Here is a 121,896-nt window from a genome sequence, read left to right as displayed (position 1 = left end):
TACTCACCCATAAGCATAAGGGGACCCCCTAGCCCTTCTCCAACCACTTCAGCTTTCTTCAAGCCAGCCGTGTTGTCGCAGTATGAGCACGCTTTGCAGAGCAGAGTACCTTACTTACCTAAGAAGCAAAGAAGAGGTCAACTAGAATACTTGCCTCTGATTGGAAGAGACGATCCAATGGACCCACCATAAGGTAAGGTACCTCAAGGTACGGACTGCGCTGCGCCGATAAGATGGATGGGCCAGATAAGATAGCGATAAGCGAAAAAAGTTGCCGACGTCGAGATTTTTGACGGCCAAGTCCCCCCGCCGTCGCTCAGACACCAACGCATTTTGTCGACTCCAGCCGCGAAGACTGCAACCATGGGAAAGCGCAAGGTCACCGCCCTCGAGAAGGTCGATGCCGACTTGTAGGTACTGCGCGTTCTATCGTGCCTACCAATCGCTAATAATCACAGCGCCGGCCTCCAGTACAAGATCCGCCGCGACCCCAAGTCATACGAAGAGAACTTTCTCCAGCAATGGGGCCAGTACGAGAGTCAGCGCGAGGTCTTTCTCGTCTCGCCGACGACCGCGACGAGGGAATACACAGAGTCCTTTCATAACCTCGTCGATCTCCTCGCGCACACCGTCGACCTGTACCCGAAGCACGCCGTCGCGTTCCCCGACGATCTGAAGGCGATCCTGTTGCAGCACCACGAGGTCCTGCACCCCGAGCTGCGTGAGAAAATTGTCGGAAGTTTGGCGCTCCTCCGCAAGAAGGACGTAATCGACTCGACAACTTACCTCACGACGCTGTTCCCCATTCTCGTTTCGTCGCCCAGCAAGACGCTGCGAACGCTCCTGTTCGGCAAGATCCTTACCGAGATGCGCAACGCAAACTCCAAGGCGACGAACCACCCCCTGAACCGCACGATCCAGACCGTTCTCTACAACCTGATTACGGCCGACCGCACATCACCGAAAGCTGTCTGGGCCGTGAAGTTGACCCGCGAGCTGTGGAAGCGACAGATCTGGACCGACGCCAAGACCGTCGACGTTATGAAGGAAGCAGCTCTTTCCGATAACGAAAAGGTTGTCGTTGGCTCCGTGCGGTTCTTCCTCGGTGGTGATAAGGAGCGGGAGGAGCTGGAGGACGACAGCAGCGACGAGGAGCAAATTGACCTGCAAAAGATGAAGCATCAGATCGGCATCAACAAAAAGTCGAAAAAGCAGGCGAATGCGTACAAGAAGGCCGTTGCCAAGATCCACAAGCAGGAGCGCGGAAAGGGCAAGCCTCACCCGCTCAACTTCTCCGCCTTCCACCTGCTGCACGACCCTCAAGGCTTCGCTGAGACCGTTTTCCAGAAACACCTGCAGAACACCAAGACAAAGTTCTCCCAGGAGAACAAGCTTCTCGTCCTGCAGTTGGTGACGAGATTGGTTGGTCTTCACAAGTTGACCATCATCAGCCTGTACTCTTGGTTCATCAAATTCCTCACTCCCCGTCAAGAATCCGTCACTTCTTACTTGGCTTCTCTGGCTCAGGGAACACATAACCTGGTTCCTCCTGATGCCGTCGAGCCTCTCATCCAGAAGATTGCCAACGAATTCGTCTCAGAAGCTGCTGCTGCCGAGGTCGCCGCCGCTGGCCTGAACGCTATCCGCGAGATTTGCGCCAGACAACCCCTAGCCATGACCGACACACTGCTGCAAGATCTGGTTCAATACCGAAAGAGCAAAGACAAGGGAACTATGATGGCGGCCAAAGGTCTTTTGTCTCTGTACAGAGAGGTTGGCGCTGATTTGCTGCAGAGGAAGGACCGAGGCAAGGACGCGTCCATGGGTCTCAGAAGCGGTGAGATGAAGACGAAGAGATTCGGCGAGGAGGAAGTTGGTGGCATCGAGGGCATTGAACTGTTGGCCAGGTACAAGGAGGAGCAGCGCAAGCTCAAGCGAGCCGCCAAGGGCTTGCCAGAGGACGGCGACGACAAAGACGAAGACGAGGAGGAAGATGGCTACAAGTCTGAGGACTGGGAGGTGGACTCCGACGACAGTGACGACTCGGGCGGCTGGATCAATGTCAGTCACTCGGAGGACGAGGATGATGAACCTGCGCCGAAGAAGCGCAGGACAGCAGAGGACGGGTCGGATTCTGAGGATGAAGACGAGGAGGATAACGCCGACGAACTAGAGCGGATACAGAAGCTCGCCACGACTACTATCCTCACGCCCGCCGACCTCGCGAAGCTCCAGGAGCTGCGCATGGAGGCCAGCCTGAACAAGACTCTGGGCAACCGCACCTCGAAGCGCCAAAAGGAGGTTGAAAAGGCTCTGGCCCGTCACGCCGACGACGGCCTCACGGCCGAGCAAATTGAGGCTCCCGCCAGGCTGCGCAAGACGACCAAGGAAGAGAGGGTGGCGATGGCCAAGGAGGGCAAGCCGGGCCGCGACGAGCACAAGTCGACGCAGGCGATCCGCCGGTCGAAGAAGGACGCCGAGGGCAAGAGTTCGACGAACAAGGAGAAGGCGCGCCAGAAGAACTTCTTGATGACGCTGAACAAGGCCAAGTACAAGAACAAGAGGAGTTTGGTGCAGACGAAGAAGGTGCTGCAGGGTCATATCGACAGGAGTAAACGTGGCGGAAGACGTGCCAACGGTACATAGACGGGGCAAGATAGTTGCAGAGTCTCTCTGTTTATCACCTTGGCTCTTAGTTTATGGATGATGGCGCATGTAATCAAAAACTCTGGATTTCAGCATGCAAACAAGTTAATTTCCTAAAATCAGGTGCCAACTAACGTTATGATAACTCGTTACAAGTCGTACTCTATTCATGAGATCGTACATGAAGACTCAAGCGATCCGATGTATCATTTTGACGTAGGCTCTCACCTCTTCTCCAACATCCACCCCGTCTTCAGTAGAAAGTTCGACTTAAGCAAACGAAACAACTTCCTTTCTTCTTGCTCGAAACTGAAACCAGGTTCAGCTAGATCGACTATGACTACGACTACACCTCCCGTTAGCAATGTACGTACATCAGGCGCCTCCCGTCTTCTTATTCCAGCGCCTTCGATGCACCGGCCAATGCTTCTTCTTCCACGCAGGCCACCCCCTGCTACCTACCATCCTGCGAGCAGCCAGACAATCTACGCACAGAATCCTGCTCTGCGGTGCAAAGTTCTTGCCGCACCCGCACTTTGTCTTGATCAAGGTGTCCATCGAGGACCCCCGATCCAAAAGCTCGTCGTCCTCGTCGTCGTCCAGTGCCGGGTTCTGGGGACGCCTACCGCTGCCGCTCGGCCCGCTCTCCCGACAGTCGCGACAGCAACCCTCGGGAGTCCTATGGACCTGGTGGCCGCAACCCGAGCACTGCATGATCTCGGCCGCCGGGAGGCTGTGGAGGGCCTGCAGGGGCGCGGCACCGGTGGTCCCCTCGTACAGGCACTTCCTGCAGTAGGACTTTCCGGCCACGACGTAGTTGTGTTCGCAGAGGATGCAGCCCTGCGAAGTGAAGTAGGCGGTCAGCGGCGTCGCCGGGGTATCTGGGGCGATGCAGTCCTCGCAGCGCTTCGTGCCCGCGGGAACGTGCTTGCTGCGGCAGACGTCACAAAGCTGTGGCGCCCCGTTGTGGATGCGCGACTGTCGCGTGAGTCGTGATGATGGCTGAGGGGTGGTGCTATGGTGCTGGTGAGTTTGTCCATCACCTCCTTCTTGGGGGTTTTCGTCCGGGCCAAAGGCGATGAGAATGGAGATGCACTCTGCGCAACGTCTTCTTCCGGGCGCACACGGCACCCCCGGCCTCTTGCAGCGGACGCAGAGGGATGGTCTGTGGGGCTGGAACTCTTCATATTCCCAGGAGAGAGTGCGGCTTTCCTCTTCCTTTGGAGGGCTGTAGGGGGTCCTATTTGCACTGTCGTGGACCGGGACGGCGCCGCTGTGGAGCAGAAGAAGTGCCTCGGCGGCGATGTTGCGGAGGACCTGCTCCCTGATGTTGCTTTGTCTGCAGTTCTCGCACACGGTAGGGACGGGTCTACCGTTGGCACCGATAGGTTCCGGACCTAAGAGAGTCTCAGCGCATTGCGGGCATGTCCTGCAAGTTTGGCTATCAGGACGTAAGAATTTGTCGAGGTTAGTAGACTTGAGAGAGGGGAGGGTGTCTACAAAGCTGCCCGAGGACAGGTCGGCCCGTCGAAGTGGGTTGAGTCGAAGGAACGCGGGGATTGGCTGCGTACGAGGGTCGACTCCGGAGATCATACGCTGGGGAATGTATCGGCCTCGGCGATAGATCGACAAGATATCTGTTACTGGGTCAGGGAGTAAGGGGGGGTTGGCCGGACGGGAGTCTTGTGCGCCAGACGTTGTGTTGATAGTGAGACGAGGCCGCTTTCCTGAACAGCTCATATTTGGAGACTCTCCCGGCCTCTTACCAAAGTTTCTGTTGACGTTGTCCATTTTGATCTCCGCTGAGAAGACTGTTAGTCGGGGCAAGGGTGAAGGAAACTTACGAGGTACTGCTTGAAATGTTGTAATGTTGAATCCTAGTATTGGTGCTGGAAGCCTGGTGAAAGCTGGGATGGTTGAGATGCTCCAAGAAAACAGTTCGTTGCCTGGCTTCTTGCTGTAATTAAGTACCTCTGGATCGTGGCGTGTCTTGGGAGTTGGGTTCTCGGGCTTTGAAAGACAATGCTCGTGATTCATTGACTCGAATGACAATGAGAACAACGTACTTGACCCCTATCATCTATGCAAAACCGGAGACTTGTGCCTTGTTCCGGAATAGACACGGCTACTTGAGTGAAAGAGTTCTTGTTTGGCTGAAGCGATGAGTTGACCTGAGCAAATAGTCTAGGCACATCTTTGCAAAGGTGTGTTGTCTCCGTGCACGCTGCAGCCTGCTCGTGGAGCACTTGTCTACCTATATTCCTGTCAAAGCCGATCAAGCATGAATAGACTCAAGAGTCAAGAGAAATCTATCGATTGGATAAGTCTGTTTGAGACTCAGCTTGCCTCTAATTTTTCAATGGCAACACACATGAGCTACCACAACCAGTCCCTATAGAAGTGTCTGAAACAATAGAATCGGACAGGATTAAATTAAAACTATATCGAAGAGCAAAGTTTCACTTTCCAGGAGACGACTGGCATCTTTCTGGCCGTTCCTCAATCGATGAGCTGCTGTCTAACCCCACTACTGAAATTGATGCAGCGACTTGCGGCCTGCCCCGTCAAGCAAGGGTTCACAACCCTACCGGTGGCCCAGATCGTCTAGTTGGTTAGGATGATACGTTGTGGTTCTTCTATACAGCGATCCGTGTTGACGGCGGTTCGAATCCGCCTCTGGGCACTCAATCTTTTGATCTTTCTTTTGCTGGCCGTCGATGAGTGTATACTTTTGACTGAACTCTATGTAATGGTTTTTGTTGGGGTTGCGTAGAGAGTCCGAAGATCCTGCAACGCCGACCGATGGAACCCAGCTCGGCCGCGGAGCCGGAAGTGGGGGCCATGCGCCGATCAGTTCGGACGTACTGATGAGGTGTGATACATACATACATATTCGCTGTTCAGTACCTGCAAGCAGCAAATGCTGTTTATTTCCTATTTCAAGACATGGCTTCCAGGTCATGAGGTTGCATTAGAACCAGAACAGCATCCGACTTGGTTCGGGGAAGTTGGGGTCCAAAAATTCCTTCGTGTCTTACTTCAGCTACAACAGATACAGTCGTCCTCACGACCAAGGTAGGGGGGATTGTCCTACAGCGCCTTTTGCCAAAATCAAGAATTTACATATCCAGGACTTCTTCCGACCACCCCTCTGCCTGGAATCCCTACTTCTCTTGTTTCCCAGCAGGGTTGGCAAATCTTATGTGGACGAATAGAGGCGAACCCAGGGCGATAGGAGGCTACCATTGGCTTTCGGATCTATGAAGCTTTCTTTCATCGCCACCATAGGGCGGCGGCATGCGCGTCTAATATTCAGAAACCGATACCACTTGCGTTGATGTTGGAAGTTCAACTTTGTGTCTGCCAAGGCTACTCAGCCGCCCGACGTCAGACGATCAACGAGATTGGAATAGCAAACGTCCGACCTGGCGGCTACTGCAATTCGTCGACGTCGGGGGACACAAATTAATCCATGGTTGCATCTCACTTGCATGGATTTCTTACCCATTCCTGCCGGCACAGAGGTCCAATGAAGGTGGACACGCGGTCGGGGCCGGGGGTTGCGGCCGCTAAATCATGAAGGTGATCTTACCACAACCGGCTCTACGAGGTACCCTTTGTGGCCCTATCGACACGTCGAGCTTCGAGAAGGTGGGTGGACGTGGTTTAGTGAATTGGATCGCGGGGGCTGACGTGAGAGCCTCTCAACTTCATCTCAGGCCTCATAGGTGTTGTGCAGACTGAAGCGTTGAGGTTTTTGCGAGAAACCAAGTCAAGCAGTATGAACAAGTTGTCACATTTCCCGAGTTTGACTTGAGAGTGGCTGACCTCTTATCTCAACCAAAGAAAAAGAAAAAATGATACCCGTGAGTCGTTAGGCTGTTGGACGCAGAGAAGAAGTACGGCGCAGCAACGGGTTCGCGAAAGCACGTCAATTTACTGCGTTGGTTGGGTCCAACTTTTTACCGCCGGCTGTGATTCGGACTTTCTGCCACATTTGGGTTGTTTGCTTGCTTTCATCACACGGCTTTTGTGGTCCGCCACCCCGGCACATCAACCTACATAGAACGTTATTGCGACCTTGATGCTAGAGCAACGACCATTGGACGTTGGAACTCGGTTGCAATGGGGGCCGTCCCGGGGGCCGGGGGGCGGGTTGGGTTGAGGAAATTGCATGCCGCAGCGGCGCAGATACGGCGGGCGGTAAGGATTCAATGGATGCGGCACCGCCATTCCCCGCCCGCAGAAGGCAGAGACACGGCACGTCCTGCTTGCCTAGGCATATGCCAACTCTCCGACGGACGGGAGAGTGCGGCACGAGGCGTTGCTTATATGCAGAAGACTGTGCCCCGTCGCCTTCAGACTCTCTCCTCTGGAGACACTGCAGTATTTTGTCCTTTCTGTCTCACAATCTAGTTCTGCGGCTCGGCTTTTGGCCATCTTGGACGCAAACAAAAACCCACCTCTCAGAAAAGTCGCCTAGGAGCCATGGCGACGGACGCAAAGCCCACTTCTGCAAGTGATGTCGAGCAGGGGAGCTCGTACACTGGCAGTGTCCTTCCAGAGACCAAGGAAATCGTCGAGGGAGCGTCGGAGAGCAGAAGCCCAAGAGAGGGTATGGCGGCGTGGCGTTGGCCATGCATACAGTCTGCGTTTGTCCTCGGAGGCATGCTGCTTGGTGAGAAACGCCAAACTATGTTCAAGTCTGCGAATATCCAAGCTTCGGCTAACACCTGACGCTACCTTTCAGGATATGATGTTAGCAACATCGCGAACATCCAGCCCCCGATTTACGAAGCCTTCGGTCAGGTTCACCTTCTGCCATGGGTTGCGACGGGTTATACGGCAACCCAAGTCTGCATGGTTCCTCTCGTCCGCAAGCTGGCTCTCCTGGGTCACGTCAAGCTGCAGATAGTCGCCTACACCTTGATCTTCCTCATTGGCGCGGCCGTGTCTGGTTCCGCCACCAGCATGAACTCCGTAATCGTGGGCCGTGCCGTCTCAGGAATCGGAGGTGCTGGGATCTACCAACTGTAAGTAGTGTGCCGAGTGCCTCGTCTGTGTCGCCAGCCGAAGCTGACTGTGCGATGCTAGTTGTATCCTGGTCAACGTTCTCCTCACGACACCCACAGAGCTACCTCGTGTGCAAGGCATCATGGCCGTGTCCTGGGCGGTTGGACTTACGCTGGGCCCAGTTATCGGGGGAGCCTTTGCCGAAAACCAAAGTGCTACTTGGAGGTGGGCCATGTATCTTAACCTGCCCATCTTGGCTGTTATTGCTGTCCTCAACTTTGTGGCTCTGCCTCCCATCGAGGTTGGCGTCAACACGACCCTCGTCGGTGGCTTACTTGCCATCGACTGGTTTGGCATCGTGTTGCACATGACCGGTTTCATTCTCCTATGTTCCGCCCTCATCTTCAGCGGTTCCACGTGGGAGTGGTCTTCGCACTCGGTAATCATGGCTTGGGCCTTTGTGGGCGTGATATACGCCGTCTACCTTGCGCAACAGTACTTTTGTCTTTTCACCAGCAAGGAACACAGAGCGATCCCCGCAGATCTCCTCAAAAGCCGGACCGTCTCCCTTGTTGGCCTCGGCACAATGGCTGCTGGCAGTTGTTACGGAATCGCCTTGTACTACACGCCATTGTTCTTCGCCTTCACCAAGGGCGTTGAGCCGGTCGCTGCGGCCGTCCGCATACTTCCCTTCATCTTCACCTTCATCGTCTTCACAATCGTCATGGCTGGCCTCATTCCAGTCATTGGCCGATACGCCCCCTTTTACGTCGCAGGTGGTGCGCTGGCAATGATTGGCGCCGGCCTCCAGTCCCAAATTACACCTCAGACTTCCGAGGCGAGAGTGATGGGAGTCAGCACCCTCATCGGTGCCGGAACCGGATGCATGTGGCAGACTGGAGTCGCCATCATGACGCAGGCCGTACCAGCCAACCGTCGTCTCGACGTCACCGCGCTCTTCATCATGGTCCAGCTGGGGGGTATATCCATCACCCTGGCCCTGGCTGGCTGCGTCTTCTCGAACCTCGGATTCAACCGTCTCCACGCGTCGCTGTCTGGGCTCGGCTACAGCGATCACGATATCCGCGAAGCGCTGGCCGGCCTTGACTCAAAGATTTGGACGGCTGCGGATCGTCGCGTGGTTGCGATTGCTGTTCAAGACGTTGCGAGTGTGATTGCAGATTTGCAGTTTGTGATTGTGGCCGCTGGCGCTATTGCGTTTTTGAGTGGATGTTTCATGAAATGGGAGAAGCTGCAGTTTGGGAGAGTGAAGGCGGCCAAGTGAATCAAGGTCCCTTTCTTCCCTTGGAGGCTGGACTAGGTAAAACTTGATAGAAAAAACCTGCCAAAGTCAAGAGTTTACGAGCTCGGCGTGCCTCTGCTGTTCCATCGTGCTGTTTCTAGCTTATGATACTGAATGACTTCTCGTGCTTACTCCATAGAGGTTTGTAGTCCATGTTTCTACGCAAGATCAACACGTACACTGCGCAAAATCTGAAGAAATATACGTTATAATTGCAGTCGAGAACTCTTTCAATAGCCTCAACTTGCGAAAGAAGGAAACAAGAGATTCTTACTTGCATTGCTTACATCAATTAATGATATCCATTCATGCAGGAGGAAAAGCCAGAGTGAAAAAATTGGTCATCAAAAGGGAATTGAACACAAGCAACGGTCAACTGTGGTGAGCACCTTCGGGTTCGCCGCAGTGGCTCTTCCCCTCAAACTACTCGGCCACATTCCCCGTTCGCTTGGTGACAGGATGGAAAGAAAAGAAACTCAAGTACCCCTTCTCCTTCCTACCTTAGGTATACACAGAATACTACCTTACATGTGCCTACATATACCTAACACGTGATACAACCACCGCCCCGGCACTGATCTCTTATTAGCCATAACTCTTTCACTGTCTGCCTTGAAGTAATGTAGAAAGAATCCCATCTGAAAAGGGCTGAATGAGGAGCAGATATAACACTGTGTTGACCGCTGCGAGTGGCATCTCATGCTATTGACATTTATGTTCAGGCGGTGAATTGACCAGGCTTTTTTTTTGAGATGGGAATTCTTAATAATCCCAATCGAAAGCAGCATTGATATGTATGATAGGCCTTAGCTGCAACGGGAATGCGATCGATCGTCTCCAGAGCAGTGTTGGCAGGGGCTTTGCAGGGCATTTCGAAGGGGCACTTGGCAGAATTTGCCTAGAGTCTTTCGTGTACCAAACAGATACCGTATAGGGTTGAAGACCAGTAGATTGGCCTTTGTTTACATGGATCGATTCACACTGGCTTGTTCCATTTATCGCGTTGATGTAGACTCTGAATCTCCAAGTTCTCACTGAGCGAGAGGAGGCACCCTTTATAACGAACCATCGGACTTTACTCTGCTTAAGCCAAGTAGAAGTCTGTTTTGGAAAACCAGCTGATTGAAATGGCTTGCGGATGAAATGGATTTGTTTCTTAGTTACCATGGACTTTGAAAGTTTTTTTTACCTCGTATGGATCAAGTTCCCGAGCCCAAGTGGTTTCGGGTGAAAAGCGTGTTGAAACAGGTTGAAAGTTCGACAGGCTTTGGCAACCGCGAAGCCGTCCAAATCTAAAGGACTTTTCCAGAAACTACTCCTGTGATGGTCAGATGCAGCGCGCAGAAGCTCTCACCTTAATTTCCATGGGTAGTAAGATGTCTTTACGCATTTCCAGCACAGCCTAGGTTTTGTTGGATTTTGTCTGAAGCAAGAAAAAAAAAACACCAGAGAGAAGTGCTTGGATCTTGATCAAAGTTGAGACTTGACAAATAAAAAGCCCAACTGCGAATCTTTGCTGTCCGATGACGTGACCTCATCGCCTTTTCACTGCAACACTTGTCGACATCCACGAGACAACGAGCGCAACCATCCAGAGCCTTGGAGCGTAGCAACAACACACCTCCCGCTCGACGAATCCTTCATTCCCCCAAACGTCCTCACTGAGAGTGCGCTGCGCGATAGTGATTCTTCAAGCGTGGGTCAGTACCGGGGTAAAAGTCGCCATCATCAGAAAACGTATGCGCTGGCGGTGTGGGGTCAGCTTGACCGGGTCTGCTGTGCCGGTTGGGCGGGGTGTGTGGGTTGAAGGGACCGGCCGAGAGACCGGCCGAACCTGGCGCAGCAGAGGAATTCGCAGGGGTATGTTGGAAGTATTGAGTGTACGGATTGTGGTTGGCATAGGCAGCCAATGCTGGATCGATTGAAGAAGACTGGTGATCGTCAGGGCCGTAGCCGGGAGGCCGAGAGGCTAGATTGCTGTCAGGACGGAAGAAGAAACCGGGATGAGAAGGAGGGATTGGGCCTGCATGAGCCGCATGGAGCGCGCCGTAAGTGGAAGGACAGAAGAATGGGTGCGGCGTGATAGGAGGCTGGAGAGGGTGGGTGGGATCGTATCCAGGATAAGGCATACCTTGAGCTGCCGCCATGTTTGCAGCTTCAACGGCTCTGGCCTGGTGGTAGGCCAGATCTCCTGCGATTTGGGGGTTAGCGTTATGTTGCGATGAAGATGATGGAATGGCACCATGTCCATGTGAAGATCCGGGTTGCTGATCGTCTTGGCCAGATGGTGGGGGTGGGGCTGGCACGTGAAATGGCGGGGGAATAAATCCGTACATGTGAGGATGAGGAAGTCCGAGATATCCGTGATTATCGTACATACCGTGGTCAGAGGGAGTAGAACTATCGGCACGCGTGGGGGCGAAGGGCTGAGCAGACGGGTTGAGATTGCCGGAGGAGGCGCCGGAGGAGTCGCTGACCTTGCCAGAGCTTGAACGAGACATGCTGATGCTGGTGGTGCTATCCTGAGAACCTAGCGCGAGATTGTGACTTTCCTGTCTTGGTACGAATATTCTGGATTGGGAGTAGCGACGATGCTTCTTTTTCGGAACTCGGATTCGGCGTTTGATGGAATAGGGCTGTCTGTAGCGATGGGAATCGGAAGGAGCGAGAATTGCAGTGCCAGTGGGGACTATTCCCTCCATGTTTATACCATACTGGTCATTTGGTACGTGGTTTGTTGAAGATACTCTCGGTGTTCGCGTTTGATCGTCGGAGACAATGGAAATTGCTGTCTTGGTGTTGCTGATGGAGTAAAAAAACGTGTATACCAGAGGGTCGATTCCTGCCTGGCCGGACCCAGTTTCATCCGAACTATCTCGCCTACGTTATTGTTTTGTTTGTTGTTATTCTTTCTGTTTGCAACCTGGGAAAGAGCTGCTGAAAGCTTTGAATACTTTTGTTTGAGCCTCAGTCTTTCGACAAAAAAAAAAGACTGATATCAATTTGCTTTGCTAACTCACAATGAATGCCCTGAACTAGGCGGCGAATCAAAGGGACGATCGGAGGACTTGGAACACCAGAAAAAAACCGGTTTACTAACTAAAAAAGGTTCCTCAGACTTGAAAGCTGCAGGAATCAGAAAGTCTGCATGTTTACTACCTGCATCTATTTCTTCGCCATATCGTGACAAATTATTGTTGCCTCGCCACGCCAACCACATGAGTTGTGTGAGTTCCTGCCTACTTAGGCCGACACTCAATATCCTACTGTAAAGACGCGATATATACTCCTCGTTTTGCCATATGTCCTGCGGAGTATGCAAGTACTGGCGATCTTTACTGTAACACTACGGATAGCTCCGAGCATCATGCACGAAACCTTTCAATAGCTGCTAGATGCGGTAGGAGTCTAAGACATGATCGGTTCTCATTTTGACTACACTCATGCCAAATATGACGTTCATTGATGCGAATCCAAAATCTGTGCGATCTTCAAGTCCTATTGCGTGCTGACTGGGCCGCCGTTCTGGTCCCTCCGAGCACTGCACAAGACAATAACTTGATGATATCGCATCTAGCATGTGGAGATCATAAGGAGTTCAAACAAGGTATCGATGGACGTTGGGCCGGTTAGGGTCTTTAATTCTTAAAAATGAGATCTGATCGCTGACCGATTAAGTTCGAGCGGACGCTGCTCCAAACGACTAACACAGTCTCTAGTTTGCCAAGGTATCCACACACTGGATGATCCTCTTCCCTCAGGTACTACTCGGGCAATGTTCCCTCTTGCGACTTTTGCTACAGTTGCAGGCTATACAACCATTGAAACGTTACAGGGGAGTTAAAGAAACATTCCAGCCACCTCGAGTGAGATCATATCCAACATCGGTTGTGGTCGAGACCGAGGGAGGATGACGGAGCGACGTCATAAACCATCGCGCCCGTTCGAAAACCGCTCGGAGTAAACGTGACAGGGACTCCAAAAGCCAAGATTGCAATATGTTCCCGCGATAAACGCCCCTCGACGATGCTGACGAAAACTTGACAAAATGCAGGACAACGTTGTAGGCCAACAAACCGAAGCCCTGCCTGCAATGTGTTGATGTTGCCGATCTGCCGCGCGCGTGGGGGTCGCACTGAAGTTTTTCAAAAGTTCACAACACCTTGGGGAATCCAGTCTTTGGTCCGACACAACCCAAGCTCCGTGACCCCACTACGGTCGGGCTTCCGATGCAGACGGCGGCAGCGGCTCGGAGGAGATGGCTCGTTGCGGTAACTGCAATATGATCACCCGCTTTTCACTCTTTTCGCCTAGTCGATGTTACCTCTTTTTCGAGGATATGGAAGACGAAAGCGTCAAAACGGTCGCGAAAACCGGTCAGGAGATAGCCAGAAGGACATCTGTACAGTTTTACATCAGCATCTGTCACCCACCAGCAGCTTTCCGAAAAGCTGCCAAGTTCTGAACAGCTGGGCCACGTTCACATGTGACATGGACTCTGGACTTTAGGCGCGAGAAAAGAACCGCGTCTTTTGGTGGTTGTATGATGTGCTCCCCGCGTCTTGGCTAACTCTTGGGCCTCTCGATAGGTCGCTTGGTGGCCTTTGGATGAGTGACGTGAGGTTGCATCGGCATATAGAGCTTCTGAACAAGGTATAGATCCGGAACGTCGCAGTGCAAACGGAATCGCCCTATCCGCGTCTAAATCGTCCCCCACTGTCGCCCGGGACCATAGGTTGCACCGGGGACTGGCTCGAGAGAGAGACCAGCAGCAGAAGCAGCTTTCAAAGCTTGGCCCAGTTGCTGCCCACGGATCGCGGGGGCAGAAAATCACACCACTTGAATCCACCCATAGGGATTGATTAGATTGCATCGCAGCCATCCTGGATTCATTTCGATCTGGGCCTTCTGGGGACTGGATCCTCCCTCCATTGACTGATGAAGCCTAGCCCATTGCCAGAGCCTTTTCCGCAAAGATTGGGCCAGTAGAATGGCAGCTTTCGTCGGTCACAAGGCCTCAGTAGAGGAAGCCTGCAGCCGCTTGTGGTGATTTCGTTTCCAAGGACATGATCCCTGGAATCTCGACGATCCTCGGAGTCGATGCCGAGCTCCGCGCTGCTGCTGTGAAGAATAATCAGCCCCCCAAAACTCATTACTGCGCGACCGTACTGGACGATCACTGATCATCAACCAGTCATTAGTGATCTTGTATCGGTAAGCATCAAGGCGATGAAACCCTGCGTTGCTTTCGTTTGCGGTCTCGTATTCCGGCGGCCAGACGTTCCTAAGCTCGGCCGAGAAGGTGAAGTAGGTAGTTATTGGTGACAACCAAGTTCCACCCCGCCTATCGGCACTCGAGGATCCACTCCGCTAGCCGGGCCGCGGGCGTTGAACCGATGTCATTTGTGGACTTGGACTTGGTTGTAAAGATTGACGCGGCAACTTGCAACTAGGTTGAAAGTGCTTGCATGAAGCACCGCTTCCAGGGCCCACGAGTTGCGAGGTGGGGCCCTGCAGCACGTTGCAGAACGGCTGCTAACTTGGTTGACAGGCCTTGATGACTGGTGAGGATGTTATCGATGCTTGGATGGATGGATGGATGGATGCCCAAGTCTAACCCGACAACTTTCCTGTTTGAGACTCAGCGGTCAAATTCATCCGCAGGCCTGACAAGGACATGGTTTCTCTCTCGGGATGGCTGCGAGGTGTTCTCAACGCGGAAGGAGAATTCTGATGTGCCAGTCTGAGCCTTTCGATAGAGCTCGGGTGGAGTTCGTTAATGTCTGCTGGCCGTTAGTGAGAGGATTCACGCAATAACGCCGATGAATGACCTTGGGTGTGATGTAACTCAACACGGATGTACGTGATGGTGCGAGATTTTCCTCTCTCGTCCGGTCCAGGAAGGAGGATGAGGAGTTTGTTGTCAGGGGATTGGGGGTTATACGTTGTCGGGAGGGGCCAAAGGAGGCTGGCGAAGATATTTAAAGTCTTCGAGCGCTCGCAAGCAAGGTTTTGAGTCTAGCAGGCAACAGGAGCATATACTCCTTCAGATCTTCTAGGATTTGGAATAGTCTGGTCTTTATTTGGCATCTCATTTGGAATTATCCTTGCCGTTTCCCTCCTCCAGTCTATTTTAGTCCCGCAGCCATGCAGAACGCTATCGTTCAAAACTCGGCGTCAACTCCGGTTGGGCCAGCCCCTCTATCCTTCACCCAAGGCGAACGAATCAAGTCCAGCTATCCCACCGTTACGGCCGCATTCTATCATCATGCAGAGACTCATCCTGATGTTACCGCGGCCCGTGACTTGTCGTCGCAGCAAATTCGCGAGATCACTTACGGTGATCTTGCTCGTCAAGTCAACCAGCTCTCAAGGAAACTGACCAATCTCGGGGTCAAGCCTGGAGACCGCGTGCCGCTTGTCGTAAAGCGAGGCATTGACATGCTAGTTGGCATTGTTGCAATTCTCTCTTGCGGCGCTCAGTACGTCCCACTCGACGGTGGCGTGGTGCCGGACTCCACGCTGCGGTTTGTTCTCGAGCAAGCGGGCGGGAAACACGTCTTATGTCTTAAATCGACGAAGCATCGATTCGAGACTCTCGGCAGTCCTTGCGAGATATTTATCATTGACGAAGACTCGGAGAAGGACAAGGTGGTCTCGCAATCTCACCCGTTCCAGGACTTGGCTCAGCCAGACCATGGGTGCTACGTCATCTATACCTCGGGTGAGCGGATGATTCTTTGTCCTTTTAGAGTTGGGTAAAGGCAGTTAAGCTAACTCACCGGGGCGCCTAGGGACCACGGGCACTCCCAAAGGAGTGGATGTCACCCACAAAAATGTGACCAACCTGGTATGCCTCTCGCCCGGCGGCCTGGGTATTTCACCTGGAACGCGGGTAAGCCAGGTGTTGAACATCAGCTTTGACATGGGTCAGTCACAAATGCTAAATCACTGATTGGCCATACTGACTTCTCGATAGCTGCATGGGAGATGCTGGGATGTCTCTGCAATGGAGGAACTCTCATCTTGAGAGGCTCAAAATGGGAACCGTGCCTGAGAGAGGTAAGGCAAAGGAATTCCGACATCCGTCAAGGCTAGACTAACTTGCTCCCTAGGCTCAAGTTTTGATCTGCACGCCAAGTATCTTGGCCAAGTACGATCCCAGGGAGTATTCCAACATCAGAGTCGCTGCAACTGCGGGTGAACCCAGCTCTCAAAGGTGAAATCTTCAACCCCCTTTCAAAAGTGAGTCGAACTGACGATGGGTTTCCTAGGCTCGCTGACCTTTGGGCCACTCATGCAACCTATTACAACTGCTGCGGGCCTACAGAGACCACCATTGTCAACACCATGCACCTGCACCGCCCGGGTGAAGCTTTGACAATCGGAAAACCCACCCCAAACAACACTGTATATGTCCTCAACTCTGAGGGCAACTCTCTTGGCGTTGGGGAGGCCGGAGTGATGTGGGCCGGTGGCCATGGAATCTCTCGTGGTTATGTCTCTCTGCCCGAGAAGACTGCCGAGAGATACAAGCTGGACCCTTTTGCCAACGACGGGTAAGAGGTCACAACTGTGCCGCTCCAAAAAATTCACTAACAATCAAGTAGCTCCATGATGTACAACACGGGTGATCTTGGTCGCTGGAGACAAGATGGCTCCATTGACATCCTCGGAAGAGTCGATGATCAGATCAAGATCAAGGTGAGCCGCACCCACACCCTCATACATACGAACGAGTTTCCTGACATGTTATTCTTAGGGATTCCGGGTTGAACTCGACGGGGTTACCTCGTCGATCAGCTCTTGCCCTATCGTATCCAAGGCCACCGCCTTGTTCATCAGCAACGAGATCCACGGGTTCGTTGCACCCAAGGACTGCGATCTTGACACCATTCAAGTCCACGTAAGAGCTCGCCAGCCTTACTACGCGATCCCAACCAAGTTCCACTTCCTTGACGCCCTTCCCCTGACCGCGAATGGAAAAGTCGACAAGCGGGCGTTGCAAGACATGGTCACTGAGACTGGAAACACCGACAAGAAAGAAGTCACCGATGTCACCATCAGAGAGACTGCTTCGCAAGAGTCCTTGTCCACGGACAGCAACTCCACCACTACGGATCTCAAGGCCGAGTCCTCCGCCTCCAGCTTCACCGAGATGGACGAGAAGCTCGATCTCACCGGCGACGTCCCGGACAAGAGCCTCGCCCGTCCCTACCGCGGCTTCGTCCACCGCATCGCCATCGTCTACCGCCGTCTCTTCACCATCGTGGGCCTCTTCAACATCGCGGCGGTCATCGCCCTCGTCTTCGCCGGGTTCCAGCGCAACTGGCTCAGCACTCTCACGGCCATCAACCTGGTCGTCGCCGTTCTCGCCCGCCAGGACTTTGTTATCAACACGCTGTACACAATCACCTGCAACGTGCCAAAGTCCTGGCCCCTCGCCATCAGGAAACGCTGCGCCAAGATCTTCCACTTTGGCGGTGTTCATTCGGGCGCTGCTGTTTCTGCGGGGGCTTGGCTTTTGGCATCCAACATCAGCGATGAGGTCTGCCAGCTGACCGAGTGTCCCAACTGGGGCCATCAGTCTGTGGCTACAAAGGTCGTCTCTTGGCTTCTCACCGGTCTCTTCACCATCACCATTGGCCTCGCCTGGCCCGGGTTCCGCAAAACACACCACGACCTCTTTGAAAAGACCCATCGCTTCGTTGGCTGGACCATGTTGGGCCTCTTCTGGGTCCAGGTTGTCCTCGGCGCCAACGACAGCAAGGTCGCAGAGATGTCTCTGGGCGCCGCATGCATCCGCACGCCCGGATTCTGGATGCTCGCGGTTGCCACGATGAGCATTGCCTCTTCCTGGCTGTTCCTCAAGAAAGTCCCCGTCGAAGCCGAGGTTCTCTCGGACCACGCCGTGAGACTGCACTTTGACTACACGGTCCCCGTCAACGGCAGCTTCGTCAGGCTCTCGCAAAGGCCTCTTCTCGAGTGGCACTCGTTCGCCACGATCCCCGCTCCCGAGAAGGTCGAACATCGCGGAAAGGGGTTCTCCCTCGTTGTTTCCAACGCTGGCGACTGGACCAAGAACTGCATCCAGAAGCCCCCCACCCACATCTGGGTTCGCGGTGTCCCGACCTGTGGTGTCATGCGCATCGCGACTTGCTTCAACCGCATCGTTGTCATCGCCACCGGTTCGGGCATTGGGCCTCTGCTCGGTCACATTCAGCAGCAGAGCTGTCCGACGCAGTTGATCTGGTCGACTCCAAAGCCCGAGCAGACTTTCGGCAAGCCCTTGCTCGACGCCATCAAGATGAAGATTCCCAACGCAGTGATTCACGATACTAAGCTTCTGGGTCGTCCGGACCTGGTGAAGATGGGATACAACCTTGTCCAGAGCTTCAACGCTGAAGCCGTCATCATTATTGCAAACGAGAAGATTACAAAGAAGGTTGTATATGGTCTTCAGACTAGAGGTGTTCCAGCTTATGGCGCTATTTGGGACTCTTGATTCAATACATTACTTGTTGGGGGCTTTGTGGGATGATTATCATGTTGTTTTTTATTCGATCTGGGTCGTTGAATGGGGTTCGGAGTATTCTAGTTGTTTTCTGTCGTCGATGGGAATTAGTCAATTGCTGTGTGGTTTTCATCTTGCCGAGTGTCGTCTACACTTTTTTTGTCAGATACTTGCTATTCTCAATGGACTCTTTTGCACGGAATTATTGTCGTCCACAGCGAAACCATGCTCAGCGGAAGCAACAAAGCTCCAATTAAAGTACACAGGTTTTCACTCTTAGGAACTTTACTAGTGGTGCGTCATCCGAAGATTGCGCCTCATCTGATGGAGAAGAGGAGCATTGGTAGGAACTTGAGGCCAATCTACAATATCCAAGGTCACACTCGTTCTCGAAACCGAGCTTCCAACCTGTTTTGATGTTAAGTTTGCCAGATCTTCCATGCTATCGGAGGTCCCTTGATTGGTCTTCTGCCGGTATGTAAGACCCTAGTGCCGATCTGATGCCCATTTGTCTCCCACAGTCTGTCGGAATTGGTGACATCAACTGGACGGATGGGTTCTTATAGATTGGGTTGGTGGCTTGGCCTCAGATAGAATTCTTCGCTACTTCACCCTAGAGCAGATTGTTGCAAGGCTTGGGGGAAAGGCAGACAGACGCGAGCAGAGGACTAGCAGTGAAATGCATTGTTGCAACCAGTCGCCACATCATCTTTTGCATTCACAAGATAGCAGACCCTTGGCCCATCCTAGGGCCATTCCGGCTTTGAGGCCCGGATAGAGCCTGCCGGCAGTCGTTCATTGGGTACCGCCGGTGTCAATGCCCATATGCTCCACTCGAGATTACCCGCGCTGCGTGACGGCGCAGGGGCGTTTATTCGGGTTTGAATCAGTCTCGGTCTCGGATTCGGTCTCGTAGTAGAGAGTGGGAGGGTTGGGAGGGTTGGGTAGAGTTCCATCGACCGGCGGTGTCAATACACTAAACACAGATGATTTGGCTTTCAATCGTTGCAGCGATCTGCCAGAGTTGTGCGGTCTGATCTTATTTTAATCTAACACGTCGTTACGACAAATAAGACGGCCTCAATAAATGAGTTTTTACTTTAAATGGTCCATCATCGACGCAAGATCATGATTATATCAGCCGACATTTCAGCATTCTCTCGAGCCAAGTTGACAAACATAGCATCTTCATCGAACCAGATACCAAAGAGACAACTTGCTATTTTGATACGAACTTGTCAACAAGTCTACCTGCGCAAAGTGTCAATTTCCTGATTCAGGCTTGCCAACGAACGCACCAATCACAATCGGCCAACCTGCCAGCAACGGAAATTCTTCAACATGGCCGAAACCGCAGCACACACCTTCTCCCCCGTCTCTAACGAAGTCGTCAACTTGGCGATTGCCGAGCTAGTTCTCTATGGTCTCATGTTTCCTCCCGCGATATGGATCACCTGGAAGCACGGAAAGAAGGGCATGGTCTGCTGGCCTATCCTTGTCTCTCACTTCGGCATGAGATTCATCGCCGACATCTACCAAGTTGTCAAAAGGAACGAAACATTGCTCCCGAATCAGTTCAATATTATGACTAGCGCTGGTAGCTTGGCTTGTCTGTCCCTGACTTTGATCGGCATTGTCTACGAAGCGTAAGATAACTCGCAAACATCTGCAAAGGACGAGACTAACTCGAGCGTGTTTTGCAGCAACATCATCCTGCCCGGATCACCGAAGCGATGGAACGAGAAGATCCTTTTGGGCATCACTCATCTTTGCAACACTGCGGGCATCGGTATGGCCACATATGGAGGTTCCCCGAGTCACGAGGGCGGCCTCATCAACAACACCTTGAACCAAATCGGTAACTGCTTGGAGCTGTTCATGATATTCGCCGTCTGCGCTTGGTTGTGGCCCACCTACAAGAAGATTAGATCTTCATCCAGACCCAACTGTCTCCCTGCTATGTTCATGATCCGCGCCGCCGTCGTCGGTCTGCCCTTCCAGCTGATTCACCTAGCCTACACCACGACCTACGCCTTCAACCAGATCTCCAGCCTCGACCCCGTCATGGGTTCTTTCGGTACGAAGCTTGTCCTAATCTTTGGCACGTACCTTGGTGTCACCATTGCCATACTCGCAGGCGGCTGGCTCGGCATGAGCACGGATGTGCCCAAGGCTATGCAGGTGGAACCCATCCCTACCGATGTCGAAGGCAACAACAATCATGTGCGTGACTAAATACCTTTGTGCCGGGGCTGAAGTAGGGATCGAATTGCCAGGACGAAGCAGGACTTCGTCTAAACCAAGAAAGAATATGGCATTCGTCGTATCCTTTGGAATTTTCCCGCGAGTCGTTTTCCAATGCATTGCGTAGCGAAAGAGAAACGAACCACCTGACAGGAGACTGACATCTTTTCGGGCCTTAGGAAGAAGAAACCTCATCTCAGACTGGAGGATTCCGACTTCGAGGACGAACATAATCGAGAAAGCGAGCTGGGGCCTGGGACTCTGGGTGGCCGCTATCGACGACAATAGGGATTAGTGCTTTGAGGCAGGATCGCTCGAACTCTTGAAGCCAAAACACGACTTGAAAAACCTCTGCGTCAAGGGACGAGGAAATAAAACTATTTTGTACGATTATGATCAGAGGCGATCACCCCAAGGCGTTTCATGTTTGGACTCATTTGTAGCATGCGCCGCATGCTTTTATAAGTTTGTAGTAGAAGAAAATAGGTTTTAATATTATTATCTATGTCCACAACAAATCCGCAAAAGACCTAATTTGTTCTAGCTACCTTAGGTAACCAGATAAGAAAGAGTCGATGCAAAGGTTCAATTCCATGCTTGTTTCAACGTCGGCGATAGTGGAACGAGTCGGTATCATCAAATTAAGTAAGACGGTCAACTGGGATTCCATCACAACAGTTTGAGATCACACGGCTGTACGAATTACATTCAAGTTGTATATATAATGTTCAAAACGTCTTGCCGGGCTTGGCCTTCGAATGCGGACATTACAACTGACTATTTGATGTCTGGTATCCACCCATTCTACTTTTCTCGGCAGCCAAGTCATTTCCCTCACAAGGGAGACTACACGTAAAAGTTCTAGTCTTGTCTCGATCGCCCGAGTTCATCTTGGGGTATTTTCTTCCCCGATACCTTGAACGATACAAGCCACAGAAGGAGTATGACGGCAAATTGCGAGATAAGCATATAGGGGAAAACATGGAGTCCCGCAACCTGTGTGATCGCGCCGAGCATGTATGGGAGTAGAGCCCCGCCGACCTGACCGAGGGAGGCAACAAATGATACAGCACCGACATGCAGCTCTTTCGGCAGATAATGCACAAACTCGACGATACACGACGGAAACAGTGGTCCCATGACGAAGCCGAGCAGGGCCATTGAGAATACTGAAAACCACAGGACTTGCACGAGGATGAAAAGCACCACAATTACTGGAGCGAGGACCAAGTAGACGATGACTGCGCGTCTGGGTGTGAGCTTCTCCGTCACCGCCCCCAGGGCCAGTCTTCCGACCGCCATACCTGCCCAGAAACCCGAGGAGCAGATGCTCGACGCGTAGGTGCTGGTATGGCGGACGCGGAGCATGAAAGCCACGACCCAGCCGGAGACGGTGCACTCGGTGCCGACGTATGCGAGGAGATAGACGGCGTAGATCCAGGTCGCGCTGTAGCGGAAGATAGCCCGCTGGTCGACTCCATCTTCGGGGCTTCCGTGCTTCTTCTTCTTCTCGTGGTATCTTGCAGCGGTTTCGTGTCTGAATGCCAGGGGCAAAAAGACAACTTCTGCAGCGGATGCAATCGCCTGAGGGGCATGTTAGTCAACTAAGGCGCTGGGTCTGGTTCCAGCCTGCTGGACTACGGGCTTACCAAAACATAGAACCACTGGTACCACTGTCCGTTGTTTGCCGAGAGCATGATGCCTGCGAGGTACGGGCAGATGGCAGCGCCGATCGAAAATGAGCCGTGCAACAGACCCGACAGGGTGTTTGCGTTTGGCAGCGCAGCAACCCAAGCACACCAGGATCCATCAACGATTCCCACACCAAAGGATCCGATAGTAACTCCAAAAAGAAATAGCGGGAAAGGCGGATGAAAGGAGCCTACTGCTGCGTAGACCAGGTGGCACGCGGGGCCTAGAAAGGCAATTCCGCGTTGCCCGAATTTCTCATGAATGCGGCTGTTGAAAAGCGATGCCAAGCAGTAGCCAATTGGTCCGACGAGAAAGATAGCAGAGACTTGAATGTCGTTGAGGTGATAGTATGTTTGCTGGTGTGGGAGTGTGACTCCAATAGTAGCCACAAAGAGTCCGGCAACTACAAAGGAGTAGGCTGCAGCGGCGATTCTCAACGCGATAGCTTCCTGCTTTTGGCCATTACCAGCCGGATGTGCCCTGGACTCAATGTCCAAGTCCGCATTATCCGTGCCAAGCAACTGCTCTGATTCCGTTGCGTCATTGAACTCGGGCGAGACTGTTCGACGTGCCATTTTCTGAGATGTCGCGAAAACTGGAAACGAAGAGCATTAAAAAGACGGTTCCCGTGGCAAGGACATTGGGCTGACAGGTTGGAATGGAGGATGTCGCTAATTATTAACAGTTTCAGGGTCCTGCGGGCTGGAAGCAAAGTGTCGGCAAAGCCTCGGGCGATCAATTATTAAACGTTTCCATTTTAGGAACATGTCCCAGCTTACCAGGGGGCTTGTTCAACACATCAACATTGAAGGTTCAGGTATAGCGGGTGGGCGCTCAATATTTCCCTCGAAGCTTGACCCGATGAATAGCCTTATTGTATTGTTCTGTTTCAGACATTTCACAAATTTGTTTTGTGGGAGGTAAGGACGCCTGCGTCAACTGTTCATAAAAGACAAGTACTTGGACAATTCGGTGGTAGTTCACCTTGGTATAAAGCTGCGCCCCGCTCATCTAATAATAGTAGATGTGCCTATGGGGCCGCGCTCCCTTCTAAAACACCCTTGACCTATTGGGGGAAAAGCCGAACGGGATATAAGGGCTCTCGTACCCCTGGAGACCGCGCCATAGCCGTAGTCAACAACATCATTGGCATCGACATCATTGTCGCCGGGCTTCAGCTCGTCCCACTAATGCGGGTTGCAGGCTTTCGCATGCGAGAAGAGCTCGTTGCTCACGGCAGTCACCATTGATGGGGTGAAGAGCACCTTCTCAGTGCCGAAGGCGAAAGGACTTCCAGGGACGGTAAGAGGGTTCATAACCTTGCGGAGAATAGAGTGAATGGGGCCGTGGAGGCGAGGGTCTCCTTAACCATATTGTGTAAAAGTGGGAGTTTATCTAGGCCAGGTCACTGCAGCGGCGGCGGTCGGCTTTGGTCTCCTTGGCCTATTTCCTGGACTTGTTCCTGGAAAGGCTCTTCTGTTTTAACGGGGTGTGCAGCGGAGCAAAGCATGATCCATGCGCTGGCCGAAGACGACGAGTGCTACATGACTTTGCACGGTGCTTGACGAAGGAGGCCGCAGAATCATATGCCGTAGGCAACAGCATTCACAATGGGAGGAGGTATTCAATGGAAAAAAATTGGCGGTTCAGTATTACTCCTGTAGATAACCTGAAGGCAGGCATTGGTCAGAATCGAGGCGATGAACCCGACGAAGCCATAGAATGCAATAGGAGCCAATTTCGATAGGCCCACGATTCCTGTAGTCTCTGTTGTTTTTTGATAGTGCTGAGCTATGTAGGAATTCTTTCAGGGTGTTAAAAGTACTTTTCAGGTTGTAAGAAGGCGAGGTTTATATCCGAGTTAAGGAGGAACGTCAACCGTGATTAAATATTTTGAAGTATTCCAGGCAGTGACTGTTAGTTTTCAAACCCCAACTCCTTGGCGATTTAGGACCGAATCTGTCGAACTCTGGCTCCCGAATTCGTATTCGCCTATTTCTTGTGGCTTTCCAAGGTATTATTAACGGCGCTGTGCACATCGAGTGTCTTGCGTTCAATACCTTGAAGTGATTGATATTCGTAATTGGTCCGATACCCCCTTGAGCCGTAGACGCTTTCCGGTCTGGATCTGATAGAAGTTGAAATCAATGGGCTCAGTATGTAAGCACTTGGCACGCGATGTGCTCTTCCCAAAACTCTTGATGATTGTACAATCATTAGTACCGATCCATCAAGATTATCCAAGACGCGTGGGGGGTGATCAACATACCAGAATTATTCCCAAATCTAGAGAAGACCTGAGTTTCACAGCCTTGGGCAACCTTGTCACGAGATAGATACTGTGTGTCTAATGCTGACCGCATTAACGGTTTCGTTTTAGCCGTAGCAGATCTAAATATTTCAAAAACACTCTTACATGCGAGCGAGGCTCAAAACATTAAATTCGCAAGTATTCCGTATTTTTTGGTACAAATGAACGTAGTCTCTTAAGTTTTTACTCTTTTTCGCAGTATTTATAATAGCGACTGACGCTTGCTGCGCGGATTTGTCGACCCCATTTGATCATGGCAAAGTATGAAGAGATCTGCGCCAAGGCAGCAAACGCAGCAACCAGAAACGCGTTTTGATAGCCCATGTTCTCGACCCATGGGGTTATACTGGTACCGTCAGTTAGCAGAGTACACTTTCTTCATGAAGTTCACGATGACTCACCCATAAGAAACAGCAAAAGACATTGTATTCCGGATCAGGATTACGGTGACAATGGCGTCTTCTCCTAGCTCTTTGTAGCTGTCAATACAGTAGCTGATTGATAGCTGGCTACCGGCGGTGATGGCTGCTCCAAAGACTCCCATTGCGAACACCAGGCCGAACCAGTGGACTTTGTGAGCAGCCCCAACTCCCCAGAGAAGAAGCGCGCCTGGGATGCAAATCAACAATGCCGTGTATAGCCAAAGGCGGAACTCGGGCTCCATAATGCCGTTATTGCGTCGGGCTTTCCAAATGACGAATCTATCGCCAAGTATACCGGAGTACACTGTTCTAGAGGAATACGTTAGAATGTGCATCGTCTAACAGGAAAATGATTTCAATGTGACCTACCCAATGCCAACTCCAATCAGACAGGATATGTAGGATAGCCCGACAATACTTGATTTAAAATTGTACGGCGAACTCGACAATATCAGAGATGCAGTGCCGTTCAGAACATTGAAGTAACACACGACGGCGCCATACATGAAGCCAGAGAATACTATTGGCGGGAATTTGAAATAGAGGAACGGCCTGACTACCATCTTCAGAAGCGAATCGTGGTGGTTGATGTCCTGTGTTCGGAACATCTTGAGCTTGTCGAAGTACGTCTTTTTGGTCATGGTCGGTTCTAGGCTGGGAGGTGTCTGTACTGGAGCGACTTGATCTGAATCGGAGGGGTCTTTGGACCCTTTCTCAAGTGCAGAGGGTGTGAAGTCGACCCGATAGGGCTCAGCGGTCAACACGCCCATGCGCTGGAAGTTGGTCTCTTCCATGAAGAAGAAACAGATGACGAAGCCAGCTCCGCAAAATATGGCACACCAGTACTTGGTTCTTAAGTTAGTCATAGAAGAAAACGCAGTCTACAAGCTCGTAAACTTACCAAGACCCATTGCCAGCCTTGGCCGTCATTGACAAACCCGGCAATGACTGGAGCGAGAAAGTTACTTCCGACTAAGAACAGGGCGTAGAAGCCCATGAATGTGCCTCTCTCATGCGTGAACCACTATTCCGCCTTGTCAGTTGAGGTTCATCACACAATCTCTTCATTGGACCTTGGGAGCTTTACATACCACGTCAGCAATGGAGATCTCACAAAGAGACTCGATAGGGGCGCCAATGGCCCCTTGCAAGACCTTGTTTGCAATCCAATTACTACCAGTGGTGGCGTGTGGAGCCCACAGCATGATGGCCTAGGTCACCTTATATTAGACCAAAGGTTCAGCATGAGTTGACGCTGTGGAGACAAACCATGCTTCCCAGCAGAGTAAACAGGTACACGGGGCGTTTGCCAAACTTTTGGGCAAGCGGCTGCCAAATCAGACAGCCCCAGCCGAACGCCAGAAACATGTAACCGGTTCCGGAGTTCAAGTCTGCAAGTGTAAGGCCAGTCGCGGTTGATATCGGTACGAGGACAGAGTATATCGCAGCCGATGCAATGCCAACGGCGAGGCAGTAACTGCAGAATAGGGCGCCGTCTGATTAGCTTGGAACAGAGCAATAATTTGGCCAGATGGAGTCGACTAACACGCAGATACATGCCAGGAGCTGATATTTCCTGCGAGGACTCCAATTCAAAGGGTCATCAGGGTCGATCGAAGGTGTTGGAATCAAGACAATGTCCCTCCCACTGCCCTCAGCATGCCGTGAGGCCATCGTACCCTCAAGGTCGACCAAGTGAACGGTTCCAGGAATGAAGCCTGGTGACCGCGCTGTTCCTGCTGCGTCTGAACCCATAATGAACTGTGATAGGCTCGGGTTGGATAAGTGGGTTTGCAGAAGTAGTGTAGCGGACGCAGGATTAATACCTTAGGTCGGAGAAGGGGAGGCATCGATGATGATATGTAGACGAAACAAACGAATGACTTATCAATCTTCTGGCTAGGGACTGATAAGAATGACGAAAGTGAAGCCAGGAAGCATATAGAGGACCGTGATATCGTGTTTGAGCACATGTTCCAAGTCCAATTACAGCCAGATATGCAGCGTCTTGATAAAGCATGTGGGATGTATGGTAGAGGAGCCATGGTGGACTCGACGGCCGCAACACTCTTTGCAATGTCCAATCATGCGTATTTGCGGACTTATCTCATATGGGTCGGCCCTCGAGTCTGGGGTAATCTCCACCAAGTGAGTGATCTGAGAATGGACATGGAGTAAACGGATGTAATCTCATGTCTCCCAGCAGCCCTCCTCCGCAGGACAGTGTCGTGGTAGCGCTGTTACGTATGCAAAAGATAATGGATGAGAGCATCAATTCTGCCTTTGTGATCTGCTACCGTGACAACAATCAGCAGATAATGACATGCGTCAAGGCCGTGTGGATAGAAGTGGCCAATGACTGGGAATTACGAGAGTTCAGCGCCGGCTGATTGCTGGTAAATGCCGTGGGCTAACCAATCATTTGTATTTGCGACGGAGTTAGAGGAGCCAACTCTGATAAGGCACAGATTGCACCCGTCCGCTTGTTGGGATGATTCTTTTGGTCCTTGACGGCAACCAAAATGTCGTGCGACAGTAATTGAGCAGCAAAAGATCGGCAGAGCATGCCGAGGGTAGTTCTCCGACTGCGTTATCTTGGGTGACGCACCCTTCTGTGGTTCCGCCAAGGTCATTGGTTTCCCTTGCGCCGAGTGAATGAAAGTTGGATTGATGAGGGGAAGCCATCTCCAACACTCATGTACGTCAGCGTCAGAACTCGCAGCGATAAGTAAAGTAATTCGCCAGCATGCATGTGTAGCTACACAGTATCCAATCTCCAGTCAATGCGGGATAGGCCGGTTTCTCATTACCCCTCCCATCCTGAAATAAGGAGGATTGATAAAGACAATGTCCCAAGTGTCTCTTACATTGGGTCACAAGTCCATTTGTCTTGTCTAAATTTTCATTCACGAACACTTCATCTTTTACCCCGTTTCTCCATCACTCATCATGGGCTCACTGGCACCAGCTTCGTGGGAGCTCAAGGCCGAGAAGTTGAGAAAGATTCTGAAGGACTCGCTCAATCCGAAATGGCTTTTGGCCCCGGACGACTTACCTCCCGCGAGCCAGTTGAACGTCTCCAAGTTCATTGACACGTGCAAGATATTGACTACACGAGAGCAGGAGATCACAGCATGCACTGGCACCGAGCTGGTCAGCCAAATGGCTGCTGGCAAGCTTACCGCCGTTGAGACAGTGACGGCGTTCCTCAAACGCGCTCATGTAGCACATCAACTCACCAATTTTGCGACCGAATTCCTGGTCGATGACGCGCTGAACGCCGCTGCAAAGCTCGATGCGCATTTCAAGGAGACTGGAAAGATTGTAGGACCGCTACATGGCCTGCCTATCTCCATCAAAGAGCACATCGGACTCAAGGGTCGTATTGTGCATTCCGCCTACGTGGCTTGGGCGGACAACGTGGCCACAGAAGACGCTCTCGTTCTGCGTCTGGCTGCCAAGGCTGGGGCGATCTTTCATGTTCGCACCAATGTGCCTCAAAGTTGCATGGTGAGCCACCAATCATTGACGGAGTCTTCAAGACACCGAGCCTGACTGATCGTCCTACAGCACCTCGACTGCAGCAATCCCATCTACGGCACGACAGTCAACCCCTACAATCGCAATCTCACATCAGGCGGCTCCAGCGGCGGCGAAGGAGCTTGCCTCGGACTTCGTGGCTCTGTATTGGGCCTCGGTACTGACATTGGGGGTTCCGTTCGTGGACCGGCGGCCTTTTGTGGCTGCTATGGCCTTCGTACGACGGCTCTGCGCAATCCATACAAAGGCATTTGCGTACCGGGTCTAGGTCAAGAGAGCATTAGATGCATATTGGGCCCGTTGGCAAACAGTGTTTCAGACATACAGCTTTTTGAAGACGTTGTTCTCAATCAAGAGCCTTGGGATGAGGAGACTTCTCTTGTGCCTCTACCGTGGAAGAAGATTGAGCCGTACCAGCCTGGACAACTTACCGTCGGTGTTATCTGGGACGATGGGTAAGCCGCTGCTAGTCTGATACCGCTGAGCATGCCAAGTCTGTACTGATACTAGCGTTTTAGTATGGTCCATCCGCACCCCCCAGTCACTCGTGGCCTCAAGTACGCGGTGGAGAAGCTCAAGGCAGCCGGCGTAAAAGTTGTAGACTTTGAGCCGTATAAGCACAGCGAAGGCGCTGAGATCATTGAGCTTCTCTACTTCCCTGACGCGGCTGCTACGCAGAGGGAAGTCCTCGCAGAAGGAGGTGAGCCAGTTGCGCCGTTGACGGAATGGGCATTCAACTACTCAAAGCCTGAGCCGCTCACAATAAGAGAAAACTGGGACTTGAACCTGCGAAGAGAGGCGTTTCGTGAAGAGTAAGGATCCCACATCTGCTCGGTTAACTGGCAGTGAACAAAATATTTAACAGCGTCGACAGTTACCACCGGGTTATGAAAGAACGCGGCGTCGATTTCATCCTGTGCCCCGCCTATGTCGGCGTTGCCGCGAAGTGCGGCACTCCCCAGTACTGGCATTACACAACTATCTGGAACATCCTTGACCATCCAAGCATCACCTTTCCGACTGGTCTTCATGTTGATCCTGCGGTGGACGTAGTCGATACGGATTACAAGCCCCGTTCTGAAACCGAAGAAAGGGAGTATAAAAAATGTAAGTTTACATGACTTTTCGAGTGTGGTTCTCCATTGACTTTTTCCAAATCTAGATGTTCCAGAAGAGTTTGTAGATGCTCCCATTGCCCTGCAACTTGCTGGAAAGCACTTCCGTGATGAGGAGACGGTGGCAGCAGCAGCGTTGGTGACAAAGATAATCCAAAATTGAAAGCACGATGGCCGCAGAGTCCGTTTCGAAAACTTCAAATCAGCATTCTAGATGCCCGGGCCGCAGTAGGGTATCTATACGTGTAAACTTCAGTGCCTATCATGTTGCCTCTCGTCACGAGGAATCTAGATTCGCCCATTTCCGTGACGTGTTCTATCACCCATGGCGGCTTTATAGCGGCTAGGCCGATATTCATTTGATCAAGCTGAAGGCCGGTTGGATACGTTCCTTGTCTAAGCGTAGGGCTCAGGCTCAACAAGGCTGATGTAGGGTTTGCAAGTTCGTCTCCATGGCAGTCTTGACTAGTCGGGAACGTGTAAAAACAGAATCACCCTTACTTTTCAAAAAGCAGTGGGACCTAGAATAGATTCATTTTGCAGCTGGACCTCACCACACAGCCAATATCGACGGGCCATCCAGGATCCAGCTCGTAGATATGTGCGACATGACCCCGCAGCGGACCGGTTCTCCAAGCTCCCGGACGATAAGCAGACCCGCCCAGCGATGTTGGGACGGATGCTTATGCGGGGTTACATATCCAATTTCCTTGATAAGAATTGTTGATCATGGGCAGGCTCCTTCTCGGCATGTCATTGCTTCGCAGAGGACGCCTCCCAACCAATCGCAGAATTTGCCTCACGAGCTACGCGTCGACACGCGAAGCACGCCTCACGATGCCCAAGGCCAAGTTACGGACGAAGACTGGATGCTCTACCTGTTAGTCCATGTCAGCTCATTTGTTGATGGTTTAGGTGCTGATAAAGAACGGGCAGGCAGAAAGCGGAGAGTGAAATGCGGAGAAGAGCGCCCGAAGTGTCGCAACTGCGTTGCTTCAGGTCGTGGATGCATTTGGCCGTCGTCCGACGACATGTACGACAGACGTCATCGCTTTCGTCGATCTTGCTCCAATGATAGGGCCCTGCCGTCGCCGTCTTCATGTAGCGAAGACTCAATCACTTATCTGGAGCTGAGAGAACCTCCAGACCTTGAGCAAGAGCTGATCCATCACTATCTCAATGTTTTCCTCTCGGTGTTGTTACTTCCCACAGTGAGGGAAAGGGACCTGGAAGGCTATGGATCGCAGGTCATGAGTATGGTGCTTCGCTCGGAAAGCGTAAAGTGCGCCGTCCTGGCTGCGTGTGCTTCCAACAAGTACATGCTTCTGAGGTCTCGAAGGTATCATGATGCGGCGCTGGGGTACTATTTCCGGGCGGTGGAGCTGGTCAACCGCGCTCTTCATGACCTGGGTACATCTGCCAAAGGCCCGGATGATCCCCTGCTGACCACCGTCGTATATCTTTACTTGTATGATGTAAGTACCAAATTGCCATCGTGTCTCTGATTCCGGCCCGGGCTCATTCTTGTGATAGTTGTGGGGGCCACCCGACGAGACTCTGGATGCAAGAAAGCATGTAGATGGTGCCATGAACCTGCTCAAGCTCCGATACGAGGACACTAGCTCACCCATGTCGATGTCACGGCCGTTGCATCGAATCAACACAGAGAGCGTGCTTTATCAGGCGTTTTTGCTCGCAATGCGAAAACCGTTTGCACCCAACTTTCACGTTGATGAGCAATTCCTTGATCGGTCCGAACATGTCCTCAACGCGAGAAATCTCATTGATATCTTACCCGAGGATTTCAGCCCCGTGTTGGGCTTACCGTTGCCACTTTACCGTCTGATCACAGACCTCATTGACTTTCTCAACTCACCCAAGCATCCAACTGATGCGTTCCTGACCCGGATGAGAGAGGAGATGGACACATGGGAAGGCTTTGTGCTGGTCGAAGATGGGACAGTCAACTACCCTTGGTCCATGACAAGCTTCCATAAAGATGCGGTTACCCTCTTTGTGTTAGGCGCGTCCCTGCTACTAGACTACATCGCAGAGTCCTCAACTGCTGTGTCCACGTCAGCGACCCGGATCCAAAGAGCTCCGCAAAACAGTTGGATACCATTGCAGGAAGCATCAGACGGTCCTAGATGGCAAGTGAATCGTGCATTTGAGATCCTTCGCCGACCAGCTGCGTATGAAACTTGGACTCGATGCTTCTTGGGGGCTTGGCCGATGCTGATACTCGGCTATTCCGTCACTTCATTCGAGGATATCTCACTGATCCGGCGTGTTCTGACGCAAATGGTAGAGCGTATGGGGTATGGGGAGATTCAAAGGATCCTCGATGATCTGGAAGGAGTCTGGACTTTTCGAGCTGGTTGTCAGGACTCAGGTGGGCTCGGAATTCCAACCGAGTCTTTGGGGATGAGTGCTGCTGGGAGGACTTGTTCTGTCTGATTGGGTGTTCGGCGCAAATTACACAGATTTCGATGAAAATAGATTTTTGTTTGGGACTCTCTAGTCTACGCTAATACCAGCTTCCTACACTTAAACAGCAATGAAAGACAATTCATAAACTTGCGTAACAACTCAATGACTCAAGCCTTTTGCATGCGCCTTGGCAACATGACGCCAATACCTCTCTGCGCTCTTCTCTCTGATTGTCCTGCCATACTTGGTCATAACGAAGATACTGGCGTTCCAGACAAATCCAATGACAGCAACGATGATGTAGGTGTCCCGATAACCCATGTGATTCAACCAGGGAGTTATTCCATAATTGATGGCAAAGGACATGGTGTTACGGATGATGACGCACGTGGTGATCATGTCGCCGCTAAGTTGAGGATACGATGCGATGGCATAGCCAAGGGATCCTGCAACAGCGAGGGCGTTGTTGATGGCGAGGGTAAACTGGGATATAACAAGGCCTATCCAGTGAATGTGGTAGGTCACACCCAGGCCGTACAAGAGCATGCTGAAGGGGACTAGGAACATTGATGCGGAGAAGAGCCAGAGCGAGTGCTCCGATTCGGATATTCCGTTGTTGCGTCGGGCAAGTCGTATCGTGAGCAGGCGGCCCACCTTGCCGCAGTAATAGCCTCTGCAAAGAGATCATGTTAGTCAGGCATTAATTTATCATTCGAGTTAGGTATGGGAAGACTTACCCAACCACAGTACCAAGTAAGCCACCGGCGTACGCAGCAGCTACACCGGCCGTAGAGAAGCCATACATGGTAGTGTAGACAGTGCCAGCTGTGGCATTCTGCACACCGGACCACACCAAATTGTTGGCGCCGTACATAAGACTGATTGCAAGTCAATTTCGGGGTCATTCTCGAGGATCCACGAGATTTCTCACCCGGCATAAACAACCGAAGGGTACGTAAAGCCCCTGAGTCCACCTAGCGCAATATCCAACATGCGGTTGGGTCTAGGCTTGTCTTTGATACCGAGCTTCTGGATGTAAGTCTTGCGGGGATAGAACATCTGTCCGGTTTCGGTATCAACAGGCTTGGCGTTTATCATGTTCTGGTCTCCAGCCTTGTCCGACTTCTTCTCGTCCGAATCGCCTCCATTGCGTTGCTCTTGAATTCCATTGCCAGGACCTGACGTCGTGCTATCTTCGGCTGGTCTCGCCGGTCGGTCGTAATTGGTCTCTTCCATAAAGAGGAAGCAGTAGACCAAAGCAATGCCGTTAAAGATTGAACACCACCACTTTGAGATGGACAAAATGGTTAGTCATATGCGGCACGGGATACAGCCGGTGGAAATGCTTACCAGAGTCCACTTCCAGCCCATGCCCACGTTGATGAAGCCTGACAGCATCGGAGCAAGTTTGCCCGTCATTGAAAGACCCCAACCGTAGAGTGCAAGATATTTCGGGCGCTGGTGCGCGAACCACTGTGTGCTTGTTAATAAAGCATGCCCCGGATGGCTCTTCATGGAAGGTTCTTACGATATCCGTGATGGAGATTTCGCAAAGCGACTCGACTGGAGCACCAAATAATCCCAGTAGGATTCGATTAGCCAGATATGTGTGCTTCGTAGTGCACATGGGGGCAGTAGCAAGGATTACCTAGGAAGTAACACATTAGAAATCATGGCACCTTGAAAGTTGGATGTATTAAGGTGAACACACTATGTTGGCAATGAGTGACGCAAGGTATGCTGGTCGTTTGCCATATTGAAGGGCAAATGGTTGCCAGATCAGACATCCCCAGCCATAGAACAAGAACTGTAGTAAAAGTTTTGTGTCAGTTCTGCCTTAGGAAGGTCGCTCGGGTCCTGCTGACCATGATTCCTGTGCCGTTGTTGATGTCGGACAGTGACAAGCCTGTTGCTTTTCTGATGGGGGTGACGACGGAGTAGACGGCACTACTCGGGATCGCGATCATGACGGTGTAGACCAAGACGCACGATGTCGCAAGCCATTTTCGCTTCTTTGTCCAGTTCAACGGATCCTCTGGGTCTTCTGATGGGCGAGGAATGAGAACAATGTCCGCTTCATCGGACCCGGAGGCATGTTTGCTGATGACGGAGCCGTCGACGTCGATAAGCCTAGTAGTGCCAGGAGGGAGGCCATCGCCGTCCATTTGAGCGGGGTTTGAGTGAGCCATTTGGTTGCTGTCGACCCCAAGAACTTAAAGATGCGCCAGTGTCGATCTTTTGAGAACCCCGGGTAAGTGCCAAATAGAGTGAAGGTATTAATGTCCAACTTGAGTCGGCAGAGGAGCGTTTTTGAATCATGTGCGACTGCAGCTACTTATCGGCGTTGCTCGTGGAACCGTTGTGCGGCATGCCGATCCCAGGGGGCAGTTCCTTCTCACAAGGTGAATATATCCGTCTCACGGACACGGCATTAAGCTATCACAGTAAGAAGCGGACGACTTAGCAACTGCCTGAGTCTGCCCTGGAACAAGATTCGGTTTGCGGGAAACAGCGATAAGACAACCAGGTTCTCAGTCTCGGACATCGACATGGGCATTCTTCATACGAGACGCCCGACACTCGGTTGTCCACCATACGTAAGGTAGTCAGATAACGACGCCAAAGAGGCACTCGGACGCAAAACGCCACGCCTCCAAGAGCTCTGGATAACGATAGCAGAACATGAGCCTTGAATCAGCCTATTGATATGTGCTTACATCTCCTCGTTCCCGGGTCGTAAACCGCCCGCATAGAGCGGAGCCTCTAACGACAGGGATGCCGGATGTTGCATTAGGATGGGGGCTTTCAGACCCGCCCCTAAACCAACTGGGCAGTTGACAGCGATAGGCAGAGAGAGCTCAATCTGGCGCTATCTGAAGATGGCAGATAGGGAAGACACTATCGCTCCAGATGGGGTCACTAATACAACGTGTACTCTGTAGGCAAAAGTTATTTGTGAAGCTTAGCAGCTGATTCGTGTCCTTTCTTCGTTTTGGGGTCTTGTTTGATGTGATCTGCATTGTGTTCGGACTCGGGACAGCATCAACCAATTCCACCCATTCTAAGCTCGCTCAAGATGGCCATTACCACGATTCCGAGAAGCTGGAGAGAACTCGCGGAAGTCTGCATTGATATACAGCAAAAGTCGATACCTCAAGCATACCTGCTTCCTAGCGACCAGCTTCCCTTGAAAGATCGTTCAAACGTACTAAATGTCCCATGCGAGTCTGGCATCTTGGGTGAGGAGGAAATTTGGATGACACAGCAGGATGCATCCAGTTTACTAGAAAAGTACAAGAGCGGTCAATGGACTGTCAGACAAGTTGTTACGGCTTTCCTGAAGAAGACCACCATCATTCATCAGCTGGTATGGGTAAATCTCCTGCTGTCTAGATAATCCTAGCTAACCAGGGTATTCTTGTTTGTACTAGACCAATTTCGCTACTGAAATCCTTGCTGAAGATGCTTTGAAAAAGGCGGACGAGCTGGATGCGCACTTTCAAGAGACAGGCCAGCTGGCCGGGCCCCTCCATGGCATCCCAATATCAGTCAAGGTAGATTCGATTTCTCCCGATTCGGGGTTTTTGGTTGCTTAAAGGCTTGTTATAGGAACACATCGGCATGGGTGGTCATATTACTCATGCCGGGTTTGTCTCAAAGATCACAAACGTCCCACTGGAAGACGCTCTTTCCATCCAGATTCTGAAGAAAGCCGGGGCGGTCATCCATGTTCGAACAAATCAGCCTCAAAGTCTCATGGTAAGAAGAGTTGCCTTTAATTGACGTCAAACTATGGAGAAAGATGACTGATTTTGCTGCACCATAGCATTTGGACTGCAACAATAATATCACCGGTTTAACATTGAATCCACACAACCTTCTTTGTTCGCCCGGTGGATCTTCCGGTGGCGAGGGCGTGTCCGTCGGCGCAAAATGCTCAGTCATTGGCGTGGGTACGGATATTGGTGGCAGTATACGCATCCCTGCCGCTTTCAACGGTTGCTATGGACTTCGACCTACGGCCCTGCGTGTTCCAAACCTTGGGAACTTTGGTATCACATCTGGCCAAGAGAGCATCCGGGGCGTAGTTGGGCCGTTGGGCCAGAGCGTTGATGATTTGGATCTATTCATGAATGCTGTTCTTTCAGCCGAACCCTGGGACACGGAGACCATGCTAGTCCCAGTGCCTTGGAGACCCGTTCAACTCAAGATAGAGATCACAGTGGGAATCATGCTTGACGATGGGTATGTTCATTCCGGTCATATTGTCATCAAATTTACTAACCTTCTTTTAGTTTTGTCAAACCACATCCTCCCGTCCTCCGGGCGCTTCATTCGGCCGCGGACAAGTTGAAACAGGCAGGGGTCAAAGTAGTAGACTGGGAACCCTACGATCACGAACGTGGCTGGGAAATAGTAGTAAGTCGTTACCATTTGCCTACAATCTCTCTTCCATGGAAGAGGTTCCACAAGTTTCATTTTGACTAAGTTATGCCAGTCCGCCTTATACTTCCCCCAAGGACCGAAGCCATATCTCGACACTTTTGCTGAAAGCAGCGAGCCTGTCCTTCCACTCACCGAGCACGCCTTCAAGTTCTCAAAAGCCGAGCCACTTACGGTAGCGGAAAACTGGGACCTGAACTACAGAAGAGAGGCATATAGGCGAGATTATCACGCTCTCATGAAGCAGAAAGGCGTGGATGTCATCATCTGTCCAGCGTACGTTGGTGCTGGTGTGTTGCAGGGCGGTGCCCAGTACTGGAACTATACAGCTATATGGAACGTTCTTGATCAACCAGCAGCCATTCTGCCGAGCGGTCTCAAAGTTGACAAAGCGATTGACAAGCTCGAAGAGGGCTACACGCCCAGAAACAACGATGATGCCAAAGAATGGAAAGCTTGTAAGTCGTAATCAGCGGCGCACTCGAGCTCCTCCATTTTGTTATCATCGCTAACGCCGGGATCTTTGTAGATGACGCAGATCTTTTCCATGGCATGCCTATTTGTTTACAAGTTGTAGGCAAGCACTTTCATGATGAAGAAGTGCTACAGGCCACCAAGCTGGTAGACCAGATCTTGAAGGCATAGAATTGACCAAGTACATTAGATTAGACTGAAGGAAAATGTACGGTGATTGATAACAATACCTAGATGTTAAATATTTTCCCCGCCGCAATGGCCGGAATAGAATTTTGCTTCCTTGTTTCCGCAACTCCATCAACTTTTCTTCATGTGTTCTCAGGTAATTATCAATCTTTGAGTTATGAGTCTTGAGCTACCCACTCGATCGGCTTTCCTTCCCAATGCATACCAACTTCTAAGAAAAAAGCGAACAATGAGCCTAGCTTCATCGGGCTCTTTTGGCTTTGTAAAATTCATGTTCAAGTTTGGTAATGATGCCAATGAACCGGTGTTGCCAAATTTCATTTTACAACCTACATCAGCGAACTTACTATACGTGTTTTGAATCGTTTATACTCATCCGTAAACGTCATCCGTAAACGGTACGAAAACGCCCAGGTGCCGACTAAATTTTGATGACGTAGTAGGAGCGCCAGCTTATCATCAATATCTCTGTCCAATGCTTGGCTGCTTCGGTGCCAGATTGCGCAGATAACAACGCCCGCGGGCAATCGGCGGCACTGTCCCCGCTGGAATCCACATTTACACTCTTATTTACCTTGCCAGAGTCCCTCGTGGGGGGTTGGCGTGACTGGAGGTCATAGTTGGGGTTGGCATGGGGCCGCCTGTGTTGATAGCACGGGCAGCCCCAACAAATTGTTGCGTTCAAGGCAGATGCAACTGAGCGGGGTCTTGGTTCGCTGTCAGATACCCTTTCCAGACACCAGAGGAATGACCAAATCCACGAGTTGAGGCGACTCCGGTATCGCGATGATCATGTCGGCTTCGTGACTTGATGTTCTTTGATTGACACTGCGTACTCTTTGACTGAGGACACTTTCCTGTTTAATTCGGCACTTGAAGTCACCCAGATAACGACATTGACTCTCACCAGCGCCTTTGAGATTGCTGACCACCATCTCTTCACTCACTATCTGGTGCCCTGGCCCTACCAGACATCATCGACGTACCTAGTCCCAGGCGATCAAGATGACTCGACTAATCGCAACTGTTGATCTCTCGAACACGGGTACAGCATACTACGCTCCAGCAACAATCACTCGCGCCGGTTCACTCGTACACGTATCGGGCTTGCCCGGCAACACCAAAGATGGCAAAGTGCCGTCAGACTACGACTCGCAGATTCACCTTGCACTGCTCAACCTGCGCAAAGTAATCATAGCTGCCGGATCGACAGTATCAAACATTGCAAGTTTGACTCTGTATATTGTCGATTACGATGCCTCCAAGCGCCAACACGCCCGTCACGTCCAACGGTTTCTGGGGACCCATCGGCCCGCAATGACACTCGTCCCGGTACAGAAACTGGCGGTACCAGGCTGGTTGATCGAGATCAACGCTGTGGTTGCTCGCCCAGAGGCACCTCCGGTTCCTCGAAGCCTTCCGCCTGTGCAAGAGACTGCCGATGTCGTCATTATTGGTGCCGGATTGGCGGGCCTTTCCGCCGCTCATGAAGTCCGGCGTGCTGGGCTTAGCTGCATTGTCCTGGAAGCTCGGGATCGTGTGGGCGGCAAGACATGGAGTCAGCCCATGGAGGGCAGTGGGGATAGAGGGGTGTTCGACCTCGGCGCGGCCTGGATCAATGATACGAACCAAAGCAGGATGTATGAGCTTGCAAAAAGATATGGCGCCGAGTTGATTGAACAGAACACCAATGGCAACTGCGTTCTCCAAGATTTCGATGGCAAATGCAGTCCTTTCGCGTATGGAGAGCTACCCAAGGCATGTTGTACATGTGCTCCCTAGAACTTGTTGCCCTTCGTACCATGGCTTACATAGCAACAGTTCACCGAATCGACGCGCGACCACCTAGCTGAGATTAGGGACATGGCAGAAGCCGATTGTCAAGCTCTCGACGTCTTCAGACCAAAGGACACATCCCTCGATTCTCTCACATTCGAGGCCTACCTTAAATCTCGCGGTGCCGACAGTGTTGCTCTTGCCACGGCAACTATCTGGACACGAGCCATGTTGGGCCAAGAGCCGAAAGACATCTCAGCACTTTACTTCCTGAACTACTGCAAGTCTGGTGGTGGCTTATTGCAGATGCGGTCAGATAGGAAAGACGGAGGACAGTACCTGCGAGTCCGACAAGGCACGCAGCTGTTCTCTAAGGGGCTGGCTTCATCATTGCCCGAAGGTGTCGTCCGACTCTCCAACCCCGTTCAGACTGTCGTGCAGAGTGAGAATCGCTCCGTCAAAGTCGAAGCCGGCGGAAAGGTCTACTCTGCGCAAAAGGTCATTACCACCGTACCTGGTCCGGTTCTCAAGACGATTTCCTTCCAACCGTCGCTCCCCCACACGAAGCTGGCCTGGATCGAATCTCAAACTTACGGGTACTACACGAAGGCCATGATGGAGTTCAGCGCCCCTTTCTGGGTAGAGAAGGGATTCTGCGGCTTGGCTCAATCCTTCGTCGGCCCTGCTTCTGTGGTCCGCGACACGAGCAGCCCGGTAGACGAAAAGTTCGTCTTGACATGCTTCCTGGCCGGCGAGCCTGGAAAGGCCTGGGCAGCATTGACAACTGCCCAGCGCGAAAACGGCCTACTTGAACAGCTAAGCCAGCTGTATGATATTGAAAATATTCGTCCGCTCTTCAAGCAAATGGTTCTCTATGAGTGGGTCAACGATGAGTTCTCGGGATGGGGTTGCCCCTGCACATCACTTGGCCCGGGAGTTCTCGACACGCTTGGTGGAGACGGATTGCGGGAGCCGTATCGTGATCTCCATTTTGCCGGAACAGAGACCGCGGGTGAATGGAAGGGATACATGGAGGGCGCCGTGCGAAGCGGAGAGCGAGCTGGCGCTGAGGTTGTGAAGAGTCTCAACGGCGGGATAGTGTCGCGCCTTTAGCGATCAACAATCGTGAAGCAGATGATCTAAAAATGAAGCTGCGTATCTCTGAGCTTTGGTCGATATAAGATGTTTGTTTACTAGTAGGGATACATGTGAGATATGCTTTATTATACCACCGTTTCTCTTATAATAATGTCACATCACCATTATGTTTGCATAACCTCGTGCAATGAACTCGAGCGTAACATTCATCCTGATTGAGTTTGGGTTACGAATGCTGACATGTTTGATTTGCTTTGGCTCATGAATAAGGAACTCTTATGCGCATTATGCATTTATTCATTTACGGGGTTGGGTTTCGAGCTGTCGGGCCATTCGGCGACCGCCACTCTAGAAGACCGTGTAGCTCTGACAAGGGATAAGAGGCTTCAGTGCCGACTTCAGAGCATGGGTGGTGTTTCGCCCATCGGCATGGCACACAAGCTCCATCCATTCACATTCAGCCGATCTTTTGACTGGCCCAGCAGCAAGTTAAGGTTTTCCCCTTCCGAAGCGTCGGTCCCGGAGAATCCCTCGCAATGCCAAAGTAGATACAAATCATGCCCAGTCCTTTTTGGTGCAATGCTCGGCAACTTCGGGTTAGGGGGGAAGTACAGCCAGCGTAAATCAACCCTGTACGATGGCTTCGGGGTTCTGGGACAACCTGGTCTGATACGTTAGATGTATCACGCCCTTTTGACTTCGACCGACAACTGTTGATGTTGCGAGTGTGACATTGGGTTTTGCGCTTATCGATGGGGACTTCTTGCACCTAGCTTTGGTAGCGTGGCTCAAATAGGTAGCACGCGCACCTTGTCTTCACCCACCGCTTCATCCTTGGGTTTTCCCTATGCCGGTTTCTCAACAGCCTGAACTCGGAACGACAGATAGACTTCTCTCTTTGGCAATTCAGACTGGTGATTTCAGCGGTCTATATACCTCCAAGGCAAATCAGCGTCGCCGATTCTCTTAATCACCAGATCAACATGCTCACCACCTCGATTCACTTGACTCACGTCACCAAGATCCCGGAGTACATGACCCGCGATGAGGTTCTATCGCGCCTCCACAACGCAGAAATCCACATCAAGAGCGACCCCAACTTGACGCACTGGACGCCCCGCACACCCAAGGTGCCACCCACTGTGCCCGAGGATGTCGAATCCATCGCGGCTACTGAGTGTTTCACCGTCACGGATACCGTCCCTACCAATCTTCCAAAGGCGCTGCCCAAGGGTTTGTTGGAGAAGAAGAGCGTTAGCGAGTACGAGTTCACCTTTACGCCGGATGGAAGCTTCGTTCGTATCCACTGCCCCATGAGCGTCCTTTTGGATACGCGGTGGCGTGTTCGGGACGGGAGCAACGGCGGCCTAGAGTTAGAAGAGGCTGTGGAGGCTCACTGCTCTCGTTTCCTAGTGAGCGTTGTCAGAGGCGAGTTGGAAAAGAATTGGGAGGAGGTCCATCGGAAGATTTTGACTGGGAAAGCATGAGCAGTCCGATTGTGGAATTTCGATTGTAATAGACGTATGAAGGCCATAAAGGACGCGTTACCTTCTCTGTCTACTTTTTGGTAGAGAGCTTGAAGAAATATAGAAACGAAAGGCTTTCATCTCGTCGACGAATTAACCGTGACATTAACCTAGGTCAGTGTAAAATCGAAGCGACTCTCACAACAGGCAGCAAGTTATATGCCTTCATGTTGCTACTATAGATGAAATGGACTCAAAGGCTGGCCTTAGACTACGTGGGGAGTGCTGACATGAGTAAACAGAATTTCCTACCACTGATGACTTGAATTTGACTATCATTCTCCCTTGCAAAGCTCTCCGCGCGACTTCCAAATTTCATACTCGAAGTCTGGTTGGAACTCTGTGTACAAGGTCTCCTGTGTGGTGAAGAGCTAATTAGCTTCGCTCTTCTTCAAAGATGAGCACACGTGTTTTAAACATACCGGATCAGCATTGACCTTGGCTGTGAACTCGGCCTCCTTTTCCCCGATGATATTCTTCGGTAGCCCTGTGCCTTCCACCAAGATCTGGACCTCACATGACTTTTCCATCAGCGTGAATAGATATGCTGCCTCGTCGACCGTACCTCCAGTTGTTAACAGACCATGGTTCTGGAGGATGATGACACGACCCGTTTCGCCCAGAGACTCTGCAATCTTTTCGCTCTCGTCCGCTTCCAAGACGACGCCCCCGAAGGACTTGTACACAGCCTGGATTCCCCAAAAGTTGCAAGTGTCTTGGCTAATAATTTCAAGTGGCCTGCCGAACGTCGACCAGGCTTTCCCGGCTGGCGAGTGTGTGTGACAAGCCGCATGGATGTCGGGACGAGCTTTGTGAATGGCGCTGTGAATCATGAAGCCTGCTGCGTTTACAGCCGCCCTGTTGCCGCCAATGACTTGACCGTTTTCGTCAATCTGAACCATGTCGCTGGCTTTGAGCATTCCGAAATGCTTGCCAAGCCTTACTCGGCGTTAGAAATACGCGGGAGATATTGACGGGCTGATGGGAAGTCTCACGGGTTGATCCAGAAAGTGTTGGGGTCTACCGGGTCTCGAACGCTGATATGTCCACTGGTTCCCTCTGTGAATCCTTTATGCGCAAATACTCTAAATGCGCCAGCCATATGCTCAAGCTGCCACTGTCGTTTCTTGTATGGGTCTGTGATCTTTGGGATCCCCGGGAACTCATAGCCGCCGGTTGAAAGGGCTGTCACTCCTGATTTCTCCAAGGGCTTTTCGGCAACTGCCATAGCCTTGTTGGGCGCAACAGTCATGGTGAATGTGGTTGACATGGCTGAGGTGAGGCGTGTGGCTTGTTGACTATAGCTTTCGTACTTGTTGATGGTGAACTTCTAAGACATGAGTTTGCTTATCTTGCGATAGTTGCGGTAGCTCGTAGACCCCCCTTCTTATCCCGCAGGATTTGTCTGGTTCTGGCTTAGTTTTTCCTAAGTCATAGTCTCGGCCGGAATGCCTCTCGGTGCAAAAATCGCCCTCGATTCAAACCTGATTCGGTCAGCTTGACAATCCAGTCAACTGCATTACCATTGAAACCCAAATGTGACTAGCTGCTAGCTTCGCTATAACCTTCCGAAGAAGTACTGTGTATGGTACCTTACGTATGATGTTCGTTATCATCATCCCCACTTCCATCGGCGCCGACTTGGCGAACAGTGATAAGCTTATCTTCAGAGGGTCTCTACCCCTGTGTTTATCTCGCAGACCAGGATCGTCCGGAAATGGGAACAGATTACGAGGCTGGCCGGATGGTTTCCAGCTGTGCGCAGTCCTCGCTCTCAGCTTCCTATTCTACGCATGCGTGGGAAATGCCAACTGATAATCTCCATCGGACATTTTCGACTTGCCCGATGTCCTCCCCGGCACCTGCAACCTACCTTGGTCGGAAACGTACCAAAACGTTCACTGGCTGTTGGACATGCCGCTCAAGAAGGGTTAAATGTGATGAGACAAAGCCACACTGTTCTCCATGCAAACTGAGGGGTCTTGACTGCCAGGGGTATGGTGTTCGCCTTCAGTGGCTTCCCTCCGAGACTGTCTTTCCCTCTGAGCCCAGCTTATCATGCATTGACCTGGCCAATTATGGTACAAATTCCAGATCATTCAGACGACAGGTTCCAACTTGTAAGTCCTTGGGCCTTCATTTGCATTACTAAGACGTACTGATTGAGAAACAGCACCTGTTCAAAGTGTCCTACCATGGAGCCAAGTTGAGGGTATTCTCAAACTCATCGATTCCGTAGAGCCTGGATCATCATCCTTTTTGGGGGGTGATCTATGCATCAATGTTGAGAGCTTTGGAGTATTCGATTCGAATACGCTGTCAAATGTCGGCCATCAGAGCCGCGTCGGAGACTACCTGGTGCCGGAAGACATACGTGAAGAAGAGTCTGGCCAGATCATCGAGGCAGAATTTGCAACATCCACTTCCTCCCCAGGCACGCAAACCTCTGAGAGGCCGCAACTTCTGCCATCGCCTTCACATTCTGAGACAGAAGCAGCATGGGAATTATGCAATCTCCATGTCCAGCAACATCTACAGACGGAATTAGGCCATGTAGGTCCAGCCGAGGCCACAGATAATCCAACCGACCTTCAGAATGAGGAACCTACGATTGCAGTGTCATCACCTCTGTCATCACCTCGCCGGAGGCTTGGGTACAGTTTCTCCACCGAGCCTTCCCGGACACCGACCTTTTCGATCTCTGACCGAGAAAGGTTTCTCATGCACCACTACGTGCATAGAGTTGTCAACATATTCTGTGTCATTGACAACGCAAAGAGCCCCTGGAAGACGATCCATCTGCCCCGAGCTATCCAAGGAGCCGGCGAGTTGAGTGTGATGGGCGCAACTTCGAGGATTCGCAACGCCTTACGGAATGCGTTGCTCTCCATCAGTGCCTATTACTTCTCAAATGTTCAGACATCGGGAACAAGGCTTGAAGCAGAGTCGAAATGGATTGAAGCAGCAACTCTCTATCGTTACAATGCAATCGGTTTGCTGAAACAGGCCGTGGAAGTTGACCTTCATGCACCTGGAAGACCAAAGTACAAAGAGTTCCTGGCAACAATGTTGTCCATGATCACAATCAACGTAGGTGGCATCCTTGTCTCGTCACAAGCGGCAGACAGAAGATGTCTACCCGGCGGTTTGCGTAGCAAGCCGCAGATACGTTTCTCATCTCTACTTCACCTATGCTTGTCTTTTTCCCAAGCTTCAACCTACAGTTTCGATCATTTCCGTTACCTCTTTAAGCTCTGTTCGAGTTCCATCATATCTTACTGATACACTGGCTAGGTTATGTCCGGAGATACAAGCACCTGCAGTGTCCACTTGGACGGCGCTCAACAGCTAATCATCCATATGGGCAAGGGAAAGCCTCGGCTATCTTCTAAAGCTCGAGCCTTGCATCGCATTTACTTCTACCTCCGTGTAATCTACGAAAGTACAGCTAAAATGCGAGGTTCCGCGTGTCGCTTTTCTCCTTCTACCAGACGACATAGCTCCGATGTGTCTCAGTCACTAGGTCCAGAAGTCTCCTCCAATACTTTGCCCGATGAAGATACAATGTCCACATACTCTGGGGGTGCGCAAGCTGCAAGCGAGATGGCTTCGTATGAATGCATTTATGGTATACCTCAGAGTTTGCTTGTTCTCTTGCAAAGAACAATTGACCTTATAGACATGGTTGATATTGCGAGGAAGGAAAGAGGATTCACGTCATTACCCAAAGACTTGGAAAAAACATGTGATGTTGTTGAAAAGGATATTTTCGACTGGCCACTCGACTTGGAGCTCGCTCGATATCGCGATTCCAACATTGGCACGAGCTTTGACATCATTTACCACCAGACACATTCATTTCACAACGCCCTCATTATTTACTTCTCCCAGAATGTCAAGCTTCTCAGTCACCGATATCTCCGCCAGTATGTTGCAGTAGTCTTGCACGATATTGAGGCCATCGAAGCTATCAAGACCGAAGCCAAGCTTCTCGCCGCGCCCCTTTTCTGGCCGGCTTTTATGGCGGCAACGGAAGCATTTGACCCGCATCTCCAAGACCGATTTCGCCAATGGTACGAGGGAGTCGCAGTGTATGGCATCAAAGCCGTGAGGACGGGGACTCAAGTTGTGTATGAAGTGTGGAAACGTGGGCCATCATCCGACTGTCGTGTGACGAGCCAATGGCGTACAGTTGTGGAGGAAACAGGAGCGACTTTGATGCTGACATGATCTATCTGAAGTACCGGCCGAGTCTTTTACTTGGGCATTCTATCAGCATTCCACTTCCCTTGTTGCAGAAGAAGCATCACTGTTAAAGGGCATGTTGAAGTAGCCGGGGGCGTTATTCCAACCGAATGCAGGAAGAAATCCTTCTAGAGTTCTGGATTACATGAACTGAGGGCCACATAGAATATGCGGCATGGTATGGTAAAAGATCTAGTGACATAGAACAATTCGAACAAAAACGTCCTTTCCCCATTCGTCTTTTGCTGGATCTTGGCTGCGTTAGGTTGTGGTGTCTTGAAGGCTAAACTCATTTCCAGGAGCGGATATGGGCTAGTGTTTAAATCGGATATCCTTGCGGTTACTACCCTGGTCCTTTGTTGTCTCGAGGTAGTGGATTTTTTCCTGGAACACAGTTTTAGTCTTGTAGTTGAGAGGTTTGGACAGAGATTTTACTTCTTCTGTCATTGCACCCCATTCTTTTTCTCTCTTCTTGTTGCACCATATGTAGAATACTTTAGCAATGAGGTAGACGCAGATATTCATGCAGCAGATGCCAATAAGAACTCGATTACCACGCCGATCTTCGAGACGAAAAGTTCAGTCAGCACATTCGTGATAGGTTTTGGCGCGATCCAAGGTTGCTCACATTCAGGACGATCGTCCTCCCGGTAAATGTTGGAGTAGATGACGCGGGCAAGCTGAACCATCATGCTAATAAGGCTTTAGCCGCATACTGATTCCAAGTCAATGGGGTCTCGACTCACTTGTACAAAGCCGCAGAAACTGCTCGGGTACGCACAGAATGAGAGTTCCGAGACGCCCAGGAAACGTGCATGGCGTGTGCTAGTTACGTCAGGTTGAGTCACTGCTTCATCTTGTAATAGGCCAGGACTTACGGGATGGGTAGGACAAAAGAACGGTGACAACAGCGTACTGGGCCCAGGGACTAGCATCTGCTGGCAGAACGGCCATGGCAATAAGGTTCGGGAGGTACCACAACTGCGTAAACGCACCGAAAATTGCTCTTGTGTCCCATATCTCGGATAGGTATGTCATGATCAACATGAATATGGCTCCCAGGAATTGGGGCGGAATGCTCAACAAGTTTGTATCGTTCGTGTTGAATCCGAGGTTGCGAAGAGTGAGCGTGAGGTATTGGTCAGGGGGGCCAGCAGGAATTTCCCAGAGGAGACCAAAGACGTAGATGGGCCAAAGCTCCCAGTCAGCCAGAGATTTGAGAAGCAGCTTGGGAGTAATTGCTTGACGGTTATGCATATCGCATTTGGAAGGGTCGTCGCGAAGGATTCGATTGACCAGGATCTTTTCTTCCTGCTCGTTAAACCAGCCCTTGGGCCGCCACCAAGCCTTCGTCTGCGTTGGTGAAGCAGCCATTGCGAACCATGACCAGATACTGATTGACAGCGTAATAATTCCTTCGATCAGGAAAAGCCATCTCCAGCCCTCGTAACCGTTGATGCCGTCCATGCGAAGAACACCAAGCGCCAACAAGGGTGCTACGATGTCCGTGATTCGACGAACTGTCCAGAACATGGCAAGCCGAAAGGGTAGTTCAGTGGACTTGAAGAAGTATGTGAGGTACAACACTACGTCTGGGATGAAACCTCCCTGAAGAACACCCAATAGTGCACGACAGACGAGGAAGGAAGTTCGACCGCTGAGCCAGAACTGACAACCCGACACCAGACTCCAGGAACACATGATGAAAGGGATCCAGCGGTCTGGGCCAAGCTTCTTGCTGACCATCTGCGACGGCAACTCTGCGCAGAGGAAAGATATCTGGAAGACTGTGTTGCCGAGGTTGTAGTCATTTGTATTCATGCCAAGGTTCTCAAGAAAGGAGGCCGAATTGGCTTGACTCAGGTTGCCTCGAGGTAGGTCGAGGGCAAAGAATGCTGTTGAATCGTCAGATATCTGTAATTCTTCAGATGCCATAGTGAACACATACCAAGACAGGCCCAAATTGTCACACGCCAATCCATCTTCGTGATCAGTGGCAGCTCCTCGCCCCAGCTCCATCGGAAGCTTGGGTCAAACCGGTGGAGGTTTTCATACTTTGGATGCGGCTGGAAGAATTTCGAGGTCGATGGATGGTCGTAGACAGATGGCTGTGTGGCTATGACACTAGGATCGTAGCCACTCTTTTTCTTGAAGAATGACAAAATCGGGATGATGGGGGCATCTTGCTGACGAAGCTCGGCTTGCTCACGCAAGATGCGGTTCTTGGTCTGTTCAATTTCCTCGTCTGTTGTCTCCAAGTTGATAGTGTCACTAGCCTCGCTTTTGCTCTCTGGCTCTGCGGGCGGAGCTGACGATTGCTCAACAACTTTCTTCTCGGACATTCTTGAATCTGCAGGCGTTGAGTGAGAATTCGAAAGTCTTGGCGATTCCGTCCGGGCAAAGAAGCGTTTGCTTGAGATCAAGGGGACCGAGGATATTTCAAGGTGAGTTTCTCCAAATTTCAACTATTGCTCCTGTGTCTACTTTGGTGGCGCTACCTTGTTGGCGTGAAACCATTGCATTACGAGCCTACCGGGTCTCATCGCCTCACTTGGCAGATAACTTTGCGCGATATTTGATCTTTTCCGCCGAGTCGTGAAGCAACAATCGCGAAAATGCATGGGAAGGACGCTGCCAAGTGCTCCCAACACTGATAGCCCAAGACATCATTGAAAAACGCCAATGTCTTGTTTGCGGCCATCACGTAAAATCCCGGCCAATTCCTATACCGCTGCTGATTTTCTTGAAGCTGTGTACTTGGTAGTCCTTGGCCGTGGCAGTGCTCGATTGCCATCACCTGCAGATCAGCTATCTGACCCCTACAGATGGTGACGAAAAGAATTGAAAAACGAGCAAATGTGAGTAAAACTAGGAGAATGATGCAATTTACCAAGAGAAAGACGTGCTATCTCCCGCGATGGAAATGCGACGACAGGACCATAGACAGCACTTAGCGGTCGCTTGGTAGTCTTGGACCTCTTGGTACTGCAGCTTGGCAACTTTGTCTTGGGGACGGGCGCTGTACTTATACTGAGTGACTGCCGATTTCGCAATTTCCTTGGATCATGACGATTCTTTGACAGATCGAATCCTTCTGATTTTGCTTTTGGGGGAGGGCTCTTATTGCCGGATTCTTCTTGAGATCTCGGCTCTGGAGTTATTCGGTCGTGTAAGAATGCTGAAGTTCTCTTCTCACGCCCCTACATTGAATCACAGAGCTAGGACCCGCAGAACCAACGTCAGTCTCTTCTCAATGTAATGCAGCAAAGATACTCAATTAGTTCGGAAAGCTTCTCATGAGTAATTTGGCAGCTTATAGATTATTCAATTCTCGTTTGAAACGTCGAGTGTATATGGATATTCGAATCGACTTGTCGAATGGAAAATCCCTGCGCAAGTCTGCTATTTGCGTATTACCATGGTCTAATCATTACTGTTGGCGACTGTTCTCGGACCAAAATGGAAGACCAGATTGGGCCCGAAGAGTCTCATAGGGAGCTGCACCATCCAAGTTCTCCGTACGCCCTTGCGCTGAGCATGTTGTTTGTGAGAATATCCAGCGACGACATCCTCATCCCCAGGTCGTTGACAACTCTTAGCGCATGTTTCGCGTCCTTGGTCGTGTTCGACACCCATAGCAACTCGTTGCCCCAATTCGTAGAACCTTACAACCCGAGTCTGTCTGCGGCCGGGCTTCCATGGAAAACAGTTCGACTACCATGCCTAAGCAAATATCTCGCATCGGGGCTTGCTAACATTCAAATTGCTTGACGTAAAAGCCTCAGTTCAGCGACCAGCCTTGAAGACTAGCCAGCCTCTTATCAGGGACAAGACTTGCTGGCGGCGACGTCAATCATCAAACCTTTGTCTACAACTCGAGCGCTGGAACAGGCATGTTTATCTATGTTGTCGATCCCGGTATCCGCATTTCTCATTCTAGGTTTCCGGAACGCCCGATTAAGGGAATCAACGTCTGGCCAGAGGTTGCCTTTGACGACGATTTCGGCAACGGAACGCACGTAGCTGGCATCATTGGGTCCTTGAGATTTGGGTTGCAGGTTGTCGGCTAGCGAAAGAAGAGTGCTAGGGGTCACTTTTACAACTATTCGACTTCGATTAACGAACCATTAGACTGAGGCAAAATAGACAAATTCGATTTTTACGCCACTAAGGCGACCTGTTCTTGGTCTAGATACACCTGGATGTTACGCACCCATCGGCGGGCCACACCTTCCAGCACGCCCTGCTCGATGTAAAACTGAGCATTATTATCCTCTTGAACAAGCTCGAGATCTAGACCCCTCGCTATCGTCAGGCTATACGCCAGCTCTAACAGCTAACCAGGCCCTACTTTCTGGCCTTGCCAGCATTGTGACAAGAGGGGCTCAACAACACTCCTTGGTGTGAAGGCAACATTATCTTCTCAAGATCACCTGCGAAAGGTACACAGGATCGTGAAGTCTGATGACCCAACAAGCTCAGAGGCATCTATTCTGTGAAGAGGCCTCACCTCGATTTTTGTGGTCTAACGAAGCAAATGGTCAGGAATATTCAGGAGTTAAGCCTACCTTAGGCTTCATGATTAACGCCAACCTACCTTTTACCATGTATCAGAACTCCTTCTTCCAGTCTCTTATACAGCAAGTCAACCCACAATGCTCATCCATCCCCTGGTCACGCGCATCGTTCGTTCGATTCCTCCATACTATATACGAGGAAAAGAAGGAGGTTATCAAGAAAGAACTAGCCAACACTGACTCTGATATACACCTTAGGTTTCATCATAGGCATCAGTAGGTAAGTCTTTATACGATTATAGTAGTTACTGCACACTTCCTAGTTAAGGGTAAAGGGCCTCAGATACGACTGATCACTCTCAGACGACAACTAGGCACTCACGATGGTGTCAACCTTGCTGAGACTTTGTTGACTATTATTAAGGAGTAGTAGATCACCCATCAAATCGGTACAATTATTACGGATAATACCAGCTCCAATAATACTTGTCTTTGCAGCTTGATGGCTCACATTAACCCAGCCATAAAGAGTCAGAGGGACATAACAATACAGCGAATTCACTGCTTTAGTCACATCCTCAACCTCATCTCCAAGGTATTCCTATTTAGCAACAGCACTGAGAGCTTCGAGCTCAGATACCTTTATCCTCCTTGGCTGATACTTCTTCTTGGCACGATACCTGAGTGGCCTGAAACGCGAGACCGTACCAACAAGGTAAAGACGTGCGTTCGAAACGTGTGCTGGCGTTATTGGATGGCAGGGTCACCACAACCCCGCATCTCATATAGTATCACGCACACGCAACTTTTCTCTCATTGTCTCTGTTACTTCTCGACATAATAATGAACTTAGCACTACTGTTTCAACTATCCCGCGAGTATTCCGAAACACAAAATATCTGATAGTCGCCATAGAGATAGGACGATGAGCTTCCCAACCGAGGCCCTGCAATATCTCTCACTTTGTCTCAACGTACGGCATGGCATTCGCCAATGTCTTGTTGAGATCCTTCCGAATCCAACGGACCAAAAGCTCGACAGAGCCTTCAAAACTATCGAGAAGTACCTTCAGCAACAACACGAACTAGGCCAGAATCAATACCAGGCAAGCTTGAATCAAGCGAGCGCATCTCTTGGCGTGCAATGCGGCATACTACAAGAACTTTTGACCAGAAATGGAGAGTTTGCGACACAACTTGGGGATATGACAGGGGTACTCAGATCAATATCCACGGATCTGAAGTCATTCACGAAGCCTGGGGTGTTTGGGCAAATCGTGGAAATCGGTGGCCTGGCTACGGGCAATGCTGCCGTCGCCCAGATCCAGCGGCTTGCAGACCAAGCTGAGAAGATGGCCATGAGCCTCGACAAGATTGGAGACAACATGTACTCTGAAAACTCTCGCGGAGACAAGTTTCCGGGCCACGTCCATTCCTTTATTCGAAGCATGATCGAAAAGCATCAGGAAGAGAAGACGCCGCATTACTTCTTCGTGTTTAACCAGAGCACGACGTGGCATGCCAAGTTCGACGATATCAAGCGGGCGGATCCTCTCGGCGACCACTTTCTCGGCTATAGTCACGATCTGGACGAGCTCGTTGCATTCATTGTTGAGGATGCCCGGCCACGCCTAGGGTCCGAGCCGATCGTACACATCCTGATACCGACCATCAGCCAGCTCGCCATCATTGAGTCCCTTACTTTCCCCGAAGGCATGGGGCCTTTTTGTGTGACTGGACAACTGGGCGAGAGTGGTCTGCCGTTCGTCTACCTATGCACGCCGCTGGATCGGGCGAATCTTCGTCACATCGGCTCGCTTATGCCTAAACCTCGCTGGATGCTACGTCAGCAGGTTGGCTTGTGCCTTCCAATCGTGCATCAGTGGCTTTCAACGCATTTGGAACCTGTGTACTTCGAAGATCCATACTTTCAATCTGTGGTCTTCGCCTCCTTATGGCTCTATGAGTCTGACTACACTCCGGTTGAACCGGTTCCTCCAAGAACGTTAGGAACGCCTAAAGCGTGATAGCTAGGGAGAGCCTAGGGAAGCAGAATTGGTTGTGTGCTATGACACTTCAACCTCCCAAGGGGGCTAAGGTCAGTTTCACCGAATACAAGTTCAAGAAGGTGTCTAGGGAAGCAACTGAACAGCTGGACAATGGTTTCCTTCTATCAGAAGAGACTTCACGAGAGGTTAAGCTGGTCATGGATAATACGACGAGGTGGAACCCTACCTCCCTGATGATTAAGCGAGCGATCCAACTCTAAGACGACATTGAGGAGTTGTATAGCTCTCAGAATACCTCCGATCCTATTCCTAGTCAAGACCTCCTTTCTGTAAGTAGAGATCATGACAATCCTGAAGCCTATATGGAACATGACCATGAGAATACAAGGGTTTAGCAAAGATGGCACCCATGGTCAACTTTGGGAGGTTATCACAGTAATAAAGTATTTTCTGAGTCACTTCGTCGAGGGATGGAAGACGTTCTATGGGTTCACAAACGATGATTCCTCTGAGGAATCACAAGAGGAAGAGCCAGTCTATTCACAACCCCAACCTAGGCAGTCACTACGTCCTCACCCACCCCCTGGTTATCTACATGATTCTCAGGGGGACCCCCCTGCAGTTCAGCCATCACAACAACCTCACTTTAACAAAGCTGCTCTACCCCCTCACACTCACCAAAAATATATCATCAGTATCTCTAACTATAATGATATAGGCCATAGCACTCAACACTTACTTCAAGCCTCCATCAACAACGGCTAAAAGAAGTTAAATGAGTACTATGCCTTAACAAAGGGTCTCCTCTCTATACCTCTACCATTGTTCTTCATCCCTCATTTAATCTAAAGTATCTCAAAAAAAATTGGCAATCCAAACAACAATAGCAATAGGTATCAACGGCAAGGTCAGCTCTAGTTTATTATTTCAACAGATGGTACCCCCCAGACCAGGAGGGTCACCAGTCACCTACTACTCAACCTAAGCCTCATAATCCAGACAGTTTTAAGCAATAGTGTATAGCAGAAGCTACTATGATAGACGAGAGGAGGAGGAGGAGGAGGAGGAGGAGGATAAGCTGGAGAAGCATCTACAGCTTCAGGGACAACCCAACTGTGACCCTATTCATTAGTAGTTTAATCATGAGGCTGAATAGTCTCTCCCCAGCAAGCTGGCCCTCAGCCTCCTCGCAATACCTTCACAGTCAATCGAACCAATTAATTGTCAATGAATCAATTATTTCAGCGAAAGTAAGGCAATCAATCAATTATACGATCGCGATGAGTCAATCAAGTTAATTATAGGGGCCATAATTGACTTGATTGCTTTGAGTACATCGCTAAAGGTATGAGATCGATGGCCTCGACATCAGGAGGAATACTCGCGGCCGCCTTCCAATACATACCAAGGTTATTTCGACCTATTCACCATCTTTATGTCAGTGTTGGCAACTCAGATTGTCCAGGGCGTTGGTTCTTTCAACTCAAATCTCCAGTCCGGAGCTACCTCCGATCGAGGTGAGAGCATAGAGTGGACCCGTCACCGAAGCTCACCCTGGTGTGAGTAGTCAGCACGGTCTAGTGCTTTTTCCACGCCATTTAACTCGCGAAGGGAACGGTCTAGACCTCCCAGACACAAAGCAATTGAATGCAAGCGCCGGCCTTCTGCGGCTTATCTACCATAGTATGGTTCCGACCTGCTGCATGACGTCAAACTTCCCTGTCAAACTCCAAAATCCAAGGCAGAAGAATCCTGGAATTCCGGTGCGATTCGACGCCAGTCCCAACAGATTGGCGGCCAGCCGTCCATGGATTCAAGGAATCTTGCTAGCGTCGCGCCACTTTCCAGGTTAGCGGAGGAGGATCTTTGTTGTCGCAGAAGCGCATGCTCGTGTTTCTGGATATTGTCCGAGCTAGTGGAATGCTGCGATATGGCGATTTGATTTGCTCGCTGTCGCCGCGTCAACCTGCTTTGGACTGCATGAAGCCACGATGCCTCGCAAGATTCTGTTGGTGAACCAACCGGCTGGAGACGACGGACATACGGTAATTAGCTCGGTGGTCGGCGGTCAAGGACATACATCATCGGTGGAAAGTACCCCTTTCCGTTCAGCCTGAACTCTACTAGTCCAATTCCCGTCTCTCTCTCTCCTTCATCTCCCTCCGTCTTCCCCAAACTCCTCGTCGTCAATCCATCCTCGATTTACCCCTCCTCGACCCCTCCAACCCCTCCAAACTCTACATTCAACCCCCCAATCGTCAGCTGCGACTGCACAATCGCCCACCATGGGAGATCAGGAACCGACCCCCGAGAACCACACGATGATGCAGGGCTTCGAGTGGTATGTGCCTGCGGATCAGAAGCACTGGGTCCGCCTCGAGAAGCACGTTCCCCAGCTGAAGCGATTTGGTGTAGACAACATCTGGATCCCGCCAGCGTAAGACGCCCCTCCAATCGAATCGCAAATCGGCATGACCGCCCAATTGACTCTGGATCTAGGTGCAAGGGCTCGTCGAAGACGGGCAACGGTTACGATATCTACGACCTGTAGGTATTGCCACTTTTTCCCGGCCGAACTGGCGTACTGATAACCTCCCAAGCTACGACCTGGGCGAGTTTGACCAAAAGGGATCCGTCGCGACGAAATGGGGAACCAAGGAGGAGCTGCTGAAGCTGGCGCACACTGCCAAGGACAACGGCGTCGGTATCTACTGGGACGCCGTTCTCAACCACAAATTCGCGGCCGACCGCAAGGAGAAGTGTCTCGCTGCCGAGGTCGATTCCGACGATCGCACAAAGTTCGTCAGCGACAAGTACGAGATCGACGCCTGGGTCGGCTACGACTTCCCCGGCCGCAAGGACAAGTACAGCGACATGAAGTACCATTGGTACCACTTTAGTGGTGTCGACTACAATGCCAGAAACGAGAAGACGGCAATCTACAAAATCTTGGGCGACAAGGGCGACCAGCAATGGGCGGAAAGTGTCGACGGCGAGAAGGGCAACTAGTAAGACCTCAAACACTCATTCGCTCGGCCAATTCCCTCGGCCATGGACCATGAGCCATGTTAATTCTGCGCAGCGACTTCTTGATGGGTTCCGACCTCGACTACGACCATCCCGAGGTTGTCAAGGACGTCATCAACTGGGGCAAGTGGCTGGCTCGGGAGGTACCGCTCAAGGGAATCCGATTCGACGCCATCAAGCACTATAGCGAGGACTTTTTGCGTCAATTCATCACCGAGCTGGATAAGGAGTACGGCAAGGGCTGGTTCTTTGTCGGCGAGTTCTGGAAGGACAGCCTCGATGACATGTCCGAGTACCTGCAGCGCATGGGCAGGCAGTTCACCCTCTTCGACGCGCCCCTGGTCTACAATTTTAGCGAGATCAGCAAGGGCAACGGCGCCGATATGAGAAAGGTCTTTGACGGCACTCTCGTGCAGAAGGAGCCCGTCAACGCAGTGGTACGTTGATCGGCCCTCCCGTTAACCCCCTCGCCTCAATTAGGCCGTCATCTAATCGCAGGCAGACACTGGTCATGAACCACGACACGCAACCCTACCAGGCCCTGGAGGCCCCGATCGAGGGCTGGTTCAAGCCCATCGCCTACGCCCTCATCCTCCTCCGCACCGACGGCTACCCCTGCGTCTGGTACGGCGACATCTACGGCATCAAGGGAGAGCACCCCTTCCCACCCTCGTGCGGCGGCGCCGTGCCCAAGATGACTCTTGCCAGGAGGCTCTACGCCTACGGCAAGCAGGCCGACTACTTTGACTACGCGACGTGCCTGGGCTGGGTCAAGTACGGCACCTGGGACCGGCCCTACGGCTGCGCCGTCGTGGCGAGCAATGCCGGACCTGGATCCAAGCGCATGCACGTGGGCGAGATGCACGCCGGCGAGGTCTGGACCGACGTTCTGGGTTGGAACGACAAGGAGGTCACCATTGGCGACGACGGTTTCGGCGAGTTTGTTTGCTCTGGCACCTCGGTGAGCATCTTTGTCAACAAGAACGCCGATGGCAGAGATCAGTTCAACCAAGAATTGTGAGTACTTTTGCTTTGGTATACGGTTGTGGAAATGATGAGAGACTGACCTTTGACAGTGACTCGAACATTTACGAGGAATAGAAGGGCCGTGGTTAAATTCAGCCGGTGGGACAATTGGAATTCCTGAAACAGCTCTAGAGTCTACGCTCCATTAGTATGTATATGCTGGAAATATAATCAAGTTTAATTACATTGCCTCTATGATCATACAATACTCTGTGGGCCTGCAAGCCGGGCCCGAAGACCTTCCACGGCCGCCGTGTGCTAGAACCATGGCTAGGGGACGTGGCGGACCAGGCCGGTGTCGGTGGGCTTTGCTAGATACATGTTTCTGCTATCTTATGCCGTCGTGACCGGGCCGGACGGAGCTAGGCCCCCCTGGTGTGGCGGAGCGGGGCCGGGCCGGTTCGACTGGATCCACCCGCCGTTTGAAGCACGAAAAGTCGGGCTTGTGCGTTTGCGGTAAAACACCGACATGCTTTGCAGCTACGATTGAATGTATATCAATGGGGGCTAACCAGTTCTGGACCTATGATGAGGGCCGTTGCATAAAAGTATGTGCTCGATGGAAAGTCTTGAGAATTTCACCTCGAATGAATCACTAACAACAAAGTTACTAGATTCATGGTATCCCTAGTTGTCATACATCTACGACCGCAACGCCAACGACTGCTTCTTTGACAGCGAAATGTAATAACTTTCTGTTACAATGCCATTCATCGGACGGAGGGAACTGGCTGAGCTTGTAAAAGCCGAAAGTCGCAACGTGGTCCCGAAATCCCCTTTGCCGGGTCAAATTTTCTTTCCCTTTAGTCCGGCACAGGAGGTTGGAAAAAGTTTAAAAGCTGGGGAGCGTGGTTTTCGGCGACAGCAAGAGGACTTTGATACTGCTCTTGGTTGATGCAAGACGCTGGATGTGTGCATCCCCGAAAAGCCCACGATTCAATCCCCGCATCGTGAGTGCATACTTCCACCCCAGGGCCCCACCAAGTCGTCTTATCGCCGATGGGAGGGCGGCAAAGCGGTTCCGCACGTCATATCCCCGCCGTGGGGGGGCGCTGTACAGTGATGCTGGATCCCATTTCCCCCCCCTTGGACCGAATGCAGTAAGCAAATGCGGAGTAGCTATGCGGTGCTTCGATTGGACTGGAAGCTCGCTCCGATGTTGCTATCCATGATCCATCCCCAACCTGACTGGATGCTCCTATCGTCGGCCTTCGAATGGCCGCCGGCGCACGCAGAGTTGAAAAAAAGATGCTCTCCTCTCCTCCCCTTGCTCTGCGCCTTGCTCGCAACTCACCTCTACTTGTCAACTCACTCACGGCTTCTTCTTCTTCTTGTTCTTGGCCTCGATCCTGTGATACCCCTCTGCTCCGCCAGTGCCACCCTCACGCGAAAAGCACACGCTCAAGGCATCCTGCGCGTGTCTTCTTCTCATCGACCCCTCACCCATCTCAACGCAACAACCTCCTCGACCACTCCTCCTCCTCCATCGCCACAATGTCCGACCTCTCTGTTGAGCTGACGGCCCCCAACGGTGTCAAGTACACCCAGCCGACCGGCCTCTTCATCAACAACGAGTTTGTCAAATCTGCCAAGGGCGAGGTGATTGATTCGATAGACCCTGCGTGTGTAGTTCCCCGAACCCCTCATCTCCCTGTACGGGTGTGCATCACAATGTACTTTTTCCTCCCTGCATCCGCCAAAAATCTGACATGCAACTCCAGCACCGAAGAAAAGATTGCATCCGTCCAGGCCGCCGAGGTCGAGGACATTGACAAGGCCGTCAAGGCCGCACACGCCGCGCTGAGGCATGAGTCCTGGAAGGGCATCTCGGCCACGGATCGTGGTATCCTCATGTACAAGCTCGCCGATCTGATTGAGCAGCACAAGGAGACTCTCGCCACCATTGATGCATGGGACAACGGTATGCGCTCCACGTCTTGGTTTAGACTTGACCCGGAGAACGGCGATCTGACACAATCCACAGGCAAGACGTATGCCGATGCTCTTGAGATTGACCTCTCAGAGTGCGTCACCGTCATCCGCTACTACGCCGGCTGGGCCGACAAGACCTACGGCCAGACCATTAACAGCATCCCTCAAAAGTTTGCCTACACTCTTCGTCAGCCAATTGGTGTCGTCGCTCAGGTGTAAGAGAGACCCTTCCCCCCCTCCCCCTCCGCCTCTTTCCCCCCGTCCGTCCTGGCGATACATACATGTATAATACGAGACTGACGCCGGCAAACTAGCATCCCCTGGAACTACCCCCTCAGCATGGCAACATGGAAGCTGGGCCCCGCCCTCGCCTGCGGAAACACAGTCGTCCTCAAGGCCGCCGAGCAGACCCCGCTGAGCATCCTGTACCTAGGCGCCCTGATCAAGGAGGCCGGTTTCCCCCCCGGCGTCGTCAACTTCGTCAACGGCCTCGGCCGCGTCGCCGGCAGCGCGCTGGTCAGCCACCCGCTCGTCGACAAGGTCGCCTTCACCGGCAGCACGGCCACGGCCCGCGCCATCATGGGCGAGGCCGCCAAGACGCTGAAAAACATCACCCTCGAGACGGGCGGCAAGTCCCCGCTGCTCGTCTTTGGCGACGCCGACCTCGAGCAGGCCGTCAAGTGGTCGCACATGGGCATCATGTCCAACCAGGGCCAGATCTGCACCGCCACGTCGAGGATCCTGGTCCAGGAGTCCGTCTACGACGCCTTCATCCCGCAGTTCCTCGAGACGCTCAAGACGGTCAGCAAAGTCGGGAGCCAGTGGGACAAGGACACCTACCAGGGCCCCCAGGTGTCCAAGGTCCAGTACGAGCGCGTGCTCGAGTACATTGACATTGGCAAGAAGGAGGGCGCCCACCTCGCCGCTGGCGGGCAGGCCCTCGACGTCGGCGGCACGGGCAAGGGCTTCTTCGTCGCGCCGACCGTCTTCACCCACGTCACGACGTCGATGCGGGTGTGGGGCGAGGAGATCTTCGGTCCCGTCGTCGCCATTGCCAGCTTCAAGACGGAGGAGGAGGCCGTGGCGCTGGCCAACAACAGCCAGTACGGGCTCGGCGCCGCGGTCTTTACGCAAAACGTGGAGCGCGCGCACCGCGTGGCGTCGGAGATTGAGGCGGGCATGGTGTGGGTGAACAGCACTCAGGACAGCGACCCGCGCGTGCCGTTTGGCGGTGTGAAGCAGAGCGGTATTGGGAGGGAGCTGGGCGAGGCCGGGTTGGAGGCGTATAGTCAGATCAAGGCGGTCCACGTCAACATGGGTACGCGATTGTGAGTTGTGGCTCTTGGGTTTGAAAAGTGGCGAACAGAATTTGTCACGTAGTTTATGGAAGACATGAAAGGGACCTTCTATCCGCCGAATCCAGTCAAATTCAAATGGCAAATTGCAATGTTGTCCTTGCCGGACATGACGTATCTCGCTTTTCAAAATGGTTGCTAGTCCCGATATTCCTGTCAACCGGTAGACCAATGATAGGATGAAGTCTTTGATGCCGGACCTCGCCAACGGAGTGTTATCTGTGTGTGCTTGCTTTCTCCTATGGATGCAAAATCAAGTCATACCGACCGGGCAGAAGCTCCACCTTCTTCCCAGACGCCCGCCTCGCCCCCTCGCTGCCCTCCCGCGAAATCTCAACGACACTCTCATCCCTCGGCATCACCAAGGTCGCCGTGGTACTCGTCGGCACAACCACCCTCATCCTCACATCCCCTCCCTCGCGCCGGAAAGTAACCTCAATCAGGCCATACGGGCACTCAAACGTCCCCTCCACGAAATCAAACTCGGACCGCAGCGGCGGCTTCACCGTCCACGTCCGGTACCCGTCCTCCTCCTCCCCGACCCGGACGCCGAGCACCGCCTCGTAGAACCACTCGTAAATGGTCCCCAGCATGTCGTGGCACTTGCTCCGGCACGCGTCCTGCCAAAACTCGTTGAGCGTCGTCTCCCCGCGCCGCAGGAACCGCATGTAGGACGGGTGCTCCTCCTGCCGCGCCATCGCCATGACAATGTCTGGCCTGTCGACGTCGGCCAAGGTGTTCCATAGCCACTTGAGGCCGATCTCGCCGGCGCGGATCTTGCAGTCTGCCACGTCGTCGAGGAAGGCTTGTTGGACGTCCGCGACGTGCTCGCTCGGAACGAGGCCGAATTGCAGGGCCATGGCCTGCGCGATCATGGTCCGGTCGTGGGTTGCGGGGTCGTCGAGGGATGTGTAAAAGGCGCAGGGGTGCTCCGTCTTGTCGGTGACGAGGAGGTGGCGGTTGTACGCCGCATAGATGCGGTCGGCCCACGCGCGCCATTTTTGCTCGTCGTCTGCGTAGCCCAGTTCCTTGGCCATGAGCTCCACGTTGCGGAGACACTTGTAGTAGATGGCCGTCTCAATGTTGGCCTGGTGGTTCCCAAAGGCGATGTCCCGGCCCCAGTCACCCAACCCGTGCTCTATCAGCCCGCCACGGCGCTCCTTTGTGCGCAGGTACTCCATATAACGCACACACGGCTGGTACAGCTTGCCAAAAACGTGCGTCGAGCCGTAGTAGCGCTTGAGAATCTCCGGGATCAGGGCGACGGCGCCGCCCCAGGTGATTGTGTCGTGGAGGGGCCCGCACATGTACCTGATCTCGGGTGCCATGGTGGGCACCAGGCCGTCGGCCTCCTGTGCGTCGGCGATATCGTCGAGGATCTTGGAGTGCAGCGCCTCAATGTCGCGGACGTACTGCGTTGCCGGGGCGAGCAGGTGCGTGACCTCGAGCCAGCCGAATTTCTCAATCTGGGGGCAGTCGGTGTGGTAGCTAAAGAGGTTGCTGACAAAGGACCAGTAGCACATGTTGATGAGGGCGTTCGCGTCTGCCTTATCCGTCTTCATGGCGCCGAGACGGCGGGCCGCTGAGGAGATGTGACGACCGACGACGGCGTGGATGACGGGGAGGCCTTGGCCGGGTTGCAACGAGGCGCCCTCGATCTGGATGTACCGCGCGCTGGTGAAGCTGAAGTCGGGCTCCCAGATCTCGACATCGCCCGTTCCGGATAATGTGATTTTGGAAAACACCTTTGTCTCAAAGTCTTTGAAAAGGGGATCGGGCATCAGGACGCGGCCGCTGTCGTCGACGCTCTCGGAATACCGGACAATCACCTCAGCGCCAGCTGGCCCGCTGACTTTGACTTGGACCATTGTGGACGCGTTCTGTCCCAGATCGAACGTCACAACGCCCGGTTCCAGAGTCTTCTTTGCAACCGGCTCAAACGTCTCGTGAAGCGTCACCGGCGGCTGGCTCTGGTACCTCAGCTTGCCCCTCGGACCCGTAACCGGAGTCGAGGCAATCCACTCCGCGTCATCGAACCCCGGCGCGTCCCATCCAGCAGGATACCTACGCAAGTCCTTGTCCTCTGAAGCATAGATATTCGCCAGCGAAGTCGCGCTCTTCCTCGTCTTCCAATCCGGCCCCGAAATCACCGTCTCGCGGCTCCCGTCCTCGTAAAACAGGTGCAGCTCCGCAAAGAAGCAGAGCTCGTTGCCGTAGCGGACGTACGTGTTGTCCTCGTACATGGGCCAGAAGAAGCGGTCGTCGCCGCCCTTGTCGCCGGCGTAGAACCCGTTGCCCACGTGCGCGCCGACGACGTTGTCGCCCTCGGCGAGCGCGCCGCTCAGGTCGTAGGCGACGAACTGCACCGTGCGGTGGTAGTTTGTCCAGCCCGGGTCGAGGACGTGGGTCGAGGCCGGGCTGCCGTTGCACGAGAGGTTGAAGTGGCCCAGGCCGGAGGCGAAGGCGATTGCCCGCGACGGTTTTCGCTTTAGGTGAAGGTTCTTGCGGAGGTAGAAGGGCTTGTCGCTGCTGTCGCCGATCCAGACGCCCTTCCAGCGGTTTGGCTCGTCTTCGAACCAGGTGCGGAAGATGAGACTGGTATGGGGCATCTGTTTATTGGTATTAGAGTCTGGATATTTCTTGCGATGTTGTGAGAATGTGAATCTGGACGCACGTAGGTTTGGTTCATGCTATACGGCGGCAGCAGCCTGCTCGACCTAGGATACGCCGTGAAGAATTCATTGACGCCGCTTGATGTAGCCTGACTGTCCTGGTCCCAGACGGTGACTTTCCAGAAGTGGAAGGACGCTGATTTGAAGCCGCCGTCTGGCTTGCAGAGGACGTTCCTCTGAGCGTTGCTTTCGACCTTGCCCGAGTCCCAGACAGCTTCAGAAACAGAATCACCTTCCAGGGCCGCTGCGTTCAGGGCAACAACAATGCGATAGGCAGTCTGAGAAGCGTGCTCGAGCTGGGAGTGTAGCACCCAGTAGAACCGGATCTCGTCCACGTCGATACCCAACGTCTCATGGAAGGCATGAATGCCACAGCGTGTGACCTCCATTGCAGTAGTCTCCAAGGGGATGAGGAACTACTGCTCCGGAAATTTGTCGCAACCTAGGCCAAAGATAAATTGAGAGTACTTAGATTCTAGTACCCCTCGATTATTGGGTCCCCGGCAAGTCTTCAGAGAAGCGAGCTGCATGGGGCGAAGAAGGTTATGGTCAGACATTTGAGTAAAGAACGACATCAATGAACCGAAATGACCGAAGTTCGGTACGTTGATCTCTCGGAAGAGTGGGCAACTCTGGGGTTCGAAAGGGAACCCTTGGACCTCGTGGCACCCAGCAGGCCGGTACCTGGGGTCTCATTGCGCCGAGTCTCTCGACCAACTTGGTCTTCGGCACTCGGAAAATGAGCGTGGAGTCCGAGAGTCTCACCGGGTGGGGGGTTAAAAGGCACCTTCGTCGAATCAAAGCTTTTGGCACGTCTCGTTGGCGTCGATGTGATGGTCCCCCGCTCGGAATTACCGATCGACGAATTGGGGGTTTACTACTTACACCGGGATTCCCGGGCGAGCTAGATATTTATTTGGGGTTAGTCCGGTAGACTTTTGCATTGGACATTGGACTCGCCCACGTTTTACTGTCAGTAGAACTCGCAAAGGCTTGTGATTTTGAGATAGCTCAACGTTTTCAACAGAGACGATGTCTAATCAGGCCGTCTGTCTCCCTAAATATTCATCTTGACCTCGGAAGTGAGAGATCCTGCTTGTTCCCTGATGTTGAACCCATCGTCCCGACTCTAAACATGGGTTATCCGCTTGCCGAGCCGCATCGAGCCTAGAATATCAACGGCATCACTAAGTAGAAGTGTCAACGTGGTCGTGGCGGACTGTATCCTCGGGTCTACGGCAGACTCGACCAACCCACCACCAACCCACCACCAACCCCCTCGGTGATCTCGGGTCAAAGATGCAGCTTAATCTGGGGCAATGTTTGGGGTTGTGTGGAGGCCCGAGATTCTGGGGAACGCAATTTCAAGAGGGGGATCGACCGAGTACAAATGCTGCCAAGCCCCACTGGATGGCACCTCGATCTGATCCATTGGATGAACAGGGACTCGCTCGGTGATTTACTTGGCTGACAAGTCCATGACTGACTGAGTTTTGGCCACCTCATTAAGCTCTTTTTAACATTTATACTCCCTCTCGGGTTTCCGCCTCCCAACGGCGACACTCCTGTCTGAGTCTTCCAAGTTTGTCCTTTGGTGACAACTGTGCCTATCCCCAACGCAACCATGGGACGCCTAACGACGGTGCTTTCCGCCGTCTTCCTGGCCATCGGAGGTTTCCTCTTTGGCTATGACTCGGGTATCATCACCTCGACCATCGCCTTGGAGACGTTTGAAGCGTATTTCCACAACCCATCGGATTCCGTCGCAGGCGGCATAGTCTCAGCCTTTCAGGGCGGCGCCATTCTCGGCACCATTATCAACATGCTCTTTGCTAACAAGATCGGCCGGCGCAACACCATCTTTGTCGGGTCCGTCATCTCATGCCTCGGCTCTGCCCTTCAGGCTGGCTCCGTCAACATGGTCATGCTGATCTTCGGCCGCTTCATCGGTGGTACCGCCGTCGGCATGGTGACCTCGACGATTCCCATGTACGCCTCTGAATTGTCGGAAGCCAAGTACCGTGGTATCTTGTCCGGATTGCTACAGTGGATGTTGAGTTGGGGATTCCTGATCGCCCAGTGGCTGGGATACGGATGCTCCTTTGTCAAGACCGACTTTTCTTGTAAGCCCCCTCTCTCTCAGCATGGCAGCACCTACAGTATGTGTGACATGAAGATGACATGTGGACTGACACTTCACCAGGGCGCTTTCCTCTCGCTTTCCAGGCCATACCTGGTCTCATTCTCGTCACTGGCGTCTACTTCCTCCAAGAGTCCCCCCGATGGCTGATGGAGCGAGACCGACTTGAGGATGCCCGTCGATCACTTGGCAAACTCCGAAGCGGCTTGGACCAAGAAACCATCGATCTCGAGTTCCGGGAGATTCGCGATGTCATCTTGGCTGATCGCGCCCTCGGCAACATATCCTGGAAATCCATCATCACAAAGCCGTCATGGCGCAAGCGTCTTCTGTTGGGCTGCGGCGTGCAGGCTTTCGGCCCCCTATCAGGTAAGCATGCCGTCGATATCATATCAAATGATCAGATGGAGTGACAAGACTAACACTGGTCTACCTTAGGCATTAACGTGATCAACTACTATGGCCCGCGTATTTACAAAATCCTCGGCATCGACACCCAGACCTCTTTGATGATTATCGGCATCAGTGGTGCTTTGTCAATCGTCTACTGCAGCATCGGACTGTGGCTCCTGGACCGGGTCGGCAGAGTGAAGCCACTCATCGTCTCCGCAGCCGGTCTCGGTGCCGCCCTCCTCGTCAACGCGGTACAGGCCCAGTATCTCAACGAGCACAACGCGGCCCAGCTGCGCAGCATGGTGGCCATGAACTTCGTCTTCAGTCTCTTCTACACCCCGCTCGGCATCATCAGCTGGGTGTACCCTGCCGAGATCTTCCCCGTCGAGGTCAGAGCGCTCGGCAACGCCATCACCACATTCACAAACTGGACCGTCAACCTCGTCTTCGCCCAGATCTCCCCGGAGGCGTTGACTTCCATTGGGTTCCGCTACTTTTACGTCTTTTTCGTTTTCAACCTGATTGCCATGCTGTCCTACATTTTCTTCTTCCCAGAGACCAAGGGAAGAACGCTTGAGCAGATGGATGAGCTCTTCGGGGACCAGCTGGTGCCTCATGCCATGCAGGACTCTGTCGGGGCTGCTGCTGCTGTCACCAAGGATGAGAAGATAGTGGAGCAAATTGACCGCGTTCAAGTCTGAGGTTGAATTGAGGACTGGGAAAGCCTTGGTGTCTATTTGATGTCCTTGGATTGCCTGAAAGGGAGGGGGACGAGGGTCGACACTCATGATATATCTAGCCACAGCCCGTAGCCAGAATGAATAATTTTCCGACGGAGGACACTAGTTAGCATTCAAATGAGTTGATGATGTGATCACGCTCAAGGAACAGACTTCAAGACAAAGTGAGCCACCAGGCTACCGAGAACATTACCTGGATTGAGAGGACCGTGCCGCCCGCGTTTGAATATTACAATCACTGTCATAATTACCCATCCCCGACAGTTTTGCAGAATACCGCCCGCAAACTATCTCTTGGTATCAGCATGGACCACATTATTTGCCAATCTGGGCTTAGTGTCACGGCTTGACGATCTGGCTGACAGGCTTAACACACGCCGATTCTAAGCCATGCCCAAATAGGCAAACAAACTGGTCTGGACATAAGTCAGCAGATGGAACGATGAATTGTCAGAATCAAAGCCCGGTTTCTTCGATGGCAGAATGGATATAAAAGCCAAAGGTCAAGTATTCATTGTTGTGCTGTCTTTGAAGTTCTCTTTCTTCCATGGACAACATACCAGACTGAACCAGAGCTTGATCACTTTCTAAGCTCATCTTCACGGCCAAGTACATCAGCCCCAGTTTCACGGACCACGCCGAGTCCACACAATAAAAATGATCGGCTCCAAAGACCTCCCACCATCGACGGTGTCCTTCGGACGTGTCTTCTACAACAACCAGTTCTGCGCCAAGCCTCAATGGCCCGTCCCAGGAACCAGTCTGTCAGGCAAGACAGCGATTATCACCGGCGGAAATACGGGTTTAGGCTATGAAGCCGCCCTTCAACTGCTGGATCTTGAGCTGTCCCGCCTGATCGTAGCTGTGCGCTCCCTCGAGCGAGGCGAGGAGGCCGCCGCAAAACTTCGTCATCGGTATCCCGCCGCAACTATCCACGTTTGGATTCTCGACATGCGCTCTTACAAGTCAGTCCAAGATTTTGTTCGTCGCATCGACAAAGAGTTGGATCACATCGACATCGCCCTTCTCAATGCCGGTGTGATACGCATGGGCTTTACCAAGGTTCCCAGCACTGGCCATGAAGAGACAATACAAGTCAATTACCTCTCAACCATGCTGCTCGCCATTCTCCTTCTCCCTGTTCTGAAAGCCAAACGGCAGAAAGGTGGCGACCCTGCGCGGCTGACAATCGTCAGCGCCGCCCTGTCGCTGGCAGCCGCATTTCCTAACCGAGATGCCAACCCTCTGCTCCCATCATTTGACGACCCCACGACGTTTGTCAGTGGGGAAGCATACGACACGTCAAAGCTGCTCGCACACATGTTTCTCTGGAAGCTGGTCGACAATATCTCTGCCGACAGTGTCATTGTCAACCTGGCTGACCCGGCTTGGTGTAAGGGCACGAGCTTGGCCCGCGACGCTCAAGGAATCATGAAGTTGGGGGTTGCGGCTTTCGGGGCTGCAACAGGAAGGACACCGCGAGTTGGCGCCTCTTGTTTTATTGACGCCATTGTCAACAAAGGCAAAGAGTCTCATGGGTGCTTTCTGATGAGCTGGAAAATTCACCCGTAGGTGTCTCTCCCTCGCGCGTTCATTTACTGCATCGCTGACATGTTCCAGGTTTTCTGCGTTCCTCTACACTCAAGAAGGCAGTGTCGTTATTGACCGACTTTGGCAAGAGACAATGGATGAACTGGACTTTGCGGGGGCTAGATCTATTTTAGAAATGTTGCATTAAAATACATCAATTTCTCTTCCAGTATAGCTGCTCAACGGTGCCATATGGTTGCACTTAAATGTTGAGGAATGTTTATCCCGCTCGGGATGTGTGGATCGCATCTTGTGAGCCAGAATATTTTCTGCGGGGTGAGATAAGCGTGTTCCAGGTTCAATCGGACAATGCATGTGCCTTGCGTTTGAGCCGATGCTCGGATGCTGCCCAAGGATCAACAAATCAAGTAGCAACCAGATCTGTTTGTTTGTTTGTTTGTTTGATTGTTCAACGCCGGTTCCGCCCGAAAGGACCAGATCTGTTTTTCATGCCAAGCAGCAGCTGGAAACTCCCAGGCGCGCGGTTCTAGCGAGGCAGGCGGGGAAAGGTAACATGCAAGCTCTTATCTAGAAATACCATCACAGCGTTATTTGGTGATAGATTCATGAACACCTCTCGTCCACTTTGATCCTCGGTCTTGTCGTTGAGGCTAGTGAAATACACAAATTATGGAGTATTTACATCCTGACAGCTTCGCGCTCCTCTCGGCATGGCCCATACAGAATCCTCTGACGAACTCGTCTCAAAGCACCTCGGACTTCTATAGGCTCAATGTTCTTCCGATGGCAGCTCGGGCACTCCATTTCGTCTGTCTGGCGGGTATCGCCACCACTATTGTCGAAAGAAACCCTCTAACGTTGTCACATACCGTGAATGGTTTGGATCATGTCTTCCAACTCGGAAATCGGAGCTACTTAGCAACATCCGCCTCACCACTTCATGTTGTTGCTACAGCCGCAGACGCTCAAGCAATTACGGCTCCAGCTCCAGCAACTCATATCATCGTAACGAGCACAGTCATTACTGGACAATATTTACAGGACACGATTGCTCGGTACCTAGCCGAAGATTACGTATTCTCCGGGGACTTTCTCGAAACACTCATCCTGAGCTCCAACTACTCCTCAAGACTCGATGACTCTGCGACAGAATGTGTGGCCTCCGTCGGATCGCGCGTTCTTATGTTACCAGTCTCAGACGCATTTCAGAGTCTTCCCAAACTTGCACCGTCGATGCCACCTCCTGGTCCGCTGCTCTTAGAGTCCGATGGTGGTACAATCAAGCTCTCAAAGGTATTCCGTCTCTACAAGGATTCATACAGCGACTTTGTTCACGGAATCTACGAGTTCAATGGCACTTACAACGTTCTCGGCCTGGCCGATCCAGACTGGGGTTACCCCTTGGTCCCAGTCCCATCTCGCATCTACAGCGAAGCAGACTCCCGGCCCCTGGCTGGGAAAAGAATCGGCGTCAAGGATATCTACGACATCAAAGGGCTCAAGACAACGCTGGGCAGCAAAGCATGGACGCAGATGACCAGCGAGGCAAATGAAACAGCTCCTTCCATCCAACGCATCATTGATCTCGGCGGGACCGTCGTAGGAAAGCAGAAAACGTCCCAGTTCGCGTCTGCGGCTCACGCTTGGGAGTGGACCGACGTGTACTACCCTCAGAACCCCCGGGGTGACGGATACCTCAGCTGCTCGGCGTCGTCTGCTGGCGGCGCCTGCTCCATTGCCGCATATGACTGGCTTGACTTTGCCATTCCATGGAATCGACATTCGGAGCTTCTTTGGGACGTCAGCCCCTGGCCAATAGGGTGAGCTGGGTGAGTTTCGCTGCTTTTACTCACTTTCCGTAATGACCTGGGTGAGTCTAGGGTGAGGCCTAGGTGAGGTCGGGGGGAGGCTAGGGTAAGGCTAAGATAGATTAGAAATAATTAGTATGGTCGGAATTGCCGAAATAAGGCTATTGTCGGATTGGAAGCCCAATTCGACCTCGAGTCAGCGCCAGCGCAGGGGCCATCTAAGGGTCTCTATATTAGCGTTTAACCGGCGATCTAACCCACGGTTAAAACTTCTCTTTTCCACTTTACATAGAGATTAATATAAAAGTAATTAACTTTTTATTACTATAGTTCGATTAAATAAATTACCTTATAATTATATAAATTAATATTAATTAGTAGTTTAATTATTATTATAAATTAATAAAGCTATTATAAATAAAAAAAGCGATCTTTTAATACCGTATAAAATAAAAAAATTGCGTTATTTTAACTTTTTATAAAAATTAAAAAAAATAACTTTTTAACGCTATATAAAATAAAAAAATTTTGATTTTTTAAATTTTTATTAAAAAGAAAGTATTTATTATATTAATAACGTTTTTAAATAATTTATTAATAAAATTATTTAAATTAACTATTAATTATTAAAAAAATCTTTTTTCTATACCTTTTTTAATTTTAAAAAACCTTTTTTTTATTTTATTTTTTTTATTTATTTTTTATAATAAGTATATAAATTTATTTATTTTATATTTATATTAACCGCGACCGGATTATATAATATTTATTAAACGGACTAGGGGGGATATATATACAGATCCCGATAACAAGTTAATAATTAAAAAAGTAATTTTATTTTATAATAATTTTCTTAAGTTCGTATAATAAAAAAAGCGTTTTAAAATATATTTTCGTACGTAATTAAAGTTAATTATATATCGAAATATTTACGTAATTAAATAGAGGTTTAGTTATTTTTAATATACCGTACGTTTAATCTTAGTTATTATTATTTTAATATTAAGAACTTTTTTTTTTATTAATAAACGTACGGTATCCCCTAAATTAATAACTAAGTTAAACTAATTATTGTTTTATAAAGTTAGTTAATAATTAAATAAATAAGTTATTATATAACGGTAATTACTTATTTTTTAAAATAATAAATAAAACTCTTACGCCTTTAGCCTAAATAAATATAATAATAATTCGTTATATAATTAAATAAAAAATAAAATAGTTATTTATTAATTAATAGATAAGTCGATATTAAAATTAAATTTATTAATAAATTATATATATAATTATTGTACTGATTTATTTAATCCGGAGTAGCGATAATAAATTACTTATATAGACTTTTTATATTAATTTATTATTTTTATAAATATTTATTTAAGTATTTATATAAGAGGGTAGATAAAAACAGCTTTTACCCCTTTTGTAGCCTTTTATTTTTTTACTTTTATATTAATTTTATAAATAACTTAAATAATAAGGCTTTTCTTTTTATTATATATTGAGAATAACTTTTTATATTAACTTTATACAAATTAATATATCTCTTATTCTTATTAATTAGCTCGTTTTTAATAACCGGAATACTTGGTTTACTATTTTAATGAGAGCTATTAAAGTTTATATAGATTTTTAAAATATTCGTTACGTTATTTTATTTATTAAGTCTAATTCGAATCGTAATTTAATAATTTCTTTTTATATTAATATTTATATAATCTTTTCTTTATTATTTTTTAATTTATATTAATATTTTTTTAAAATTAAAAGGGCTAAGTTATTTAGATACCTTTATATAATATTTAAATACGTTTTTTTATTAATAAAAATCTCTATTTCTTATTTACTTATATTATTTATTATAAAGGTTATTTTTAAATTATTTTAATTTAATCCCGTAGCTTTATTATATGAAGTTATATTTAAAAATATTAATAATTTAATATTTAATTCCGTAAGTATATACGAGTTTATAACTATTAAAACGGAGCTTATATTAAATATATTTAATAATTTTATAATATTTATTATAAATATATAAATTATAATTTATAAAAAAATAATAATAATTATAAAAATAACGGTTTTAATAAAGGTCGTTTTAATAAAGGTCGGTTTAATAAAAGTCGGTTTAATAAAAGTTATTTTAATAATAATCGTTTTTATAATATAATTAAAGGTCGTTTTATAATTAAAAGTATTAAAATTATTAAAAAATATTTTATTATATTAAAATAAAAGATCTAAGGTTTTTAATTTAATTTATATAATAAGGAAATAATAAGAAAAGATCGATAAAATAAATATATATTTAAGTATATAATATAAATAATAAAACGATTTTAATTAAAATAAAAATAATCTCTATATATATTAATTATATTATACAATTAATATTATATTTCTTTTTTTTCTAACTTATTTATATATATTTTAATTTTAATTTTTAAATAATTAGTTAAAATAAATCGTTTAAATATTATATTTAAAAACTTTTTTATAAAAACGTTTAACGAATTATTTTTCTTATTAATCTATCTTATTTTTAAAATTCTTTTCTTTTTATACAACTCTTTTAATAATATTATATTAATTATAAGTCTTTTTTTTATTTATAATATTTAATTTAATTAAATATTCGTATAACGACCGAGAATTAAAATAAATAATAAAATGAATTTTAAAATATATAAAAATATCTAAAATATTGTTTAATATTATACAAATAATAATAATATTATTAAACTTAATTATTATTTTATAAAACTTATTTATTAAAATACTTAATATAATACGTTTATATTTTATAAAGTTTTAATAAACAGTATTCTTTTTAATTTTAAATTTTATCGTCGTATAAAAAGTTTCCTTATTAAAAATAATTAAAAATTTAAATTAAAAAAAAAGGTTAAAATTATTAATAAATAATTTATTGGTAAAAATATAAATATTTATATAAAATATATTTAATAATATATATTTTAACTTTTAATCTAAGTTATTAATTTATTATCATAATTATATATTTAAATCGTTTATATTTTCTAACGTTAATTTTTTAAACTAAGCCGCTATTGAAAGGTCGTATATAATTTTAAATTAATATATAAAAAATATATATACCTCTTTTATTTATTATATAACGTATTATTATAAAATATTAGGTATTATTTTATCGATCGTATAAAGCTATTTAATTTATCCTTTTTAATTAAATAAAATATCTTTATTTAAAATTAAAATACGGCCTTTATTAAATTCGATCGGTTAGTTTTAAATTAAGATTATCTTAAGTTTTATATAAAAATTATAAAGTTTAAACTATTTTTCCTCTTTTTTTAAGAATCGTATAATAATAAAATTAAAAATATTATTAATTTATATTATTATAAACTTAAAATCTTTTAAGTTTTTTATTATATAAAATAAACATAAGTCGTATAATAATTATATTATATCGAGATTATTAATATAATAAACGTAATAAGTTTTATATTAATATAGTTTTAATTTTATTAATTTGTATAAAGGTTTAAAAATATATTATAGCGTTCTTTTAAAATATTTATTTTAAAATTCTTTAAAAAGTTAAGCGACGATAATTTTATTAAACTTATTATATAATAATATATAAGTTTAAATAATATTTCGTAGTTCGCTTTACGTTTTAAAATCTTATATAAGGATAAGATTAAAAATAAAATTAATTTTTAATTTATTTTTTAAATAATAGGTGCTTATATAAAGATATTTTTTTTCTTTTCGTTTTTATATTTTTAAATAATTAATATCGAACTTTTAATTAGTGTTATAAATTTATTTTTAATTTCTTATATTATTTTAGTTTTATAAATAGGAAAAGATTTATATTATTTTTAATCGTATTGTACGAAAGTAAAGACTTTTTAAATAATAAAAGCATCGATTTTAATAATATTAAATTTTTTATACGGTCTTTTAAAAGTTATAATAATATTATTTTATTATAATTTAATAATTAAGTCGTAGTTATTTATTTTAAATTAAATAAAGTCGTGCCGATTATTATATAGGGCTTTATTATATTATTATTTTTTTAACTTTTTTTTTAACTTTAGTTAAGTTAGTAATTATAGTAATTAAACTTCTTTTTAATCTAAGTCTTAGTCTTTATTTATAGCCTCTTTTTAATAATATAATTTAATATATATTATACGAAATTAAATAGGACTATTAATTATATTTATTATAATTATTATATAATTAATATTTATAATTTTATAAAGTACTATTTATCTTTAGTTTTTTTTTTAAATAAAGGAATTAATATACGGGCATAAACAATTAATACACGGGCATAACTCTTACACAGGCATAATAACTATACATTATTATTAACCTAAAAAAATATATAAACTATAAATACTTCGTCCTAAAGGCGGTAAAAGCTCCCTTATTAACATTTTTTTATTTTAACGTATTTATTTAAATTATTTTATATTAAATTATATTATACTTATTTTTAATTTTTACGCTTTTTATATCCCTTTATTATAATATATAATAAATAGCGAATTAATATTAAATCTTATTAAAACCCTATTTAAATAATCGCGTCTATTAAAAGACGGCCTTATTATTATTATTAATTAATATCTCTTATTTACACCTCTTTTTTAAATATTTATTTATAATACCCGTTTATTAATTTATATTCCTATAAATTTCTTTATATTAAGTTTATTAAATTAATTTTTAGTTTAAAATTATAATAAAGCCGTAGATTAATTTTTTTTATTGCTTTTTTTTTTATATAAACCTTATAATAATTATTTTATTATAGCTTTTTAGCGGATGGCCTTATTAAATTATTTTAAAAATTATTAATAGCGTTTTTTTATACTAAGCCCTTAAATTATTATCTTCTTATATAGTTAATTAATTAAAAATAAACTATATTAAATTCCTCGGCCTATTATAAAAGGATATAATAATCTTAAGATTTAAAATTTAATAATATAGGTCTTTTAAAAACGTTTTTTTTAGTTTTTAATAAAAATAGACGTCCTACTTTATAAAAAATATCCCGGTTATAAACTTTATATAAATTATATAATAATAAAAAATACTTAATTATATCAAAATAAAATAGTCGTTTATATAATTTTTAATAAAAAGGGGCCGTGGATAATTACCGGTCGATAATATTATTTTTATTATCTAATATTATTTTATAATTAATTTTAAATATTTTAAAAAAAGTATATTTTAGAGTTTATTTAAATATTCCGAATTAATTTTAGCATATTAATAGGTAATTAATACTTTATTTTTTATATAAAACTATATAAACCGTAACTTTTAGTCTCAAATTATATTTTATATAATATTAACGAATTAATATAAATAATTTAGGTTATTAAAAAGATAATTTTTAATATTATTACTACTAAACTCGGTTTTTAAAGTAATATAAATATTAAAATTCTAATATTTTTAAATATAATAGCGAGCTTATTAAGCTTTAATAAAAAAGTATATTTTATAAAAATAATATAATATTAACTACTAATTATCGAACTCTTTATAAAAACTATCTTATATTTTTTTAAAAATAACCTTAGTCTTAATAAAAATAACGAGCTTTTATATTATAAAAACTCTTTAATATATATAAAAGATTAAATTATTAATAAGTATATAAATATACGTTTAATCCTTATTGTTTAATTCCGTTATTAATATTCTTAAGGGTTTAATATTATTTTTATAATCTAAGTTACTGCCGGTACTTTCTAGCCGTTTTTTTTATATTTATTTTTATTTAGTTTTAAATATAATATTAGAGTTAAGAAAATAAATATAAAGCTATTATTATACGTCGGCGAATTTATAAGCTAAGGCGGCTTTTATTTATTTATTATAATTAATAATAATAATATTTAATAAGTAAATTAAATATTAATTAATTAATTAACGGATATTTTTTATAAAGAACCGGAACTTTTTTAATTTGTTATTATTAATAAACCCGAATATTATATTAAAAATAGATTTAATATATATTTAATTAATAATTTAAAATAGCGGAAGTTTAAAACGATTCGTATTATATATATTATTAAAATTAATTACCTCCGGGAAACGCTTTTATATTAAAAAATAAAATAAGAATATCTATATTAAACTAATAAGCCGGTTAAACTCGTTATTAGCCTACTTTATAATATAAAGCACCTTTTACTTATTAAAAAGCTTTATTGAAACGGCTATTAATAAATAGTCGTTTAATTTCTTTTTATTTATAAAAGTTTTAATATTATAAATATCTTATTAAATAAATATAGAATTTAAAAGTTATTTTTAAATAATAATATAAACATCGTAAGCTTTAATATTAACCCGGTAGTTAATAATTTTAATAGCGCTTTTAATTAGTAATATAAGCTTTTAATATAAAAAATATATTAAGAAATTAAGGCTTAGTCTATAATTATATTAAATATACTCGGTTTTAATATACTATTATAAAAACTAAGCGCCCTTTTTTTTCGTTTTAATAATAATTATTTATTTATAATTATATTTTTATAATTTTTATTAATATAACCCCATATTTTTAATAAGCCGCGGTTTATTAAAGCGATTATATTAAAATATATATTTTATTTTTTTATTTTTATATATATATTTATATTAACGAATAATATTAAACCCGTTTTTTTTAATAAATATATTAATTTAGTTAAATAAGGCGTCGATTATAAGCTTTAAATTACCGGGAATTTATAAATTTAAAATTAAATTAAATAAAAGCGAAAACGAGCGTTAATTTAAAAAGTAAAAACTTTATAATAATAAAATTATTAAGTTTATTTAAAATTCAATAAAAAAATATTTTAAATAGTAAAGAAGGGAATATAAAAATAAAAGTAATAAAATAGACGTATTAAATAGGTATAATAAATAACTTTATCTTTATTATTATTATCGAACTTGTCTAAAAAAATTAAAAAGTTTTTTAATTAATTATTACCCTTTTTTTATTACTTTTTTAATTAAACGTAATATAAATTTAAACTTTTTTATAAAAGTAATTTATATAAGTCGATAGTTTTTATTTTATAAAGTAAATTTAAAAGTAAAATACGATAAGATTAAATTATATTCCGAGCTAAATATTAATATAGTAACTTAATAAATTTAAATAGTTATTATCGGAAATACTTTATAAAAAAAGATTTTATAATTATTTTATATTTTAATAAGTACCGCGTTATTTTTATATAAGCTATAGGGTTAAATAATTTAATAAAACCGGTTTAAATAAAAAATAAAAATATTTTTAAACGTATTATCGTCGTTAAAATTATAATAATTATTAATATTTATATCTGAATTATTAATAGTAAAAAGTCGTAAAGTAAAAAAATATTTATTATATTACTATTTTAAATTAAGCTTGTTACTTAAGCTTAAGCTTTTAATTTAATATAGCAGGTTACGTTTTAATAACGGAAAAACGGATTTAAATATAAAGGATTTTAATATAAATAATATAATAATAGAGCTTTAATTAATTAATATAAACGACGCGTTGCGATTATATATTAAAGAAATTCTTAAATATTTTAAATAGGACCGGTAAAATTAAAATAAGGTAATAGCTTTTTTAGGCTAATGATAGTATATAGCTATTATGCTTGTATAAAAGTTATGCCCGTATATTAATTATTTATACCCGTGTATTAATTCCTTTAAATAAAAACTATTACGATCGGCTAGTCGTAATGAGGTTTATATTTAACAAAAGTCGGGGCTATAATACTCGTAAATAATAATCGTCATAAGAATAGCTTTAATAAAGCTATTATCTATAAGTCGTAAAATAGGTAAGGCTTCGGTAATTAGTTATAGTTTTATTAAATAAATTCTTAATAAAGATAGCTAAAAATAATCGTAAGATTTAATACGAAGTTAATTATTAAAGAAGCTATAGAAGTCTATCTTTAAGCCTAGCTCGGGCTATCCTATATATAAATTTTAATTATAAATATATCCTTTATAATATCTTATTTATTATTATTCGATCGTTTACCGAACGGTCGTTCGTCCTATATTTTTATAATCGCTTATTTTATTTATTTATAAACATTCGTTTTTTATTTTATTATATAATCGTAATTATATAATTTATTTATAGTTTTTTTATCTTAAGGGAGGCCGTTTAAGTTTTTATTATTATATATATAGTATAATAGCCGCTATAAGTCTTATAGGGCAGGGCCTTAGTTTAATAATACGTATTAAATTATAATATTAGCTCTTCCCCTCGAAGGTCTAATCCTTAAACCTATAAATAAATTATTTATTCTTAAGTTAAAGAATTATTAAATATTTTTATTAAAATATATTAACGCTATATTAAATCGAATTAAAAAATCGAAATCATAAATAATTATATTTCGTCGCCGTTTATTATATATTATTCGTTTTTTTAATAAAAATATAAAAATAATATCGTATTTGAATTATCGTTCTTAAGGTAGTTATTATTTAATTCTTTTTAATTCCGATATTTATAGAATATATTATCGTTTAGGTATTTTATATAATGTTTTCATTAATATTATTTATATTTATAAGTTTCTTAAGGACTATTTCCTACAGGTCCCGATTAATAAATATAATAAATCGTTTAGTAATAAAATCCGATTATTTTAATTATAAAAAATAAATAAAAGAGTTACGGTTTTAAAAAAAGTTATAAAATTATAAAAAAAAGCTAAGGCTTATTAAAAAGCTTAAATTAAATTAAATAAGTCGTTATTTAAATTAAAATACTTTTATTTTTTAAAAGTAAATAATATTTAAAAAAAGTCGTATTATATTAAAAAAATTTCCTAAAGATATTGAGAATATTTTTTTAATAACCCGGGAAACGTAAATTAATAATATTTTTAATATTATCGATTAAAACGCCGTAATAGTTAAGAGTTCTAGGTTTAAATTTAATTTTAATACTCTTTAAAAAGCTATTAAAAGTTTTAAAAGTTCGTAATAAATTCCTATATATTATTTTTATATTTATAATCTTTTTATTTAATAAGGTACTTTTTATATCCTTCCTTAGTTTAGTAGTTAATAACTCGTTCGACTTCGTATTCTAATTTATTAAGTTCAATAATAATACGATTTTTAATATATAAGCTTTTAAATACTAGTTTTAAAAATAAAATATAAAAAACTAAGTAATATCGTATTATATCTAAGAATTTTAGTTTAAAATTAACTAATAAAACTTTCTTAATAATTTCAAAAAGTCTAAGTTTTTTATAATTTAACTTATCGTTTAATCGTTTTATTTTAATATTATAACAAAAAAAATATACGCTATTTCCCTTTTTTAAAATTAATTTATTAATTTTTAATCTATCGGCGTATTTTTTTATATATTACTATATAAATTTAAAATCTAAAGAGGCTTCTTTTTAAATCTTTTTAAGTTTATTTACGTCTATTACGGCTTTTATAACCTATAGTCCTTAGTATACTTCTCTATATATAATTAATTAAAATCCGTAATTAAAATAAAAAAGGGATTCTTTTATATTTTCGCTAACTACGCTATTATATACAAACTAAGCTATTAATAATAATATTACCTAATTATCTTAATTATAATTTATATAATAACGGAAATAAATCTCGAAAATCTAATTAATCTTTTCTATTTATCTATCGGTTTATAAATAAAAAAAAGTCGATAGTTTATAATCTATACCGAGCTATGAAATTAGAAATTTCTAAAACTTAATGGTAAATAGTTTATTTCTATCGGATATTATTTTTTTAAATAAGCCGTAGTTAATAATAACTATTTTAAAAAAAGTATATATTAATTCCTTAATATTACTTACTTTTTTATATAGTATAAAGTAAGCAAACTTAGTAAGTCGGTCGACAATAACTAAAATACTATCGTATTATATATTCGTTAATAATTCTTTAGATTTTAATAGTTTAATAATAAAATCCTAAAAAATTAAATACTATACCTCTAGCGGTATTAATAATAATTATAGCTCTTTATAAAGTTTATAAAAGCTATTTTTATTTTTTTTATAAATATCGTAATCTTTAATAGCCTTAGCGACTTTTATTTTTATAACGGTTTTATTATAATATTAATGAATCCGTTTTTATATTTTTATAATATTTTAGTAACCATATACTCGAGTATTATAAACTTTTATAATAAGCTTAAAAATTATTTTTTTAAACGGGTTAGTATTAACTTTTCTAACTATTATAAAGAGTTTTATAATAAATATAAAATCACCGTTATCGTCGTATTTAAAAATCACTTATATTTCCTTAGGGATTATAACTTTATAATTAAATTATTTATTAAAAACGTCTATTCTACCGTTTTTTAAACCTTTTTAATAAATAATTCGGAAATTAAATTCTAATAAAAATTCGTTTTATTTAATTTATTATTTATTTAGATTTTTATTTATTATAAAATTCGTAAAGTTTTTATAATCTATATAAATAATAACTTTATATTTAATTCTTAAAAATTATAATCTCTATTTTTTAAAAACTTTAATTATAACTATTAATTCTTTATTATAAATTTATTAATTTAGTTCTATTTTATAAAACATTTTAAAATAAAATATATAAAAGTAAAATACTCCTTATTAATCTCGTTATCTTAAAATAACTCTTATAACGAAGTTTAAAACGTTAATCTCGACTTCGAACGGTTTTTTTAAATCCGGAATTATAATTATTAATTCCGAAATAACCAAGTTCTTAACTTTATTAAAAGCTTTTTTATATTTTTTATCTTAAATAAAAGTTATGTTTTTTTTTATTAAATTATTAAAAAGTTTAATAATATTAGCGTAGTCCTTAAGGAATTATCAATAGAAATTAACGAATCTTAAAAATAATTATACATTTTTAATATTAATAAATATAAATTAATCTTTAACTACTACTATTTTAAATATTTATATATAGATTTATTTTAATATAATCGTATAACTAAAGAAATCTATTTTTTATATATAGAATTCGTATTTATTAAGCTTAATAAAAAGCTTTATATTTTAAAATTTTTAAAATATTATATAAACGTATTTCTTATACGTCTCGAAATTAAAAAAAAAGATAAAAATATTATTAAAATAAACGATTATAAAAATATCGACGTACTCCTTAAATACATAATTAACTATTATTTAAAATATAATAGGTACGTTAATAAATCCGAAAGGCATAACTAAATATTTATAAAGTCCTTTACGTATTTAAAATACCGTCTTTTATTCGTCTCTTTTTTTAATTTTAATTTAATTAAATACTCTATTAAAATCTATTATAGTAAACTATTAAGCTCTATATAATATTTCTTTAAGTTTTATAATAAAAAGTAATAAATAGCAATTCTTTTTAATAATTTTATTAAATCCTTTATAATCGATTATAAGTCTAAACTTTTTTTTACTTTTTTTAAATATAAAAAAGATTAATATTTTTATTAGAGAGGATAATAATCTTATATAACCTTTTTTAAATTTATCGTTAATATACTTATTAAATTCGTCGCGTTCGAGTTAATTTATAAAGTATAATAAATAAAATTTAAATTATATCCTTTCTTTTAATTTAATTTTTATATCCTAACTATTATATTTTAATAATCTTATTTTTTTTTTAAACGAATAGTTTCGTATAGATCCGGTATTTTTTAAATATAATTTAAAATAAGTCCGATTTTTAATCGTTTATATTAGGTACGAATATTTTAATAGGTTTTATTGTTTTAATAAAGGCGATATATTTAGTTTATTTTCGTTTGTTAAATATTATATAAAACTCGTTTAAACCCTTTTTTTTAAATCGTTTAATAATTAAGTCTATCTAATAAAGTTAGCCGGTTTTCTAATCTATTTATAAATTATATTTTCGTAACTATAAGATTCTTAAAATAACGTCGGTATCTCCGATTTTTATAATATTATATTTTAATTATTTTAATTAATTATTAATATATATCATAAAGTATATAGTTTTTTAATTAATATATCCGTTATTATAGTTAACTCATTTTCTTTTTATCGTTTATAAAGTATATAGGTTCGTTTTCCGTATTTATAATAATTTATATTTATTTATTGTTTTTAATAAAATAAAGATTTTTTAAGCGCCGTTATTAATAATAGTATTTATATCGTATTTATTTATTTAAAGTTTAAGTTATATATATTCCTCGTTAAAGAATATTATAAAATATAAAAATTTATTTATTTTAGCCGCTTTTTATCGTTTTTTTATAATTAACGTATTTAATTTTTTAATATTTTAAAAGCTAATACCCGTCTTTTTTTTACGAGCCGTTCGTAATTAATTATTAAATCGGGACGTTTTTATCCTTTAGTAAATAAATATAATACGTTAATAATATCGTAAATATTGTTTATTTTTTTATTAATAAGTTTTCTCCCCTTAAAAAATAATTTATAATTTTTAAATATTTTAATATTAGATTATATATTTAGAATATATCGGTTATATAGATAGTTTTTTAGGTCTTTAATAAGCTAATTTAGTTCTCTTTAGAAGTTTATAAATTTTTATTATTTTAATTACTTATTTAAATCGGCTTCTTCTTTAGTAATAAAATTATTAATATCGGGTAGTATTTTATAATTAATTTTTAATTAAATACGTCGTCAAGCGACGTTACGAGGCTTATTCAAGTTATAAAGCGATTATAAACCTATTAACTATTCGTAATCCGATATATTAATATTATTTAAAAAAGGGTCGTAATCTAATCCTTTAATATTAAATTCCGTAAATATATCATTAATAATTTCTTTACTTAAATTATTTAGCTTAATATTTTCTTTAAATATAAGAAAATTCTATTTTAAACGGAGTATATTATTTTTTATTATTATTTTAAATTATTTATATAATCACTATTATAAAATAGTAAGGACTATTTTTATAATTAAATATCGGGGAATATAAGCGTTTACCGTATAATAAGCCTCGTTTAGTTCTTTAATACGTTAATAATAACGTTTTTTTAATATCTAAGGTCCGTATATTAAGTATATAATATCTATTTTTTTATCGATTTCGTATTTTAATTAAAAAAAGTCTTTTTTTATTTTAGCTTTTAATCGTTTTTAAAATCGTTATTAAAATAAAACGAGTATTACTTTTATATTTAATCGCTTTTTCTTTAATAATTAACCGGCTTTATAATAACTAATTAAGATATAAATATAATCTTTATTATAATCCTTTATTATTAAAAAGCGCTATTTATAATATTAAATTATTTTATTAAATATTCGTTATATTATACAAATAAATTTATTTAGAATTTATATTTTATAAATTAAAATCTCGTTTTTTAATTAAAATAAATCGTCTTTATTTTTAACTACTATCCTTTTTTTTAATTTACCTTTTATTATTGTAAAAATCTACGTTTAATTAAAAAAACTAATAAGTTATACTCTAACTATTTCGTATATTATTAATAATATTTAGATATACTCTTTATTATAGTTTTTAATAGTCTTAAGGCGTTAAACTACTTTTTACTTATTTATTATAATAAAAGTTTTATTAAAAGGTTTCTTAAAGTATTATCTTAATTATTCTTTATTATCTCGGTAAGTAAAGCAATTATCGTCGTAATATATAGTCTAAAAAAGTAATTTATAAAGTATTTTTTTAAAAATAATATTAATTTATTTTTTAAAGACAAGTCGTTATTAAATTCGTTTAGGCTATTTATAATCTTTAATTATATATTTTAATTTATCGTAATTATAATATTTAAATTCTTTTTTTTAATAAAATTAATTTCGTTTCACTATACTAAGGTCTATAAATCCGCTATATTATTTATAAATAATAGTTTATTAAAAATTATTATTCCTATTATAACGGTATTTTTAATTAAAATTATATTAAGGTTATTATTAATATTTACGTTTTAAATTAGGTTCTTATTATTATTTTTTCTTTTTTTTTTTTCTTTTATAAAAATAGTTATCGATTTTAATTACGAATTTAATATATTAAAAAAAATCGTTTAATTTATTAATCTTAATAAGTTCGTCCTTAACCTTATCTTTTAATTCTTAATAAAATATAAAAATCTTAATATTATTAATAAAATTAAGTTAAATATTAAAGCGTCTAAACTCAGCTAAGTAATCCTTTATTAATTTAGTTTATTAAAATTATAATATATCATACTCGGCTTATCGTTTTTTATTTAAATTTTAAAAAAATAACTTAAAAGCTTTTTTAAACCTATTAAAATTATAATAAATATTTTATATTTTAATAAAATATTTATTAAAAGTTTTTTTTTTTAAAATATTCTTTTTAAAAAGGTTCGAATTATTTAAAAATTCGTTTTTTAAAAAAGCTAACAATATATATAACCTTTTTAATTTCGTTATTAAAATTTTTTTAATAAAAGTTCTAAAAGTTTTTAATTTAAATTAAAAATCCTTTTAAAATTTTAAAAGTCCTATTAAAAATAATAAATACGTTAAGTTTAAGCTTTTATCGTCCTTTATTAAAAAAGGTAATAATAATATTAATAATATTTTAAAACGTATTTATTTAATTAATAAAGTTTAAAACTTTTTAATATTCGTTTTTAAGTTTTTTAAATATAACGTTAAATATTTTTTATATTTCGGTAATATTACGATCGTTTTTAATTTAAATTTCCGTTAATCGGGTAATAATAATATTAAAAAAGTCCGTTAATTCTTTATTATATTAAATATTTTAATTAATAACGCGGCGTATTTAAATATACGTTATTTTATTAAAAACCGCGTCCTTATTAAAATTATATTTAATATTAAATATCTTTACGTCTTTTTTAATTTAAATTAACTCGGCGTTTAAAACCTAAAACTTTTTACTTTTATTAAAAAAAAATTCGATAAATATTATTTATATTATTTAATAAGTTTTTATAAAATCGATTTACTAAATAAAAGTAATTAAAATATTATGATCGGCTAATTATAATAAAGTTTATATTTAATAAAAATCGGGGCTATAATATTTATAAATAATAATTATTATAAAAATAGTTTTAATAAAATTATTATTTATAAATCGTAAAATAAATAAGGCTTTAGTAATTAATTATAGTTTTATTAAATAAGTTTTTAATAAAAATAGTTGAAAGTAATCGTAAAATTTAATATAAAATTAATTATTAAAAAAGTTGTAAAAATCTATCCTTAAGCCTAGCTCGGGCTATCTTATATATAAATCCTAATCGTAAATATATTTTTTATAATATTTTATTTATTATTATCCAATCGTTTACTAAGCGGTCGTTTATTTTATATTTTTATAATCGCCCGTTTTATTTATTTATAAACGTCCGTTTTTTATTTTATTATACGATTATAATTATATAACTTATTTATAGTTCTTTCGTTTTAAGGGAGGCCGTTTAAATTCTTATTATTATATATATAATATAGTAGCCGCCGCAGGTTTTATAAAGTAAGGCCTTAGTCTAGCAATGCGTATTAGGTCGTAACAAAGACGTCGTTTTAAAAAAATAATAAAAACACTTTTTAAATATTAAGTCTATTTTAAATATTAATCGTATAATTAATTTTAATATTTATTTTAATTACTCTAAGTATCTTTATAACTTTTTAAATTATTTTTATTTATTATATAATATTTAATAAAAGTAATAAATCGAAGTAAATTTTTAAATATATTTTAAAAACTAATAAGGTTAATACGATTCTATTAAGTTTAATAATATTGTTTAAAACCTTAATTACTATTTAAAAATCGTTTCTTTATTTATATTATAATTAAATTTTTTAAATAGGATTTTATATACTCGTCGTAAGAGTATATATACCCTTTCTATTTTTCTAATTATTTAATATATTTTAATTAATATTTTTTTATACGATATATTTATAATCTTTATTTAGATTCTAAATTTTATTAATATAAAGTTCGTCTTAAGGTCGTACGAAATATAATTTAGTAATTTTATATATATATAAATTTAATATTTATATAATATATTTTAAGCATCTCGTATAGAAAGTAATTTTAAAAATATTACTTTTTAAAAGCTAGTTTTGATATCGATAATATATAAGATATTTTTATTTTTTAATCGTACGATATTTATAATAATTTCGTAATTAAAATAATAATTATTTTTTAAAGAAAACTTAAATCTTTTTAGTGCTAAGTCGTATAATTAATAATAATAATAAAAGGTTTAAATCTTTTAGAGGATTAATTTATTTCTATTATTATATTTAATATTTTTTAAAAGTCGATATAATCGATTCGTTATTATAACCTTAGATACATAACAGACTAAAGACCTACCCCACTACTCTACGGCGGCTATTTTACTATATATATAATCGAATAATAAGAATATATATATTATTTTAATAAATTAAAAGAATTATAAAGAAGTTATATAATAATAAAAATAATTAATAAATAATAAACGGTTTTTAAATATAAACTAATAAGATAAAAATTGGTTTATTTTTAAAAGACCGATTTTACGATATTAATCCTAAATATAAAAGAATTATTTAATAATATACGGGATTTATATATAATATAGACTTAAGCTAAGCTTAAGTTTAGATTTTTATAACTTTTTTAATAATTAACTTCGTATTAAATCTTACGATCGCTTTTAACTATTTTTATTAAAAATTTATTTAATAAAATTATAATTAATTACTAAAGCTTTATTTATTTTATAATTTATAAATAATAATTTTATTAAAATTATTTTTATAACAATTATTATTTATAAATATCGTAGCCCTAATTTTTATTAATATAAACTTTATTACGATTAATTAATTATAATATTTTAATTATTTTTATTTAATAAGTCGATTTTATAAAAAGTTATTCAATAATATAAACGATATTAATTAAATTTTTTTTTAATAAAAATAAAAAACCTTGAGTTTTAAATATTAAGTTAATTTAAATTAAAAAAAACGTAAAGATATTTAATATTAAATATAATTTTAATAAGGATATAGTTTTTAATAAAATAATATATATTTAAATATATCGCGTTATTAATTAAAATATTTAATATAATAAAAAACTAACGGACTTTTTTAATATTATTATTATTTAATTAATAGAAATTTAAATTAAAAATAATTATAATATTACCGAAATATAAAGAATATTTAATATTATATTTAAAAGATTTAAAAATAAACGTTAAAAAATTTTAAATTTCGCTAATTAAATAAATACATTTTAAAATATTATTAATGTTATTATTATCTTTTTTAATAAAAAACGATAAAAATTTAAATTTAATATCCTTATTATTTTAAATAAGACTTTTAAATTTTTAAAAAGATTTTTAATTTAAACTAAAAGTTTTTATAATTTTTATTAAAAAGATTTTAATAACGAAATTAAAAAAGTTATATATATTATTAATTTTTTTAAAAAACGAGTTTTTAAATAACTCGAATTCTTTTAAAAAAAGTATTTTAAAAAAAAACTTTTAATAAATATTTTATTAAAATATAAAATATTTATTATAATTTTAATAAATTTAAAAAAGTTTTTTAATCGCTTTTTTAAAATTTAAATAAAAAACGATAAACTAAGCGTATTATATTATAATATTAACAAATTAAATTAATAAAAGATTATTTAACCGAGTTTAAATATTTTAATATTTAATTTAATTTTATTAATAATATTAAGATTTTTATGTTTTATTAAAAATTAAAAAATAAAGTTAAAAATAGGTTCATTAAAATTAATAAATTAAACAATTGTTTTTAATATACTAAACTCATAATTAAAATTAATAACCGCTTTTATAAAAAAAAAAAAAAGAATAATAATAATAAAAACCTAATTTAAAACGTAAATATTAATAATAATTTTAATATAACTTAAATTAAAAACACCGCTATAATAAAAATAATAATCTTTAATGAATTATTATTTATAAATAATATAACGGATTTATAAATTATAATATAATAAAACAAAACTAATTTTATTAAAAAAAAATTTAAACATTATAATTACGATAAGTTAAAATATATAATTAAAGACTGTAAATAGCCTAAATAAATTTAATAATAACCTATTTTTAAAAAGTAAATTAATATTATTTTTAAAAAAGTATTTTATAAATTATTTTTTTAAACCGTATATTATAATAATAATTACTTTATTTACTAAAATAATAAAAAATAATTGAAATAATATTTTAAAAAACCTTTTAATAAAACCTTTATTATAATAAATAAATAAAAAATAATTTAACAGCTTAAGATTATTAAAAATTATTATAAGAAATATATTTAAATATTATTAATAATATATAAAATAATTAAAATATAACTTATTAGTTTTTTTAACTAAGTGTAAACTTTTATAATAATAAAAAATAAATTAAAAAAAAAGATAATAATTAAAAATAAAAATAACTTATTTTAATTAAAAAACGAGATCTTAATTTAGAAAATACGGATCCTAAGTAAAACTATTTATATAATATAACGAGTATTTAATAAAATAATTTAATATTATAAATAACGTTATTTAATAATAAAAGATTATAATAAAAATTATATTTATATTTTAATTAATTATTATAAAGCCGGCCGATTATTAAAAAAATAATTAAATATGAAAAAAATATTTGTTTTATTTTAATAACGATTTTAAAAATAATTAAAAATTAAAATAAAAAAAAACTTTTTTTAACTAAAAAACGAGATTAATAAAAAATAAGTTTAATTTATAGATTTTAAATATTAAAAAACTATTATTAATAACGTATTAAAAAATTAAATAAGGCTTATTATATAATAAACGTTTATATTCTTTAATATTTAATTATAAAAACGGTTTTTACTAATTTATAATAATAAATAAATAAATAGTTTAAAATAATAACGAAAAACGATATATTTTAATTAAAATAAAACTTTTTTATATTGAAAAAAAGTATTAAACTGAATAATTTAAATATAAAAAAATTATTAACGATATATTTATAAAATTTAATACTAAGGGATTAAATTACGACCTTTTTTTAAATAATATTAATATATTAAATTATAAATAATTAATAAGTTAATAATTATTTTATAACTTAAACGAACCTCGCGACGTCGCTTAATAACGTATTTAATTAAAACTTAATTATAAAATATTATTTAATATTAACGATTTTGTTATTAAAAAAAAAGCCGATTTAAATAAATAGTTAAAATAATAAAGATTTATAAGATTTTAAAAAGAATTAAATTAACTTATTAAAGATTTAAAAAACTATTTATATAACCGATATATTTTAAATATATAATTTAATATTAAAATATTTAAAAATTATAAATTATTTCTTAAGGGGAGAGAATTTATTAATAAAAGAATAAATAATATTTACGATATTATTAACGTATTATATTTACTTATTAAAAAATAAAAACATTTTAATTTAATAATTAATTATAAACGGCTTATAAAAAAAAGATAAGTATTAATTTTTAAAATATTAAAGAATTAAATATATTAATCGTAAAAAAAATAATAAAAAACGGTTAAAATAAATAGGTTTTTATATTTTATAATATTTTTTAATAAGAAATATTTACAATTTAAATTTTAAATAAATAAATATAATATAAATATTATTATTAATAACGGTGTTTAAAGAATTTTTATTTTATTAAAAACGGTAAATAAATATAAATTATTATAAATATAAAAAACGAACCCGTATATTTTATAAATAATAAAAAAATAATAAATTAATTATAATAATAAATATATTAACTAAGAGATTATATACTTTACGATATATATTAATAATTAATTAAAATAATTAAAATACGATATTATAAAAATCGAAAATACCGATATTATTTTAAAAATTTCGTAATTATAAAAGTATAATTTATAAATAAATTAAAAAAACTAATTAATTTTATTAAATAAATTTAATTATTAAACGACTTAAAAAAAAAGTTTAAACGAGTTTTATATAATTTTTAACGAACGAAAATAAACTAAATATATTATTTTTATTAAAACGATAAAACTTATTAAAATATTTATATTTAATACGGACGATCGAAAATCGGACTTATTTTAAATTATATTTAAAAAATATCGAATTTATATAAAACTATTCGTTTTTAAAAAAAGAAAAATTATTAAAATATAATAATTAAAATATAAAAATTAAATTAAAAGAAAATATAATTTAAATTTTATTTATTATATTTTATAAATTAATTTAAACGTAACGAATTTAATAAATATATCGATAATAAATTTAAAAAAAGTTATATTAAATTATTATTCTTTTTAATAAAAACACTAATCTTTTTTATATTTAAAAAAAATAAAAAAAAGTTTGAATTTATAATCGATTATAAAAGACTTAATAAAATTATTAAAAAGAATTATTATTTATTACTTTTTATTATAGAACTTAAGGAAATATTATATAAAACTTAATAATTTACCATAAGAAATTTTAAAAAAATATTTAATTAAATTAAAATTAAAAAGAAAAACGAATAAAAAATAATATTCCGAACCTATAAAAGATTTTATAAATATTTAATTATATTTTTTAAATTTATTAACGTATTCACTATATTTTAAATAATAATTAATTATATATTTAAAGAATACGTCGATATTTTTATAATGATTTATTTTAACAATATTTTTATTTTCTTTTTTAATTTCGAAATATATAAAAAATACGTTTATATAGTATTTTAAAAATTTTAAAACGTAAAGCTTTTTATTAAGTTTAATAAATACTAATTTTATATATAAAAAATAAATCTTTTTAATTATATAGTTATATTAAAATAAATCTATATATAAGTATTTAAAATAATAATAATTAAAAACTAGTTTATATTTATTAATATTAAAAACGTATAGTTATTTTTAGGATTTATTAATTTTTATTAATAATTCTTTAAAGATTATATTAATATTATTAGACTTTTTAATAATCTAATTAAAAAAATATTATTTTTATCCAAGATAAAAAATATAAAAAAGCTTTTAATAAAGTTAAAGACTTAATTATTTTAAAATTAATTATTATAATTCCGGACTTTTAAATATTATTTAAAATTAAAACCGACGTTTTAAATTTTATTATAAAAACTATTTTAAAATAATAAGATTAATAAAGGAAATTTTATTTTTATATATTTTATTTTAAAACTTTTTATAAAATAGAACTAAATTAATAAATTTATAATAAAGAATTAATAATTATAATTAAAATTTTTAAAGAATAAAAACTATAACTTTTAAAAATTAAATACGAAATTATTATTTATATAAATTATAAAAATTTACGAATTTTATAATAAATAAGAATTTAAATAAATAATAAATTAAATAAAGCGAATTTTTATTTAAATTTAATTTCTAAATCGTTTATTAAAAAAGTTTAAATAACGGTAAAATGAATATTTTTAATAAATAACTTAATTATAAAATTATAGTTTTTAAAAAAATATAAGAAATTTTTAAAGGGAATTAATATAAAGGTATATAAAATTAATATAAAAGCATACACTTTATAACGATATACATATCTACTATCCTAATTAGCTCAAAGTTTTATTATTAATATATCCAGATTTTACCAGTCTACTCTTATATATTCTCTTTATTCTAAATTTCCTTTATTATTATAATTTTTATATTTAATATTAATATATATTACTTTTAATAATTAAACCCCAGCGTAATTTACGCCGCTAAGCTATAAAACGTAGCTTTAATAATATAATATACTTTTTAAAACGTTAACGTATAAATATATTATTATCTCTTTTTTTAATTAATAGCTATTTTAATATTAACTAATTTTATGAAATTAGCGATCTTTAATTATATAATAATTTAATTAGCGATTTATTAACCGAGCTATTATAAAAAACACAACTATTATCTTATTATTAACTTTATTATTTTAGAATCGAATTAAGATTTTATTTTAAACGCCGTTTTTTTAATAAAACCGACTCTTTTTAATTTATTATATTATTTCGATTTTTACTTATTTATAACGCCCCCCTTTTTAATATTAAATATTTTAAATTTATATTTTATTTTATATACCGTTTTTTAAAAAGGATATAAAATATTTAACGTATTATTTTTTTTTATATTTTATTAAAACGGAGTTTATTGTCCTTTAACGATAGTTATTAAAACCCTTAATAACGTATTTTAAAATATTTTAATAATACTTTTAAACTTATTTAATAAATTATTAATATTAATAAAAAGTTAATAACCGCCCTTTTTTAATAATACGAGCTAAGCTATTATTAATAAAAAATATAAAGTTTTTAAATAAACCTATTATTTTTATATTTACCTCCGCAATAAAACCCTTTTTTAAATTTATTATCTTTTTAAATTATAGTTTTTTATTATATTTAATTTAAAAAATCCTCTTCCCCCCTTTTAAATATTATTTTAAACTTATCGATTTTAAATAGTTTAAAGCTTATTATAAAGGCCTTTTTTAACCAATTTAATATATTTATAAAGGTTAACGGATTCGGTATTATAAAACAATATAAATATACCTCTTGAATAAATCGGTTTACATAATATTTATTTTAATATAATTAATTTAGTAAACCCGGTTTTTTAAAAAGTATAAATATCTAATAATAAAAGTCTCGGAAGTATAGTTATTAATAGTAAGTAATTATAAAAACGTAAAAAAAAAAGAAATAGTTTTTATATTACTTATTAAACCCTCGTTATAATTAACATAATTATTAACTAAGCTTTAAAATATTTATTTACTTTTTATATTAAAAGCTTACCTAGCTTATTAAGGATTTTATTAAAAATATAAGCCGTCGTATTAATATTTAAGTATATAACGTCCGTATTATTATATAAAAGTAATTCCTAGATTCCGTACTTACTTAACATAATATTTATAATATTAAAATATATTTAAATTAAGAAAAGCTAAACGATTATTTATTAACAGCCGTATTAATTAAATTATTTAATAAGCGATAGATTCTTTATATTATTAAATAGGCTAATAATAAGCCGGACCGCCTTATTAAACTTATTTAAACTTTTCTTTATTATTTCTAAATATAAAAGCGATTTTTAAAAATAATTAGCTTTAATAATACTTATAATACTAATCGTTTTAAACTTTTATTATTTTAAATAACTAAGTAAACGTGCTTTAGATTTATTTATAATATAATATTTAATCTTATTAATAATAAAAAGTTAAAAAGCTTCCGATTTCTTTTTAAAAATATAAAATAATTAATTGACTAATACTTAATTCGTCGCCCTATAATTATTATTATAAATTATAATAAATAAATAAAAACTATACCTAGCGAAGAGTTTCTAAATATTTAATAATAACTTGATATCTATTATATTAATTTTAATATTATATTTAAAACTAAATAAAAATAAATTAAAACCGGCGGTAGTAATAATAATAATAATAAGTCTAACGAAAAATATCCTTATTCGGTAATATAAATAATAACAAAGCTTAGTAAAAACAACCGCGCTTATATTAATATAATAATAAATTAAATTATTTTAAATACTTATTATAGGGTATTTATTATATAAAAGCTTATTATTTTTATTAAAATAAAATAATTTTTTAAAAAAATATAAAAAAAGCTTTATAATGAGTTTAATAATTAACGCCCGATTTTATAATATTTATATTTAATATATTTATTTATAAAAGTATAATAGGCTCGCTATTTTATCCATTAAAATTAAAACTTTAATATTCGTATTACTTTTAATATTAAGTTTAATAATAATAATATTAAAAACTACTTTTTTAATAATTTTAATTATTTATATCGGCTCGTCGACGTTATATAAAATATAATTAGCGATTAAAAGCTATATTTTTATTAAGCCTATATAAAAAACGAAATACTTATTAGCCGGGATTATCTTAGCCCCTATTTAAAATACTTTAATAAACTTCGGACTATAATTTCGTCGAGGTATTTTAAATTAATTATTAAATAATACCGGCTTATATATAAAATAATACTTTTTAAAAAGAGGCCGTTTTTACCCTTTATTAAAGAATATAATAATAATTATTTTATATTAATTAAATTAAGTATCCCATATTATTATAAAAGATTTTTAAAAATAACGGAATTATTAATTTTTAATAAATAAAAGGTTTACTCGTAATAACAGTTTTAAATAACGTTTTTTTTTAATCCTTACCGTCGGATTTTAAATTTAAAAATTAAAACGTTTTTTTATAATTAATTAAAAAATATAGTATAATAAGTTTTTATAAAGCTTACGCTACTTTAATAAAATTAATAATCTTAATATTAAATTATTATAATACGGGATAATTAAAGCTTAACCGGCCGTAAATAAGGCCGCCCGCCGGGAAGCCGTAATAAATTATTATTAACTAAAAGCTTATAAAAGGCCGGCTATTTAATCTCTAATTAGGCCCTAAACTAATTTTAATAATAAATAAAAAGTCAATTTAATATATTTAATAAAAGAAAGATAATAAAGGGTCGTATAAATAAAAAGCCGTTATAACTTAATATTTAAAAGCGATAAAATAAATAAAAAATAATATTAAATAACGGCGAATAAAAAGATTTATAATTATATTATTTTATTTATTACTTAAATAATTTATTATAAATTAATACTATAATTAAAGCAAAAATAATTATTTATTTGTTTTTTCGTTACCTTTAAAAACTTTATAAATACTTTATGAAAAATAATTTAAAATATATACTATTTAGTAAAAGAATTAAAGTTATTAAATAATTAAAATATTATTATAAATACCTTCACCGCCTTTATAAGAATATATTATAATTTTAAGTTAATTAGGATAGTAGATATGTATATCGTTATAAAGTATATACCTTTATATTAATTTTATATACTTTTATATTAATTTCCTTTTTAAATACGACGATAATAATAATTTTATATTTATTACGAAACTTTTTATAATAGTTAAAAAAATTAAAATTAGCTTATTTAAAAAAATAATTCTTAAATTGATTATAAAAGTTTATAATATTTAAATATATAGTTATTAAAATATTATAAAGATATAAAAACGGATTTAATAATATTATAATAAATCCCTTATAAGAATAAAAGTCGTTAAGTTTATTAAAAATTACGATATTTATAAAAAAAATAAAAATAGCCTTTATAAACTTTATAAAAAGCTATAGTTACTATTAATATTATTAAAAATATAGAATTTAATCTTTTAAGACTTTATTATTAAATTATTAAAGTCTAAGGAATTATTTATAAATATATAGTACAATAGTATTTTAGTTATCGTTAACCGATTTATTAAGTTTACTTATTTTATATTATATAAGGAAGCGAGTAATACTAAGGAATTAATATATATTTTCTTTAAAATAATTATTATTAACTATAGTTTACTTAAGAAAATAGTTTTTAATAAGGATAAGTTATTTACTATTAAATTTTAAAGATTATTAATCTTATAATTTAATATAAATTATAAATTATCGACTTTTTTTTACTTATAAATTAATAAATAAATAGAAAAAATTAATCAAATTTTTAAAATATATTTCCGTTATTATATAAATTATGATTAAAATAATTAGGTATTGTTATTATTAATAGCTTAGTTTATATATAATAGCGTAGTTAGTAAAAGTATAAAAGAATCCCTTTTCTATTTTAATTATAGATTTTAATTAATTATATATAGAAAAATACGTAAAGGATTATAAGTTATAAAAGCTATAATAAACGTAAATAAATTTAAAAAAGTTTAAAAAAAAGCCTTTTTAAACCTTAAATTTATACGATAATATATAAAGAAATACGCTAATAAATTAAAAGTTAATAAATTAATTTTAAAACAAAAAATAAAATATACCTTTTCTATTATAATATTAAAATGAAATAATTAAATAATAAATTAAATTATAAACAATTTAGACCTTTTAAATTATTAAGAAAGTTTTATTAATTAATTTTGAATTAAAACTTTTAAATACGATGCGATATTACTTAGTTTTTTATATTTTATTTTTTAAATCGGTATTTAAAAGTTTATATATAAAAGATTATATTATCGTCGAACTTAACGAATTAAAATACGAGGTCGAATAAATTATTAACTACTGAACTTAAAAAAGATAACAAAAATGTTTTATTAAATAGAAAAACTATAGATATAAAAATAATATATAAGAACTTATTATAAACTTTTAAAACTTTTAATAATTTTTTAAAAATTATTGAAAAATAAAATTAATAGTTTTAAAAACGCGAACTCGTTATTAAATTTAAAAAAGAATTAATTTATATTATTAAGAATTTATATAAATTATAACTTTTTAATTATTTTATATTTATATATATTTAATATAAATTTTAAAATATTAAATTTATTTATTCTTTATATTTTTTAAAGAAAAGTCTTAGTTTAAAGATTTTATATTAACTTCTGAGTTTTTTAAATACGAGATAAGTAATTAATAATAATTATTATTAACGATTAAAAACGGGTTAACTCTTTATAAAATTTTAAAAGTTTTTTACCTACTTTTTTTTTTTTTTTTTTTTTTTTTTTTTTTTTTTTTTTTTTTTTATTTTATATTTTTTTAATATAATTTTTTTTTTTTTTTTTTTTTTTTTTTTTTTTTTTTAATTATTATTAAGTTTTTAAATTATAATTATTAACAATTACGAATATAATAAAAAATAAAAATTAATTTATAAATCGATATTATTAATCCCTTATTATAAAACTTTTTTATTTTTATATAAATTTAATAATAAAAAAACCTTTTATTAAACCGATATATAACCTTAGTACGAAAGTAACGAGTATAAAATATATCAATATTAATCGTACGAGCTTTAATAAACTCTAAAAGTATTAAATACTTACGATTTTTTATTTTTATTTTTTTAAATTTTATTTTAATATTCGATTTTTTTATATAATTTAATATAGTATTAATATTATAAGAAATAATGAATTAAAAATTTAATAAGCCTTAATTTAAGTTATAAATATTTATTTATAAATTTATAAAATTAGATTTTTAAAAAAAAGACTTAATATTATAATTTAATATATATAATAAATTAAAAACTTACCCCGCTACTTTATAACGGCTATTTTGTTATATATATAATTAAATAATAAAAATATATATATTATTTTAATAGATTAAAAGAATTATAAAAAAGTTATATAATAATAAAAAAGACCGACGGATAATATGCGGTTTTTAAATATAAACTAATAAGATAAAAATCGGTCTATTTTTAAAAAACCGACTTTATAATATCGGTTTTAAATATAAAAGAACTATTTAATAATAGATAGGACTTATATATAATATAAATTTAAATTAAGTTTAAGTCTAGACTTCTATAACTTTTTTAATAATTAACTTTATATTAAATTTTATAATTGTTTTCAGTTATTTTTATTAAGAACTTATTTAATAAGATTATAATTAATTATCAAAGCTTTATTTACTTTATAATTTATAAATAATAGTTTTATTAAAGCTATTCTTATAACGAATATTGTTTATAAGTATCGTAGCCTTGACTTTTATTAATATAAACCTTATTACGACTAGCTGGCCGTAACATTCGTACGAAGGTGTTTAAAACGTTAATATAATTTTTAAAATTAACTCTTTATAAAAGTTTTTTTTATTTTTATACGATTAAAATTAAACAATAAATATTTTTATTTTTTTAAAATTAAAATTATTATACCGTCTCGTTATATAATAATATTATTTATATTATTAAAATACGTATTTAGACGGTCTATACTTTTTAATAAAAATAAAAAGGGTATTAAAATATTTAAAATATAATAAATAACTTATTTAATAAAGTTTTTAATCTTAACCAATTTTATAAATAATATACTTTTAATTATATTAAATTATATATTTACGGATTTTAAATTCTAATTAACTTTTATACGAAGGTACTGTTTTAAATATATTTAAAATTAAAGTTTCTTTATTATTAAAAACTTAGCTATTTTTATGTCTTATAACTCTCTTTAATACGTTATAAAGTATATATTATATAATAAAAGAAATTAAATATTAATAATTTTAAAAATAATAAATATATTTTATCTTATTATATAATATAAAAATATTAATATTATAAAATATATTAAAATAAATTCGTTACTATTTTTTTTATTATATAAAACGTCTTTTAATTAACTTTTATATTTTAATAAATATATTTTAAACTCGTTGTATAAATTTTATTATATTCATAAATAGTTTTAAAAAGATTATTTTTTAATTTAATTACGTTTTTTTATAAAATAGTTCCGACATTAATAATTTATTTTTTTTATATATAAAGTATTTATTATTTAAGAACTTTTAATATTAAAACGTTAAGTTAAATAATTATATAAAAAGTTTCGTATTATTTTTTAATTTTTAAAATAGCTTTTTTAAAAAAAAAAGTTTTAAATAATTATATAATAATTTTTAAAAATAATAAAAGTTTAAAATATAGCGGTAATTAATATAATTAATATTATACGATATAAAGGTCCTATTTATAGCTATTTAAATAAATATTTATAAGTTTAAAAAAAAGCGTTTTATATATTAATTTTTAAAGAATTATTATTAATTTTAGTTTTAAAATACCGCGATATATTTTAATTATTATTATATAAAATATAACTTTTTTTTAATATTTCTTTGAAAGTACGTTATACGATTTAAAGTTTATTTAAAAATATTTTTAGTACCTTAATAAATATCTTATTTAGGTTTTCCTTTTTTATTTATATAAATATAAATATTATCTAATTAGTTTAATAAAGATTATAATTAATATTAATATTAAAATAGCTATTTAATATATTATAGCTTTAATCTTATTTCTTATTTAGTTTAATATAATATAAATAAAGCTCTTTTATACGATTAATAAGTATATTTAAAAAAATTATATAATATTAATCCTTTATAATTTCAAAGCGATAATAAAAGTTAATAAATACCTAGACCTTATTATAAAAGATATTATATAGTTTTTTAATATAATTCCTTTTTTTTTTATCTTTTTTAAAATAAAATAATTATAATAGGATTATATAAACTATTTTAAATTAGTCGTTTTAAAAAAAAGTCGTATATAAATATAAATTCTTTTTAATTTAGAGTTATATAATAAAATATTTATAAAAAAGTTTTGATTTTTTAAAAAAACTTTATTTTTAGTAAGGTTTATTATACGACTCGTTTAAAAGACTTACTTAGGGTTAATTAATTAATAATATTTAATTAAATAAGTTTTAATTTGTATATCTATTTAGTTTCTTTTTAAATTATAATTTATAATAGTAAAAAAATAAGTATAAGGATTATCGATATATAAAAGATTAATTTTTATATATTTTATTATTATAAAGCCTTTTTTAACTTTTTTTTAAAAGTATTTTTAAGTTATATAAATTAATTAATATAATTCTTATTTATTAATATAAGAAGATTATTATTTTTAAAAATTCGTACGAATTCTTTTAAAAAAAATACGGTTTATTTAAAAAAAAAATTTTTTTATCTATCTTTTAAAGTCTTTAAAAAGTAAAGTTCGTAATAATCTTTTTATTAAATTAAATTAAATAATATTTATTAAAGTTCGTGCGAAATAAGTAGTTATTTATAAGTTTAATAAGTTTATATAAAAGTCGACGGGGTCATCTTAAGATACTAAATTAATTATATTAATCTAGTTTTTTAAAAAAACTTTACTCTTATTATTAAAGTTTTCGTACGTCTATATCGTTTATAATTTAAAGTCTAGTTTAATTAAAAATTCGTTTATTAAAATATTAACTCTAATCTCTAATTAAGCTAGTTCTATTTTTTTCCTTTTTAATAATCAAAGGTTTAAAAATAATATTAATATAGTCTTAATAAATAATAATTATATTAAATTATATAATATCTTATTAAATTTATTATATAATAACGTATACTATTAATTTTATTAATTATATAAAAATAATTCTTTGTCCGGTTTTATTTTAAAACGATAATAAAGAGTTCTTTTTATATAAAAATTAAAATTAAAAGTCGTCCTGAACTTCTTTTATTTAATTTTATCAATTAAATAATATAATTTTAATTTAAAAATAAAATATAAAAAGCTCGTACGGCTTAATCTACGAGCTTAAGTTTTATCTTTTTGTATTAATTAATTTATAAATTATTTAATATAATTTACTAATTAATATTAAACGGACTAAGGAGGATATATATATATAAATCTTAGTAATAAATTAGTAATTAAAAAAGTAATTTTATTTTATAATAATTTTTTTAAATTCGTATAATAAAAAAGGCGTTTTAGAATAAATCTTTGTACGCGACTAAAATTAATTATATATCGGAATATCTATGTAACTAAATAAAGGTTTAATTACTTTTTATATACCGTACGTTTAGTCTTAATTATTATTATTTTAATAATATTAATATTTATTTTATAACCCGTAAAATAAAAAATAAAATAAAAACGTAAATAATAAATTATATAATCTATTTTTTTTTATAAATATAAAAAATAAACTTTTAATAAAAGTATTTAAATATTAAATAATTAAAAATTAAAAAAGTCTTTTAAATAAATTAAATTTACGCTTTTTTAACAAGAATAAAAATAAAAAAAGTAGTTTTAATAAACCTAAACTATTTAATAATTAAATTAAAGAAAATTTAAAAATAAAAAATAAACTTTATAAAATCTTATTTAATTTAATCTTTTTTTTAACTCTTTTATTACTTTTTAAAATAAAAAATAAAATATTATTTTAATAACGATTTATAAATAAAAACGAGGCTATTATAAGATTTTTAAATTTAATTAGCTTATTATAAATATTTATTATATAAAAATAATAAATATCTTTATAATTTAATAATAAACATTAAAAAAAAAAGCTAAGGCTAAAGTAATTTTAAAAAAAAAAACTAAAAACGAATTTAAAACGGTTTTTTTATATTTTTTAAAAAGAAATAAACTATTAAATAATATTAATTCGTTTAATAAATATATACACCTCCTAAGTATTTATTTAAAAAATATATATATATATTTAAAACGTTATTAAATTAATTATAATTTATTTTAATAAAATATAATAAAACCGTTTAAATTAAATAAAAAAAGCTTATAATAATTAAAAACAATATTAAAAGCCTATTTATAAAATAAAGAATAAATATAAAGAATATTATAAAATAAATTTAAAATATAAGAATTAATTTAACTTTTAATAATAAATCGAGCGACGATAAAAAGTTATCGTCGCTATTTTTAAATAAGTTAAACTTTAATATATTAAAAATTAATACGACGATTATTTTAAATTTTAATATAAGCCGTAATACGGTTTTAAAGAAGTTAAATTAAACGTAAGTAAAAATACTTATTTTAGATTAATAAATAAATTACTATTAATATTTAAACGTATTAAAAAGATTAATTATATAATAATATAAATAATCTTAATAGTAATTAAATTAATACAGCGTTATTATTTATAATTAAAATATGTTATAGATAGAACTTTACTAAACGAACCTTATTTTATTATATAATTAATAACTTAAGTTATTAGCCCGACAATTAATTTAAATTTATAAATAAACGGATTATTAAAGAATTTAATAAATTTATTTATAATAATAAAGTCTTATTAAACTAAACGCTAGCGAGGTAGCTTTATAAGACTTTTATAATAACGGTTTAAATAATTAATTTCTTAATTTAATTTAAAATGTAAATTAATTAAGTAATTAATTAATTTAAATAGTTTATTTAGCGGACTAGAAAGCCTAAATTCTTATTTAAAATTATAAATAAAATTATCTCGGCTCCGAGATCTATATTAATTAAAAAAAGGTTATTAAAAATAAAATTATTATTACTTTTTTAAACTTTTATTACGGCTAATAGATCGTTAATAAGAACGAAGCTATTTAGCTTTATTTAATTAAATATAAATATTAAATCGTAATTAATTAACTACGGTTAATACGGCTTTAATCTTTTTTTTTAAATAAATTATCAAAATTTAAGTTTAAAAACGGCTAATATACGGTAATTAACCAATTTAAATAAGATTATCTTTTTAAAAAAAAAGTATTTAAAAAGAAAGTATAAGGTTTTATAAAAGATTTTAATTATATTTTACGTTAATTATAAAAAAATTAAGATTTAAAACTATTAATATTACTTAGCGATTATTATCGTTTTTATTAAAAAAGCTAAGGAATATTATTATTAAGTCGTATATATAATACTAAGAGGTAATAGGGTAAACAAAAGGTGAAAGTGAGTAAAAGAGTCAAATGAATAGTTAATAAATAAATCAATTATATTAATTATAAATCTAACTATTAAACTGAGAACAAAAGTCCTTTATATATTATCTAATAATTATTTTATATAAGCGCATGTGTTGCTTATATACGAATTAAGTTTAATTAGTTATTAAATATAATTTTAACTAATTTATTTAGTTATATAAGTATTGAACTTTATAAGAATACGAAACCTTATATAAAAAATTTAAAAGGCCCTTTTTATAAAAAGGTTTTCTAGTTTAAACGTTATTCAAATACGTATCTATGAGAACACGTTTTAAATCTATAGCTTTAAAGTATAGATATATATTTAAAGGTATATATTTATATATAAAACAAATATTATTAAAATTGCGAAAAATCGCTGATTTTACATATATTTTTCATAGATTTTAATCCTTTATAATAATTAAGATATATCTCTTTATATTTAATATATATTTATTATTAAAAATTAATATACCGGCGTCGTAAATTAATACACCGGCGTCGCTTTTATATTAGCGTCGCTATTCGGCTTCTTAATTAGCTTAAAAAATCGATACTTCTTTATAAAAATAATAAAAATAATTATATTAATATAATTATTTTTACCTTTTTTTTTAATTTAAACTCTTATTTAAAATTTTCAAAAATACGTATTATAGCCTATTTATATTATAATTTTATAAATTTTAAATAAATATTATATAATTTTTAAAAAGGCTTATTATTTAATTACTTTTTATAACGTAATTATAAAAATTTATTATCATTATAGATTATTTTTTATTAATTCCCTTTCTTTTAAATATTAAGTTATATTAATTGTTTATTTATATAATCCTTTATTATCTTCTCTTTATTAAGAACGCTAGATTAGTTTTTTATTTATTATTAAAATAAGCTTAATATTTAGCTTTAATTTAGCTAATATATCTTTTATATAAGCTTAGTTAATATCTACTTATTTTTATTCTTAAGTAAGCGACCTTATTATTTATTATATACGCCTTAGCTATTATAAATAGTATAAACTTAATTAGTTAATTAGCCTTGTTTAAGTAAAGTTAATTATAATAAGATAAGCTACGTTATATTTTTTAGCTTATTACGAAGGGATATAGTAATTTTAAAATTAAGGATTTATTAATATAAATTTAAAAAAGACGTTTTTTAAAGACGTTATTAAAGATATACTTCTTATTTATTAAAAATAATTAAATTTATTATTTTAAAATAGATTTTATAGTAATATAGGATACTTAATTTAATTAAAATAATATAGTTTAAATTATAGTTTTTAAAAAGGGCTAAGAATAGTTTTTTATTAAACGGTATTACTTTTTTTCTTAACTAGTAGTATTTTTTAATTAATATAAGACATTTTAAAAAAAAGTATTATTAAAAGTTCGTTTGAATATTTAAAACGAGTACTTATATACTCCCGGCTTATAATTATTTTATTTTTAATATAAGCTTATTTAAAACGTATCTCTTACTTATTAATTATATTTTATATAATATTAAGAAGTCGATATAAGTAATTAAGATTATTTAAAAAATAACTTTTAATATTATTATTATTTAACTTAGTATTAGAAGTAATATAAATACTAAAGTTTTAATATTTTTAAATAGAGTAACGGGCTTATTATATTTTTAAAAGTAGGTATATTGTATAGAAGTATTAAGGGATTAAACATTAGTTATTAAACTCTTTATAAAGCTTAGTTTAGGCTTTTTGAAAAGTGTATTTAGTTTTAATAAAAATAATAAGCTTTTATATTATAAAGACCTTATAATATGTATAAAAGGGGGGCTTATTAATAAGTATATTAGTATAGGCTTTATTTCTATTATTTAATATAGTTATTATTTATATTAATAGTTAATATCCTTTATTATTAAACTTATTATTATTATTATTATAGTTACGTTTTTTAATTTACTTCTACTTAGCTTTAAATATAACGTTAAAATTAATATAGTACATATAGAGTTATTACTAAATATTTAAAAACTATTTATTTAGTATAGCTTTTATTTACTTATTATAATTTATAATAATAATAGTTATCATAGTCTCTTTAATAAAAGGCAATTTTAATAAAAGGGGTAAGACTATAAATTAACCGGGTAAATATACAAACTAAATATATTAATTATAAAAAATAATATAATTAAAAAGTAATACGGAAAAGTAATATAAAAAAATAAAACGAATAATAAAATAAGTATTATAATAAATATATCTTTATTATTATTTTTTTTAAATAAAAAGATATGGCGAGCTTATTTATATATATAAAGTCGTTTTAATACGTAACTAAATTACTAAATAATTATAAAGAAATATTATATATACCCTTTTTAGAAAAATAATCGTTTTAATTAAAATAAATAAGCTTAATTTTTAATATTTCTTATTTTTTATATATTATAACTTTACGTTTAGATATTTAATTTTTATTATAATAAGGGCCGAAAATAATATTTAAATTAATAGTTTTTTTTAATAAGTTTCTTATTAACTCCTCTAAAAGGGGGCGCTTATATAATAAAAAAGTCGGCTATATAAAAGCTAAGTATAATAATAATACTTATTTTATAAAAATTACGGGATTAAGTTTAACCGTAGCGAAAATATTAATTTTTTAATAAAGGTTTTATATTTTTTTATTTTTAATATTAATTTCTTTTTTATTTTATTATATACTTTCTTTCTTTAATTAATTTTATTAACGAGGCTAATTTAAAAAGATTTTAAAATATTATTTATTTTAGTTTATATATTAATTTATATAACGGCGATAAATTTAATTACTTTTTTTATAGTTTTTATATAATAAGCGGCGATAATAATATTTTTTATAACCGTATTTATTATATTATTATTAACGGCGGGTTATTTTTTACGTTTTTTAAAATAAGTTTTTAAAACTATTACTTTATTAATAAAAATATCGATATATCCTTTATATTTTTTTAAATAATAAATAACTTTATTTAATTTTATTTAATTAATTTACGTCGTATTACGAATCTTAATATTATAAAAAATAAATAAATTAAAACGACCAACTTCGAAAATAATATTAATAATATTACTATTAATATATTTTTTATCGCTTATATAAATATTATTAAAAATCGTAACGTAAATAAAAAGCTTATTAATTTATATCTTACCTTTTATAAAATTCTTATAAACCTAATTATAAATTTTAAAAACTTTTTAAAATATATTATTTAAAAATTAAATTTTACGGTTATTTATTTTATATTTAAGAACGGTGTTAATAAAATATTTTTTAATTTAATTATAAACTTCTTATTTTAAATAAAATTTATTTACGTTTTTAAATTTAAAATTAAAATATTTAAAAGTATTAATATAAAACTTATTAGTATTTTAATACGTTTTTTTTATATTATTAAACGTCCGAAAAATATAAAAAGTATAAAAAATATCGGGGGCGTTAAATATTAAAGTAGTCTATTTAAAACCTATATTTTTTCTTTTTTTTTTATAAATAATTATAGCCTTTTTAATAACGTAATTAAGAGCGTTATTATACTCCGTTTTTTTATATTAAACTTTTTTATTTATATTATAATTATTAATAATAATAAACGCCTCTTTATTAAAAAATTTATTATTTTTATATTTTTTTAACTATTTTATAATCTTTTTAATTATACGATTATTTATTTAATTATAATTTAATTACGTTACGTCGTTATTATATGTAAATTTATAAATATTAAAAAAGTTAAAAATAATTAACTAAAATATAATAAAATATTTATTATTATAAATAAAATATTTAAAAACCGGGCGGCTTTAACTATTTTTAAATATAATATATAATATTTTATTATTATTATTATTATATTAAAAAGTCGTAAGGCTAAAAGTTATATAAATAATATTAAAATCGCTAATATAAAGCTTAGGGGTGTTAATATAAAAATTAAAAAAAAGCGTTAATTCGTTATTTTTAATTTAATTATATTTTAAAATATTTATTAAAAGATTTTATAAGATATTTATAAAAAAGAAAAAAACGGGTATATTAAACTTAAAATTAAATTTAATATAAAAAACCTAACGCTTTTTATAAAATAATTTAATACCGGCTATGTTTTTATAAATAAACGACGTAATATAAATAATATATTAAAAAAACGAAATATTAATAATTTTTATAATTAACATTTTTACGCCGGTATTAATAAAAACCGACGCGTTATTAATAATGTTTTTATAAATAATTATTTTATTAACTTAATTATAAATACTAAATATTATATAAAAGAAAAGTCGGCGTATAATTATAATATAATAAAACGATATAAAATATTATAATTATAATTATAACGCCGTAATTATTATAAATAAAAAACGTATAAAATATATATATTTTATAATAAAAATCGTATTAAATTAATATAATATGTATAGTTAATTAAGTATTATAATAAATAATTAAAAAAAAAATCTCGACTTAATATTCTAAGTTTTTATAAATAAAAAAAATTATAAATAGTAAATAATTAAATAAATAAATAAATATAGGCGTCATTAAAATAAATACGTAAATATAAATATTAAAAATAATAATATTAAAACGACAAAAACTTAAATAAGTACTTATTCTTTTATTTTAAAATTTTATAACCGCGGTAACTATATAAAAGAACGCGAGATTAATATATAAAAAGAAAATTATTTTAAATTATAAAAAGAAATTTAAAAGCCTTTTTATTAAACTAAAATTATAAATAATTAAGGTTTTATTTTATATTTTATAATATACGGAGTTTATTTATAAAAGAATATAAAAATTTATAATTAATTTATATAGTTTTTTTTTATATACGGCTTATTTATATCGTTACATTTAGCCGTTTCTTTCCTTTTTTATAATATTTATTTTTTTAATTAATTAAATTTATTATTTTAAATTTTTTAACGTAATCGCTTATGTTTAATATAAAGTTCTTACGTAGCTCTTAAATATTATTAAATAAAATTTAACTTACTTATTTAATAAAATATTTAATTAAAAAGTATTTACTACGCTATATAACTTAATATTAAATAAGTCTTTCGATTTTATATTCGTTTATATCTTTTATTATTATAAAATCAAAAGGAGATTTTATTTTATTAAAAAGGTCGTTTTTTTAAAAGGCTTTTTATAATTATATATTAAATATAATAAAATAAACGTTTTATTATAATAAAAAGTTAAGTTTATAAATTAATAAGTTTATTATATATATAACGTAAAAAGGCTTTACTCGCTTAAGTAATTATTTCTTTTTAAACTTATTTAAAAAATAATATTTATAATTAAATTTAAAAAAGATTTTATTATTTTTATAAAAAAATACGTTTTAATATTTACTATTATATTATTATTTACGGATTATTTTAATAATATTAATAAGCGCGGCGGCCTTTTATTAATAAACTTTATAAAATATTTTTATCGATTTTATTAAAAACGCCGTTAATTTAATATAGTTTAATACCGACCGAGGTTTAAAACTTAATACGAGTTCGTTAAGTAATCGGTTAATAATAATAATTAATAAGTTATTAAATATATATTATAAAACTAAGAGGATATCTACTTATAGTATTTTAAAAAATATAAAAACGAAAAAACGGATAATAGTTTTTATTATTTAATTATTCCGTTTATTTTATTTATTTATTTAAAAGTAATACGTAGTAAAAATAAAAAGCTTAATACCTATTATTTTAAAAATTCTTTCCTAAATAGTTAAAATGAATTTTAAATCTCGATTATTAATAATATTTTAAAAGAAACCTTAGTTATATAGTAATACTTTTATTTAATAATATATTTCATATTTAACATTACCAAAGATAAGTAATACTTTTTTAAAAAACTTATATATTATTATTATAAAAGCGTTAAATATATCGAAATCGAATAGTATTTAAAAACTATACCGTAAGGGGGTTTTTAATATATTTATAATAAAATCGATTATAATTATATAATACGATATATTAATAAATATAATAAATTAAAAATCTTTTATAAATAACATACGGTATATTTAATTTTCGTAATAGATTAGGTAATATTTAATATATTCCGTAATTAGCTTTTTTCTTTTTTAAAAATAAAAGTTTTTAAATTTTATAAATAATCGCTCGGTTTTAATATAAAAGTTTTTATTATAAACGAATGAGATTACGTTTTAAATTATTAATTTGAAAATATAAAGTTAGTAATTATTATCGGTCGCAATATAATATAATAATCCTTTTTTATTTAAATATTAAAGTATAATAAGTCGTCGTATTCCTTAACGTTTTTTTTATAATAATTTATTAATTATAATAGCTTATAACGGTATATAATATTCCTTATCTAAATCCTTTATAATATATATAAAATCCTTTATAAAGCATAGTTATTTATTATATTAATAACCGTTAATAATTTTTTATATTAGGTTTTATAATAATATTATAATTATAATCGCTATTATTTTTAATATATAATTTTTATTTATAATATTCTAAATTACCGCCTTAAAAACGTTTATAAACTTTTTAAAATTAATATTTTTTAATTCGTTTTTATAAAAAAACCGTTTTATAAAATTAAGTCTTTTAATAAATAATTATAAAAGTATATTTAAAATAACGTTAAGTTTTTTTAAAACGTAAGTAATTTATAATTTAAATTAAAGAAAATAGTTTATTATATTTATAAGCTTAAGGTTAGCCTTATTAAAGTTTATTATTTATAATAAAATATAAATAACGATCTTTTTTATAACGGCGTAATTAATTAAAATATTTATTTTATAATAATTAAATTATATAAATTTTTTAAACTTTTTTAATAACTTATATAATTATAATTATTTTAGTTCTTATAACGCGATATTATTTTTTAATTATAATTATAAATTAAAAAGAAAATAACACTGGCTTAATATATTTTTAAATAAAATCTTTATTAAAGATCTTTTTTTTATTTTAATCGATATTTAACTAAAATATTATTAAACTAAACTTTAAAAAATACGCGTTAATTTTAAAAAATAATAATTTTTTTAAATTATAATAAGTCTTTTTTATTTAAATATAAAAAAAATATTATAAAAAGTTCTACGTTTTAATTCTTTTTAATATAAATTTAAAAATCTTTTTTATAATAATCTTTTTTATAATAATCTTTATATAATAAATATCAATTTACTTTTTTTTTAACTAACTTTATATATAAAAACTAATATTTAAATATATTTCCCGTTTATTTAAAAAATATAATATTATATTATATTAAAGGATTTTAATATATAACTATTTTATTATATTAAAATATATTTTGAAATCCTTAAACGTATATAAAAAAATTAGCTTTTTAAATAATTATATATAGTTATCCGTTTTATAAATCCTATTATTATTTATATTATATTTAAAAAATACTATTTTAAAAAGTTTAATAAAAAACTTAATTATATTAATATAAATACGGTTTTTATTAAAAATATCGATAACGGTTTTAAAATATTTAAAATATTTTATTTTATTATTATTAAAAATTATAATATCGTCGATATATATTTATATAAAATACCGGTATTTAAAAAATAATTAGTTTATAAATTATTAAATATATATTAAAACGTTTTTAAATCTTATTAATATTATATTAAAATATTTTAATTTATAAAAGTTAATTATAATTATACGATCGCGGTGTTTTAAATATACATTTAATTAATGAAAAAACTTTAATATATTAAATATAAATATTATTTTTTTTTATATAGTAATTTTATAATATCGTTTTAGTCCGGTAGGGGGTAAATATCGAGTATTATTTATTTATTAACCGGCTTTATATTAATTACGATACGCTTTTTAGTTTTATTTTTATTCGTATTTTATTTTTAAATAATAAAAAAAAAGTATATAATAATTATAAGCTTTATTATTTACTTAGTTTTACTTAAGGCATATCGTTTTTTAAACTTAATATCGGTAAACGCCTTATTAACGATATTTAATAAAAACTTTTAGACCGGTTATTTTTAATTTTATTATTTATTTAAAAAGTTAATACGTATTTTATTTTTATTTAATATAAAAATAACCCCGCGATCGTAATAAAAGTCAATTTTATTAAATATTTTAATAAGCTCGTTAATATAAAACTAATTTTAATTATACATTTTAATACTATATTTATTTTTAATTATTAATATTAACTTTAACTTTAAGATCTTATATATTAATACGTCCTTTTATTACTTAAATACGTTATAATTGGCTTCGTTCGTAATTAAAAAAATATATTCCTTTATTAACTTATATAATTTCTTTCTTTTAGCGTATATAAATAAAAAAAATAATATTATTAATTATTTATACTACTTCCTAATTATTATTATAAAATATAATACGGCCGAGCTTTAAACCTCGTTTAATAAAAATTAATTTATTAAATCGATTAAATATTCAAACAGCATATAAATTAATATAATTATAAGTAAATTCTAATACTATAAGATATATTAAATATAAAATATATTTTATATTCTCATTATCGTTACTTTTATATTTAAATAAGTTAATAAAATTAATAAATATAATTTTACGTTTACTTAATAAGATTATATAGCTATTTATTATAATAACTTTATATATAATAAAAAATCGTTTTTTAATAAATACGTTTAAAATAATACTATACGCCGAGTAGAGGGTAACTATTTATTTATTAAAATTTATTACGAGCCCGTATATATTATAAAAAAAAATACTAAATAATACCTACGCCGTAAGGTTATTAATAATCTTAATTATAATTAATAAATAAGCCTTAACCTTTACTTCGTAAATAAACTTAAATAAATAAAAGTTAAAAATAGTTTTTTTTATAATTATAAATTCTTTATTAACCCTTTATATCTTTTTTATTTTTATTAATTTAATTATCGGTTTTTTAATATATTAAATAAATCATTATCGGTTAATAAAAATAATTAACGCCCTAGTATTTATATATATAATATAGCTTTTTATGTTTTTATTAATATAGGCTTAGATTTAAAAATACGTCTTTTTTTTTATTTATTTTAATAACCGGTTTTACTATAGCCTCGATTACTTAGTTTATAATATATATAAAATTAACGTTATTTTTATATAAAATAGTTCCTTTATTAAAAAAAATAAATATATCTTTTTTAAAGATTTCTTTATAATCCGGGCTAAGGCTTTTAATTAAAAGAATAAATATATCGACGTTAAGATTATCTTTTTTACTTAAGATAAGCTAATTAATATATCCTTTTACCTTTTACTATTATATAATTAAGTTTTTTATATTAATAATATTTATTTTTTTGTTTATAAAGTTAAGTTTAGTATTTAATAATTTTAATGTTATTTAATTAATTTTTATTATTATTATTGCTTTCGCTTTGTAATTTAATATATAATTAAATATATATCTTTTATTAATAAGTTCGTTAATACGTATATTAACGTCTTTTTTATATTCCTAAATAAATTATATATTTATATAATTTTAAATATTATATTTAAAAAATTAAGCGTATCGGCGCCGTTTATTATTTTATTATAATTTATTAAATAGTCGTTTAATATTAATTTAACGCTATAACTCGTTTTTATTATATACTTAATCTTAATATTAAAAATTTCCTTTTTTATAAATATTTTAATTATATTTACGTCGATTATTATAAAATAATCGTAGCGGTCGATCGGGATAGTTTTATATTTAATAATTAGCTTTTTAATATATTAAATCTTTATTTTTATCCTTTTTTAAATCTTTAAATTATTTTAAATAAATATTATATATATATTTAAAATTAATATTTTAAAAATTCAAAGCTTTTTATAAAGCTCGTTTCTTTTTTTTTATTTAAGTTATATATTTTTTAAATATATTATTATTAATAAGCTTATATAATAAAATAGGTATTTTTAAATAAAATTATAATAAAACTATATAAATTATTACTAAAGTTAAATATTTTCCTAAGTTTTAATATATCGAAAATAATTTTATATAAAAGTTTCAATTTCGTTTATACTATGTATTTCAATCGTTATAAAATAGTTTATATAAAACTATTTTTTTATATTCATAAATAAAGCCCTAAACCGGCTCTTAAGCTTTTTATAAATTATAAATTAGCTTTTATTATATAAAATTACTTTTTTAAATTTTAATAATTAATAATCCTATTATATTTATATAGCTTTTTAAAAACTTAAATAAAATCTTAAAATAACGGATTTTATAATATATAAATTAATTATAAACCTTTTTATAATTTAAATTTACGTTTTAATATTTTAATAAAAAGTTATTTAAGCTTTATTAAATATAAATTCCGTACTATATTTTAATTTTAATAAATTTAATTAAAATAATTTTATATTTTAAAATAATACGGGCGCCGCTAAGAGCGTAGCCCCTTAAATTTTTAAATTAATATTTAATATTTAAATTAATATTTTTATAAAACCGTTAATAATATCCGTATTTTTTAATAATAAAAAAGTATAATTTAAATAAAAAGATAGTTATATATATTATAATAAATCCTTTCAATAATAAAAGGGGTATATTAAATCTTATAATAAGTATAATAAGTATTATAGTTAATAAATTAAATATTATAATAAATATATTAAAAGCTATAAAATATATATTAAAAGTTACAAAATATATATTAAATATTACGATAAGTATATTAAATATTATAATAAATATAAAAAGTATAATAGTAAATATATTAAATATTATAATAAATACGCTAAGTATTAAAATATATAAAATAAATATTATAATAAGTATATTAAATATAACTATTATCTAACTATTATAAAATATATTTTATATTAATATGGATATATAAATTATTAATTTAAATATAATAAGTTTTTTATATTTATATTAGTAAGACTTGCTTTTATTAATATAAATAACGATATAATCGTATTAAATTTTAAAAAAGTCTAAGGTTTTAATAAGTTTTTAAAAAGCGGGGTTATTAAAGCCGGCCTAAGCGTTTAACCTATAACTTATATTATTTATAAAACTAAAGCTTTATAATTAACGTATTTATAATAATTTTTATAATATTTAAGATTTAAAAATAATACTTTATACCCTTGGTTTTTATTAAAATATAAAGCCTTTTCCGTTATTAATAATAATAATATAAAAAGAATAAGTTTAAATATTAAAAGTATATAATTCTTAAAGAAAATAACGGGGTTATATATAGAATTATTAAAATAAAGATTTTTTAATTTAATTACTTTTTTATTTTTTAAAAGCCCTGCCTTTTATATATTAAAATACTCGCTCGGTATATTATATAATATTATTATAACGAATTATATAATAAACTTTAATTTATAAAACGGTTTTAATAATATAATTCCGTGATTATTTAATAATATAACTAGGTTTTCGTTTTAATTTAAAATAATTAATTACGGTTATGAAATTAAATTATAAAACTTTTTAATAAAAATAAAGATATTTTATATATATTTAATAACTTATTAATTAATTTTAATTTTAATATATAACGTTAACTTATTTACTTTTTAATATTTAAAATATATTTTTATAATTTTAACTTTTTTATTATTATAAAAAAGCCGGTAGTCGTTATTTTAATTTACGTAATAAAAGATTTCAAAATTATTAATATATAATTATTTAATTAATAAATAAAATAACGTAAAATCCGTATATTTATAAAATTATAATATAAAATATTAATATATTTTTATATTTTTAAGTTCGAATAATATTTAATAAGCTTATTAAAAAATTATATTAAATAAAGTATTTATTTATATTTTTATATATATACGTAATATATTTGTAAATTAAAAAAATTGATTTAAATTATAATATAATTATATTATTATTTATTATAATTTTTTTAATAAAAAGTATTTTTAATAAAAAGGGTAAAATTATAAATTAGTTAAGTAAATATATAGGCTAAGCGTATTAATTATAAAAAATAATATAATAAAAAAATAATATAAAAAAGTATTATAAAAAAGTAAAGCGAATAGTAAAGTAAATATTATAATAAATATATTTTTATTATTATTTTTTTTAAATAAAAAGATATAACGAGCCCGTTTATATATACGGGGTCGTTTTAATATATAACTAAATTACTAAGTGATTATAGGGAAATATTATAATTTATTATCCGGTTAAAAAGAAATATTTAAATAATTATTTCCTTTAGTATTTAAAGGAATCTAGTTGTTATTATATATTAAGGCCCTTTAAGAGATATATATTTATATAACTAAATAAACTCTTACTATTACGATATAAAGATTAATCGATTTATATAAGTTAGGCTATTAATTAGACTATAAGCAGGATATTTATAAGCTACCGGCTTTAGTTTAAAAGTTCTATACGTAATTATAAATAGGCTAAGTAAAGCAATAAATAATTTTAGCCCGCTTATTTATTATATTTTATTATATTAAATAGGATATTATTAAGCCTATCCCGCCGATAAAGCCGTCGGGCGTAACGTATAAGAGCTCTTTCCTTTTTATATTTAAATTAATATTATTAATTCGCTATATTCTTAATTATATAATTTTATAAAAGAATACGTCGAGAAAGTTTATATTATAAATAAACTCGTATTAAATATTTTCCGAAAGTATTAAAAAAAAAACTAAGAATAATATTTTATATTTTAAATTGTTTAATAGAAATTATATATATATAAATTATGAAAAGATAAAAGGAGGCTTAGTTCTTAAATAGGCTTATGTAAACCGTAGTTTAAAAGAAGTTTAATAACCTTTTTTTTTAAACTTAATACTTTCTATATTTAGCTTAAACGATATTAAAATATCGAGCTTTTACTTATTTTATCGGTATTTTAAAAAATAGCACTGCTTTATATTATAATATAAAATATTAAAAGCTTAATTAAAAGTATAGTTAATAGTAAATAGGATAAAGGCCCTCGTACGCATCTCTTAAAATTAGAAATATAATCGATCTATAAGTTTTTTTAAAATATTTAAATTTATATATTTTTTTACCCGATTAGGTATATAGATTCGTATACTTAGTAGCTACGAGTTTAATATTAATATTTAGCTAACGATTTAAAATATTTAATAAAGTTCGTGTTTTATACTTCTTCTAAAGTTTTATACGTTAGCTTAGTAGTAGTAAGCCCTTATTTATGTTAGTATAAAATTTAAAAATGTAATTCCGTCCGGTTCTAGCTTTTCGCTATACTTAGCTTAGCGATTAATAAGTTAATAATTATTAGTCGTTAAAGAAATAAAAAATAGCGATTTTATAAAAATGTTTTAAAATAATTATTTTTAAGTAGTAAGGATATTAGCGGCTCCTCGAGCTAAATAGGGGATATAAAAAGATAGTCTTATTATTTAATAATAACGAGAGTAAAAATGCGATTAGTTTATTACTAAGAATATACTTAATATCCTTTGTTTATTAACTAAGCCTGCCCGGGGAGATAAGATAGATATTCGTTTATTTTAATTTTTCTTTCGTTAGCCTTTTTTATTTATTATAGAATTTCTATTAATTATATTAATCAAAAAAGTTTTAACTTTCGCGGCTAGTAAAAAGTTTAAAATTATTTACTTTTTAAACTATTTTGTTAATATATTAATCTTTTAAACTAAAGACTTTAGTGTCGCTAAGATACTGATTAGTCCGTCGTTAAAGGTTATTATCGCTATCGTTATCAATATAAGCTTTTTATATTAAAAGTAGTAAAATAAATATTAAATAATATATTTAAAATATCGGGTCTATAGCCTCGTGGTATTTTAAAACCTAATAGTTTTATAAAAAGGTTATTTCGCAACGCTTAAGCTTTTATTAATATATTTAACCGATCTTATTTTAAATTATATATATATAATATTCGCTACCTCTAGACTATATATAAATTCTATTTAACTTATTTTTTTTATAATAACGTAGGTAACGATTTTACCTTTTTTCGACTAAACTCCTTAGCTATGAGAAGTGAGTTTTTATTTAAAGAATATTGTTTAAGGCGGTGTTAACGTTATAAAACGGAATTAAATTGTAAATATAGCTAGCTATTAATACTTTATAAAAAGCGTAATATTTAAAGGCTAGATTTATATAAAATATAAAATTTAATCGACCTTAGCTAAAGATATTACGATCTATTAATAATATTATTAATCTTTTATTTAATTTAGAGCTTAGCCGAAAACTCCGTAAAGGCTAGTAATTAATATCGAAAAAAATCTATACCGAACCCTAGCTTTTAAAACTATTGAAAAATAATTTTAATTACTAGTTACGTTTATGTTATTATTTTTATTATATTTAACGCTATAGTAGTAAGGGCGTAATTACCTTTACGATAGACCTTTTAAAAGGTATATAACGTAGAGGGCCGTAAGCCGCTATTATTTACTTTACCATATATAATCCTATTTTTTTATTTTTTAAATTTAACTATTTAATTATTATACGTTTTATTTATTTTTAATTCCCGCTAGTACTTTAAATCTATTCTTATCTTTTATTATTTATATTAAAAAATATTTTTTAAGTTAGACTTTTACTTATATTAAAATATTAATTTCGTAAGTAGACTTTTTAAAAAAAATCCGTTACGTAGAGAAAGGTCTTAAAGCTTTATATATCGGTAATAAATTTTTAAAAATATTACTTAAAGTAGCTTATCGGCTTTATAAGCTTAGGCGAATCGGGACGGTATAAAGTTAATTACCGTTACCTTTTTATTAACGTTAATCGGTAATAAATTAAATAATTTATATCTTTTACTTTTTTATAAAAATATATTATTAAAGCGTTGTTATAATTAAATCGTTAATAATAATATTTAAAATCTCTATAACCCGACCGTGCTATTAATAAATAATATAGCATAGCTCGTCGTAAAGCTAATTCGAGAAGGTATAAAAGAGTCGCTTTAAACCTAAGCTCTATATAACGTAATCTCCGCTCTTCCTTTTATTATTATGTATAATAGCTTAATAGCTTTTCCTTAGCGAGCCGTTTAATACCCGTTAAGGTTATTTTTTAAATTATTTAAGCCGGTAATATCGTACTTTTTTTTATTAACTAATCCGCCGCTTTATTCTTTACGATACCCCGGTATCTTAAGGCCTAGTATATTTATATATTGACGATCTTAGCCGTTATTTAAATTTTAAAAAACGACTTTTATAACGAGTCTAATACGTTACCGCGGATATTTTAAATAACGTTAATATTATTAATATATAAGTAAATTAGCTAACTTTAGTAAGTAAGTAAAGCCCGACGTAAACCGGCCTTTGCTCTTTTTACCTTAGCGTCGAATATTTTTATTAGCCCTAGTCGGCCGTAGCCTTATATTATAAATTTAATATCTCGATAAATAACGAAGCCGTATTTAATAACTCCGTTCGTCGCCCTAAAGCCGTCTAAGAAAAAGATTATATAGTTTTATAATATTATTTTAATCTAGGCCTCTAACGCTTTTATTACTTCTTATTTTAATTATATTATTATTTAATCTTATAATTATAAAAGATATTATAATAATTAAAATAAAGGCCTCGTATAGCTTAATAAAAGCTCCGCCGTTTTTTATAATTTCGTTTATTACGATTTTTATTATAAAAGTCGTAGGACTATAGGATATTGGTAGTCGACCTTTTAAAAGCGGATTATAATATGTAAGCGGACGCCTTTAAGAGCGACCTTAGTAAACGGTAAGCCGGCGTTTTAAAGTAGGCTGCTGCTTAGCGTTATTTTCTAAATAAGTAAAAGAGCCCTTGCTCCCTTATTACCGTTATAATAGCTTTCTCGATTTTAATCACAAGCCCTTTCTGGCTTATATTAACGATTCGTATTTAGAGAGGCCGGCTTATATCCGTTCTTACTTAACGTCTTAAAGCTAGCTTTATTATATTTATGTATTAAGTCTCGGTATTAAATAGCGTAATCGGTAATATATAAAAGATAACGGCTTTACGTACGGCGGCCGAGGGGAGCCCCCTCTTCATATTTATTAAATACTTAAAATATTAAATTACTTTCTTTACTATAGCAACCTTTATATTAATATAGTGCCGGAAGGATAGTCTCTTATTAAACTAAACACCTAGTTAACATACCGGCTTTGTTAAGGTATTAACTACTAAGTCCCCCACCCTAACATTTAACAACTCCGCCGCTTAATTATATTTCTTAATAAAATAAATAGCTTCATATTTACTTAAATCGAAAATAACCTTATTTTTTAAACCTTATTTAAAAATATCGGCTATACTCTTATTAAATACCGCTATATTACTCTTAAAGGACGGACTAATTACTAAAATAACTATATTATTTATATACCTAAATTATATAACTAGCCCTATTATTATAATCTAACGACGAGTCGGTTTAAAAAAACGGAGTTAAAAGCTTTTTTAATATTTATAATTAAAAGTATAGTTATAAGCCTTTTAAAAAGAGCTATCTCGATATCATACGTAAAGTAAGTCGTTAAATCTATCGCCGACCTACCCTAAAAAGCCCCGATCTATTATAAGCTAATAATACTTTTAAAAATCGCTAAGTAAAACACTCTCTTAACTATTAGTTTCTTAAGTCCTTTACTTAAGTACGAGAATAACGTAATCGGCCGCTAAAACCTAAGCTTAAAAATATTTCTCCCCGCTTATTAAATTATAACTACCTCTACTTTACAAAAAAGCTAAAAAAAATAATACGTCTTTATATAAAACTAAAATAATAACTTAACTACTTCGGCCGTAGCGTTTTTATAAGCTTAAAAAAGGCGTATCATAATCTTATTTATATTAAAAGTTATTATTTTTATTAAAATAACCGTTTTAACTTTTTTTTTATTAATAATCTCCTACTAAAGTATTACTTATTTTAAAATAATTAGTACGTCGAATAGGTCTCTAGGTAAGTCGTCTATAGCACTAAACCTATTTAAGAGGGCCTTTTAAAATACTTAGGCCTTCTTATACGTATCCTTAATCTCCTAGCTATCTACCTTTAGTAAGGGTGCTTTTATTAATAAACTCGCCTTTTACTATCCTATAATCTTATTAAGGTCCCGATTTAAAACAATACTCTCGATTTTAGTGGTTTAGTATATTCGCTTAGCCTTTTTAATAATAATTAAGAAAACCCTTTGTATGTTTAATAAAAAAATACGTAAGTTTTGCCCCGCCTCGCGGTACGCTTTATAAATTACTACGTACTTTTCCGTTTATTATAACGCTCTTTTCTTATATTTACCCTGTTTTTTATTTACCGTACGGATAGCCTAGGTAATAAGACTAACTTTATAATTTATTTATTTATTAAGCTCCGCTACGGTAAGCTAGTCCTTTATTTTCGAAAGTATTAAAACCTTTTTTTAATTTTAGTCCCTTAGCCGGGGTAAGGCTAAGTCTAGTATTAAAAATAGCTTTAAAAAGGTCCTATATTATATTATAATACGGTTAGATATTAAAATAACGGCGATAATCGCTTTATAATCGGCCCCTAGGTATAAGCCTAGGCTAATATAAGCTTATATAAATAAAATATTAAAAAAAATAAAATCGAAAATATATCCGTTATTTTAATTATATTACTAATTTCGTTAATAAAAAAAATTATAATTGTTTATTTAGCTTACGATATCGTCTTTTTAATTCCTATTTTTTATACCGGGCTGTTAAGAAGAGTAATAAATATTAAAATTGCCCGTAATTAAGGTTTGTTTAAAAGGTTTATAATTTAATAATGTTTTCGTCGCGTGGCTGCCGGGGTCGCGCAGTATATAAAAAATAATAAAAAGTTAAGCTAATATTAAAAAAAACAAAATTAAAAAAAAACATAAATTAATAAAACAGATATACTTATATAAAAAAAAAAAGCTATACGTTAAAGGCGTAATAATAGCTAAAGGGCTTACTATTATAATATTTTAAAGAAAATAAATAAAATACTATAACGCATACCACGGCATTAAATATAAAAAAAGACTTATTAACTAACTATTTTAAATACTAATAAGAGGTATTTAATAGGCCATAGGCCGTCGGTAAGAAAATAAAAAAATAATATTTCCGCCCTTATCTATACTTATCTATAGCGGTACCCTCGGCAGCACTCGCTCTCTATTACTAGTTATAATAATAACCTCTTTTTAAACGAGTCAAATAGACGGCTCGAAACCTTTAAAAAGCTTATTATAATACTCGTCGAGTTCTTATAAACAAGTTATACCGATATTATAGGAGTATTTTTTTAACGCTATTTATTTAAATTTAAAAAGCCTTAGGTCCTTTATTAACTCTTAGGGGTCGTAATCTTAAGATCGGAGCCCTAGACCACCCTCTTACTATTAGAATTTTTATTATAATAGCTGTTTATAAAAAAGTCTTTTCGAAACGAGCTATAAGTTTTATAATAATATTTACGACGATAGCGACGCTATACCTACGTAGTGCTTTAATATAAAATCGCAACGGTAAATACCTTTAAATAATTTTATAAAGTAAAAAAGATAGCTTTTCTTTTTATAAATACGATAAAGAATATTTATTATTTATTACACCGTTTTAAGTTATTATGTTTATGAATAGGGATTAAATAAACTATAAATACTTTTTTGAGTATAGCGATAGAGACGGTCCTATCGATATAAAATTCTTTTTACCGACTCGTAAAGAATATATTAATGTTAAATTAAGTATAGTAGTCGAGCGAAAAAAACCTTTATTATAAAGTATTAACTATTATAATTAGAAATCGAAAGGGGCTAAGCGAGTTTACTAAATCTAGCTATGATAAAATTAATAAAGAAATATTAACGTTAAAAAAAATAAAAACTACTTATAACAAAAATAAAAGCCGCTATTTATATAAATAAAATAACGTAATATATATAATCGTTAAGTTATCTAAAGTTCGTTAATTAGCCGCACCTCTTAACCATAAAAATAAATCCTTTTTAACATTTACTCCCTGTATAATAAATATAGCTCCAGGGGCTAATACCTTAAACTAAGAAGTCGGATAGTCTCTCCGAGCCTAAAAGTATATAAATAGCAGTTTTTTTATTATAGCTACTAACTCTTATTCTCGTTCCTTATCTATATATAATTCGGAATAATAATATTCTATAATTCGACTCCGGCAAATTACTTAATTCTTAAAATAATATTATCGTAATTAATAATAACGACGATTTAAAAAAAATATAAATAAAAAATCCGACTTCGATTATAATTATAATATTTCCTTATAGTCACTTAGTAGTTTAGTTAGGTATTAAGACGACCCCGTATATATAAACGGGCTCGCCGTATCCTTTTATTTAAAAAAAATAATAATAAAAATATATTTATTATAATACTTATTTTATTATTTACTTTACTTTTTTATATTACTTTTCCGTATTACTTTTTAATTATATTATTTTTTATAATTAATATATTTAACTTATATATTTATTTAATTAATTTATAATTTTACCCTTTTTATTAAAAATACTTTTTATTAAAAAGATTATAATAAATAATAATATGATTATATTATAATTTAAATAAATTTTTTTAATTTACGAATATATTATATATACGTATAAAAATATAAAAAATATTTTATCTTATATAATTTTTTAATAAGTTTATTAAATACTATTCGAATTTAAAAATATAAAAATATATTAATATTTTATATTATAGTTTTATAAATATTTAAATCTTATGCTATTCCGCTTATTAATTAAATAATTATACGTTAATAATTTCGAAATGTTTTATTATATAAATTAAAACGACGATTATTAACTTTTTTATAATAATAAAAAAGCCGAGATTATGAAAATATATTTTAAATATTAAAAAATAAATAGGTTAATATTATATATTAAAATTAAAACTAATTAATAAGCTATTAAGCGCGTACGAAATATTTTTATTTTTCAGTAAAAAGCTTTATAATTTAATCTTATAATTATAATTAATTATTTTTAATTAAAACGAAAACCTAGCTATATTATTAAATAACTATAGAACTACGTTATTAAA

The 121,896-nt window shown here is 36.6% G+C and overlaps 31 protein-coding genes across 31 annotated transcripts; 23 read left to right on the top strand and 8 right to left on the bottom strand.

Moving 5' to 3' along the window:
* Window positions 1-363: 363 nt before the first annotated feature.
* CORC01_02309 (uncharacterized protein) lies at window positions 364-2,646 on the top strand (the record flags this gene model as incomplete). The annotated part of the gene is made up of 2 exons (XM_022613960.1): window positions 364-410; window positions 459-2,646. The coding sequence occupies 2 exons, from the start codon at window positions 364-366 to the stop codon at window positions 2,644-2,646; spliced, it is 2,235 nt and encodes a 744-aa protein (XP_022479458.1).
* Window positions 2,647-3,021: 375 nt separating this feature from the next.
* Window positions 3,022-4,437, bottom strand: CORC01_02308 (uncharacterized protein; the record flags this gene model as incomplete). Its single annotated transcript, XM_022613959.1, has 2 exons — window positions 3,022-4,283; window positions 4,413-4,437. 2 exons carry the CDS (start codon window positions 4,435-4,437, stop codon window positions 3,022-3,024), a joined length of 1,287 nt encoding a protein of 428 aa, XP_022479457.1.
* Window positions 4,438-7,134: 2,697 nt separating this feature from the next.
* CORC01_02307 (major facilitator superfamily transporter) lies at window positions 7,135-8,944 on the top strand (the record flags this gene model as incomplete). Its single annotated transcript, XM_022613958.1, has 3 exons — window positions 7,135-7,324; window positions 7,397-7,679; window positions 7,741-8,944. The coding sequence occupies 3 exons, from the start codon at window positions 7,135-7,137 to the stop codon at window positions 8,942-8,944; spliced, it is 1,677 nt and encodes a 558-aa protein (XP_022479456.1).
* Window positions 8,945-10,620: 1,676 nt separating this feature from the next.
* On the bottom strand, window positions 10,621-11,463 carry CORC01_02306 (uncharacterized protein; the record flags this gene model as incomplete). Its single annotated transcript, XM_022613957.1, has 2 exons — window positions 10,621-11,153; window positions 11,343-11,463. 2 exons carry the CDS (start codon window positions 11,461-11,463, stop codon window positions 10,621-10,623), a joined length of 654 nt encoding a protein of 217 aa, XP_022479455.1.
* Window positions 11,464-15,109: 3,646 nt separating this feature from the next.
* CORC01_02305 (AMP-binding enzyme) lies at window positions 15,110-18,467 on the top strand (the record flags this gene model as incomplete). Its single annotated transcript, XM_022613956.1, has 7 exons — window positions 15,110-15,686; window positions 15,757-15,891; window positions 15,942-16,024; window positions 16,078-16,181; window positions 16,237-16,521; window positions 16,573-16,666; window positions 16,725-18,467. 7 exons carry the CDS (start codon window positions 15,110-15,112, stop codon window positions 18,465-18,467), a joined length of 3,021 nt encoding a protein of 1,006 aa, XP_022479454.1.
* Window positions 18,468-19,817: 1,350 nt separating this feature from the next.
* On the top strand, window positions 19,818-20,711 carry CORC01_02304 (uncharacterized protein; the record flags this gene model as incomplete). Its single annotated transcript, XM_022613955.1, has 2 exons — window positions 19,818-20,122; window positions 20,180-20,711. The coding sequence occupies 2 exons, from the start codon at window positions 19,818-19,820 to the stop codon at window positions 20,709-20,711; spliced, it is 837 nt and encodes a 278-aa protein (XP_022479453.1).
* Window positions 20,712-21,581: 870 nt separating this feature from the next.
* Window positions 21,582-22,987, bottom strand: CORC01_02303 (MFS transporter; the record flags this gene model as incomplete). Its single annotated transcript, XM_022613954.1, has 2 exons — window positions 21,582-22,304; window positions 22,370-22,987. 2 exons carry the CDS (start codon window positions 22,985-22,987, stop codon window positions 21,582-21,584), a joined length of 1,341 nt encoding a protein of 446 aa, XP_022479452.1.
* A 1,919-nt stretch (window positions 22,988-24,906) lies between these two features.
* On the bottom strand, window positions 24,907-26,900 carry CORC01_02302 (uncharacterized protein; the record flags this gene model as incomplete). Its single annotated transcript, XM_022613953.1, has 7 exons — window positions 24,907-25,069; window positions 25,125-25,454; window positions 25,515-25,990; window positions 26,047-26,169; window positions 26,237-26,356; window positions 26,415-26,622; window positions 26,692-26,900. 7 exons carry the CDS (start codon window positions 26,898-26,900, stop codon window positions 24,907-24,909), a joined length of 1,629 nt encoding a protein of 542 aa, XP_022479451.1.
* A 1,194-nt stretch (window positions 26,901-28,094) lies between these two features.
* Window positions 28,095-29,963, top strand: CORC01_02301 (uncharacterized protein; the record flags this gene model as incomplete). The annotated part of the gene is made up of 5 exons (XM_022613952.1): window positions 28,095-28,655; window positions 28,716-29,140; window positions 29,204-29,497; window positions 29,551-29,792; window positions 29,848-29,963. 5 exons carry the CDS (start codon window positions 28,095-28,097, stop codon window positions 29,961-29,963), a joined length of 1,638 nt encoding a protein of 545 aa, XP_022479450.1.
* A 445-nt stretch (window positions 29,964-30,408) lies between these two features.
* Window positions 30,409-32,257, top strand: CORC01_02300 (uncharacterized protein; the record flags this gene model as incomplete). Its single annotated transcript, XM_022613951.1, has 2 exons — window positions 30,409-31,275; window positions 31,334-32,257. The coding sequence occupies 2 exons, from the start codon at window positions 30,409-30,411 to the stop codon at window positions 32,255-32,257; spliced, it is 1,791 nt and encodes a 596-aa protein (XP_022479449.1).
* Window positions 32,258-32,389: 132 nt separating this feature from the next.
* Window positions 32,390-34,419, bottom strand: CORC01_02299 (major facilitator superfamily transporter; the record flags this gene model as incomplete). Its single annotated transcript, XM_022613950.1, has 7 exons — window positions 32,390-32,903; window positions 32,968-33,108; window positions 33,162-33,517; window positions 33,581-33,703; window positions 33,759-33,878; window positions 33,942-34,037; window positions 34,096-34,419. The coding sequence occupies 7 exons, from the start codon at window positions 34,417-34,419 to the stop codon at window positions 32,390-32,392; spliced, it is 1,674 nt and encodes a 557-aa protein (XP_022479448.1).
* Window positions 34,420-35,306: 887 nt separating this feature from the next.
* On the top strand, window positions 35,307-37,318 carry CORC01_02298 (amidase; the record flags this gene model as incomplete). Its single annotated transcript, XM_022613949.1, has 7 exons — window positions 35,307-35,597; window positions 35,662-35,784; window positions 35,840-35,989; window positions 36,057-36,475; window positions 36,526-36,649; window positions 36,729-37,131; window positions 37,203-37,318. The coding sequence occupies 7 exons, from the start codon at window positions 35,307-35,309 to the stop codon at window positions 37,316-37,318; spliced, it is 1,626 nt and encodes a 541-aa protein (XP_022479447.1).
* Window positions 37,319-38,341: 1,023 nt separating this feature from the next.
* On the top strand, window positions 38,342-40,225 carry CORC01_02297 (flavin containing amine oxidoreductase; the record flags this gene model as incomplete). The annotated part of the gene is made up of 2 exons (XM_022613948.1): window positions 38,342-39,101; window positions 39,186-40,225. The coding sequence occupies 2 exons, from the start codon at window positions 38,342-38,344 to the stop codon at window positions 40,223-40,225; spliced, it is 1,800 nt and encodes a 599-aa protein (XP_022479446.1).
* Window positions 40,226-41,193: 968 nt separating this feature from the next.
* On the top strand, window positions 41,194-41,697 carry CORC01_02296 (uncharacterized protein; the record flags this gene model as incomplete). The annotated part of the gene is made up of 1 exon (XM_022613947.1): window positions 41,194-41,697. The coding sequence occupies one exon, from the start codon at window positions 41,194-41,196 to the stop codon at window positions 41,695-41,697; it is 504 nt and encodes a 167-aa protein (XP_022479445.1).
* Window positions 41,698-42,011: 314 nt separating this feature from the next.
* On the bottom strand, window positions 42,012-42,988 carry CORC01_02295 (class II Aldolase and Adducin domain-containing protein; the record flags this gene model as incomplete). The annotated part of the gene is made up of 3 exons (XM_022613946.1): window positions 42,012-42,092; window positions 42,159-42,675; window positions 42,732-42,988. 3 exons carry the CDS (start codon window positions 42,986-42,988, stop codon window positions 42,012-42,014), a joined length of 855 nt encoding a protein of 284 aa, XP_022479444.1.
* A 594-nt stretch (window positions 42,989-43,582) lies between these two features.
* CORC01_02294 (uncharacterized protein) lies at window positions 43,583-45,018 on the top strand (the record flags this gene model as incomplete). Its single annotated transcript, XM_022613945.1, has 2 exons — window positions 43,583-43,856; window positions 43,910-45,018. 2 exons carry the CDS (start codon window positions 43,583-43,585, stop codon window positions 45,016-45,018), a joined length of 1,383 nt encoding a protein of 460 aa, XP_022479443.1.
* A 282-nt stretch (window positions 45,019-45,300) lies between these two features.
* CORC01_02293 (uncharacterized protein) lies at window positions 45,301-45,966 on the top strand (the record flags this gene model as incomplete). The annotated part of the gene is made up of 1 exon (XM_022613944.1): window positions 45,301-45,966. The coding sequence occupies one exon, from the start codon at window positions 45,301-45,303 to the stop codon at window positions 45,964-45,966; it is 666 nt and encodes a 221-aa protein (XP_022479442.1).
* Window positions 45,967-46,293: 327 nt separating this feature from the next.
* On the bottom strand, window positions 46,294-48,323 carry CORC01_02292 (major facilitator superfamily transporter; the record flags this gene model as incomplete). Its single annotated transcript, XM_022613943.1, has 5 exons — window positions 46,294-46,544; window positions 46,610-46,661; window positions 46,763-46,806; window positions 46,860-47,876; window positions 47,930-48,323. The coding sequence occupies 5 exons, from the start codon at window positions 48,321-48,323 to the stop codon at window positions 46,294-46,296; spliced, it is 1,758 nt and encodes a 585-aa protein (XP_022479441.1).
* Window positions 48,324-49,440: 1,117 nt separating this feature from the next.
* Window positions 49,441-50,278, top strand: CORC01_02291 (alkaline proteinase; the record flags this gene model as incomplete). Its single annotated transcript, XM_022613942.1, has 3 exons — window positions 49,441-49,562; window positions 49,814-50,000; window positions 50,174-50,278. The coding sequence occupies 3 exons, from the start codon at window positions 49,441-49,443 to the stop codon at window positions 50,276-50,278; spliced, it is 414 nt and encodes a 137-aa protein (XP_022479440.1).
* Window positions 50,279-51,423: 1,145 nt separating this feature from the next.
* CORC01_02290 (uncharacterized protein) lies at window positions 51,424-52,766 on the top strand (the record flags this gene model as incomplete). Its single annotated transcript, XM_022613941.1, has 2 exons — window positions 51,424-52,488; window positions 52,587-52,766. 2 exons carry the CDS (start codon window positions 51,424-51,426, stop codon window positions 52,764-52,766), a joined length of 1,245 nt encoding a protein of 414 aa, XP_022479439.1.
* An 82-nt stretch (window positions 52,767-52,848) lies between these two features.
* On the top strand, window positions 52,849-53,271 carry CORC01_02289 (uncharacterized protein; the record flags this gene model as incomplete). The annotated part of the gene is made up of 1 exon (XM_022613940.1): window positions 52,849-53,271. One exon carries the CDS (start codon window positions 52,849-52,851, stop codon window positions 53,269-53,271), a length of 423 nt encoding a protein of 140 aa, XP_022479438.1.
* Window positions 53,272-54,791: 1,520 nt separating this feature from the next.
* Window positions 54,792-56,634, top strand: CORC01_02288 (alpha amylase; the record flags this gene model as incomplete). Its single annotated transcript, XM_022613939.1, has 6 exons — window positions 54,792-54,943; window positions 55,006-55,053; window positions 55,107-55,514; window positions 55,589-55,970; window positions 56,036-56,550; window positions 56,610-56,634. 6 exons carry the CDS (start codon window positions 54,792-54,794, stop codon window positions 56,632-56,634), a joined length of 1,530 nt encoding a protein of 509 aa, XP_022479437.1.
* Window positions 56,635-58,053: 1,419 nt separating this feature from the next.
* Window positions 58,054-59,823, top strand: CORC01_02287 (aldehyde dehydrogenase; the record flags this gene model as incomplete). The annotated part of the gene is made up of 3 exons (XM_022613938.1): window positions 58,054-58,181; window positions 58,281-58,706; window positions 58,806-59,823. The coding sequence occupies 3 exons, from the start codon at window positions 58,054-58,056 to the stop codon at window positions 59,821-59,823; spliced, it is 1,572 nt and encodes a 523-aa protein (XP_022479436.1).
* Window positions 59,824-60,085: 262 nt separating this feature from the next.
* Window positions 60,086-62,907, bottom strand: CORC01_02286 (uncharacterized protein; the record flags this gene model as incomplete). The annotated part of the gene is made up of 2 exons (XM_022613937.1): window positions 60,086-62,455; window positions 62,521-62,907. The coding sequence occupies 2 exons, from the start codon at window positions 62,905-62,907 to the stop codon at window positions 60,086-60,088; spliced, it is 2,757 nt and encodes a 918-aa protein (XP_022479435.1).
* Window positions 62,908-64,142: 1,235 nt separating this feature from the next.
* On the top strand, window positions 64,143-65,752 carry CORC01_02285 (uncharacterized protein; the record flags this gene model as incomplete). The annotated part of the gene is made up of 3 exons (XM_022613936.1): window positions 64,143-64,641; window positions 64,722-65,027; window positions 65,097-65,752. 3 exons carry the CDS (start codon window positions 64,143-64,145, stop codon window positions 65,750-65,752), a joined length of 1,461 nt encoding a protein of 486 aa, XP_022479434.1.
* A 696-nt stretch (window positions 65,753-66,448) lies between these two features.
* CORC01_02284 (short-chain dehydrogenase) lies at window positions 66,449-67,529 on the top strand (the record flags this gene model as incomplete). Its single annotated transcript, XM_022613935.1, has 2 exons — window positions 66,449-67,359; window positions 67,412-67,529. 2 exons carry the CDS (start codon window positions 66,449-66,451, stop codon window positions 67,527-67,529), a joined length of 1,029 nt encoding a protein of 342 aa, XP_022479433.1.
* A 482-nt stretch (window positions 67,530-68,011) lies between these two features.
* CORC01_02283 (uncharacterized protein) lies at window positions 68,012-69,166 on the top strand (the record flags this gene model as incomplete). Its single annotated transcript, XM_022613934.1, has 1 exon — window positions 68,012-69,166. The coding sequence occupies one exon, from the start codon at window positions 68,012-68,014 to the stop codon at window positions 69,164-69,166; it is 1,155 nt and encodes a 384-aa protein (XP_022479432.1).
* Window positions 69,167-89,580: 20,414 nt separating this feature from the next.
* On the top strand, window positions 89,581-89,733 carry CORC01_02282 (uncharacterized protein; the record flags this gene model as incomplete). The annotated part of the gene is made up of 1 exon (XM_022613933.1): window positions 89,581-89,733. A coding segment is annotated over one exon (153 nt), but the record flags the coding sequence as incomplete, so codon positions are not given.
* A 3,576-nt stretch (window positions 89,734-93,309) lies between these two features.
* Window positions 93,310-93,468, top strand: CORC01_02281 (uncharacterized protein; the record flags this gene model as incomplete). Its single annotated transcript, XM_022613932.1, has 1 exon — window positions 93,310-93,468. A coding segment is annotated over one exon (159 nt), but the record flags the coding sequence as incomplete, so codon positions are not given.
* A 1,172-nt stretch (window positions 93,469-94,640) lies between these two features.
* Window positions 94,641-94,790, top strand: CORC01_02280 (uncharacterized protein; the record flags this gene model as incomplete). Its single annotated transcript, XM_022613931.1, has 1 exon — window positions 94,641-94,790. A coding segment is annotated over one exon (150 nt), but the record flags the coding sequence as incomplete, so codon positions are not given.
* A 541-nt stretch (window positions 94,791-95,331) lies between these two features.
* Window positions 95,332-95,445, top strand: CORC01_02279 (uncharacterized protein; the record flags this gene model as incomplete). The annotated part of the gene is made up of 1 exon (XM_022613930.1): window positions 95,332-95,445. One exon carries the CDS (start codon window positions 95,332-95,334, stop codon window positions 95,443-95,445), a length of 114 nt encoding a protein of 37 aa, XP_022479428.1.
* Window positions 95,446-121,896: the final 26,451 nt, after the last annotated feature.

This window comes from Colletotrichum orchidophilum (genome assembly GCF_001831195.1).
Source record: "Colletotrichum orchidophilum strain IMI 309357 chromosome Unknown Scaffold_13.1, whole genome shotgun sequence".
Classification (NCBI taxonomy): Eukaryota; Fungi; Ascomycota; class Sordariomycetes; order Glomerellales; family Glomerellaceae; genus Colletotrichum; species Colletotrichum orchidophilum.
Note: the sequence above shows the minus strand (reverse complement) of the source record. Positions and strands in the feature narration are given on the sequence as shown.